Below are 144179 nucleotides of genomic sequence, written 5' to 3'. Positions count from 1 at the left end.
GCGGAGAGTTTTTAATATACGTAGAGTAACTTGGCACAGGAGCTGTGGACTGCAGGATCGTCACAGGAAGGGGCCTCACTGTTGCATAAACTCCTGTTTAAATCACAGCTCTGCTGAACAGAGCAGTTGTTTAAATCACAGCTCTGCTGTACAGAGCGGTTGTTTAAATCACAGCTCTGCTGAACAGAGCGGTTGTTTAAATCACAGCTCTGCTGAACAGAGCGGTTGTTTAAATCACAGCTCTGCTGAATAGAGCGGTTGTTTAAATCACAGCTCTGCTGAACAGAGCGGTTGTTTAAATCACAGCTCTGCTGAACAGAGCGGTTGTTTAAATCACAGCTCTGCTGAACAGAGCGGTTGTTTAAATCACAGCTCTGCTGAACAGAGCGGTTGTTTTTCTCCATGCAGCTCTACATTTCCTCCTCTTAGGACTGCAGTCAACACAGACAGGTATGATTCATGACTCAAACATGCACACGCGTACAGGTCCACACACACATACGTACACCCACAACACACACACACCTCAATCCAAATATAAACACTGACTTACATGTGTGTACATGGAGACAATGCACACACTTAAACACAACACAAACACACACACACTACCAGAACTCACAACTGACAGTGTATTTTTATGACAGGATATGTTGGTCAAGACCTTAGAAGACAGTTTAAGAAATAAGATAATAAACCAAAACAATTTTTCCAGTGTAAAGGCTCAATAACAAAATGACTCATTTCTTCCTTTGCACAGGATCGCCACTTTTCACTTGCAAGGTTTGACTACAGTGAGAAATAATAATGTGACTGTAGACAATCGCTCAGAGCCTCGTGTTTTTCATGGTTCTCGTTTGAAGTCTAGGGGCACTTCCTGTCCACATCCTGTATGATCCATTTGTTTATGTCCTCTTGATCTCTAAATCACTTATCACATCAAAGAGCTCCGTTCGGTCCCATACAACAATAGGGGTCATGCCAGCATGAGAACATGACAAGGATACAGCCAAAGAAAATGGCTTCCTCTGCTGAGGTGATGACAGTTGGCACTCATAGATTTAAGGGATATTGACAAGTACAAATACAGACTTCAGGAGTTTCCTGGCAATATATTTTTATGCATGGTTTAAATGAGGAAAATTATATATTTTTTAATTTGTTTATTAGTCTTATTACTATTGTACTGTATTAGCGCCAGATCAAATCCAAGAAGAAAGAAAAAAAGTCTGTAAAGAATCCAATTGTGAGTGCTGCATGTTGCTTCACAAAATAGGATTTGTTTGAGACCAAATGGAGGAACTGCATGTTGAGAGCTGGTGCTAGTATGTCACGCTAGGATTGTTCCCGCCATCTTGTGAGAAAGACACCTAATTCAGGCTTCTACTCAGCTTAGTGCCATAGGGTGATGAATGAGAGCAGAGAAATCAGTGACTTGATAAATGTGTGGCGGTTGGGGGTTGGATTTGCCAGTCAGGTTTTGGCCCATGAAACCCTGCACCATCTGAGACTCTCGAGAAGCCTCAGTAACAGAACCATGGCAACAACTACTGATATACCTGCAGATAGATACTAGCACCTTAGCTACAGCATAGCTACTGGTATCTTAGCAACAACAAAGCTTCTAGCAACTTAAGTACCACATAGCTACTAGTGCTTACAACATAGCATCTTAGCTACTGCATAGCAACTAACACCTTGGGGTTAGAGTTAGCTACCACAAAACTACTAGCTACTAATACCTTAGCTACAACATAGCTACTGAATAAGGAAAACAAGTGGGGGGAATGGACAGAGAACTCCTGTCCATCTCTTCCATCAACACGTCGTAGGAAACCGATGCATTGCTGACGTCAGCAGGGGATGCTAGCAGTCCCCTGGATCTAAGTTTTTTTTTCACAAACACTGGCTCCCTGGAGCCTGATACGACTAATGCTCGGGGAAAAGGAAGCACACAAACTAGACTGACACCCTCCTGGACCTAAAACTCTGGTCTTGGTTGGAGAAACCCAAGGCCAACAATGTGCCCACATCCTTTCTGGAAATGGCATCTTTCCCAATCCCTTCCTTTTTCCATAAAAGGTCTGGATTTTGGGTGGAAAGGGGTCAATTTCATGAGAGTCTACAAACAATTGTACGCTAGGAATCCGTGTGAACAGACATTAACAGTTAAGAGTTAAAAGACATGGGGGCCCGTGATTGGTCCCCATAGAGTCCACCTCAAAGAAAAGTAGCAGGTTTGTTATTTGTGCTTTATCAGGAATGTGTTCCACAGACTTTCTCTCAGAACAGCTTCAAAGTACAGTTTGCATTGGGAGACTTTCGACAGTTAAAGTAAAAAAAATTAGACAGGTGTGTGACAACTTACAGTAATTGTCCTTTTAGTTACTCCCTTTGTGTGCATCATCGACGCACGAGAGGAGATACTCATTTCCCTCATATTTATAGGGACATTCTCACCGTTGTGGCACTTGCATTAATTTACACGTGTGATGACATTAGTCTGATCGCACGCATTTCAAGCAAATTTACCGGAGCAGCCGACCTGAAAAGCAACCCTCCTTCTGGCGCTGAATGAAAGAGATGCAAGCGGGCGTGGAAAAAGGTTGCCCGCTCCGCTCACAGCCTCCCGCACGTCTCCCGTGCTCCTCTGACAGCTCTTGATGCGTCAGGGGTCGTCGGTTTCATCACAAGGGTGAAGGGGGTGAGGAGGTTTGAGGGAGGCGAGAAGGGTGAGGGGGGGGGGGGGGGCAGCGTTCAGAGACGGGTAGACCTGATTGGCAGCCTCCCTTCTCTCTTAGCCCAGGGCTATTTCCCTCCCTTTCTCCTCCCTCCTCCCTCCCCCTCCTCCCTGTTTGTCTCCTCCCAGCAACCTCCCCACCTTGCCATCCTTGTCACATCTAGTGGTGCCGGCCGTCACCTTCCCCCTGTCTGCTCCATCCCCAGGCTCCCTCCAGGTGTTCCTGCAGCCCCACGACGAGGCAGAGAGGGCAGGGGGACGAGGAGCCAAACCCAATCAGGCCTCTGTCTTTTGTGACGTGTCAACAGCTCAATTTAACGGCAGCGAGCATCTGTCACTGCAGCACTCACTCCCTCTCCTGTGTGTGTGTGAGTGAGTGTGTGTGTGTGTTGAGGGGGAGTGGGGTGAACCATAAAAGTAAGAGTGTGTGTGTTTGTGTTTTTAGATTTTGGATGCATTGCAGCGCATTGTTATTGTTGATAAGTGAAACTCTGAAAAAAGAGAAGGAGTTTGGGTAGAAAAAGTACAGTAAGAGAAGAAAAGGGAGAAAGGGGAGAAAGAGGGGGAGACTGGTATAGGAAGAGGGGGGGGGAGAGAGAGAGAGGGTGAGAGAGAGACTGTTCATCCCAGACTGGGACTTCATCCATCATTGGAATCAGCATGTGCTGTAATTACTGTGTCAAATAGATAGGACGATGCCTTGGAGAAACATGTGGGTAAATGTATGTGTGTGAGTGTGTGTGTGTGTTCAAGTATAAACATGTGTGTGTGTGGGTGTGTGCATGGTGGGGTGGAAGATATCCTGTGGACACCTTATCTTCATAATCATCTCCACTTCCCGATCGCTCCTCCTCCCCCGTCATCTGTCATACATAGCTATGCTGTCAACTGCTGCTGTCCTGCGTGCCAGCATCCGCCCATCAGAGGAGGAGTCCAGCCACAAAACCCACCGAGGGACTCAGAAACGGGATCTTACAACAATTCTCAAATGAGCGCCAGCCAGCCAAACTGACGGTGTTGATTTAATTATCAGTTTATGTACTGCCCTTTGTGTATAGAGAAGATTTGACATTCGTTAGTTCTGTCACTAGGTTAGGGTTGTGGTTAGGGTTAGTGCCTGAACATAACAGTATGTGATATGATATACCTACAGTAGAGGCCAGGTAATTGACCAATGAGGAGCTGTAGGGATGGGTGTACCTTGGTGGTAAAGGTAAAGTATTTCATAGATTCGCAGATCAAGAGGTCGCAGGTGGCGTGGTATTTTTGGGTCAGATCAACACATTATCATTATCATCACATTATTATTAGAACCAACCTGTGTTGGCCTTGATTGTGAGAGTGCCTCATTCATAAATCAGAGATCTCTGAGCAGACACGAGAGAAGGGGGTTTCCACCTCTTGAGTGTGCCCAGGGGGAGGGAGGGGGGAGAGGGATGGGGGGGGTGTGCGTCTCTCTCCAGCGCCCCTGCCCTGTCCTCTCGCTTGAGAAGTTATCTGAGAAATGAGGAGTGTGTCCTGGAGCCATATGGCTGCTGCGGAGTGGCGAGGAACGGCCAGGAGTGGAGGACTGGAAGAGGAGGAAACGGTGTTACCCGCTTGGCTGCTCGTGGTTGGGCAGTCAGAACACTGGTGAACCGGTGGAGGATTTGAGCAATGGCATCCATCCCCGTATGTTGATCACTCTCCCTGCAAGATGACAACATGACAGGACAGGCTTGGGGATCATTTTGGCCTTCGTGTCCTGGAAATTCTTTGTCGTATAAAAAAGTCCTTAGACCACATTTTTTGTCTTCATGAAGCACATTTAAAAATAACCCGAACTCCTTCCTGGTGGAGATTGCGCCGCAATTAAATTGAGGTTTTTACCTCAGGGAGCGTCTCTGGATACAGTCCTGTCTGAGTAATTGTCTCAGACTTGGATGGAGGTAATTGCAGTCTAGATTAATCACACCAATGTTAGCAAAGAGCAACACAGTGCAATTCCTGACTGGTAGGGGTGCACAATTAGCCACTTCATTAGACACTTTATTAATACTTAGGTGTGAATTAGTCAAAAGCCAAATGTTTTTACTCAGTGGAAATGTGAAAACCTTTGTAAAGGTTGAAATTATTTTTTTCACTGGGCCTCCTGTATTGTGGAATTTCAGGCAAAGTGTTTGTATTTTCAGCCCAGCTTTCCTTCTCATTCTAACGGCAGCATGGTCGCTCTCATGGGCTATTAGAGGGAAGTAACATTCGGTGCCATATGCTTGCAGGTTGTTTGGGAATAACCACACCATGCTTCGTTGTTGTCTTACATTTTTGCCAGTTAATTACCGCCGTGACATCAATATTAGGGGAACAAAGAGCTGATGCCAGGCTGGTAGATACTGGCAGTATGGTCCTGGGAGAGAATACACAATATGGGCCAGATCATTAAACACTACAGCCTTAAGACCCCGGGAACGCAGGGAGTCTGAGGAACGGTCGTCTCCACCGTCCGCCTCTCCGCTGGCTGCTGTAAGAGTCCTCACAAGGACGTGCATGATTGCCGGGTGTGCTCTGTGCATAATGAGTGGAGCCATCAGCCCAAAGCCCAGGGGCTATTTATAGGAGCTAGCCGGCTGACTGGCAGACTTCTCTTAATCAGCATGCTACGACGAGGGGTAATTTAAAGACGCTTCGCCGCTGACAAGAATTAAATTGTGTTTTGATTTTTCTCATTAGCCTAATCTCAAGTGGGCCTCGTTATGGTGTAATTTTCCCGCGTTGACACGACATCTTGTTTTGGGAGCTGACAGCCGTATGCCAGTGTTTTGGGGACAGGGGCGTTGGTGGCAGGGGCGCAGTGCGCTGGGGCGGGGGGATGGGCGGGGGATGAAGGGGCGGGTGTCCAAGCTGACAGATCAACGTTGCTGGTTGGCTGTTCTATCACCCCCTCCCCTGCTGTTCAGCTGATGGTTGGCTGTTCTGTCACCCCCCTCCCATTTGTCTGACGAGAGAATGTTCGACATATGACATCACCTGGGGGAGGTCTGAGATTGGGGGGCGGGGCGGGAGCTGCTGGGGATGGGGGCGGGGGGGGGGGGGGGGGGGGGGCAAATACTATGCAGATTAATCTTTCAATGTCACTTTGTTGTTGAGGGTTCACCCTTAGCCAAAATAATTAACTTCTCAGCCATCCGATGTGAGTGCATGTTCATGTATAAGTGTATCAAGACACTAATGGTGATCCACCACAGATAAGATATCAAACTATAAAATTATATCTGACAAAGCTTTGTGAGTCTGACATTGTGGAAAGATAATATTAAAGTTTTAACAGTGTACAGTTTGACATATGAGTGAGCTCTGAGTCTGAGATTTAAAGGCCTTCCATGGCCACAGTAAATTTACCCTCCTCTTGACAGAAGAGGAGATGAATCACACGCTCCAGTCTCCGGGAGTTTCCTCGTCCGCGGTTTCTTGTCGCCAGTCTTTTAACAAACCAAATGTGAAAGCTTTGACCTACGCGTTGCCCCCTACACCTGCTGTGCTGCGTCTAGACTGCTAGTCAAGGTATTAGCCAAGCTGGGACGCCAGCAAGACACAGACACACAGGAGCACATTCTCTGTACAGGAAACTAACTTACATTTAAGTTCTATCAGTCTACCTGAGAAAACAAAGTATGAATAAACAGTTTATGAAACAATATAGTTAAGCCATGTGAACGTATAACCGACATGACATTTACATTTTCAAATTTTGCGGACAATTTTACACAGAGTGACGTACAAATGCACAAACAGTGCGTGCAGAAAGTACAGCAGAAGATCAAAGGTCAGAAGAGCATAATGTTGGCGGTGAGAGTCAAGGAATCGTCTGTATTCAGTAGCCACATCGCAAATTAACTCAGCTACCAGGTGTGGTGAACAAAATAATTCTAGCGCATAACCAATATAACTTTCATGGTAAGACTTCACACTTCTACAAATGGAGGACAAACGACCAGGCACTACAGACCACACACCCTTGATACTTTCCTTTATAAGTCAAGGAAAATAAAAAAGGACCAAGTCAGGAGAGGTCAAAACGAACAATTGCACAGCAGCACACAGTCTGGCTATGTAAACAATGGTGTGACTACATCACACGAGTGACCTTGGTTCCCACAAGAGGGAAGAACTGGTCATTTAACAGAGAAAAGGAACCACATTTTTACCACCACTGCCACGTCCTGTGTTGGGGTTGGGGAGTAGGGGGTGGGGGGGGCAAGGCCCTCCCAAGGCTGACCCCTGGTAAGGAGGATGAGGCTAAACACTGGGACACTCCCTGGCCAGACTCCTGTCAGGATCCCTGGTGATGGCAGCCGAGGGTAGAGTCGTCTGGCTGTTATATGGGAGTACAACAGTACTTAGGAATGCTTGGCTGGACCTGATGTTTCCTCCAGGATCACAATGACTCTTATTGATAGACTTGTTTCTCTTGTTGGTTAGTTGTAAATGACTTAAAACTACTGTACTGGCTGTGTAATATTTTTTGTTCCTTACTTTTTTCCACAGGTACACCCTTGCACTTTTTGAGGTTGATGTTGTTAAATAATTCTGTTGTCTTTAATTCTAACCTGTTCAACTACATACTCTTACGGTTCTTCCCTTTTTTTCACAATGTATGCTTCATCTCTTGGCAACCCGCAATGTTTGGGGCTCGTTGTTATGATCAGTGACCTATGCACTTTTGTAAAGCTCTCTTTTGGAAGTCGCTTTGGATAAAAGCGTCTGATAAATGCATACATTTAAATGTTATTTGTTGGTCCCTGGTCCTCCCCTGGTCCTCCCCTGGTCCTCCCCTGGTCCTCCCCTGGTCTTCCCCTGGTCCTCCCCTGGTCCTCCCCTGGTCTTCCCCTGGTCCTCCCCTGGTCCTCCCCTGGTCCTCCCCTGGTCCTCCCCTGGTCTTCCCCTGGTCTTCCCCTGGTCCTCCCCTGGTCTTCCCCTGGTCCTCCCCTGGTCCTCCCCTGGTCCTCCCCTGGTCTTCCCCTGGTCCTCCCCTGGTCCTCCCCTGGTCCTCCCCTGGTCCTCCCCTGGTCCTCCCCTGTCTTGGACAGGGCAGGTGTTTATGGTCTTGCTCAGGTGTCGGGTGCACACGGCAGTAGGGGCCGGTCTCTACCACAGGAGGGCCCCTGGTGTATTGCAGTTCGTCAGTATGGTTTTGTGTTTTCTCCAGTGCCACTTATTTTCATGCGCTCTCCCCTGTCTCCTTCCTGTCTTCCTGTCTCCCAGCTCCCTGTCTCACTGCTCCCTGTCTCCCAGCTCCCTGTCTACCTATCTACCTGTCTCCCTGTCTCCTCCCTGTTTACTTGTCTCCCTGTATCCCAGCTCCCCGTCTACCTGTCTCCCTGTATCCCAGCTCCCTGTCTCACTGCTCCCTGTCTCCCAGCTCCCTGTCTACCTATCTACCTGCCTCCCTGTCTCCTCCCTGTTTACTTGTCTCCCTGTATCCCAGCTCCCCGTCTACCTGTCTCCCTGTATCCCAGCTCCCTGTCTCACTGCTCCCTGTCTCCCAGCTCCCTGTCTCACTGTTCCCTGCTCCCTGTCTCACTGCTCCGTGTCTCACTGCTCCCTGTCTCCCAGCTCCCTGTCTCCCAGCTCCCTGTCTCCCAGCTCCCTGTCTCACTGCTCCCTGTCTCCCAGCTCCCTGTCTCCCAGCTCCCTGTCTCACTGCTCCCTGTCTCACTGCTCCCTGTCTCCCAGCTCCCTGTCTCACAGCTCCCTGTCTCACTGCTCTTTGTCTCACTGCTCCCTGTCTCGCTGCTCCCTGTCTCCCTCTCCCAGCTCACATTTACTTAGAAGGAGACAGATGCAACATCTGTGTTGATCAGGAACTAATTGAAATGTGCGATGCTGTGCGGCCACGCTAATTTGCAGAGTTACCAACTGCATATAAAGAAGCCCTGAGCTATTTAGGGATGTTGTGGCATTGCCTCTGAAGAACCAAAAAAAAACACAAACGAGGAAGATTAGTATTAAAATGACTTCTTAATTGTCAGTGATCAACCCCTTACTACTAATCTCTTTTTCCCCTATGTTCAGTCTGTATGAAGGTACAGTATGTGGACTTGTTAGCTTGTAGTAGCCTACAGTGTACCAGTGTACAGTAGCCTACAGCCAATACCTTATTGATAGTGGATCGCAAGCCAATTATTTTCTGTGATGCTGGACATCACCTGTGCACCTATCTATCTATTTATCTACATGGCTAACCACCCACGTACCTATCTATATACACCTTCCTATCACCCACACACAGCAGAGCTGGTGGAGGACCACCAGACCGTACCTGCATCTCACAAGCAAGCTGGATCACTGAGACAATAACATTTATTCGGGCTTAATCGGGGTGGAAAAACAAAGCTAACGGGTTTTGACTCTTACCCACATGTGCATTAGGCAGCTGCTGATCTGTAAAGCCAGTCTGCCGGGGGACGCTAGCGAGTCTCTTTTACGGCGTGATCTATAGCCCCGCTTTAACTCCGACGATCTATCATACGGAACTGGCAGTAACGGATGAGAATGATCCGCTGGAAAAACTCTCTCATTTGTCTCTGTCGCAGCCAGTGACCTGGAGGAGACGCTAATGTAGGAAGACGGCACAGGGAGGGGAGATAATTATGTCTCAATGCTCCTCTGCTCACTCGCTCTGTATGGAAGGCATATTAGGGCATAATAAAGCCGGGCCTCGCTTCTCTTCTTTTTACCCTCCTCCTCAACTCTTCCTCTGCTTTTCCTCTGCCGATGGCTGTCTACTGTTTTCATATCTTCCTCCGCTTCACACTCTTGGGATCACCGGATATGCTTGTGCACATTTTTCTCCCAGCTGAATATATATATATATATATATATATATATATATATATATATATATATATGTTCATATACTGCTGAAATGTAGCAGGGTTGACTGTAAAAACAGCGAAGAATAACAGGAGGGTCGTGCTTCACCAGGACACGTGCATGAGGTGGTCGGGGATGACAAAGATCTGTTACCATGTTTAGCACCCTGCCAACCAGGGGAGGTGGGCAGGACACGCTCCTGAGTGGGCACATCCGGAGAGAGAGTGGAAACCAGACCAAGCAAGAGGGGTATCAGAAAAGGAAGGGGAGAGGCAGATAGAGAGGGAGAGATGGTGAGGAAGAGAGAGAGAGACTCCACCAGGGAACTGACCAAATATAGCCTTAGTCTCCAGCCACAGAGCAGATCAATCATTCAGGACTACAATCACTGTCACCACTCCTCGCTGGTGTCTCTGGGCATGAGAACCTGGCTCTCCAGCCCTGACCTTCTCCACAGAAACACTGTGGACACTCATCGACCACTTTATATGATCACATTATAGCTGAAATAACTATGCTCTGAATTCACACCAAATCAGAAATCACAATTGCTGCAAATCCAAAACAACCAAAACATGTGACGTGAATGATAACAGACTGAATGGCTGAGGTGAATACTAACACAGGCTGGCAGTGGAGCGACGCAATGCTCGCCAGCTCTCCCCTCGCTACGACCATCCGGTCTCAATCACATTTAGACAAGTCTTCCCTGGATCCCAGTTTGAAGCTGGGGATAAACGCTGGAGCCTGGACGCTGGGAGTGGCAGAGGGCCGAGGGGGAAGGTTCCTCCCAGCTGCGTGCCCGAGTGGGGAGGAGGAGCAGGCCCTGAGAACAGGCACATGGCTGGACAACACAGGAACACATGCTCACAGGACACCTTGCATAGATTGAAGATTTGTGAAGTCTAAAGTTATACTTTATTGATCCCTGAGGGAAAATGAAGTTTCAGTCACATTAATAGGCTAAATACAAAACATGCATAATAACATGATAAAACAGTAAACAAAAACAAATTATGATGTACTGAAGATCTGATGGATAACTAGTACCTAATTTCTAATTTATCTTAAGTTTTGTAATCATTTCACAAGATACATTCACTATGACTTCTGTACTGCAGCCAGCAAGAAGCCAGTCCTTCTGCAGCAGGAAGATGCTCATGTGTTCTGTGGTAGGAATAATACATAATTTTTATTATTACCATTAATATTTTTTCTTTTATTACAGGCTTCTACAGAGCAATATGTTGGATGCAGGATGCTGATCCTGTTGCAGGCAGGACACACATAGCAGAGTAACAGGAAGAGTGTGTGTTTATGTACGTGTGTGTAGTGTCTGTGTGAGTGTGTGTTTGCGATGAGACCAACAGGAAGAAGTGTGTACAGTTTTTGTGTGTCTGTCTGCTTGTCCAGACAGTGTGTTTCCTGTGAATCAAAGACAACCACGTCATTGTGTCTCCTCTGTCATGTAAGTAACAAGGACAGATCGCTTCCAACTCCATTGTTGCCTCATGTGGTCAGTTGTTAATTTAAGTGAGCAGCTCTTGGTCAGGCCTTGGGCCGTGAGAGATTCCGAAAACATTGTCTGCGCGCCCTTCTCACACGGGGTGTGGGGTGGACACATGAAACCAGAGAAGGTTCTCTGCTCTTGGCGAGAGCACAATTTTTTTGTGTGTGTGTCGTGTCGTTTCGAAAGGAGCTGTGTGAGTCATGTTCGTTTGGAGAGATCTTGGTAGTCCTTCTCCAGCTCCAGGGACACCTCCCCTCACCCCCCCCCCCCCACCCCACAAACCTTCACCCCATCCCTCCCTACACCCTTCATACCACCCCCCTCCCCTCCACCCTCCCTTGGCCTCTCAAACCTTCACCCCCCCCCCCTGTGAGTGTCATGCTACACCTTCACATCCTCCAGGACCTGATATCATTGGTACCTTTTCCACGCTCATCTTAACTGAGGCCTTTGACGCTCAACTCTTAACAAAGAGCGTGAGAAGGCCTGGAGAAGGACTTCATCATTCAATTATTTTTAACAGAATACCCTAACCTTTCAAATGATATTATGAAAACGCTGTTGGTGTGATTTCAGATGTTTCTACGTTTAGTCAACACATTCTCCGATATGCAGTTTAGTCCAATCAGGTATGGGTGTTCCCATGCGGCCCTTCCAGCTGAAACAGGTATCATGGATACTCTCGTAATAGTTCCATTGGGGAGCTAATGTACGAGGGATCGTCTTTTGAAGGTGCGCCAGCTTCATTACATAGTTGAAGAGGCAGCATATCTCAGCTAATGCAGAGCTACAAACCTGGACCAGCCTCCTCTCCTGACCTGTGTGCGTCCTCGAGAGATCAACAGTTCATTAAGCACCCCTCACTCTTTCTCCCTTTTTACCCTGAGACTCAAGTGAAGGCTGGGCCAGACCCTCTGTGCCACTGCCCCGCTAATTGGAACCAGGGTCTGTAAAAATGGGAACTTAAGTAAAACATGCCGTAAAATTCTGAAGGCTAACCATAAACTAAGCGATTTCTTTCATTCTTTTAAAGGGAACTCTAACTGAAACCTCAGTGTAAACCTTTACGAGGACCCCTGGGGTCACCCGTAAACCCGTTAATAGAGATGAGATATGAGTGGCCTGCTTGGGCCTCCCATTTCGTTTTGCATTTTTCTTTTCTTTTTTTAACGTTTTTGCGCATTCTTAAGAGGGGTCAAGTGGTGTTCTGAGAGAAAAGTTGCTAAGTCTCAGCTGTCGTTTATATCAAAGAAGGAGAAGAAATACAAACCACTTAGGCAGGTTTTAACAGATGAGTGTCAACACTTTCAAGCACTCCCTCCATTTTGTCTGTTGTCGCTATCGCCATGGTGACAGCGAGCAGGTAGCGGAGCCACTTCAGTACCGCCGTTAAGAGGGGAATCTCACACTGTTTTAGAGCGAGCTCCTGTGGAGAGGGCTTTATGTTCTTTCTTGAAAACTTTTCTTGGTTTCATTAATAACGTCTTAATTTGCTTTTTGTTAATTTGTCAGAAAGCCCCGTGAATTGTTATATTCGAATTTCAACAAGGGATTATTAAACACGGTTGAGTTCAGATTTATCATCGGATCAATTTCATGGTAGTTGTAGACTAAGGTTACTAATAAAACAGCCCGAGCGTCATAAGCATACCGTACGGTGTAGCAACACACCCACACGTACACACACACATACACAGTTCTCTCGGAAAATGAGCATGACACCATACTTCAAATGCACGGAACGAAATTGATCCAGGACTAAAATAAAACAAAGCTTCCCTGTGTGTGATGGTGCAACACTGCTCCACTCATCATGGATATGTTAGCGGGTATTATATCTTCAAATATCCCCTTCCTGTCTCACTCACCCGCTCATTAGGAGCACATTAAAATACCTTGACCCAAATATGTGTTTGTATTTGGATCTGAGGAAGACTGTAGTATATGCAGCACACTACCAAGCCCTGATATAGCTTGGTATTAGGATTAGTATGTGTATGGTGATACTGGTGAGGAACTAGCTGACAGTGTAGCTGCAGCCACCAAAGTTGTTTAATTCATAGAGAAAGCACACAACAGGCTGTATAGGCTAAATAGCATGTTCTGCTTCCCCCCTTGATTTATTAATATTTCATTATAATTACTTGAGTGACTGAAAGTTTTTGGTGGATGAAGGGATTTGCTGGCATAGAATGCAGTGAGAATAGGACATTTGTTGTAACACACAAAGGTAATACATGGCGTTGCAACACAGAATACACACTGTTGCAACTCACAAAGGGAACAGATGTAGTGCTGTAACACAGAACACACATTATCGTAACAGAGAACATAGGAGAGGGAATTAAGTAGCCTCTGAGTCATAGCAAATCTATTAGCAGAGGAATGATGATGGCGCTGAAAATCCTGACAAAACAATTTGTTAATTTTACAAATGATAATGATTTTTTGGCCCGATGACCCCCTGGGGCAATGAAAAACACATAAGCCCGACCAGAACGTCATGTTGTTGAGTTCACGTGTCTGCCTCTTCGTGGTCGAGGGGGTAGACGTCTAAATTTTTTAGTGCTACGTTAACCGTGTCAGGTTACGCCTAGTCCTGAGCCAGCCCAGCCCAGAGACCACCCTTCGATTAATCTTTCCCTTGTAGCGCCTTTATAATTTGCCATTACAAAAGCCATTAAACCTGGGGCCTGATTCTGGGCCAGGGGGAGAGCTCTGGAGGAGGGTTTGTGTCCGCGATGGGCCTCCAGTTGGCCCCTTAGACCTCGGACGAGCCCCCAGAAAACAGACAGGTACTTAAAACAGGGTGAAAAGATCACTTTAAGGAAAACAAGGATGATTAATGGGGAGAAATGAGGGCCCTTTAGGTTTCTTTCATCTGGGGCTGATTCAGGTCTTGGGCGAGCCATTAACCCACAGGACAACTGTCCGGGGCTGGAGAGAAATGAAACCCCAGAGTGGGGTTCAGACTAATGTTTACGCCTCGCAATGAGAGGAGAGCTGGGGGGCTGGGGTGTGTGTGTGTGTGTGTGGGGGGGGGGGGGGGGGGTGGAGTAGGGGAGGTGGTGGTTGGCGGGGGGGGTGGCGTTCTCCATAGTAACAGCTCCAACTTTGATTGGTCGGGGCCCAGAGATATTCTTAGTCGTGTTTCAGATGGCTCATGTTGGTCGTCATGAAGAAAAAGCTGAAGGCTTACGATGTGCTGGAAGTGATATGGTCCTTTCTACAAACAACATCATAGAGGGCTTCCCCATATGCTGATAGAACTTCACCTAAACCAACCTAAAACCCTCAAAGAAGACAAGGAACACAAGCTATATACACTTGGTTTGATCACTTTGTGTGACTAGCATAATGTAAGGCTCCAATATTTTCTTCATGATCATCATCTGGATTCATCTGAAACATGACTAAGATTATCTCTAGGCCCCGACCAATCAGCATCCCAATCAGTCAGTTGCTCTGCAAGTGTGAGCTCATTAAGTACAAAATCAAAGAAATGAAGACAAAAAAACTAGTTTTACACACACACACACACACCCACACCCTCACACACATTGTTGAAATGTTACAGTCCTGGAGCTAACCACCACCGCCAATCTGTGTTGGGATGGGAAAGCCTGAGTTCGGCATGGTTCGTGGCGAGTCCAAACCCACACCTGGACAGAAGTGAAATCAAATCTACGGTGAACTCTGCCTCTCCTCGCCGTCTGCTCTGGCGGGGTTCTGAGAGCCGCGTTCTGGGTCACGAGGCCGCTGAGTGATTTGAGTCCAGGTCACTCTAAAAGACAGTTTCACACAGTAATGTGTTTCAAAGCTGTTGTATTTCCTTAACCGAAAACATGTACGTGCGCGTCTGTGACCTGGAATCGTTTCTTCTCATAGCTAACGTTTCACTCTTGGAGAATCAATGATGAGTGAAAGTCAACAGCCAGGCCAAGATACTTTAAGTGTTTACATTTAAAAAGGTTAGACTCGCTCATTACACCAAGACTTTAATGAGGATTCAAACCGCACTAACGACGGACAACAACTGAAGCTTCGGTTAAATAACGCGTAGTATTTCTAGAAGGATCAATAAACCAATTTCTCTCGTTTCCTTGTCTACAATGATCACTCCCATACTGATTAAATCAGAGCAAATTATCCGGCTGTGATTTATGTCCTCTAAATTGAGTTTCTTTCCCACTTTTGGCCACAGGAGAGTCTCTCAGGCATGCTGTGATGGAGGAATAATCATTCATTAACCTTTGAACTGGAAGGAGTGTCAATTGAGTCACCCAAGTGTGTTTTTTCTCTCTCTCTGTCGCCATGCCCCACCAGCGTGCTAGAGCAAATTGACAATTTACACACCGGAGCCAAACTTTATTAACCTGTTCCATTGCCTGGTGCAGTCACTTGATCAGCCGGTTAAGCCCAGCCCTGCCTCAGATATGGGTTACATATTGTGGAGGAAAACGCTTCTCTCCATCTCTCTCTCTCCCTCTTTCTCTCCATCTCTCTCTCCCTCTTTCTCTCTCTCTCACTCTCTCTCTTTCTCTCTCTCATGTAAAGAGTAATGTGGAAAAAGACCAAAGGAAGGAGGAGGGTAGAAATTGAAGAACTCCTCGGGAATACATAAATTGTGTTGAACTTCTGATGTGTGACCAGTTCAAAGACATGGACAGTTTCCCTCGGCTCATTTAGACGTCTGGAGGTTTATGTCACCAGGTGACTGTTGGCTCAGCACAGGCGGATTTCACACTGTAATAAGCACTGTGCCAAACAGATCAGCACTTCTGTACTGTGCACAGATGCTTCTATACTACATGACTCACAAATCACACATTTGAAATACATTCATAAGTTTAGAATTTACAATTCCAGACAATTATTCACATCCACTCCTCATCCCCCCCCCCCCCCCCACACACACACACTCCCTCACGTCCTTTCCACAGATTCTGTCTGTGTTGGTCCATCAACAGGTGTTAATTAAGAGTCAGAAACGGCCAAAGACAGGTAATGCCAGGTGATCTGCAGGTGAACCCCCACCACTACCACCAGCCCGGGGACATTTATTTTATTATCAACGTTCGACCGTAACATGGTCTCAGCACAGTAGCAATAAACAAAAGCAAAGTGGCCCTGGGATCATTTTCCCTGACATTATTAAAAGCTACAGTGGTGTAAGGCTGGACACGGTGGGAAAACAAACCAAATGTCATCACTGCGGACCTGGCTTTCCACAGCACAGCGTAATGAAAGTCCGCACTCCACCGACCTTCTACACGTTTACTGCTCTCCTGACATTTCTCAAGATGTAGAGGAAAAAACAAGCGCAAAAAAAGAAAAAAAAATCTGGATTTTCTTTATTTACTTTTTTTTTTTTTTACTTTATTTGGCCCGTTAGAGAAAGGCTTTTATTGATCCAAACCCTTGGGTTTGTGGGAGGTCAGTGTTTCATGTTTGTAAACATTAACTAAGCTGCTGCTGTTTCATTACTGAACACAGTGAAGCTCTGATTGGTTTTCATGACTGGTGGCTTTAGGCAGGTACAGGCCTGGGAGGTTGAGGGGTCAATACTGTCTGCAGAAACAACAGAATAGACCTTTAGAACCCCTTTGAAGCACTGTTTTGTTAGGATCAAGCTCCTCTACAGAACATATATTGAATATATTACTGTACAATGCACATAACCACACTGAAATATGTTGATGTTTCTATGTATCTGGTATAAATCCAAAATATATCTGGTCTGGTCAGTTTTTTATAAAAATATAATAAAGCAACAAAAATTTAAAGTGCTGGATGTCACATTAAGTAAAGTAATTTTTTTGTGTACGCCTACAGTATCGTATGACTGGCAAGAATTCTGCCATAGTCCTTTAAAACGTCCTTTTCCTACTAGGCATTGGTGTCTGGTATCCAACAGCAGAGCGGAACAGATGCTTAATAATTCAGAAGAGCGAGATTAAAAAGTGAATTTGCTGGGAGCTTTATTAAAAGGCTGGGTAATCACTTCAGAACTGTATGTCACCGCTACAATAAGAGAGGCCTAATTCAGTTACTGGAGCCTTGCATGTAATTGCTGAAAATGAACAATGCCTCTGCAACAAATAGCTTGTCTATGTGAAATCCCCAACCAACACCTGATTTAATAAAAAGGCTTAGAAATGATGACTGTGATCTAGCTGCTTGTTTGGCAGAGAGTTAGGAAGTGAAATGCATTAAAATATTGCATTGCTTGCTTTGTAAGATTCATGGTTTTATTGTTTCACTAATATCTTTTCTGAATGAAATGAGATGTATTTCATCGTTAAGGCGTCTGTGTCATCATTCTGAGTCAAGGGAATCATGAAATCAGCATCGTGTGAGTGTGTGCATGTGTGTGTTAGGGTTTCCTAGGTTATCCATACACACAAGTATTTTTCACTTTTAGTAATTATGTGTTGCTGTTGCATTAAAGGGCCAAAGACAATGTTGAGCACATTTCTATATTTTTCAACAAATTTTTATTGATAAAATCTGACTTAAAATAAAAATTCCTACTATATGTTTGTACTCAAATGAAATTGGCTTTCATACTTACAATGTTCACCCAATTAGTTTTCATAAATGTGAGTTTGGTTTGTATTTTAAATGACAGATTGGTGCACAATTCAACAAAATCAGAGTTATGGTCAGCATCGCAGTGGTTTGGTTGGGTCAACTTGTGGTTAGGGCAAGGCATAGTGTTAGGCTCCAAAATGCTGCCCAGTAAGTAGTTTACTATTTTCGTATTTACTATACTTTGCTGGGCTGGGTTTCAAAACCCTTCATTTACAAGATTCATTAGATTTACACCAGCCTCCAATCCACTTGTTACTCTACATACGAGTCCTTCCTACTCTGTAGCCATTCTCTATTATAGGATTAATGTATTATTTTTCAAGACAAATACATGCATTTCATTTTAACACAAGACAGAGACAGTTCAGATGTGGAGTTGGGGCATTCTGCATTCAAGCATTAAAAGCGTTATCAAACAATGGCCATCCTCTCTTGCCCTTCCTTCCGTTAAACACCAGTGAACATTTCATTTTAGAGTTACATCAACTCCCCTCGCTGCGGTTTTTTGTATGTTTCCCTCAACAGATTTCAAACACAAATCAATGAATCCAGCAGTTTGTATGGCTTGACCTCGTCATGTCAGCGACCTGGTGTGTAGGTGTGTGTTAGCGCTGGCCTCCTTCCATCCTCAGGCCCTACATCACCAAACTCAGGGAGTCGCTACCAGATGGTTAAACAAACACATCACCCAACTGCCCATAACTCAAATCCACTTAGCGCCCCTTGTCAACGTATCTCTCACTCGTCCACTTCCTCCTCCATCTGATGTGAGCGGAGGGAGGAAGGGAGCGGAAAATGAGAGAAGGATGAGAATCTGGGGGAAATTCTTGCCTTGTGTGTTTTATTTTAATCAGTAAGGTCATCCATCCTCAAACGGTCTCTCTCTCTCTTCCCTGTCTTTCTCTTTTTTTCTGTTTCTTCTCTGTCTCTCGCTCTCTTTTCTTTCCCTCTTTGTCTCTCTTTTTTCTCTCTCACTTTCTTCCTCCCTTCCTCAATCTCTCTCTCTGTATCTCTCTCTCTCTCTCCCTCTCTCTCTCTCTCTCACCTCCTCCTTCCCGCTCCTGTTTGAGCTGCCTAATCAGAGCAGCAAGACACCTGGAGTGACAGCGTGTGTGAGTGGCACGGAGATGCAGCCCAAATGTGACGTCCGACCCTGACGGTTTTGTGGGAGCTCTCGTGGAGTCGCCCAGGACTCAGGGCAGGGGTTAAGAGTTGGGAGGTCACAGGGTCATCCCATTCTCCCTTTCCCCAGGCCTCGTCCACATGCTGTAGGCCTCCACGGCATACTTGAGAGGGTAATTTATTATCCTGCGAGTGGTCGTGCTTGGAGAAGAGCAGAGAGAGGAGGGAATTGGCCTTTCACTCTTACTGTAATGTGGGTCTCATTCCAGAAGACATAAGTATTTTATAATGATACTCACTTGCAGCTGTTATTCAATGAAGACTTGGCTAAGGTGGCAAGAAAAACAAAACAATTATACAGTAACAAATCTCAATTACCAAAGAAGATGGTGCTTGTTTCCTCTCGCCTCTTCATAGAGGACAGTATTTACATGAACCCATAGGATACTCATTAGAAAGATGCAATTTATGTAATGTTTTGTCTTACTCTGCTCTTTGAATGCCACTCCTGTAGTTATTTCTGAGTGAGCAAACAGCTGTCTTATGCGTGCAGGGGTTGAATGAAAGACAGGAGAGGTTCATATGTTTCACATTGGAGCTTTGACATGCTAACAACACAGCACGACGAAGGTGAAAAGTTTAGAGCTAACTCTTATCTGCAATGTGTAAATTATCAAAAGCTCAGAGAATTGACACTAGCGCAATCTGTGTCTAAATGTTAAGTCGACGATGACAGGCAAAGCGATCTTTGGCCTTTGGAATGTGCAACAGACGACTATCGGGCATCGAAACACTTCAAATGCCGTTAGCCTCCGTCGCTCAGTGGATGTGGATGAGAGACGGGCACAAACCAAAAACAGCTGGCTTTTTCGCAATGCAACTGATTCGACATTGTCATCGTCAACGCTCGCCGCACGAGAGAAAGAGACATAGCAACGTCCGTACGTGAACACACAATGGTATCAAGTTAATTTAAACCCAACTAGACGTTGCGTTATTTTTAGCCTGATGATCCAACAACGCAAAGACGGAGGGGAAAGGGGGTTGAGGTGAGCAGGGGTGAAGGGAACGAAAGGCGGCCTGTCATCTTTGTCCCTGATAAAGCAGAAGTTCTCACGGAGAAGGATGAAACTTAAAGAGCCGGTATTTATCTCCTTGTTTCCAACCGCTGTCCCTGCTTAGATAGCTCTGCCAATGCGCGATGATGTCATCTCCCAGGCGTGCGCTGATTGATACATCCCGGCCGTAAGATCTAAACGGCGGGGGGCAGGTTGGGGTAGGGGCCGGTGGGGGGGGGCAGGTTGGGGGGGGGGGGGGGGGGGGGCGCAGAAGAGACAGTTTCCACAGATAGAGACATCCCAATGTGAGTGGAACCCAGCGTGGGTTCCTGCTCTGGCCCAGACACTGCATACCTACCCATCACAGAGAAAGCACACACACACCATAGCAGACCCCCCTACACACACACACACACACCTTCTTAGATCCAGACCCCCCTCCAAGCACACACTTCAACTTTGATTCGGATCCAGCACACACAAACACCATCTCAGAGTGCGGGGGAGTCCTGCGTGTGTGTGTGTGCGTGTGTGTGTGTGCATTTGTGTGTGTGTGTGCGTGGGACAGGTCTCTCTACAGGAGGGCTCAGCCAACACCTCAAAACATTGTCACAGTCCTTTGTGGCTGCCTACTGATACTGTATAATATATATGGGCCATATATATCAGATACTATGTACTTCACTTGTCTATACTACATTATATACTACGTAGGCTACTTTATTTATGATCCAGTTGTGTGTTCCCTCTAAATGGTTCAGGGCTTCCCGGTCCTGTCATAGACCTCTGTCTCTACATTCTGCATGGTACTTATTTATTTATTTCATTATATACCATATACTTCACATATGGTGTGGCGGTATGATCCTGTTCTCTGGTCTTCCATGGGTGACCCTCATCATCCTTCATGCATGTCCACATGGTCCAGTTGTGACAGAGTTCTTCAGTTACAGTGTCATGACGGCTCTCTGGGCTGTGCAGCAGTGGGTCAATACCTCTTAAAACAACATCCACACTGACAGCAACTCAATGTTGCTCCACTGAGGAGGGTGAACCACAAACGCCTCCTTTTTTTCTTTTTTTACATGAATATTGATCAGGATCAGGATTAATTAGCTGTTCATTATGGGATTACAAGGTTTGGAAAACGATTTTTTTTGTAGTTTTTCAGTTAGAATCCGGAGATGTCTTCTTGTCTATAGCGTTACCATGGCAATACTCTTATTCTCAGTTAGAGGATTGTGTCTGGGTTAAGAAGACATTTTTACAAATAAATGGTGTGTGCGTGCATGTGCTTGTGTGTGTGTTCAAATGTGTGTGTATATGTGTGCATGTTTGTGCTCATTCACGTGTGTATCTGCGTGTGTGTGTACGTGTGTGTGTGTCTTCACTGTGTAAGGGGGTGTCTAGCAGAGAGCAGCAGCATAGAGTCCTGGTCGTTCCTCCGCAGGCCTGCCAGGGAGACAGAACACGAGGCCGGGAAATTGAGGTGCATTGATCTGTCCTCCACCGAGTCTCCCTGGGCTCATGAAATCATTAACCCTCCTGACACAGACACAGGAAACAACAACAGAGTATCTTTGAGAGGTTAATTAAAAATAAAAAGCACAAGGGGGTAGGGGTGGGGGTGGAAAGGGGGTAGGGGTGGGGCGGAGGGGCTGCAAACACCAGGGAAAAGTGCGCTGACTTCCAAATGAGCTTCAGTTTTGGACAGTGGTGGAGGTGGAGGTGGGTGTGTGTGTGTGTGTGTGTGTGTGTGTGTGTGTGTGTGTGTGTGTGTGAAAGGGAGGAGCATGTGTGTGAATGTGTGTGTATGAGAGGTGCATGTGTGTATGTGTGTGTGTGGAAGATGTGTGTGTGGAAGTTGCAGGAAAATACCAGCTCCAATCATACCAAGGACCCCATATTCTAGCACACACGCTACATGTGACTTTGACATTTGATATCCCTCCGTGTATTTGTCTTGTTAAAACTATTTATGAAGTACAGTAACTCTGAAGTCAGTATTTGAAGGTGTAGAGACACTATGGAGACTATACAGGAAATAGAAACTCTACCCAAGACCTAGAAAGAGGACACTTCAGTTTTATATATAAAGTTTACATTTTCTTACTTCATGAAGAATCATGATGAGGAAAGTGACATGTTTATGATGAGAAGAGCGATATAATTGCTAAACAGAGAGGACAGAATACACTAAAACTTTATCTGAGGAGCAATCTACTCCGTCTTGCACTCATACATTTTTGATAAATCAGTTATTGGAAACACTGTTTACGTTAAATGAGAAACACATTAAACACAGAAAATGTTCCTTCGCGCAATAATGTGCACCTCAGATATGTAATTTAAGAAGGCGTTGATTGGATTAACTCAACGCACTACTGTAAGCGTTCCATATTGCTTTGTAGCTGTATCGGGAGGGTAAACAGGTTTGGTGTTGGCGGTGAAGTGGGAATGTGACATGGATCATGTTAATGGTGTTGTATTGACTGGCGTTATTGTTGTCATTGGTTCCGGGTTGCAGAGGGGAGAGAAAGCTCCCTTTGTCAGCTTCCAGCATTGTTGCACTCCTTCCTTCTCTTTGTGTCATTTACACACCCTGCTGACTCAGCGCACACACACACCACACACATTCACCTCCCTTACACGCACAAGCACCTCCCATACGCACACAAACAAGGGCACACTCGCACACGCTTTTGTGCACACACACACAAACACACACGTACTCACACAGTGATATGTGTGATAGTGATCACAGTAGCTACCACTGTATCAACACATTTAGCTAATCTCAAACATCACCGGGCAAAACAGACCTGTATCCATCTAATAACAGAAACCTAGTAGCATCAGAGTCAAGCCTCAGACACATGGATGTTGTTTATCTGTCAAGGCTTTGAAGTTGGTAATACAGGCATATTTATGTGTTGAATTAGGTTTATTATGTGACAAGCTCTTCAGCATGTCTCTCTCGGACAACAAGGTAAAAGACCAAAAGCGAAACACATCCTCGGGGCTATTTCACTCCAGCTAGAAGCCCTCAGGAAATTACCTTGAGGAGAAGAGGAAAACAAATCATTTGAATACATACTCGACTGCTCTAATGCTCATCTCAGCGTTGTCACTTAGAGCAGGGATGGATGGACCACATTGTGGTCCTGACAGCGCTGGCTTTCTGTGTGATGAATGGGGCCGTCACACACAGTGACAGGTCTGTGTTCAATACATGTGGATACAATACGCTCTGCATCCAGTGACAAGATGACAGGCTTTTGTCCTGATAATCTCCAGATCGTTTAATCTCGGATTCTTCTGGAGTGTGTGGTCAGTGAAAGGAAGAGTGAGCACAGTGCAGCCACGCAAAAGTCTGAGGAATCAAACTCACAGTCCCTAAACCAGTGGCGTAGGTTTGTTTTCAAATGTGGGTGGGACGGAATTATTTGGATGCAGATTTTCTTAAATTCTCTTGGAAGTCGCTTTGGATAAAAGTGTCTGCTAAATGAATAAATGTAAATGTAAATTCGAGGGGACAGATGTGCCGTTCAAAAAGGTTGATGGGACATGTCCCAGTCATGTAAAATGACACCTATGTCCCTGCTCTAAAACCAAAGGTTTTACAGTAACTGTTCTGACTAGAATTTTTTTTAGGATAGATTGGTATCATCTGGGATGGTTTGACTTCCCTTCATAAACCAACCAAGAGCCCTCGCGGTCAGAAGTCTTGCCTTTGACCTTTTTGTGGTCTCGAACAGTTACACCACGCCCAGCCAGAACACCACAGTCCTGAACGGGTGGAAAAAGAGAACTTGTTCATGTTGAACACTTAACTGCTTCTAAATTTATTATCCCCTCATGTAGTGTCTCGCTATAGATTTACCTTTTTCTGTTCTCCAACAAGACCAACAGGAGTGAGGAATATTCCGCTTTCCAGCACAAACATGTTTGATGGCGCACAGCTCCAACTAGAAGCTAATTTAGGCTCGAGGAAATCTCAACTCCTGCGGGATAAACCCAGTGTTCTCCAAGGATTCATTTCTTATCATTCAGACAGAATGTGAGCATATTTTTTATATCACTGTATACAAAGACATGGTAAGTTATGGTGAGCTTAGCCGAGACCTTCCACAGTATTGTCACTCCCTCAAAATTTATGTTTCCAGACGTTTTTTTCTATCTCTGTTTTTTTTCCTGTTTTCCTGTCCATTTAAACATGTAGCTTCAGCAGCACGGGGAGATGTAAGAGACTTTGAGCCTGCATAACGTTTTAAATAGGATTTGTAAAACATTAATACCCTTTTATAATACTTTATTGTTGTGACCTGTGTGGGTCTGCTTATGTTGACTCTTGCTTTCCTGTTGTCCTATAGTTATCCTCCTTCTTACTCACACTTGCACACCTCCTCCGCCACCCTAACAACCTTCATGGAGGCTTGCCTTTGATGGAGTCATCCTTGTTTGAGAGGATAAAGTTCACACCAACCACAGGTTTTCCACTGGGTCACAGTGAGTCTCTGAGCTTTGTGGAAGCACGCTGTTAAGGAGTCCAACAGCTTGCATTTCACTTACACTCATGCTCTGCTCTGTGCAGCCCATTAACCCTCTGGTGTGCTCTGTTGTCTTGTTCAGGCCAGGTGAGTATGTGTAGGTTTCAGAGACAGTGTTGCTGGAGAGGGATGTCACACTGGGGACAGAGCCCCACTGCAGATGACTTAACTCTCCGGATGACTTAACTTTCCTCTCAGAGAGAAACCTTGAACGAGAGTTTACAGTCATGCTCGCTAAAGTGGTATGAAATGCATTGTATGACAATGACAATGTATTTTTTTGGTCAGTTTCTGAATGTCCACATTACAACAACAACCTTTATTGAAGGCTGTGGAAAAGTGTTTGTATGTTACAATTCAAAGAGAGGGTTTGTGTTCTTATGTGGGTGTGTGAGTTATCAAAGAGGAGAAGTTGTCGACACACACACGAGACACGTCTTGGGAAAGTTTAACTCTCAACTCTGGATATCTACTTATCCTAAATATTGTTTGACCTTCCCAGCGTTTGGCCATTACTCTCCCTGGAGTCTCCTCTGAGAAGGATTTTTTGTTGCATTAATCCCGCAGATCAGGTGGGTTTTGTCAAAGTGTTAAACTTTAATACTTTGGGTCATTTATCTTTACAGCCAAACCCAGGGTCTGTCAGCGGCCAGACGAGCTATTTCCTCATTTGGTTTGGGAGCAAAGTGGAGCGGGAGAGAGAGCAGGAGAGGGCAGGGGCTGCTCTTGGCTTAATGAAATCCCGATGTGAGAAGGAGGAGAGGAAAGGGAGGGATGGGGGGAGGGGGGGGTCCTTCAGGTCACAGCTCCACACACTACTGCACCTCTCCAGAGTGGTGGCTTCACCCCTCCTCTCACTTCTCTTCTGTGTGTGTGTTTGTTCATGTGTGTGTGTGTGTGTGTGTGTGTGCATGTGTGTGTGTAGAGAGAAGAACAGCACTCTGCTCGTAAAAATGTTTCACTGACGCATCCACATTACCTGAGGACGTGTGTCAGGGACCGGCAAGTCGCCCATGTGGCCACGGATAGAATTACAGGTGATTAATTTGTCGAAGGTTTCCCCAGGAACACACAGGCATTTATCTTCATTCTCTGTGAGATGTACAGTGACACTGGTGACATGGATCTCAGGAGCAGGCCCAGCTCCTTCCCAAGTATAACCCCAGATGATTACCATCATAGAAAACACACCCCTGGAAGTGAACCGGATCATGGGTGTGGAGTGTTGTGTTGTGTTTTGCGTTCTTAACGTTGTTGTGTACATTATGTCAGTTCAAAGAAATAATCAAAAAATAATAAAAAATATTAAGAATACTTTTTTCTAAAATGTTCATGACAATGATGCACTGTAATTCTCACATAAATATTGTGTATTAAAAGATTGTTTTCATCCACAGTTTAGCCTCTTATGTTTAGAAGGAGTAGGGCTGTCTCCTTTTTAACCATTTTACATGTTCTTAATAAAAACAATGTGGCCTAAAAAAAGCTACGACTGGAAGTCTGAAAGAAAATCACGGTGGAGTGATGTTTATTCAGCGTTGAAAGGAGAATGAACAATGAATGCTTAATAATCCCTACTGCCTTTGAGTACATTGAGGTCAAATCCACTAGATCATTCTGCTCTCTGACTCCACGCTGCATGGGATCCTCAGGCTCCCTGCCTTTGATCAGTTCAGTTCGCTCTGCCTTTGAACACATGCCATGTTTCTCCCACTAAGCTTCCCCTATCAAGCTATACAGGGCATGGCAGAAGGAGAGAGAGAGAGAGAGAGCACAGAGAGAGCACAGAGAGAGCACAGAGAGAGCACAGAGAGACTGGGATGTGCATATGGGCATGTATGGAATTGATATAAGCTAATTAGCCTATTAATAATTGGTTGTTATTATTCATATACTCAAACATTATCATTTTGGTTAAATAATGTCAGAAGTGTTGATGAAATATAATTGTGATTATTAGTTTTGTGCTTCTTTTGCATTTTATTAATATGATTATACATATTGGTTTGTATTACTTATATTATTATTATTATATTTTGTTATTATTATTTTTCAAATTACTGTTGTGCCGCTTTCTATGGCAAAAAGTAACATCCTTCGATATGCCATCCAGTGCGGTAATGCATAATCTAATACAAAAGAAAATGACTCCAAACTGACGTAGGTGTCTGGTTCTCCTTGCGCCCCTCCATTCCTCCCGCCTCTCTGGCTTTTCATTGTACGCTTTTACGTCCAACAGTGTTTTGATCGTTATCTCTTTTTTTCGAGTCTAGTAATTATCCGCTAATGAAGTCAACAGAGACTCATGGCCACGAACGCGTGGACCCACTAATGCGCTGTAATCCTGCTTTAGCTCCTCTGGCCCGGCCCGGCCTCCCACATCCTTCTTTATGATCTTAAATGGACCCCAGTGGGACATTAGCGTCCAACAACACCGCTCCCAGGGGGGTTCATTCCCTGACCCGCGAGACAAAAACGCACTTCACAGAGGTGAGTGGCCCGATAGCCGTTTGGCCATTCGCCTTTGGGCCACCGGTAGTCCTGCTGGGGAAACAAACATTTGTCTTCCAGGAAAAAGGAGTAAAAACAACAGGTAGGGGGTACCAAAGAACAAGCACTGTCACTAACAGTATGGCACGTAACAGCATGAGCCAATGATTGCTGTCATGAAGACGGCTGAACGTAAAGCGTGCAGTCGTGTAGGCATAACAATCTTCTATGACAACTTCTAAATATAAACATAATTTTAATGTGTTTATTGGCCCGTGGTGTTGTCAATATTAATGTTGTCATTACGTCACCAAGAGTCTAATTTGGACTAATTTAGCTGAGCAGAAAATAAAAAGGTTATTCCAGACGGACTGTCTTCACAAGTCCTGTGCTGGGCCGTGGACGGTCAGCCATCCTCGGGTTTCAGTGACCATGTCAGGCATTCTCAGGCTGAACGCCACGCGGGACAAATGAGGATACAATGGAAACCAACACAGTCAAACACGGCCTCCCCTCTCTGTTTCACTTTCGGCATTCATCACTCTCACGTGTCACCTTATTGCTCCCACGTTAGTGTAAGTGTTCCTGTATCATGTTATATTGTGGTTATTACAGCTGTTTTACTTCGTAACAAGGGCCAGCAACCAGTGTGGGAAGACGATGATAAGAATGGTATTCTGTTCGGGGACTTAAAGGTCGTGGCAAATACAAATGATGGTAGGCTACTATTGGTGATGATATAGCCCATTTGATCATTGTCAATATTAAAAGATTTTAAAAATAACGTCGCTTATTATAGGCCTCGCCTATTGATATTGCAGGAGTTTAGCCTACGCCAAAATATTGTTAAATGCGCATATAGCCTATATATATGAACTGCATTGATTTATATGCTATTGCAAATACTCTTGAAATTTGCTAGGCTAAAGCAATCAACGCACCGTCGAAATTTGTCATTGTAACCTTTCAGCCAAACGACACAATTATTGGCAAAGCATTTGGTTCCGTTAACAATTGGGACAATTAGCCTATAATACCTTGTTTCATTTTCTATAAGGCGTAACTCTGTTTACGACTACAGTAGGTATACCTAACATAGGCTTACAGTAGGACCAGGCTACTTGGTGACAATATCTGGAATTGGCAAGGGGTTCGCAAGGATATCTGAGAGGCCGCGAGCCCGATGCACATGACAAGCTCGCGGGAAGGAGAGATAGCCCACATCATAAAAGCAGCTCCCTTAAGACTTGGTGATTGATGATGTCAGGTGTTCCATTTCTAATTAACGGCTAAATTAAGCCAAAGAAAACGTTTCGAATTAGCACTGCTCCGCTTGAGACCATAAAGATCACTGGAAACATGTTTGAGGAGATATCGGTGGACCTTGCCGCCTTACAGGGAAAAAGGTGAACTACCCAGTCCATCATAGCATTGATCGTTTATCTTATTCCTCATAAACTGTAACTAATTCCCCCCCTTCCCCCCTCCCTATTTTGGGGAAATATAGGAGGTGAAAAGATCACTAATAGGCTAGGGCCTATTTGTTTTCCTTGACTACGATGAACTAATTTAAAATGTTATTTGGACAATATGCTCTCGAGTAGGCATATACATGGCTTCCATAATGGATGTAGCTGCAATATTCTGGGTTATTTTATTCTAAACGTCATTGAAATTAACTATTATTATTATCCTACTATTCTCCGCAACAGGGAAATGGCTAAACATATGTGTTGCATTTCAGTTGTGATAATTAAATCACTCTAAATTGATCAAAGAAAATTCTAGAAATATCCCCTGGCGGATGTTGCCTGCGCCGGCAAATCTATTAATTCAAAGGTGTAACCTGCAAGCAACTAAACATATCGTTGATCTTTTTTTATCCGATGCTCTCTGGTACTGAGTAAATAGAAAATGCATTCGATTAAGATATATTTTGTCAATAGTGTGAGTCATGAATAGTGAGTAAAATCATTTTTGCAACACGTCAAGAAAAAACTGTGTTTACACATCATTAATGAAGTTAAGCGATGAAAAAGTGTCACCTGTTAATAAAATAAAAAAATCTACAAAACAAAACAATTATAATTCATTTCAATAATACACTTGCTAAGGGATTTAAATCTAATCTCGTGAAATCCTAACATCCTTATTGGCCTCGAATCCGACCTACACGCACAATGTCTCCACATGCTGCTTTTGGGACACACGTCATCATTCTGTAAGGGTTCGTTTGACCTGTAATTTTTTTTAAATGTTCTATCTATCAATTATTAGACTAAATGTCTATTACTGTGAATCAGTGTTCACGACATTAGCAGTAAACATCGAAACTTCTGATCGCGAGTAGAGATCACCGTGTGTAGTAGTTTAGCCTATATGCAATAATAGGCTCAGACCAAATAAAACCATAGAAGTAGCCTATGCTTTACTCATTTCGGGCAGTGTGCCAAAATCAATTTTATTATCAACCTTATAGCAGACGATATGGTGAATATTTTTTGTTGCTTAATATTGGCCTACCTGATTTCAAATTCAAAATATACTGTATAATCTATATTGCACAAGGTTTTAATTCAGACTGCTGCCGGCGATATTTTCACAGTAGGTTAATACTTGTAAATATTCACTATAATGTGGAGTCTACATGGCCTATAGCTTCAATACAAAAATTTATAATAATAACCCATATAACATGAATTTAACATGTCACATTTCGTTACATGAAAAAAAGCTAAACAGGAAAATAATACTTCTTGTCAGTAACCTCACTAATATATAGACTTCTTATGTGTAACTCTTATTTGAGCGATTTAAGACATGACACAAATGTCCTATTAGTAACATTAGTTTGTTAGCCAATTTAATTTTTATCAGGATAAAAACAAACGAATAAAAAGACTCGCCTAGGTTCTGTCGTACATGGTCACAAAAAGAATCCTCATCACACATCGTTCTAGAACCTACCTGCTCCTGGGGTCGATGTCCAATTTGCGCCTATCCCATTCTGCCATCCATCCTACTAGCTACATGGTATAGCCCGGGCATCGGATGAATTTTAATTCTCATCATTAACAATGTGGGAAAACAAGGATTGTGACAATCCTTATGTGTCCAGTCTCTTCACCTGCGAAAGCAACACATCGCATTTGGTTTAATTCGTAGCATCGTAACATTGACCATTCATCGACATTATTTTCATGACAGTATCCTATAAGAACCAATCTATAACTGTAACTTGAACTCAAGACTGGATAGAAATGTTTTGTTTATTGTAATTACTGTGAATTATTTTATAAGATGCTAATCTAATGTTGAACGGCATAATTGCATGAACAAAAGCAATAACCATTCTATTTTCATCCGATTATCTGATATCTGAAATAAATACAAATGAAATTCTCAACAGTGGCCAGGGTTACTTCTGAAATAGGCTAAGATTATATACAAATAGGCTGCTTTATTATAATTATTGATAATAATTGTATGATCGTTTCGTTTTTAAATTATCTTAATTTTGTATTCACTTTTGCATGTAACAACAAAAAATTGGTACCCTAAGAATTGCTGACTATTTTATGAGTACCTGAAGCCTATTGGTGTCCATGTTTCACAAATATATTTAATCCTTTAGTAATTTTGTTTGCCATAAATTTACCGTAAAGGTGTGATCCACATTCATTTATTTGTGAACATCAACTCTCCCTTTCCAATAAACAGGGACAGCAAGTGGCCAATAGAAAGAGGAGCGACAGATGCATAAACATCTCGAGCCATCTCCCTCTCCTCAAGCGTCGTCAACATTGGAAACTCCTCCTATTCCCGCGTCCAATTAATTATTATGGTCTGGCCCTTTAAGACTCAGCAGCGGGTCAGCAAGTAGTGTAGTGTTTCTCTAATTGAACTTCGCCCAATCAACAATAACTCGTTAGCAGTAACTGCTTTCCTTTTCTTGTTCCTTGAGACAGCTTTTCCTTGCAGGGAATCGCCCCCGGGCAGTCCTGGTATACTTTGTAAAGATCTTCATGGAACTTCACAGAGGAACAGTTGCTCTCTTCAAGGGAATACATTTCGACTGCCTGTGAACTAGCAGACTACGCCCGAAGCATGGTTATTCTGGAGAAAACATTTCAGACAAGCTAAGTTGCAAGATTCGGTAAAGGCTTATAGTAAGGGGCTCCAAGGAGAGACGAACAGAACACACACTCGTGGACGTTTATCCGACCATTTGAATGAAATAATCAACTTTTCCTGCAGTAATTCTCTCGGACTGCGATGACCTCCAGTAAAGACATGAAGGCAGGCTCCGTGTTGCAGTCCAGTGGCGACGAGCGGAGACGGGCTCCCTTAGACCAGCTCCCGCCCCCGGCCAACTCTAACAAGCCCCTGACACCGTTCAGTATCGAGGATATCCTAAATAAACCCTCGGTTAAGAAATCTGTTGCCAGTATCTGTCCTCCGAGGGCTGTGGAAAAAGTGTCCAGCGCTAACACAGTAAGGAACGGCATTACCACTCCCTCCTCGCCGTTATGTGCACTGGAAGAACTGGCCAGCAAGACATTTAAAGGTCTGGAAGTCAGCGTTATCCAAGCGGCTGAAGGTAAGACAGTTTTTCCTTTTACACGGCCATAATATCGATTTTATTTTACGCCACAATAATTTCCCACACAAAGTCCATTGATAACAGCTATAGATGTTTAATAACATGTACAAATACGAATTCAGTGGCGACATTGCAGTGTTGGCTTTCTGTGAACTTCAGTCAAACTTTGAAGCAGCAAATCATTGGCAAACAAATCAGATTTGTTATAAAATGTGTGAGAAATGATGTTGACTTGTGTAACCTACTTTATGGCAAAAGACCTGAGGTATGCTAATTAGTGTGTCCTGTGAAATGTGATTAGGAAGACTGGCGGTAGCCTATTGTTTATATTTGCAGTTGAATCAATACAAAACATGTAGGCCTCTGTATGGCAATGTCAAAAATAAATGTGTTTCCTACAAGTTATCCACATTAGTTTAGAAGATACCCTAATAAACATTACTGGTCGTTATTGGCCTATGGTTTTAGAAAAACCAACAACATTTTACATTTTCTCTTTTTGTGGTAGCTTAAGTCTACTCTGGGTTTATTCGATAGGCCTGTTTCAGACACTCAACTTTCCAATGCTCACTTGTGGATGCGTTGAGATATATTTTCTTTGACAGCATGCTAACTATATTCGTGTTTCTTCAAAGGTCGTGAGCATGTAAACGCTTTTGGACAGAGGCAGACTTCCAAAAAAAGAAGAAAGTCCCGGACAGCTTTTACGAACCACCAGATATATGAACTTGAGAAAAGATTTTTGTACCAGAAATACCTGTCACCGGCCGACCGAGACCAGATAGCGCAGCAACTAGGGTTAACCAACGCACAGGTTATTACCTGGTTTCAAAACAGACGGGCCAAGCTCAAGAGAGACTTGGAGGAGATGAAAGCGGACGTGGAGTCACTTAAGAAAATACCTCCGCAAGCTCTTCAGAAGCTCGTGACCATGGATGACATTGACGACCCGCAGGGAAGTTCTGGGGCTATATCACCGAGTATCTCACCATCATCGCAAGGGCACCGGGCTTTCCCCCAGTCCCCTTCCTCATCCAGAGACCCAACGACAGATGAATTCTCAGAAGAGGACGAAGAAATTGAAGTGGATGATTGACATTAGGCCCGTGTTTTGAGAAAGGGCATTTTTTTCAAACTTTTGCACGGATATTGACAAAGGGAGAATTTTAACTCAATGGAAGGTTTGCTCTTTCCGCTTCTCCATTTTAATTTATTCATAAACTGTAAAGCCTTCTGGAGGTCTGTTTTCAGTGTCACCAAATTATTTGAGGAATGGGCTACGTTTTTCTTCCAGTAGTTAATGAATAAGGTTTTGTGGTATATGGTACAGGATCAAGACTGCAAACTTTAAGCCTAAAGCCTAATGTAAAAAATAATCACTTGGGAGAAAGTTGTGCAATTATTTTGTGTATAGTTGTTCATCGTCATATTTCTAGCTGCTAAAGCACAATATCTGCCAAATATCCACCTATCCCAGGGTAGCCAGAAGTCCGTAACTAGCCTACATGACGTACCCATGTAACAATTGAGAAATGTAAAAATTGAAAACATAAACATTTGGATATTAAGTTCTCAATTTAAATGTTAAAGCCGAGCCGCGCTGCATTTATTAAAGAGGTTGTTTTACATATTTCATTACCATGAATGTCAAACAATTGCGATAAAAGAATATGAAAAAACATTTACATGCTATAAGTTATGTATATAAATTAAACACAAAAACATCACATGCGCTAATTTGATCGCATTCTATTTAATCAACATGTAAATAAAGGGTATATGATATTTCATTTTTTGTTTCCTGCAATTACATTAATGTGTCAAACGTTCATCAGAAGTGCACAGATCCTTTTTTCTATTAGTGGAGTGCGGTTTTGTGTGTTTTATGGAAAAAATATTGGCTTGGTTAAGGTCATTCATGCTGAACCCTTTCAACATTGTCATAGGCCGCTACTCCGAAGTCCCTTGTGCTCAATTAGCAGCAGTTAAACAAGTTTTTACTCTCTCTCTCTTTCTCTCTCTAGAATAACAGTTGTCACAAGAAGGTTAAGACTCAGGGCTGGGCTGTGTCAAAAAAGCCTGCTTCTACTCCAGCGCCATATGGTTTATACATTGTCTTTAACACAAGCTAGTCAACATGATTGATTATGTTAACCCGCCTTTGCCGTATATAAACAGTTTTCACTGAAACGACAGCAATAATGGTAGGCTACGCATCTGCCACCCTTTGGATGCGTGTGTTAGAAGAAATCATGAATAGCAATTCGTTAGCATTAGGGTCCTAATGAATAAACCTGAAAAGGACTCCCTTGAAATAGGAGGGTTGTCGCCTTTCTCTTGTTGCTCCACTGCGGCCTGCTTGAATATCTTTAGGTTCCTTCCTGGGCTAACACTTGTTACAAGATCAAGAATGGTATACTCGTGGGCACTGGGCAGGGGGAGGACAAGGCGCCAGGGACACAATTGATGTAATCGCGTGGAATCGTTGAGGTTGAAAAGCCTGTAGGACCAAATGTTAAGTGGTGCTATTGTGAAATGGCATCCGTGAAGCTTCTATAGGCCTCCCAGCGTACGCTCGTCCTTTTTAAAAGAAAAGTTAGGACATGATTATATCCAGGACCAGAGTCACAATAGCTTAATTCAGGTCAAATGGGAATAATGTAATTGCTTTATTTGGTGGAAAGACCTATGGTAAAAGTTAGTAAAACCACTTCAAGTAATCTGGCATAGGCCTATGTATTCTAAAAAAAACATTGGGCAACAACGTTCCGGAATAGCCTATGTAGTGGCCTTATTTTTTTAAATAAATGTTTAATGTAGCCTACATTTTATGCGCAAATGTGGTGCCTTACATGATCATACGAACACGAACATAGTTGCTTTAAAATAAGAGCCTGACTTGGCGATATAAACCCATACACAGGGGTACATTGCAATACCACAAGCTCCTACAGAAATGTATTGGGTCGAATTTTGATATGGCCTAACCGATGAATTATATCACAATATCAAATGCCACTTTATTTAGGCTGTATTTAAAAGGGTTTTGTTTGTAGGCTTACTGTCCAAAACGCAGGTGTGTGTAATTGTTCTGCCTGCATATTTAATTTTGTATTGAAAAGTAACCTACTTATCTCTTGATGCCATGCACCGTGAACAAAAAACGAATTTTGCATGCAACATCGTTGCAATTACCGGGTATATACGACAGAATTCCAAGATAAAACATTTGAAACACGTTAACGTGGCTCCAACAAACACTTTATTTGGCTCCTGGAAATATTTTGAGGATTGTTAATATTTAAGTAATTTGATATTTTACCGGCTGGTGATGTTGGCCTGCCTCTAAGAGCCAAGCCAAAGTGTCCAAAGGAAAAACTAAATTTGTGGTTATTTTTGGTATAGCGCAGACACGTCCACTGATTAATCTGGTTCCAAAAAAGAACAAAAAAAAGATTCTTGCAACTGCTGGGTCTTGATTTTAGACCAGAACCTTGGATTTATGCTGCTCAGGAGAATACAAAGTCTGCCACCTAGTGTTGCGTAGCTGTTTGCTTACCAATGTGTAAATAAAATCAATGTGTTTACCAATCAATAAAATAATGTTAAGATAAACGTCCCAAAAGGTTTCATTAACAATGCTGTGAAGGTTGCCATGTGTCAGCTCGTATGTCCAATAGTTATTACACAATATTTGGTCAATCTTGATTTTGCTTCAGGTCCTTCAGTTTTAAAAGCTTTTAAAAGCTTCAACCATGTTTCCTCCTTCAAACAAAGCCACACCAAGCCTATTATTTAATTACATAACCCAAAAGTGCATTTTCCACAGATTTATTTTCAAAAATACAAAACAGCAAAATAAGTATGTGTACACAAACACTATTAAAATAGAATATGTATTATACAAAATATATACAGCTGCCGTTGGAGAGGGGAAGTTCTATCTTGTCCTTTTCTCCTTGATATTGTAGTGAAGGACCAGTGGTTGAGCCTAAGGAGAGAGACTTTGTTTACAAAAGATCTACAAAGAAATGGACACAGCTATGATTTCATTTGTACACAAAGCTAAATAAGGGAAAAGAAGCCTAAAACTATTTTAAACAGCAAAGGCAAGATAAAAAGCAAGAATTAAAAGCAGTAAGCAAAATAGCAAAGACAGTTTATTTAATTGGCACCCTTTTAAAGTTTTTCTTAGTCTTGAATTATATCTTATATTTGTTTTCTTGTTCCAGTAAGTGCTAAATGTAAAGTAAAAGATAAATATGTACTGACTATTAATTTATAACACTACACATTCCTATCTAAACTAAAACTCAAATGTTCTGTCTCTGCCTAGCAGATTTGTCTAAATTAACCTTCAAGTGGAAAAAGCTGCTTCAAGTGTTCAGGAATTCAGTATGAAATGTTTTGGCTCCATATGAGAGCGGCCTACCTTGCCAAACCAGTGAGACAGCCACAAACGCTTCATGGTCATGTGATCTGGGAGGGACTCGTTGTTGAACAACATCTGGACCTGGAGAAGAGAAACAGACAATGTGTCAGTCTGGTACCGGAGATGTGGTAATTTTTGCACTGTATTTCAGATATTATTCTAGCACCATGCCTAAAAGTTGAGGTTATTATTGCAGTGCCTGGTAACTATAGACTGTTCCTCAACTCTGCCCACCAAAATACTGTTAGAACTAAACTTCTGATCATAAATTTTCTGCTGTGCTGTACTTTCTAGCGGCAGTTTCTCTGTGTTACTATGGATACATGTGACAGAGTGATGGATGGAAAGGACCACTGGTCCTTTCAGAGACTGTGAGTTATGGTCCATCTGACACATCTACATACTGAAGTTCACGCAGAGCTACAATGTGGATATATAATGTACTTGTAAATTACTGGACAGGGAAGGGTAAATCCTGTCCGGGTGGATAGAAAAATTAAGATTGCAGGTATCATTTTATAGAGCTTTGAGCGGTTTGATCCCATTATCATCATACACTGTACTTCAGTCACATCAGTGTGTGTTTATTTGCAATGTTGGATAGGCGACAATTTACCTGGTGCTTCTCTACATTCAGTCGATGACACAGCACTTTCCGAAGGTGTCTCACCTCCGCACGGACTGAACAGCGGACAAACTTCTGCTGCAAAGATCAAGACAACCACATCAACACATTTATTTCAAATGATGTACTTTTGGAACCCTTTTACACTAGGAACCATTGGGGGAAATTATGATTCTAATCAAAAAGAATGAGTAATACAAGTTTGTGCTCGTTTGTAATTTGTTGGACACAAACAACTGCTAGCAGCCCCAGTTAAAAAATGTGTCCAGGGGAGAACTGAACTGCTGGTTGGATAGGATTATTATTTTTTGGCTGAGTGAGTATGTCTCATGTCGTGCTCTGCAGAGTTTAGTTTACTGTGTAGCCCATAATTATCAATGTAATTCAAGTAGTTGACCGTAAGGAGGACACTTTATTTTCCCCTAATGTCACACTATGACCTAAGCAACCAGGATGAGGCTGTGATCGTCCCTAGCGGGGGTGCCAAGGTGCTCGCAGCTGCAAGCAGCGTGCTGGAACTGGGGGAGGGTAACACGCTAACCAACGCACACTTAAGTTCTGATCAAACAACAGCTGAGGTGCTGCTATGTGGCTTTGGGACAAAAAATCTAAAGAAAATGTAAAAACTATGTGTGCCTGTGCCTGGTTTACCGGGGAAAGAACAGGTAGCTTTACTTGCTAATGAATTCTATGTGAACTAGGCCAACTGCATACACACACAGCTAGTTAGCTGAGGAGCAAAATAGGAAAGCCCTCCAATACACACACAACCACCCACCCAAAAAAACACAATGTTAAATGACAACGATTTATAACTTGTCATTTACAGCAAATACATTTGTTAGTAAAATAACACAGTGAGAGTCACATCCTTTGAGAACTGAAAGATAAGAGTTCTATGTTACCCAACTAGCCAATCAGAAATTTAAGAAAACAAATACTTTTAAAATTGGGATTTTATGATTGGTCTGCAAGCGCAATACAATACTTTTTATTTGTTCTTTTAGGGGGGGCAGAACAAATCTGAATGGGCCATGGCTGCTCCAGCCCGCCCCCTCCCCAAAACCAGCCCTGACTGCAAGGAACCCTGCATCCTTCCCTTCCTGCTCCCTGGATGACAATGACAAAACCTTGGTGTAGAGCCCCCCCTGCTGGCCTACTAAGGCACTGCCACTGGAGATGTCTGCCTGTCTTCACCCAGACAATAACTGAACAGGTAGGCTTGCCTCTACAAGCCAAAACGGTTTTTTGAGAACATATGACTTACCTGAAGGGTAAGTTTTGTCTTATCTTTTCCAGAGAGCGATGAACTGTATTGAGGACATAGAACAGAAGATTCAGCATTGAAAAGGTGGATGCATATAGCTCAGTAGTAGAGCATGGGGCTGAGTATAGCAGTAAAAGAGGATTTGACTGCAGATCAAGAAGTAGCAGGTTAAATTCCTTTACATCGCTTCTCATACAAGCATCTCCTCAATGAATACATATTACTAAAAGAGCAGTGATGTTTTGACAGTATTGGGAGAACGAACCTCTGTCTCTCTAAACACAGTGAGACCTGCTCGTCGTATCTGTAGAAGTGGGCTTTAGAGTGGTCGAAGCAGGTGAAAGGGAGACCTGCTGAGTCTGGTATCGAGTCTGGAAAGTAAAACAAGGATTTCGTGAGGATTTCCGACTCACCCAACAGGCCTGCATGACACTGTCTCAATCACATTCAATTCAATAAAATATGAATGGAGTATGTGCTGCATGTGTAAGTGATAAAAAAATAAACGCAAAGTCACATTTCAATCCTGGATCCACAATTCTATACGAATGTAATGTACATTTACATTTAGTCATTTAGCAGACGCTCTTATCCAGAGCGACTTACAGCAAGTACAGGGACTTTCCCCCGAGGCAAGTAGGGTAAAGTGCCTTGCCCAAGGACACAACGTCATTTGGCACAGCCGGAAATTGAACCGGCAACATTCTGATTGGTAACCCGATCTCCTGACCGCTCAGCCATCTGAGCCCCTGTAAAATACTATAAGTAATGAGAGCCAGCCAGCTTACCTTCTCCTGAGGGATGCACCACTCTCTCAATCCCTCGCGACTGATAGAACTCCTTTATTCTTTTATCTTCACCTGGTGAAGAATCATAAAAACATGCTTTGGTACCTTGATTTCGTCATTTTGTCTTTTAAGATACGTCACTGAACCCCTCCAGCCACACTAATATCATCTCAGCAGTACCAAGGAGAACACAGGCTAGACTCACTTTCTTGCAGACCGGGGACCAGTTTGTAGACAATGTCTTGCATCACTCTGTCCAGTTTGAGGTTGAGTAAAGGCTGCGTTTCATGGATTTTTATATTGCACATCGGACAGTACTTGCTGGTTTGGAGGTACTTCACAATGCAGCTTTTACAGACTGAAATAGACACACGTATACAGGGATGGGTACAGCTCAGTGGTCGAGTTGAAGATCAAGAGGTTCAAGTTCAAATCCACCCTTTTGTTACTTTGGGATGAAATCGTCTGCTAAATGAACACATTTTTAGGCAATGCTTTTTTTTTTATCATTACGGGGTCTATAAAACTTGCACAACGTCAAACTAAACCCATCATTGGATGCCACTTGTGACAGCTGTCAAACATTGTACGCTACTGTTTTCGTACTGTTAAATGACAAACTGATCGACTCATACCAACCGAGGAATGACAACGCAGCACTCTAGTGCGCGTGCTGGTTGCCATGAAGGAAATAATGTGACAGCATTAAACTTACAAGTATGCAAACACTCGGTAATAGTTGTGGCATCGATGAAGTATCCGGCACACAGGTAGCATACAATATGCTCGTTTAGGTCTTTAATCTTCAACTTGACTTCCTCCTGCAATAAATTCAGATATTCGATTAAAGCATATTACCCAATGCCTGTAGTACGAGCACGGTGGGCGTGCCCTGCAACTAATATAACGAAAACCTGGCAAAAGAAAAAAATGTCACAATCCTGAGCAATAGCTAAACGTGGTCCTGTGCGACTGCCCAACTAATTACGGTTTGAGAAGTCGTGTACATAGTTGTAACACGCACGGGCACGTCAAAGATAACTTATTTGTTGCCATCAGCCAATTTGCCACCTGACTTAGATTACCGGGAAAACGCTTTAAGGATAGCCTAAGCAACAACCCCGAACTTGTTAAAACCGTGCAGAAGCCCCGCATGGGAGACACTAGTCTACAGCTGGAAAGAAACCACCTGCGCAATTAGCTAACATTAGCTAGCTGGCAAGCTACACAGCTGTAGAGCTAACGTCGCATTTCACAGTCAAACATCTAATCTAAGCGCAAAAAACGTATTTTTGCTCAGTGTAAACAGCCGAACACGTGGAGTTATACAGTAAAGTAAAATAATACACAGGTAGAGTAACATTTGAGATAAATAGACGGTACATTGTTCGCACGCGGGACCTTGCGATGTAGTGAACAACAACACGGGTGGACTCTCCCACTCACGCCTGCGCACACATTGGCTATTACTGCGCTCTCCATCATTTCTCCGATAGGGAGATGAACGGATTGTCGCTGCTGCTTTCCTTAAACCCCCGAATCCAGGCAGCCCTACAACCCTCAAACAATTCCTATAGGCCGCGTCGTATAGAGGAGGTCCCAAATAAAAACAACACTTGCCTCATTTCTTAACGGGTCGAGCTTATATACGGACTGAAGTTGATTTCTTAGCCGCATAGCTATCGCCATTGGACCTTGTTCCGCCATCTTTGGAAAATCTGCTTTCTTCCGGGTATCAGAGAGCATGTTCAGCACGACCATAGAGGGCGTGCTCAAAATACAGCGCGCTCATAATTCCAAGACGATATCAATAACAGACTGCACTCCCGGTTGTGTAAACTTGTTTCAGAAAATGCTCCCATACATGCTTTATAGTTCAAAGTGCGAGTTCAAATGTTGTCAAATTGCCATACAGTATAATTAAATAACGCTTTATATATTTATTTCAGTCAACGGGTTAATTACCTGAGCGTGTTGTGTAGGACATTGAGTTGATCATAGGTTGACGAATGCATTGCCATTTTCTTCTTCAAATGAAACCATTAAATTATTTAATGACAAAACGATGTGAGACGATGAAACGATACATCGATCACCCCTGTGTTCGTGTAACATGTTAGTCCTGATTGAATCACACCTAATATCCTATCTAGTTAAATACCGTAGCTGACCTGTAGATGGCACTACAAGCTTGCAATTCAGTACAGCAAGCGCCTGTTCGAGGAGACGGGAGACGAGAGACGGGGCAATTTTGTGTGAAACAGGGTAAATTGAGCTCAGTAATTTGGAGGATGTTTATAAGGACATACGCTGTATTTTGAGCTGTTGTACTGAGAATATTTTACGATATTTAATTTAATTTTAAATCAATTTCCTATTCAACATGTATCTAGTAGAATTAAAATTGAAGCGTTTTCATGTAGTGTATGAATATCGTATTCCTAAAATAAAATAAACACTATACTGCTCCACATTTCCTGAATGTAATGTAATGCAGGTGTGCATGTTTGCCAAGCTATTGGTAGGGTTACAATAATGCTGTCTGCTGTAAAGTGGAAGAACTTTAAAAACACTGCTGGAGGGGTTTCTGAGACAGATGCTTAGAGAGAGAGAGAGGGAGGGAGGGAGGGAGGGAGGGACAGAGGGAGAGAGGGAGGGAGGGAGGGAAAGAGACAAAGAGATGGACAGAGAAAGAAGGGAAGAAAGGAAGAGGGAGGGAGAAAGACAGGGAGAGGGAGAGAGGAAGAGAGAGAAAGTCATGCTGTATCCACCAGATCCAGATAAGATCCAGTCAATCTAAAGTGGGAGATGGAAACAGGACAAGCGATACTTCACTCTTGGCAGCCTGCAGTTGAAGAGCCGTGGTGATCAGCCTCGCTTCACTGAACCTTCATAGTCAGGCCTTGTGCCCCTGCTGCTATTTCCTCTTGCTGTGTGTAGGTCTTATCTGCAGGCCTGCAAGGTCACTGCTTATCTGATTGACAGAGCTTTGACTCCACGCAATATCTAAATATCCCCAGGGCCCTGGAAGATCAGAGTAGGGCAAAACACCAGCGAGGAGAGAATGAGAGACAGAGAGAGAAAGAAAGAGAGAGAGAGAGAGAGAGACGAAGCCTTTCATTTCTTCTCATTACTTCACAGGACAAGGACAAAGGAGCCCTTTTTTCTCGGACAGTCTGTAAATCCTCTTGACTTCCCCCGACTTTGAAATTAAGAGTTCATCTGATTAAAACACCTGACAGGCTGTAGGGAGGTTGCAAAATGTAATACATGTTCTAATATCAGCAACCATCAGTAAAGGCCATACACAGGCTAGCATTGCACACGCTAACTCCCCACAGTCAGAAAGACTAGGCTTTGGATATAGACCAAGCAAACGCCAATACCAAAGTAATCAGGACCGTTCCACCTTTATCTGAAGAGATAGGGTTGGCTACACCTTTTTTGGGGGGGGACCATGAGCTGCGTTATTTTATTTTCAGTTCCATTTGAATAGAGAGTTGATGAAAGCCATGTTTTCCTCCGGTCCTGGACAGCCTGTGCCAAGAGCAACCAAACAACAAACCCATGGTGGGAATCTCCGCTCCGCCATGCCAACCAGGAGGCCCACGTCCTGGGCACACAGACTTTTGCCTCGTCCCCCCTCTCGGAGCAATCAGAGCATGCAGGGGTGGGCAGCAGCTTTTGTCTGTGCTGCTTCAGCAATTGGCTGCCAAGTGGCAAGGTAATGGCGAAAGCCCTCTGGGCAAAGCTCCAAGGCAGCGCTGCCCGGCCTGTTAGAAATGCTGGGGCAGAACGGACGATGTAGTGCAAGCCCTCAGGCCTCTGTCCCTGGAGGGGAAACTGTCCGCATGTCAACCGTGCAGGCTTCTCTTGGTGGAGCGGCGATGTGCAGCAGAGGAGGTTTTTGAACCCGGGTCTTTGTGCTCTTTGGGAATGGTGTGGTTAGAGGAGATGATGGCCATAGGCTCGTCTTCTGTTCTGTGACTGGAGGATCCTTCAGTCCACCTGGTTTGTTGTGATTGATAACGGTCTGTACTTGTGTGATTTTTGGGCATGCTCCCAGGCTATCTCCCTGCTGCGGGGTGTCCCAGGGATCGTGTAGCGCTAGCTGCTGTTGATGGTCAAACAGGTGTCAGGCGACAGGAGGGAAATGCGATGACAGTGCGCTTAAGAAGACTTCAACACTTCAACTTCATAACTGGAGGTTCCCATCATCTCTCACTCTCTCATCTTTGTGTGCGATGGAAGCCCTTGAAAACATCATCCACACTTCGCTTTCTCCCCCCCCCCCCCCCTTTTCTTAACTGTATCTCTGCTGTACATGGAGATGCCCTCCTCAGTTATCTCACAGACATCTTATCTTCATGGGCTTTTAAGAGCAAAGGGGCGAAGGGAAAACAGCGGTGTGCAGGACCAGAGGGAGCGCCGGCTGAATGCCCCAGGCAGCATGCAGGCTCAACCCTGTCGCCCAGACTGTCACCACAGACTAGGGAGGCTCCCCTGTCCCAGCATCGCTGCCCTGCACCGCCAAGATAAATGCACATCAAAGCGGGCAGCTCACCAAGATGCCCCAAGAATGTTTTTCAGCTTTCATAAGAGATAATGATAGCCTTTGATGCCATGGAGCAGTTGGCTTACCCTGGCACCTTATGTTTCTTCGTGCCTCCCGTGAAGAACTTTGATGGGGTTCAAAACAGGGACCCTCATTGCCTGCACTTACTGTGTCAATAATGAAATTGTTTTGGAGACTGTTTTCTCTCTGTTTCATCTTCTTCTCTGGCACCAACATGCAGGCAACCCTTTCATCTTTCCTCGGTATCTCCTTCCGTAGCATGCAACTGCGGAGAGATCCCGGAACTTCAAGTCCATTCCCCACGAACTCCCATGAATCTTAGTGTTCATGTGGCTCAGGCACACTCTGGGTAAGATGGTGTCACTTTTGTAATTCTCTTTGAGGAAGTCAGCTTAATCAACGTGATTTATTTGTGGTACGGGAACGTCACACACGAAGGAGAGGAGGAAAGGCTGTGGAGTAAAATATAGCAGCCGATTGATAGGAGCTGTTGTCAAATAAATCTTGTCGGTGTATTAGCAGGTTATGGGACTGAGTCTGAGTTGACCTGACCACTCTCCCACTGCATGCACTAAGCTACAAGCACTTAGTCCGCCTGTGCAAAAATTAAGAAATCGTTAAGGCCGTTTATCAGAGTTCTGTCCTTTAAAAGAAAACTGCCGCTTTAAATAATTACAGAGAATCAAAGGCTAAGTGGTGGGAGATTAAAGCTGGGCATTCTTGGGTAATCCTGGGGTGTTGCAAATCTCTGGTAATCTGGCCGCCTAGTTCCCCAACTGTTTGACATCTACGTACTGTATGAAAGGGAATGGTGCCATCCATTCTGGGATGGCTGGCACTGTTGTTTACTTTTGCGAACCCTGAGTGCAGGCGCTGGCTTTGTAACGTCCAGACCCCCCCCCCCCCCCTCTCTCTCTATTTGCTCTTCACAGGCAGAGGTGTGCCTCTGCGTGCTCACCCTTGGCCTGGGGGGGGGGATTGGGGGGGGATTGGGGGGGGCTTCCTGTGCTGTGATGGTAGGTTTGGAGATTAAGGGGGGATATAGATTTGGCCATTCACAAATCTGTTTGTTCTGTGTGTTGAGATGTGGAAACACAGGGGGGCACGGAGGTGCAACGTCGACCTTGTTCCCCGAGCCCGCCGTTTCTCAGGATCGACTCTAGGCAACAAAGTAGCCTGTTACAGATCAGCGTGCAGCACCGGTGTGCCTGTTCAACTTTCAAGCTTGTCCAGGTTGTTTCAAAGCAGGACAACAAATAGGGACGGAGGCTCATTAAAAAGTGTAACCAAGGTAAAGTTGAAAGCTATCACGGGATGTATCTTTGTTCAGTGTGTGCTCGGCCGCTTGGCTCAGCAGTAATGGCGGAAAACATCCAGTGCACCACAGTGGTTTACAAGCTAATGGAGAATCTGTGAGTCAAGAGCCTTTCATTTTTGTGATAGGTGGGTGGATCAAAGTTTTGATGTGATTAAAGGAGCAGGGCTAGAAGAGGCAGTTCCAGGCTAAATAGTTGGACAAGGGGTTCTTTCAGGAGTTTTCTTTTTAGTTTAGGGTCAGTGGCAGTTGGGGATTTCTATTTAAAAAATAAATTATGTTACAAACATATTGTACTGAATGATTTAGGTTGTCTTGCATGGTGCAGTGTCATTGTGTGTTACACATACACTAACACGGAGAGAGAGAACTCTTCACCTCTGCATCCAAGATGGGATCACGCTTCGAGTTGCTCCTCTTAGTCTCACCTCTCCTGATCACCACGCATCCCCTACACAGTCTTACACACACGCAAACACACACACACACACACGCACACACACACAGTCTTACACAGACACACACACACACAGTCTTACACAGACACACACAGTCTTACACACACACACACACACATATATTCTCAGACACACACATTCAAACACACAAATTTCTACACATACTTTCTTACACACCCACACACACTTACAAACGTACACACACATTCTTACACACACACACACACTTATAGAATTAGCCCCTCACATCCTCCATGCCCCTACATGTGTGCCTCTGGCCGGAGCAACAGCATGACCACAGGGATGAGGTCATTTGATGGAGGGCCATTCCTCTCAGATTAGCCCTCTGATCAGTGCGGTGTTTCCTCTTCATCATTAGAATGACCCTTAGTTCTCATTAGGAAAGATCAGGAGGGAGGAGGAGAGGGAGGAGAGGGGGGGGGGGGGGGGGGAGGGGGGGGGGGGAGACAACAAGTGGGGACATTTAGTGGAAAGGGAAAGGTTTTTTTTCTCCTGAAGTTATCTCCCATCAAGTAGGGGCTCTCCTTTGACGTCACCTGTTTGGAGTTGATTGCTGGATAACTGGGCTCCATGTGGTGAAGATTTTAAATGTTTCCTTCAGATAGGCTACCCTTCCTTCGGGTCGCAGGGATTTACTCTCCTGGGTTAATTATACCCAGAAAAAAAAAACAGTTTTGCAGTTAAAAAAATTAGTACTTTGAAAGAAAATACATGAAAGATGTGTCTTATGTGTGGTTTTTAATTGTAACATTTTTATTTGAGGGATTCTCAGAATGAGTTTGACATTTTTTTTTGTAAGAGATTTCAGACAGACAACCGCCGTTTCCTCATGTGAAACTTGTGTTTGCGCTAACGTATTGATTTTCACATTTAGCACCATAACTCATACTGTAGATAAGTGAGTGAGGAACGTAGAGGAAGCAGAGATAGGCTTTATCATATCAAAGGCTTAGGAGAGACAGGTTTCAGGGATGTAAGGAACTGTCAGTGTTTAAGCAATTAGGTCCAGAGATAGGGGTGAGCTTTGTGGAGATATCGTTCTCCAAACTCACGTTGTAATAGTCCAGGGAACTGCGTAGCCTTGGCTGAGGGGTTCTGAGGACTGAGACCGCTGTCCTAGGAGAACCTCTTCGCTGCTCAAAATCCTCAAGAAACATCACATGAAACCGGAAGCCATGTTTTTTTGCAGTTTTTTTTTCACCAAGACATCCTGGTATTTTTGGCCTCATGCATTTGCTATGTATTGGGACGTAGCAAATATTTTTTGAATATAATTTATATAATTTGAAATAGTTATACGGGTTTTGGGATGCAACCTATATACTCAGGCTGTGAATCACACAGGACAGCTCTCATCATTAGTGGTGATTGGTGATCACCAGCGGACCACAGTGGATACACTCCTCGTAGAGGACCCGGGGAAGGATGTGTGATTTACACCCAACATGAAAAGACCTTCATAAGTGAGCTATATTCTGTCATATTTCATGCATGGCTCCCTGGGCCAAATCTCTCCCACTCACTTTAATATACGACGTGTTCCAGACGCATGCACACTTGTATACAGAGCTAATTGGAGATAGGATGGTCGGGTACTAAATCAATTTCTCTGCTGCCTAACCTCATAACGGTAAAACAATTAATTTTTTGGGGGGGAGAAATCGTTCCAACAAAGGTTTGGTGTTGTAGATGGAGACAGGGGGGGATAGCATTCCTGCAATTCTTATGAAGAAAATGATGCAGAACTGGTACTTGAAGGTTTCTGGTACTTGAAGGTCACTGTTTTCTGAAGAAAAAATAAGAAATATTTTATTGTATCTGATTTTCCATTTTGCCCTAAAATTCCTGTATTTTCAAGAGACATGTGATCCACCAGTAGGTGGCAACGGATGGGTGGCTTGATGCACTGGTCGTATGGACTCACAAGCCTGAGGTCAGCCCTGTATTGTGCAGTGCATTAGAAATGAACTCATGAGTCTCACATACTCACATCTTGTTATCCTGTGGGAAAACATTCACCATGGAGATTCACTCTTTAAACCGTTTGTTCACTTTTCTTGTTTAACTGACATATCAATCGTCTGGTGATGATCGATTGCTCGGAGCGTGTTCCATCTTGCCTCTCAGACATGTGTGGATCCATACCAGGCAGGATGAATGTGCTGTATGGTTCAAGAAAACACACAAATACCTATGCGCTCGCTTGTGTATCTACTTCCTCCGCCTGGAGCGTGAGCTGGAGGCACACACACACACACACTTCACACATACACACTTCACATACACACACACTTCACACACAGTCTCAGTTACAACAGTACCTTGCATGACACACACACACACACACACACCACGAGTCTGAGCAGTGGAAAACTGAGAACCTGCTAAGGGGCTGTTCCAGGAGAGACTATTTGACACGACTGACCTGTGAGGTCAGGCTGTGACTGAGGTAGCCCTGTTGTCGTGTTGCCACCCGGTGAAAACAGTGGCTTCACAGGAGTATCAGCATCCGTCCTCCCTGCCAGGCACGTCGCACGGCTGATGTCATTACATCTCGCTCGAGGTCGCTCGGTGTGGGAACAGACGAAGGTTTGGGGAAGGACGGAAAGCGATACCCGTGCCACCCACAGACAGTGTTTGGTGACTCAGCGTCTTGTCGAAGTCGAACGCAGCGGACCTGCGAGGCTCTGGGGCCTCCGTGACATCACTGTCATCATGACGTCACAATCAACACCAGGCCCAGGGTTCTAATCAACAACAGATCTGCACTCCGGTTACCAGAACTGTGTGGTAGGACACACCCCCTTCATCGCTGTCTCTGTCCCTGGAAACGCTTTTGGACAGTGTGCACCATTCGTTTGAGGCGACGTTGCATAACCCGCGTTCGGAAAGTCTTCAGAGTAAAAAAAAAACAATCAAGCTAAACAGATGAAATCATCTCGTTACTGAGACACACCAGCATGACAATCAGCCAAACCCCAGGGTCAGTGAGGAGGGCCTTTGTGAGTTTGGTGGGAATACCTCGCTGGCCGGCGTTGGGAGCTGTCGGATTCTAGGCCAGTGTCCACAAGGCAAAAACCTCCATTCATTCTCAATGTGAGAGGCAATCGAGGTATGCATGGTATAGAGTAAACAATAGAGGTCAGTCAGACATGGAAGACAAAGGGAACTATGCTAATGAAGGAGAAACGGTGACTGGGGCAGGAACCAATGAGGAGAAGGCCTGTTTCTATCCGGGGCTTGTCGTCCAATCAGTGTGCCCTCTCTGGACTACTCCCCGCCCATGTGTCGATCACATGATATGCACTCACGGCCCGCACATTTGGAGTGAACTGTGCTAATGATTTGACTGGTCTGGGCAGTGTGAACAAGGCTGCACCTTAACTGACATGATTTAGAGTTTGGGTTAGTCAGCAGGGGGGACAGGAGCAAGCAGCGACCGGCTGGTATATTTGAGGGGCTTTGATGCTCCTTTGCTTACATCAGTAGACTTTTCTATAGTTTCCAGTAATAATAAAAATAATAATTTATCGACTTAGCAGATGCTTTTATCCAAAGTGAGGTGGGTAGACGGTGTGGGGGTGGGGAGGGGGAGGGGTTGAAGTCTGGGATCTCTAGATCTCTTAATCTGGAGGCGAATGCTCTACCAGAGCTACACCCGCCCAGGTGACTACAGAGCAGCTTGACACTTAACTTGCTCTCTCTTACCTTGCTCTCTCTTACCTTGCTCTCTCTTACCTTGCTCTCTCTTACCTTGCTCTCTCTTACCTTGCTCTCTCTTACCTTGCTCTCTCAAGCAACCTAGCGGCCCGTGAAGCTTCTTCATCTTTATGAGACGGACGGGGCGAAGAGGACGGGCCTAAAAGCTTGTTTATGAAAGACAGTGTTTGCTTTGTAGCTCTCTAAGAGGAGCCGGGAGTCGAGCAGGGAAGGGGAAAAAAGCAACGCAATTCATTTGTGGAACGCTTTTCTCTAAACAGGGAGCAATAATTCCTCCCTGTGCTTTTAAACATGAATTAATGTAAATTCCAGGCGTTTTTCAAGTCTGTCTTTGACGCTTCGTCTCAGTGGTGTTCTGGTATTTTGTAGGGGTGTGTGAATCTCCCTGTAATGGCATTCCAGTCAGGATACATTACTGCTATTTCCCGACGATCAATCACAGCCAGTGTGTTACAAGGAGCTAAAGAGCCAAGAAAGGCTGTGTGTTTGTGTGTGTGTGTGGTCGTGTGCACGCGTGTGTGTGTGTGTATGGGCACATGGGTGCACGCGTGTGTGTATGTTTGCGTGTGTGGGTACACATATCAGGGCTAGCGAGGTGTGGTTTTGGGAGAGTGGATAAAGAGGAGTTTTAAAGTAGATAGCCAATGTTATTTAGGCCTGGAGCTTGATATAGTAGCCTTCTATATGGTTAACTTCAGCGATATACAGGCAGGCTTGATCTTTATCATATTATATTGTTATTTAAGGAACAGTCCTGTGTGGTCTGTTACGTGATCATACTTGACAAAACTGTACTGACATATACCAATATGTACATTTACATTTAGCAGACGCTCTTATCCAGAGCGACTTACAATAGGTACAGGGACATTCCCCCCGAGGCAAGTAGGGTGAAGTGCCTTGCCCAAGGACACAACGTCATTTGGCACGGCAGGGAATCGATCCAACAACCTTCTGATTACCAGCCCGACTCCCTCACCGCTCAGCCATCTGACTCCCCAATATGGACCTAATGTTTTTCAACATAGTCCAAACTGTAGAATTTAAATATAGTATCACTTTTAAATCACTTTTGTGATTCTCCATGCTTTCCTAAGGCATCGTCTGTTAGGTAGATGCAATGCACAGAGGGGAGGAGGAAGCCAATGATTGGCTCCTCAGGATGTGCAGGCACTTTTGGGCCATTTTCACTGCCTTGACGACAACCTGGACCAAGAGAGGTCATCACTGATCAACACAGAGGAATCTTGAAGCAGGACACTCCTTCTACTTCAGCCTAATCGAGGCATGACCCCCCCCCCCCCTCCTCCCCCCAGTGACCACCTGAAGTCCACGATCATTGCCTCAGTCTTGCTGACGTTGAAATGAGAGGTGGTTGACCTCCCTCTCTCTGCAGACGGTCTCGTCGTGGTTGGAAATGAGGCCCTGGATGGTGGCGTCGTCTACTTGAGGAGGACGTTAGGAGCGGCGTGTGGCCCCACGGCGCGGTGAGAACGGTTCGAGGGCGGGGGCGGGGCGGAGGTCGCCGGGTGGAGAGATCCTGGGTGGAGAACCAGAGTCGACGGGCATAGCCCCGGCTTTGACAGTGACATTACACATACCTTTTGACATCATCGCTGCAGCACGTGTATCACAGCACCGCAGGCACGTTCTCAGACCCTAAAGGGAGGCACATGATGTCATCGAGCAAAACAAATGGGTGTTCACCTTAGTGTCCAAAACATTCGCTTTTAATCACGTTCGGTCCTGGTGGGAGGATCTGACAGACGACATCAACTGGATAACAACGGTCAGTGATGATGGGGTCTCCAAATTAACTAAAGCTGGAATGGTGACTTAGGAGACTTTGACCCCTGCGCTAATCCATGACAAACAAGATTAGCTGTTTCCACCCATCATGCAGGAAGCACAAGGGGAACCCCCCCCCCCCCCTGAGTTTTAGATATCTAGTTATGTGTTTACAAGTCCTACAATTCCAGACCTGTGAGAAACACAGGCTTTAATGTCTGCAAGATGTGCCTGCCTTTCTGCTATGGCTGTCTGGGTCAGAATGCTAAACCTCCTTTAAATGGTGGAAGGAAACAGGGTATCCAGTGTGGATCTTTAAGTCGTGGTTCAATGTTGTTAAAATTAAATAAAACGTTAAGACTGTTCATATGCTGTACTGTACGCAGGGTTCAAAGGCAATATGTGCAGCATTCTCCTCCATATATTTCTGTATATTAGAACTGCTGAAGACACTGGGGCCAAGCAGTGAGGTTGTGGAGGCTGTGTTTTTCCACAAAGGAACAACACTTTAGTTTCTGAAAAGGTTCCATACATGAGGTAGCGAGGAGAATGCAACACAAGCTAAAAGGAGAACTGGAAAGAGGAGAGAGAATGAGCTTCCCCTGCTCACTGATCCAGTACAATGAACACAAAAGCTGCTGTGTATCAGAGCAACGTTCTGAAGAATCAGGGAAGAACCCAGGGAGTTGAAAAAAAAAAAGAAGCCAGACATTTTATATGAGAGGAGTCTGTCTGTAAAAAAACATTTCACATTTATGTAATTGAAAAGGCTGTTAGATTTAAATCCTATGATGAAGTTTCAAGCATGGTCTGGGCCAAGGCATGGCACCAAACGTTCAGCCCCAGATCCACAGAAACACTTTTCAAATGTATGCTAATGAGGGCAAGCATCCCGATCTATATCTTACCCTCTCCACATCTACGTTTTTTCTGTTTGCATGCAGATACACATAGATTTAAGACAGCTCTTTCAACTCCCCAAAATCAAGCAGAAGGTCAAAACAACAACAAAATCCTCATAAATTTACATCAACAAGAAGTTCACAGCCAGGCACGATTCCAACCGTCAATAAGTCCAAGGCTGTGTGCAACACGATACTTCTTCTTTAGAGTTGTCCTTTTTCTGTCCATCAAGACCTAAACGATCCACTTAAATCCTTAATGCTTTATGTTGCTTTTAGAGGGACATCATTCTTGCTATCTGGTATCTTTATCACCCAGTGTTTATCCTTGAAACACATCCTTGCTCAACAAATAGCTGCTTCCCATTGGGGAAGCACAGGATCCCATCTGTCTTCATTGTTCAAAGGGAAGCTTCTGGAAGCCTTGTTATGTTGCGTACAGTTTGTTATATATGAGGCCTCTCAACGCACCGCTGAGAGGATCCCCACCAAAAGGCAATTTCAAAGATATACGGCACATGCTCACTGATTGACTAAAAGGACACCTAAAAAGGATTCCTCAATGTTTTACTCATGCTGGCCACACAAGAATATGGGTTGTTTTGAACGTTAGAGCTGTTTAGGAGCTTTTCAGCTGCAAGGAAACCAAGAAACCAGTTTTCTCTGTCTCTTGATGGTGTATTTGAACAGCACGATCAAGAGATTAAACTATATACGTACGTATGTATATAAAGTTACGCAATTTCACCTCAAATCCCATTACAGAGCAAATCCCCTGTCTCAGACAAGCACGTCTTTCTGTCAAATGTTTTATCTGGTAACGGTGTGTGTTACCTAATGGTTGATATATGTTGCTAAGGGGTTGTAATCAAATTTGTGTTTGAGGATCAAGATTGATCTTTAAAAGCCTAAAATTGCCACAGTGCTCATCCCTACCTTGTTCTACATACCATCACACCCATGAAAGATCAGCTCAACAATGTGTCATTAATATTATCTTCCAGGGTTTTCCTTATCAAAATATTTTTGTTCCAACTTTCATCAAAATATTTCAGTAACCTTGGAATCTGTCAAAACATTTGGGCGTCTGAGTTTACCTGACAGCCAGCTGATTCCATCGAAAAGAGTCGAAGATAGTCTGACGTCACAGATTAGCGGGTGTTTTGTTAAACAAAGGCGGATTTGATTCTGAGCAGAGCAGAGCACTCCTCCTCCTTGTGTTACATAAAGCATGACTTCGACTTGGCATGGGCCGCCTGCAGCGAGCCTGATGAGAACATGACTGAGCAATGCAACACCTCTGACCCTTTTCGCTTGCTTTCTCTCGCTTGCGAACATGCAGCCATTCAGGGCAGGCCAGGCCCTCGACGCCCTCTCTCTCTCTTCCCCGGGACAAACCGGTCCAAGCGACCGGTCGGGGCTGTCAGGGATGCGGTGGGGGAGGTGGGGGAGGTGGGGGAGGTGGGGGAGGTGGGGGAGGTGGCCGTCTTCCCAGCTGCTCTCATCCTGGCCTATCGGAGGCGGTTCCACAAATGCAGGTCTGTTGAAGGACGTTGGGATGGTGACGCGAGGACTTTTGTCAGCCTGGCAAAAGAACATGCGCTTGTTTGTGCTTGTGCCCGCACACACAGACACACACATGCATGGTCACACCCTGAGTATGGTTGGTTGCTTCATCTGTGAACTGTCCCTCATGAGCCAGGTTCAGCAGGGACTCTCGGGGGACTCTCAGACTGCGGCATTCTCGGGACGATGCCCACTCATTTCAGCCCAGTCCACAGACTGACCAATCGGATCTGGCCTCCTGACGCCCGAGCCTCTGACCAGACTGACACCTCAGTTCTGATAGGCCAGCAGCCGGAGGACCCGCCCCCTGTCACAGGCAGCCTTGTTTTGATAGGCTTGCTGCCGGATGGCCCTCCCTCTATCAGAGGCAGCCTCCTTCCAATTGGCTGGCAGCCTGAAGACCTGCCGTCTGTCACAGGCCACTCGTTGTCTCCACCTCTGTTCTCAGAAAAGGATTCTTTGAGGATTGGATAAACACAGGTGAGTTGCTGCTTTGACAGGAAGGTGAAATATCCCCATATTGTATAAACATGACATCACCTTTCCTATAAGCTCTACCTGGCATTTGTCCACAAGTTATTAGTTTTCTTCATGTGATGGAGAATAAGGGGGGGGGGGGACCCTGTGGTTTTTTCCCTCAAGAGGGTTAAGAGACTCCCCTCAGACTTGAACACTTCTACACAGACCTGTCAAGATCAGATCCTCATCAAAGCTCTCTCCATGATCTTGATCCTCGTTGATCCTTCACAATGTCACCATTGGACACGACCCAACAAGATCTGCAGGTCCTCGACATGACTTCCCAGCCTTGAAACCTGTGGCCAGTCAGACCACACACCTGCAGCTGTGGTGTTACCCTGGAAAGAACCCCCTGCCCCCCCAAGTCCTTTCATTTTACATGCTAGGGTCAAGTGAAGTGATAGAAAAAAACTTGTTTCCTGATCTCCAGGCTTTCTCCCACTAACAGACATTCCTCCTTCAGCTCCCTGTTCCTCCAGACAGCATTAAACCACCAAGCGGACAGCCTTTGAAACAGGTTGGATGGTGTGATATGTTATTTTGACATCAACTGAGTTAAAGTTAGAGTTTTTTTTTATTGAGTACACATGAATGCAGACCATACTTTTATAAGATTATGAACTTGGTGGTGAAACAAGGAAAAATGTTTCAGGAACAATAAGCTTCAGATTTATGTTTTGTTTTTGTTACAAATTACATGGCTTAACCCACGATGCAAGACAAAAAAAATCGATATAATCTTTTCCTTGCCTTTACTTCAGGAGCTGAAAGAGACACATCTGAAATGCTTTTCTGACATCGTTAAGTGATACTGTTTAACATTTTTATGGTTAGACTAACATCTGTTCCAAGGAGTTGGAGAAAATACATTTAACTCTTTAGATCTCAATGTGCACATATAGATTTATTTTATTTTATCGCGAGTGAATACTTTTTTTTTAAGAAAAAAAACCAGAATTGTCTGGAAGAACACATTTGAGCTGTTGATGCCAGAATAATGTTAGATACATTTTTGCGTTGTGATTAAAGAAATGATCAGAATATGTAATTAAGTATTTAACTGCTTCCCGTTAATATACTTTGATACTATATGTCAGTTTTACATTAGGCTACATGTTACAGATTATGTGCACACATTGAGTGAGAGCCTTTAAGCACGCAGAAGCCTGGGATGACTGTGCGCGTTGTGTAAACAAAACGTCGAAATGGGCCATGATCATTCACAATCTGTAGGCTACAAACCGTCATAATACATGACAAGGCAACATCTACAAATTGCCTTTGAATTAGTCAATGGTGAAATCCAAGCTTCAGGGAACAGATTTTTCTCCTGAGAGGAATGAATCATTGAAAAGTGACAGCGGGTAAGACGTTGCTTTAGCGGTTGATTAACGAGTTTAGCTTTAGCCGTGGTGGAAAGTCCCGATTTGCCAGTTTGCCCAAGCAGACAAAGGGTATACTTAAATCTAATTTAAACGTATTAAATGAGAGCTTAATTCATTTCCATTATAATTCTCTTTTTCTACACATTCACAATTCATAATCCGCAATTGACAACTTCACTATACCTATATGTAAGTGGCCTATGTTTGGACTCATACTTTTTATACTTTTAAGTATGATATGTTTTCACTTGGATGGAGACGGTTGCTAAGAGCTGTGACGGTGCTTTCGTTCCCCATGTGTCCATGAACAGCCTTGTTGTGGGGGCCTGGCCTGGGAGAGGCTGACCACCTTTGGCGCCTGTCAGGAAATAACAGGAAATCTATTGTCTTCTGACAGTAACCCGCTTCAAAACAACCCAGCTGTTACAGCTGTAAGTTTGTACTGTAGCTGGAATGCACAGTGTACTATGGTTTTATGTTGCAGCTGGTTGATTTGACTGCCTTGTAATTTGTTAGCTTCAGTTAGCTGTTCCCTCAGATGCTGTGTTGTTATAAATCTCAAAATAAAATAAACTGTGGTTCGTGAATAATGAGCTTCTTAGAAAAATCGTCAGCTTCATGCCAGTATCGTCCCACTTCGAATTAAATTCCCTCCAATGTAAAACTTCACGTTTCCCCGGTCCAAGCAGTCTGACAGACTCCCGGTGTGTTGACTTTGCTGATCAAAGCCTTCCCTCGACGCTGGTTCACTGCAACCATCTATACATCACTGTAACCAGAGTGTGAGATTGTTTACTACCACCCAAGGTTAAAAGTTTTCAGACATAATTCTAACCAACTCCAAGGTGTCAAAACATCAGTAACAGCAATTAACCCGAGCACAGCATATAAAAAACCGCGAATAGAGAGCCAGGTTATCACACTCGTAATCTAGCCCGATTAAGATGCTGAACTTTATTGTCAAATTTTAACTAGCCTACTGACAGGGTTTTAGATAATCCGTCTTTTTCGACCATATTTTAGATGCCAACAACAAACTTGTGATCATTTTGGCAGACTGGATTTAAAACTCTCTTGATAGTGAGATAAAGATCGGAATGTCATTGTTTATTATTGTGACATCTGAATCATTTCAGAAATTGACTGTAGCTCATCTAAAGCCAAGCCTTGTCATGCAGGATTGTGGTTTAATAATTTCTGAACATTCAGTTTGATAAAATTCACAAACAGTACATCTTGAGGGAAATCCCCCTTGAAATTCCTCAGTTCTCAGAGACTGTTGCCACATCAGTATAGCCAGGGTGTGAATTACAGGGTGCGGGGGTGTGCCCCCCCCAATTAAGACTTGCACCCCCCCAAAAGAGGTACAAACAACAGGTTGGGGGGGTCGATACACACCCTGGAGAAGATGTTGACCCCCCCCGATTGTCATTGTATAATTCGCACTCTGAGTATAGCAGTTTATGACACGGTCAACCAGACATCCATTTTTCATACATTTGGTCCTCCAGCTGCTATCATTAATACCACAGTCCTGAGAAATGCATCATGGGTATTGTAGTCCTTGTTGAATATCCTACCAGAGGCTATGGTGAGGTGTTTGAAATGGCAAACTTCATAGTCAGGGATGGGGTATGGCTCTGAATTAGAGCGTTTGACTGCAGATCAAGTATGTCATTTTGAATGAAAGTGTCTGTTAAGTAAACACATTGTTGTTATTAATCCCCAAAAGGCCATCCAGGATGGTAATGCAGGGTGTGTTAGTCCTGCAGACATCTGCACCGGAGCGTGGATGGGTCTCATCCTGCCTGGATAGTGCTGGTGGAGGTGCAGCTGAAGGCTTAATAATGTGTTCGTTTAGCAGAGGCTTTTATCCAAAGCGAGGGAGGGAGGGGGTGAACCCTTGATCTGCAGTCAACATTTTCTACCGCTGAGCCACACCACATCAAGCCTGTCAGTGGAGGAAAGTGTCCCAACATGGCACTCCCGTGTCTGCAGAGGCCCAGCCAGACCCGGAGACCCAGTCTAGGCTGACCCGGAGGACCAGCCCGGCCAGACCCGGAGACCCAGTCTAGGCTGACCCGGAGGACCAGCCCAGCCAGACCCGGAGTACCAGTCCAGGCTGATGTAGAGGCCCTCCCGGCCTGTGGCAGGAGCATGGTGAGGATGGGTGTCTGATCACTCCACACTCCTCCACAGGATGTGCTGCTGGTGAAGGCACAGCAACCACCAACCACAGTGATAGACACCACGGTGATACACACCACGGTGATAGACACCACGGTGATAGACACCACGGTGATAGACACCACGGTGATACACACCACGGTGATAGACACCACGGTGATAGACACCATGGTGACCATCGAGGTAAGGGGGATTTATTTCCCATATCTGTGATGCCTTCAGTTGTATTTTGTATTATTTTATTCTTGCATTTTTTGTCTCGCTGTGCTTTTTATTGATAATTATGTTATGTTCACTGTACTGTCCTGTCTGCAGTGTTGAATGTATCTGTTTTCAAGCTCTTGGTGCAAAACAAATTTCCGTCTGGGCATTAAAGGTTTTAATCCATTCATTCATCACATCAGTTGGGGGCTGATTGTTGAAGTACTTTTTAGGAACAATGCTGCTTTTATTTATTTATTTTTATCCCTGCAAATAAACGTGTTCCCTCTGCAGAGTTGGTGTGCGCAAAAAAAAAAAAAAATTACGCTTTATAGAAGAATACCATTCGAATTGAGACTTGAACACAGTCAAGCTCTGTTTCCAACACACAGAGAAGACATCTGTGAAAACTTAACATGACTGAGCACTGTCTGCTTACCCTATAAGGTGTTGAGGTTATGAATTCGCTTGTGGGAATTCCCTCAAGTCAGTTTGTCTGCAGCCGTGCCAAACTGGAACAGCACTAGTAGGACCGCGCACTACTAACACCCAGAGCCACAACAAAAAAGAATCGAGCTTTGACTTGGTTTGACATGGCACATTCCAAGGTGATAACCTAGTCCACATAGTGGTAGATGGGATCCATGGTGAGTGAATGATTAAACTTGGAGATGTATTTTTTTTTACCACGTGTAGATAGTGCTTTCTATCACTTTTTGCGGTTGTGCTGTTGCATGTGCCAAAGCATCTTCTCATGAAATAAACAACTGAATCAAACCCAGTACTTGGTCTAAACAGATACAATTTCCATTAGGTTCTGCACGAGAACGTGTCACAACAAAGCAACAGCATGCCCTTCGGTTCCTCTCCCAGAGCCGGGGACACCACACCACGCTCACATCTACCAGTCTTCAGGTGACGAGTCTTCGGGTGAGGTCCCGGGCGTAGCAGAGCATGCCAGCAGTGGACTGTGCTGTAGTGATTGAGTCGTGTTTATCCGTTGCAGTTAGGGGTAACCCTAGCCCCTGGTATCTCTGTGTTCCTCTTGTCGAGTTTCCCAGGAGTGTGGAGACAGAGACAGGGGCCCTACAGAGAGAGGGAGTTGGGCCCTCAGGAGCTGTGCTGACAACCAGGAGACTGGTCTGGTTTACTGTAAACACACATGGGCAGGGGCACCCTAGAGGGTGTGTGTATGTCTGTGTGTGTATGTCTGTGTGTGTGTGTGTGTGTGAAGGAGTGTGTATAAGACACTGAGAGACATCTCTGAAACTGCCATCAGGGTATTTGGGTCAGTGGTTATGAGTTTTTATCGGCATTGTAAAAAAAATCAAACTCAAATTTCAAACGTTTCCATTTCTTAAAGAAGCTCTGTTGTTGTACGTCTTATCTCTGACAGACGCGACGCTCCTCAGGTTAGCACACCCTGGATCATTAGCCGGCGCTCACCTGAGGAAAGATTTATTTGGTGTGTGTCGTTCCTCACCTTGACCCCAGCTGCTGTGCAAACACTTGGCACGACCTACGGAACATGATCACAGTAGAATCTGGGGTGGTGTGTGTTTGTGTGTGTCTGTGTGTGTGTGTGGGCTGCAGGGAATGGGGTATGTGTGTGTGTATGGGGGGGGGGCAATAGGGACTGGGGTGGGGGGGGTCAACCAGTCAACACATTGAGCGAATGGTTTCTAAGATCTTTGGTTTGCACATTAGTAAGGTGGCAAGTACGCTTTCATGCGTCCGGAAGTATGTGATCCACCGAGACAAACACAGTGACTGATCCTGTTTATCAGCCGGCGCAGACACATTAGGACTACAACAGAAACACGCCACTTAAGAGACTCATTGACTAATCCTTAAAGCTTTCACATCGAAACAGGAGGCATCAGACTGCTGTTCCCTCAGAACAGCCTCACAGTAGACCCTCTTCCAATCCAGGATCACGTCAAATCAGACATTTACATTTGCACTTTAGTCATTTAGCTGACACTCTTATCCAGAGCGACTTAATATTAAGTACAGGGACATTCCCCCCAAGGCAAGTAGGGTGAAGTGCCTTGCCCAAGGACACAATGTCATTTCGCACGGCCGGGAACCAAACCGGCAACCTTCTGATTAATGGCACAATTAGCCCAACAAGACAACTATATTTCTATCACAGAAATGTCTGTTGTGTGTCACCTCCCCTACATAATTCCCCCTTTGTGCGATGCATGAAGTATTTGATGTGGATTTCTTACTGGGGTCCCAACAACACTGTTTCTAGTCAGATCATTTCTGAACATGGTGATGAACAAGGAAATAGAGAGCCTGGTATCCTAGAGGAGAAGCTGGTGTTGGCATCCTTCTGCAGGAAGAACGTCAGACTGCGTGTATGTGTACATACATTTACATTTAGTCATTTAGCAGACGCTGTTATCCAGAGCGATTTACAGTAAGTACAGGGACATTCCCCCGAGGCAAGTAGGGTGAAGTGCCTTGCCCAAGGACACAACGTCATTTGGCACAGCCGGGAATCGAACTGACGCCTTTCAGATTACTATCCCAATTCCCTAACCGCTCAACTACCTGACTCATACATGTGTGTGAGTGTGCTGGTGTGTGTATACATGTGTGTGAACAGTATACACATAGGTGTGTGTACATGTATGTGCGTGTATGTGTGCATGTGTGTGTATCCATGTGTGTGTATACGTGTTTGTGTATACGTGTGTGTACACGAGAGTGTGTGTATGCATGTATATGTGTGTATCCATGTGTGTGTGTGTGTGTATACGTATGTGTATGCATGTGTGTGTGTGTGTGTACATGTGAAAGAGCCTGCTGCTGCCCAGCAGGCCGGGCTGGGAGGGCCGAGCGGGGAGGGCTCCCTGCTGCTTCCTGCACCGTGCTGAACAGTAGGGGGTCGCGCTCTGTTTGTTTAAAACCTCCAGGAGTCCCATTAAAGCCCTGACTCCCCACATGTAGGACCTTCACAGGGACACAAAAGACGGCCCTGGGAAGCGGCTCGTTGCAAGGGACACCAATTACGGAGGCGAGGACACAGGGCAGTTTGTTCGTTCTCAGGGACATGTCAACTCGTTGGACAGCTCCCTCCGTCAAACCCATTGACCAAAGCACACGGAGAGGCATCTTAATTGGTGTTGGGCAAACAGATTTTGTCACAAAGTTGCAAAGGAAGCTAAGTAGCTGAATGTTCACATTGTCCAACCCCTGACCTGAGTTTCGGATGGCTCTCTGAGACATCATTATGCTCCATTACTTTGATTAATCGTCTGGGACTCTGCCTTTACGGCACTGGGAAATCCAGGACAGCAATTAAAAGCAGTATTCTGGCAGTAACCACCCGCGTAAATAAAAAGTGAGCCCTTTTCTCTCTGTACAATGATATGATAGTGGCGAGGGGTAAAACTTGGCAGACATACGCCCTGGGAGGGTCTTTGTGAGGCACATCGAGTTGTTTTTTGTTGGACTTTTCAGGCTTTGTGTCGTCCCCCCGCCCCCTCCAACCCCCCCTCCCCCCCCAACCTGTCCCCCCTCCTCGCCCACCCCACCCCCTTCCTTTATTCAGTTTTTTAAAAGGGAGATTTTTTCGCGAGGGGATCGCTTGACATCATTAGTTTTGGAGAGCGGCCACCATGACAGGGTTGCTTGTCTTGGCGAACGAAAACACATGTCGGATCAGCGGGCGGAGCAGTGTTCCGACCTCAGGTGAAAGGTCTGGGCTTGGTCTTCTTGTATACTGCCTCTGTTCCCTTCCCCTCCTCTCCCCTCCTCTCCCCTTCTCTCCCCCCTTGCTTCCCCTCCCATTCCCTGTCCTGGCTCGGACACTGTCCACAAAAGCAACCCCGGCCTTTCCCTCACTTATAATCACTGGAGGGCTGGATAGGTGTAACAAATATAGCAGGAATTATCAATGGTCAGACACTGCTATCTCTCTGGGATGGATGGATGGATGGAGAGAGGGGAGGGGGATGGTCTTATTTAATTACTTAAATCAAACAGGTCACAATGTAGATAGATTTATAGGCAGACATATATATATATTTATAAATACAGATTTGTAGATACATAGAAACATACATTAAACTTTCCACAATTGCTGAGGGGTGAGAGCAACAGCAGTTGTAAGGAAACGGTTGTTTCCAGAATATTCCTGCTGATATGAACCCAGACCAACGGCCGCTGCTCTCTCACAGACGAGCCGTCACAACAAGCCTCTGTTGTCCAGCAGGGAGCTGGAGGGATGGTCACTGACCAAAGATGGGCTTTTATACCAGGTGACAGTGCGGAAAAGATCAAGATATTGACTTGATCTCATCGGCCTCACACTTAACTGGTGTGAACGACTGAGGCCTGATGAACCTTACCATTATGCTGTTATTAAATTCTGAAATGTTATATATATATTTTTTTATATAATAATTTGTCTGACATGACATGACATGATGACATGACATGACATAATTTGTCTTCTTCTTTATTAAAAGCAATAAGCAAATAGTGTATTTAGAAAGTTCAGCAGAAGATCAGGTTTCTAAAGTATATAGTTGTAACTCTATTTCACTGGTCAAAGTCAAGTTTATTAGCCACATTGCAAAGTACCCAAATTGTAGCTACCAGGCTCAGTGAACAAAAATACTACAGTACAAATAATACTACATTGCAACAATAAAATCTTAACTTCAATGCAGTTGCAATCATTCCAGAGTGCAACTCTGCTGCAACAAATGAATTTTTTCTTTCAATAAGATACCAGTACAGACATTGTAAAAGCCTAAGTAAGGTGCCAACGACCGGAGTGGATGCTAATCCAGTAATGATCCTGAGATAATTAGATTAACAACACTCTGAAATGACCAGACTCGTACTTCCCTTAGACACAAGGCACACAAACCTTTTCACCGTTGTGACGGGTGACGCGATTCAAATACCAACTAGGGATTCTTTAACATAACAAGCCAGGGTCTAAAAAGTCAAAAAATAACTTAAATGCACCTCCTAAAAAATGTAATGAGGTCACAATAAATAAAATGTGAAGAAATGTTTCATGCGTTTTTTTATTTATGATCTAGTAAGTGAGACAGACAGCTATAATCACTTCAGAACGTTTACCTTAAATAAACAGAAACATCCTGATGGAGGCCAGGAGGGCAACAGCAGGCTGTTAAATTAATTGTGTTTTAAATACATTTACAGCTCACAGGCTCTTGCGTCTTGATGGCTGAAACCCTTTTAAGAGACAAACATTTGGCTTTGAGATAGTGAAGCAGGCTGCTGCCCATTGGTGGGAAAATGCTGATTAATTGTGTCGTATCCCTGTGAGAAAGTACGCCCCAGAGCAAAGCACTAATTACGGGCCCTGCCTGTTGAGGAGTAGAGGGGCAGTCCGCACCACAAAGCTTCATCTCATATCTCAAGAGAATAGGAGAAAGGAGAAGTTAATGAGGTGTGTCACCTGCAGCTGCTGACGAGGGTGTGTGTGTGTGTGTGTGTGTATGTGCGTGTGTGTGTGTGAATGTGCATGTGTGTGTATGTGCATGTGTGTGTATGTGCATGTGTATGTGCGTGTGTATGCATGTGTATGTGCGTGTATGTGCATGTGTGTGTGCATGTGCGTGTATGTGCGTGTGTGTGTGTATGTGCATGTGCGTGTGTATGCGTGTGTGTGTATGTGCATGTGTGTGTTTGTGTGTGTGTGTGTGTACGCGTGTATCACAGCTGCAGATGTCCCCATGGAGGTCGTTTTCCATCCTTGGAGGAGGAGGAGGCCAGGTTGTGTGTTGCAGGGAGGAGAGAACATGTATTTAAGAGAGACTCAACAAGACTCAAAGCAACAAAAAGTCTGTAACTCAAAGATCTAAGAATGTATAAGTTGCCGAATGCACGGAAAAAATATCATAAATACATGTGTAAATGGTCAAACTGGTGTCTGGCTCCAGAAAAGCGTCAATAAGCAGATTGGTAATACTATAAAAAACACTGCTCTGTCATACGTCACACTGGGAATCACTGGATATTCCCCTGTGGACATTTCAGTCAGGACCAGTTAGTTGTGGTTAACATGGAGCATGAGGAGACAGTAGTGTGCTGTTTTGACAGTATATTTTTTCAAACCTGGCGACAAGTTAAGTAATATTTGAGCAGACAAAGATTGTTTTGTGTGACTCAAATAGTAGGCCACCAGATTTCTGTTGACAGGGCTAGTTATTACGTGTGTGTGGTTGCTGAAGTTTAAGTTCTAAGAAACACTTTGGTCGTTCCATTGGCATTTGTTTTACTTCTGTGCAACCACAAATGGTAAACTATTTCTTGAGAGACATATCCTTTAATGATGTTAATATAATTTTGTTTCGTCAATAGTTATGGGTGTGGTTATGTTAGAATACATTTGACTATGTTAAAGAGTTAACAATGAGCTAAATAAATAATTTGGCTTGTACTATTTTTGAGGAAGTTTTTTTTTTTTGCCAAAGGTTTTTGGACAATGAAAAATGTTTCATTGGGACATTTTTTGCCTCAGTTGCAAGACTATCCTTCAATGATCAAAGCTTGAAAAGGAGAAAGGACTAGCAGGAGGCTTATGCAAAATGTCTTCCTTTCATCGCAGGATGTTCAATGCATTTAGAACTATGGCGCTGGTGATCACAGAGGCCTGGACAGGATTGGATATGCTTGATTGAATTAGAAGTATGTGAAATGAATATAGCTTTCTTTTAACACTAGCATAATTATTAGTTAGAATGAAAAAGGGAGAAAAACTACAGTGGTTCTATTTAATCAAAAATATTAAGATGCTGCATTTGTACAGTTTCTATAAATATACTTTGGATGCTGATTAATGCTGCCTCTAGAAAGAGGGACTGATTCCATCTGTCTGTTTTAGTAGCTTCATGTACATTGAAAAAACGTCGAGCAGTATTATGGAGAACAATCGATAGTAGACACCGAAATCCACGTTCACACACTAGTTAATTTCCTGGTCCTGCTGGTCTGAGTAATGGGACCCCTAAGCTCATACATGGTGCTAACAGGTAGTCAGACATCAGACGGTACTTTAAACCTTTAAAAGCAAGCAGGACTTGTAAATCTAAAGTTGGACTGCGGTCTTGGTCTGGTGTAGGTGTCTTCACTGGCGGCTGCATGATAGCATCAGTAGGAACTTAAACAAAAGACGTTTTTTCCTCAAAACTGCCATCTTTCAGTCTGACGGGTACTGTAAACACCATTCCAGCATCATAAGACATGCTACTCCACATTCCTCCAAACCCTTTCTTTTTTCTTTTTTTTCTGAAAAATGTCTAAACTATGTTTGCCAAACAGACACTTGTGTGAAACTTGTATCTTTGAAAGTAAAGTAACACCAGATAGGGGTTATATTCTTACAACGAAGACATTTGAACAAGTCAACATAGAAAACAAGATAAAGGTTATGATATAAAAATACACAGTATTGTTCTTCAAGATGCCATCCAGAAGACAGGACACTAAGCAGATCACCGAGCACATTTACAAGATGGATGAGAGACTTGAAAAGGATGTGGACAAAAAACGAATTATGTTCCTAACTAGTGCCTACATGATGAGTAGAGAAGTTTCATATAGCACTGAAGTGAGTAGATTTGCGAAATTCTTCATATTTTAATAAAGTGGGGATGTGAAGAGGACATAATCACATGAATGTGTAAAACATTGACACATGAATGATGAGTTAGATAACTGTGTGTTTATAAAGAGATGGCTCTGCCTGGATTCAGCCTCTGCCAATATTACAACAAGACCTAAAGGGAACTCACTTTTGCCCAGAGCGAAGCAGACATGTCCATTCCTTAAAAATAGCTTTTGAGATTCTGCAACAAATTAAGACCTCCTGTATCTTAACCTTGAAATCTGGGTTTAAAAGCTGTCTTGACACTTTGAGTTTGTGTATGAAAATGCATACCTTGGCAGTATGCAGAGAAAGGAATGTACTTTCTGTTGGACACAATCTGCTTCCAGTGTTAATCTTGAACGCTGGTGATATTTATCAAGTAATTGAACTCACTAAGCTCGTCTTCTTTTTTCTTTTTTTTTTTTACATGGTTCTACCACTCATTGTAAGCAAGACATATATATCTTTAAATATAGTCCTCATTTTATTAATAGAGGCCAGATAAAATCATCACATCATATTTACAAATAAAGGCAATAAATATCATATAATAGTCATAAAATTATTTGCATACATTTAAAAAACATAAATGTGTCATGTTGTTAGTAGCATCTCATGAGTATACTGCTCCACCAAAGCATCAAGCTGTGTTGTCTAGTGTGGGTCTCCTGGTTTGTCAGAGTATAGTAGTATTACTCCCAAATCCTAAATGCTGGTATTCTGGAATTCATAAACTCCTGTTTGAAGGGTTGTCGTGTCTGTCAAAAACCCCACTGTGATTTCTCAGTTGGATACGCCAGCAGATGTTGGTGTAGAGCCTGGGGTGGACGGACACTTGTCTAAAACGTAGTAACTAGCGAGTTAAGCTTTAGCTCCTACTCATCCCGTACAAATCAATTCTTCAACCTCCCACCCCCCCCCCCCCCCCCCCCCCCCCCCTAGACCTGTGGTCGTCCGAAAACAGTCGACTGGGTTTTCTTGTGTTTAAACAAGACTACAGCCCCAGCTAATGCCTGGCTAGTCAAAGCATGTTGGGTTCTGCCGAATCATAGGTTGGCACAAAAATGTCAAAGAAATCACATAGTGCACAGTGCATTCCACCTACAGTAGGCCACGAGTCAAGCTGGAGTTATCAACTGAGAGAGAGGGAGGGAGAGACAGAGAAAGAGAGAGAAAGGAGGGAGGTCTGTCAAATATTGCACTCAAAGCTACACATGTCGATATCTTAGTTGACTGTGTGACCTGCTACTGTCACCTCTCTCCTTTTCGTCTCCATGCCATCTGATTCCAGTGGAAAATATGGGATCCATGTTGTCAGGGGTAACACAAACAAAACAGGTATTCCAATAAACTCTAGTGGATGATTTTTATAACAGTCAACTCCTGTTTCCCCTCTCATTGTCGAAAATATAAGCCTTCAGCTCACTGTTCAGAGAAGCAGAAGATGGCGATGACAAGAGGTTTTTGTCGTCCTTAGTTTGTCCAGTATAAATAAAGTAAACACACAATAACAATTATAATGACCCAGAAACATCCAACAGTTGGGAGATTATCAGTGTTCCTGAAATATAAAAATAAAACATCTTTGAAAGTTTTGTTAATTTTTCCTGTCGTCGTTTCTTTTGCAGAAGTCTTTACGTCGTTTTATTGCGAGAAACATTGAGTTTTTGCTCTCCTTGGAAAACAGTGTGCTTGGCTGTCCATCCGTCGCTTTTCAGTTTGTTTTGGGTTTCAAGCGGCGGGCTCTGCGTGTCCGCTTAGTTACCGTGGTGAAACGGAACTCCTCCAGGGGATCCACCTTCCCCTTGGGGTGGCGTTTCATGAAATGAACTTCCTGTTGGGTTTGCGTGGTCCGTGAGCCTTTCTTGGGCCTCCCCTTCCTGTTGAAGCCCAGGTACCAGCCTTTATACTTGGCCGACACCAGAGCCGTGTAGTTATTTTCCAGGAACTCCTCCACGAACACACATTCCTGGTTCCTGCCGTTGCGCTGCGAGGGGAAGTGCAAGATGTCAGATTTAGGTGCTTCCTTGATAAATACATGTGTCAGAGAGGTGTTAACTGTCACATCCTAACACAAACGTATGAGACAAGTAAGAAGTTTGACCTATGAAACGCGTGAACTTGTGAACTAGGATAAAAGCTAGCTAGTGAGACGACTGGCTAGGTCATCTCAGGTCATGCCTGGTTGCCACGGTTATCTTAAAGGAGTCGTTTCCTGCTATTTCATTGCCAATTGAGACGCAAAAGTGAAAAACTTAAAACAACAGAACTTTGACAGACGTTTCGTGTAGATTTAATTAATCCAACTGCTGTTGATTTGCCTAGCGCCCCCTGGTGAACCGAACATAAAGTTGCAGTAGCGCTTTTCTTCCGAGGCCATTAGCCATTCAGAGCACGATGATGATTATGGTCTGTAATTGACTGATCGGCTGTCAAAAGGATGGAGCATGTTACATAACTGGATGCCAGAGCTATCAAAGGGGTTTTGTCAGAGCTTCACAGCAACAGCATTGCAAACGCTCAAACTTCTGTGTGGATTAAAGGGATAGTTAATCTAACTGACATTGGGATTTTTTAGGTCTAATCTACAGTGCCGTGGACACGTCCATTAAATCCACTTTACAGTTATTAAAAAATTGACTGTGGAAGCTGTTAACCTTTTAGCCAAGCTTGTTGAACACAGCTGACATTGGTTTCAGTTTGAAGTGCTACCATAAGAAAAAAGAAGCTTGTTCTTAGAATTTCTCAAGAACTTGGGTTGCTAATACAGCATTTCTAAGTGTAATATTCATCTCAGTGGATACAAAAATAAAATAAAGATATATACATATTTACAATTTGGAGAAAGGTGTATTCTAAATTAATAAATGTAATATGTAAATATGCAGCTTTTTTTTTTACATAAAGAGGTGCTTACCTTTCCAACAATTTTCCCGTTCTTGTTCATGCAGATGTAATATTCACTTTCCTTCCCTTTTAGTCGAATATGGCTCCCAAACGTTTCTGTTTCCACAACAAGAAGAGCTGGAATGTACAAAAAAAATAAAATATAACATTAGTCAGTCATTTTAGAACAATTTACAAAAAACAAATTAGCATTAACAAACAAACAAAACTAAAAATCTCTGAAAATATAAATAATCTAGATGATTGTGTAAGCTTCCATGAGTTACATGGTGTTAGCCACAACACGACACCAGAGCAGAGAAATCCTGTTAGAACCGCGGTAACACCAAAACAACGAGAGAGAGAGAGAAGAGAGAGAGAGAAGAGAGAGAGACCATACCAGAGAGAAGCCAAACCAACATTGCGAGCAGGCTTTACATTTGAAACGACCCATTCTAAACAAACACAGCAGAAGCTTTATTCAAGAAGTCAGAACCTTAACCCCTGTGGGGTCACCTTTGTTTCTACCTGCTCCTGACGGGCTGAAGGATCAGCCAAACACAGCGGCTACGCTCCCCTTCAGATTAGGTTTCAAGTTCCCTTTAGTCTGTGCTCACTCAATCAAACAGTTAAAGATGATCCATTTGTTTAACACACTGGGACTATTCAGTGGCACTCAAGTGAATGAAGGGAAGAGGTGGGGCGATTAGAGGACATCTCTAAAACTGTCCTTTTAAAACCAGCCCAGAGGGCAAGGGAGCTGCAGGGCTCTCAAGTAAAGGGTGGTGGTGGAGGGGAGGATGACACCCCAGACTCTCTACACCAGGATCAGGGAAGTGGCTGAAGAGGCTCCCTCTCCTCTCACAGGAGGGCTGGGGGTCCTTAGGGGTGGGAGGGTGGGGGGGGGAGGGGAGGGGGGTCCTTAGGGGCGGGGATCCTCAGGGCTGGGGGTCCTCAGGACTGGGGGTCCTTAGGGGTGGGGGGTTGGGGGGTGCATGGAGGCACAAGTCCCCACTTAAGTCGACCTCTGCTCTCCTTCCACCCTTTCCCGAATAAAAGAAGTAAGACAGTGACTGCAGTCTTATTGGCCTGGTTACCTCTGGCATCCTGGCCAAGTCTTAAAATATACTGAAATATAGTGTTGTGAAAGAAATCTCTTTGTGTTTTAATTGGACTGTCTAATAACTACAATTTTGTAAACATCTGGAACTATCTCAAAATATTAACAAACCCCAAAGCCTGACACCACAGGTATACATTTAGTAACGGACCTTCAACCGTCATATTTTAACAGATTATGGGGTAATTACATGTGACCATGAGTATGTTTACTCATGTTCTTGCTAACAAGCATGCTAACATATTAGTATTACTGTGGGCAAAGTGGGAATGATACAGTGACTGCTCCGTGTAAAGGGGTTGAGTGCCCTGTTACAAGCTGCAGGTCTATTCCTCAACCGTGAGAGGGACTCTCCACTGGAAGAGTTTCCATGTTATGACTGAGTGTGGATTAGTGCAGGGAGAGAGAGAGAGTCTTCCTGGGCTCCACGTTAGTCAGTGTCAGAGAGTTCACAGGTGCCAGGTACTGGGGTTGGAGGGAGAGGAGGGGGGAGGAGGGGTAGGGGAAGAGAGGTAGGGGAAGAGGGGGAGGGGAGGAGAGGTAGGGGAGGGGGGGAGGAAGAGAGGATGGGGAGGGGAGGAGAAGTAGGGGAGGAGGAGGAGGGGGAGGAAGGGAGGGAGGTAGGGAGGAGGAGGAGGGGGCAGGGTTGGCAAGGTCTCATGGGAAACATTGGATCTGCTTCCACTCATGCTCTAACAAGCCATGAGGAAACCTTTGCCTTGGCTCATCTGAGACTGCACATGCAGCTACACTCAACGCACATCAACCGCCACCTGACAACCGGCGGATCTGACACACAAACACGCGCAAAATACACAAACGTTCCTTCAAATATGCAGCCTAGACAGCGACCTGCATCACTTTCAGTGGAAGTGTGTCTTGTCGGCACCTCTAGCAGTTCTTAGCCCAGCCAGTGTCTCCAGAGCGCTGTGTACAACAACCTCACCACTGTGAACACTCCCATCACTCAGCAGACCAACACCATTTAAATAAGCAGTTACGTTACCATGACTACAATCAGCTTAGATTTGTCCTTTTTGGCCACAATCTGAACCAGGCACTCCACATGTCTGAGCAACATCATTTTCCAACATCAAGTGTCTCTATGCCCCAAACTCCTTTGTGTCATTTTGTTTCTAATGAGTAACACACGTTCGTCGGCCATCAAACGTTTCACACCTCGGCAAAGGCCAAACAGTTTACAAAAAGTGGCCCCACATGGCTTGTCTGGTGTGTGCTCTCCTAATTCAGTGGGATATTCAGAAGTGGAGGCCCCGTTCCCTGGTCCCGTGGGCTAACGCGTCTGAGAAGGTGCACAGGAATCATCCCGTACCGTACTTGCCCCCATCGTCGCCGTTGGCGTTTATCTTCTTGCCCAGGATCTGGACGTGCTTGCCCGTGGTGCGGCTGTACAGCTGGTAGATCCGGATCTGCTTCCGGCTCAGGTCGTCCGGGTTCCGGGTGTGGTTCTCGATGTAGATCCGGAAATCAGCTGAGCTCTGCTGAGATTCCTGAAGCGGAAAAGGAAGGGGAGGAGGGAGAAAGAGAGCGATCGTAATGACACAGGTGTTGATAGTAAAGTATTCTGCTGCCTTTATGAGTCTTCTGTCAGGAGGTTGTGCTCCAGGGTATAGAATCGATGAGATAACAAGCTGGAAAAAATTTAGCTGACGTTTTAGGTGTGTTTTCGTATAAAAACCGGCTACATTGTTGCGACATTACATTTACGACACTGTCCATACAACGCGCACACCTGTGGTGCTCGTAGCAAGGACAAAGCCTTGAGTGTAGCTTGCTGTACGGTGTGCCTGTTATGTCTTACTCTCGAGGCAGCTGTATTGCACACTGTAGCCTGGGGCAGGATTGAGAAACCTGTATTCCCTTTCCACAAGCCACTAGCAATTATACACCTGAAGCATCCAGACCTGTTACACTATCATCAAACAAATATCTGCCTTCGGGCGACTCAGAGGCCGTAAATCACAGATGCACAGAGTGGCATATGTGGATGTGGTGGAGAGAGAAACACTGTACCGCCAAAACAACCTCAGAGGGAGAACATTGCACCTAGACCCCTCTCTCACACCACCAGGGTAGGCAAACCCCTCTCCCTCACCCCAGGACTAGGCAGATGAAGAACTGTTCACCCAGACTTCCTCTCCCAGGCTGGGCAGGCCCTCTCCCTCACCCCCAGGCTGGACAGACAGTAAATCACAGATGCACAGAGTGGCATATGTGGATGTGGTGGAGAGAGAAACACTGTACCGCCAAAACAACCTCAGAGGGAGAACATTGCACCTAGACCCCTCTCTCACACCACCAGGGTAGGCAAACCCCTCTCCCTTACCCCAGGACTAGGCAGATGAAGAACTGTTCACCCAGACTTCCTCTCCCAGGCTGGGCAGGCCCTCTCCCTCACCCCCAGGCTGGACAGACCCTCTCCCTCACCCCCAGGCTGGGCAGACCCTCTCCCTCACCCCCAGGCTGGGCAGACCCTCTCCCTCACCCCCAGGCTGGGCAGACCCTCTCCCTCTCCCCCAGGCTGGACAGACCCTCTCCCCCACCCCCAGGCTGGGCAGACCCTCACCCCCAGGCTGGACAGACCCTCTCCCTCACCCCCAGGCTGGGCAGACCCCCTCCCTCACCCCCAGGCTGGGCAGACCCTCACCCCCAGGCTGGACAGACCCTCTCCCTCACCCCCAGGCTGGGCAGACCCTCACCCCCAGGCTGGACAGACCCTCTCCCACACCCCCAGGCTGGGCAGACCCTCACCCCCAGGCTGGACAGACCCTCTCCCTCACCCCCAGGCTGGGCAGACCCTCTCCCCCAGGCTGGACAGACCCTCTCCCTCACCCCCAGGCTGGGCAGACTTCCTCTCCCTCACCCCCAGGTTGGGCTGGGGGGTGCTCTCAGAGAGCCTACCAGCCACATCAGGCCTACAGGGAGGAAGAGGAAATAACTGAGTGACAACACGTCAGAGTGCACGCCTGTAAGCCAACCCCGTACGTGGATGAGAAAGAAAACGTATACTTTTGAAACCCCTGGAATCTCGATTCGAGCCAAGATCCCATTTCCACAGCTGTATGGCGTGGTAATTACACAGTAATGGCCTTTTATGTGGCTGTTCTCAGGTGGCTAATTATATACACATTACATACACTGACTCCTTGTTATTTTAACCTCAGCAAATTAATGACATTTAGTGAATGAAAGGGGAAATACGCTCATGGTTGAACAAATCCTTAACACAGAGAAGAAAACTAATGACTACCGCTGAAAAGCAATCCCAGTTCCATCAGAACTCACAAGATAGCTAGTTTGAACCAGGTGTTGGCTAAGAACCGAGGGAAATACAAAAACCCTTGCACATAGGTCAATAGGTGTAAACATTTATCAAAAGAGAACAAACTAATCGGATTGTGACACATAAACTAGCCAGTCTCTAAATGTTTTATCAAGTGAGGCAGATCTAAGATAAATTATTTTCATTCTAATAGATGTCTTCGGGACCACACATATCACCTCCACACAGAACACAATAATAATTATAATGTGTTTCCTTAATAGTGCACCATTCATTGTCGAAGCAATCTCAGGGTGTTAGTTTAAAAAAGAAAGCAATCAAGCAGATAATAAACAGCACTAACTGGACAAAGCACGAACATGCCTTTTGTCGGGGATTAGACAGAACCTTAGGAGACTAAAGACATTTCTTAAAGAGAACATCTAATCATAAGGCATATCTGCCTCTCTCTCTCTGCCACCCCTCCTGTCTAAAACCAGTATCTCTCTCTCTCTCCACCACCCGTCCTGTGTCTAAAACCAGAATCTGTGTCACCGATGGCTGTAGTTGTCCATTACATCAGTTGTATGTGTTCTCTTGCAATCTATGGCCCTAGCAGTCCTGTCTGGATCTATGTTGTTTTTTTTTGGTCAAAAGAAAGGAAACTCTCAAGACCACCACAACCCTCACTCTATCAACACACAAACAAGGAGTTTTGTGATGTACATTGCTTTAAGTAAAGTAGATCAACATTCAATAGTTACAGGTGTGATAGTACTGGTGTGGAGCGTGTCATCCGTAAAGACCATGTACAGGACATGATAGACCAGCATGCTCAGACTATCATCCACCATCATCTGTTCATCTATCCATTCCAAAACTCCTAAACTCGATTAACTTGCACAAAAAAGGTATTTTCATCATTTTCCGTTGTTGTACTGTTATGTGTGTACTGGCGTTGTTTATCTGTACTCAGCTACAAACCGAATTTACCTCCAGCGGGACAATAAAGTAACTGAAACTAACTGAAGATAAAATATCATAATCTTGTTACAGCTGTCCATCATACCTCCCACCACAAGGTAACAAAGTACCCAACACACACAGAGGTGAATGCTCTATGGATAAATAGGCGGAGGGATTTGTTTTAAATCACCCTATCTCTAAACAAACACGACGGTGTGTTTCGCTGAGCGTACATGAAGGGGGCAGCGTGCCTCAGTGAAGGCCTGACCAAAACCCAAACAGACAACTAAATAATTATCGATCGGTCTCTTCCTTCGAAGCCAAAAGACGAAACCGGATGTGGACGTTGAAAGGTCCAGTGGTTCTCTCCCCAGGTGATGTATGGTTATCCATTTCAGATATATCTCACTGTCAGACCGCCTGCTTCAAAAGCCTGATGTGTAAAGGTAATATCTGCCTCCAATTCTGTTTTCTGCATCGTCTAAACATGCACAACCACATACTTCTACACAGGTATCATCTGCTATGCAAAGCAATACTATATTGGTCTTCTATATTATATTATCTGCTTTGTGAATCTAAAGTCCGCCAGTGTTGGCTTAACATTTTCTTGTGCCCCACACCAAGTCCCAAAGCAGGAAAATGTAGGTTGTGCTTTGAATGGAGGAGAATCAGTCAACAGTATAGCGTTGTTTGTGCCAACTGCTTTGGAACAATCAGAACTCGTAGCCTTACATAACCTAGTTTTGTCTCCTTTTTTGAGACTGTGCCCTTTGTTCATTCCTGAGAGGTGTCTTTGTAAGGTGGTCCTTTTATCATGAAATGCAAACAGAAACGTTTTATAATAGCCTTGACCCTGTTATGTTATTTTGAAAGAGTAGGTCTAAAACAGTCTCCATCTAGATCGACTTCAGATTTGGACATGATTCCTCCACGACTGCACATCTATCAAGACATGCTGGCTGATTTAAGCTACACGACTCTGATCATGCTATGACACTTCATTAAATGTCAAATATGTATAATTCATGTACAAAATATTTATTTCCGATAGCCTATCGAGCATCCCAATTTAAGAATTAAAAACTGGGATTGCAGCCATTAACATTGACCTCGTTCCAGCGTGTTATATGATACAAAAATGACTGCAACGGCAACTTCAATGGGTGGGTACAGTTCAGAGTTAGAAATATCTGCTGTCACTTATTCTATAAAGCAAAACAGATCAACATTCCCGCATGATCTCACCTGCTCTGTCATATCACATCTGCAATAGCTCTGTTATTAATTGTGATGTCATATTGTTAACTGCTTAAGAAATATCACTCCTCAATCACGTTGATATTAGAAATGTGGTGTTTTGTAGGGTACAGAAAATGATATGTGTATAAATGCCCCAGGGAAAGTTCAGTTATTGATTACAATTACAAAAATGTTGGTTGCTATGTGAGCGATCTACGATGCAATGTGTAACACGAATAACGTCATCCAAAAGCATGTACTTTAAAAATTCTCAGCGCGGTTACAGCGTTCACAGAGCATGTAAGTGTTGGCTATAACTTTAATTTACAACCCAATTGTTTCGTGCATTTAGAAAAGATAAAACATTTCGAATGATAAAATATCAGTTTAAATTATATGCACAATATATTGTGAATATGCGCGGTGTTTTAGGTGTTTAAAATACGTATACAAAAATGTCAGACTATAACTTTACAAGTCATTACGCAAGTTCCCATTAGCACCTGTTTAGCACCGAGATAACGAAAAATCAATTGTAGAATTCAAAAACCAGTCACAGATACTCAGGAAAACGGACAGACTCACACAAGCATAATAACTTGACAGCCGTTTAAACCTACCTGAAGCTGGAAGTAGAGGACCAGAAAATGTAAACACCTGGAAAGACAGAAAAGGGGAGAGCGGTGAATTGCAAGCAATTACATGAAATATAAACGTACTTGGATGAAGAAATATGTAGCTTTTAGCGACTTCTATTGGTAAGAATGTAAGACTTAGGTGTAACGAGAGCATTAGAAAGATGAAATCCTTACAGGTATATGAACCTTGAAGGCAGCAGAGACATTTTGAACTGCTGAAATACACCTGTTTCCACAGTTTTAGACCACTGAGACCGGAGGTGGGGGACAGTTCGCCAGTGTCCTTACTAAAACAAATCCGGAGGTGCCTTTGAATCCCAGCGTGATAAATAACTGGAGTAGAATAATGTAAAAGAGTGCAACATTAGGTGCTTCCTTGTTAGAAATTATCCAGAAGAATAAAGTGTTGTCTCGTCCTCTCCAACAAATCTCCTGGCGATGCTCTCACGGTCCGTCTTTGAAAGCGGTTTCTTGCCAGGCGCGGAAAGATTCAATTTGCAACCATTGCTTTACAGGTTTTTCCTTGTTGAAAACATCCAGTACGCGCACCCTATCCCTACAATGGTACTGCTACGGGGATTAGAGGGCTCTGAGTTCCGTCCGTGCCTGCGGGGGATATCTACTCCTTGCAAGGGTCATTTTTATCTGCCGAGAGCTCGAGGACAAGTAGAAAAGGATTTGGGAAAAGACCTCGCGTTTTGATATAACTTCAGCGTTATCCGGAGTGTTTAAATTAGAGCCTGTATAAAACACTAGGACAGATCCTCGAAGCAGGGCGATGGTGTGGTTAGTGCCTGTCACTGTGAGTCTGTGGCTCAGGATTTGGGCACGGGGAGGTTTTTTGTTGGTAGTGGGTGGAAACTTCAGCGGTTTGCACCTGATAGGGTAATCTTCACCGACCATCAGTAGGAGACGATTTTTCCTTCAGTACACAATTATATAGGAAGGGTGTTGAGCAAAACCTTTTACCTTTAGGCCAATGTTATCTCTTTGAAAATTGAAGATCATTTGAATATAGAAATTATTTGGGGTTTTTCGGCCAGATTATTAATAAGAATTGCTGGGGTGAACGCATAATAGTGGAATAATTATAACATTGTAACCTATCTTTGCACTTAACTTTTAATTTCTGTCATTTTTATTATTAGGCAATAAATAAAAACCTAGGCTATTTCAACTCCTTTCTTAAAACGACATCCTAGAGGCCGCTGCGTTTGTGGATTCGGCCTCGCTCTCCCAGACAGTATTGAAATGCAGGTTGTTGTCGTACTCCCTTTTTCCATAATGTGCTATAACTTATCCCGCATTTAAATGAAAGCTAGGTGTGAATGTCTTTACAACAGCCTCCGTGCACGCAGCGAAGTGATCTCACATCCCTCGCGCAACTTACAGCCATTGTGTGGTTCTCGTTTATTGTGCCATTAAAACGAGCTTCCCAGTATTCTATTTGCATTAAAACTGATCAAATAAATAGCTTCACTCAAGGTTGTGAAGGCTCAGTATAATTTTGCATTCATTTTATGCTTATTGGGGCGCATCATAATAAAAGTATGCAATAATAACAGGCTCATACTCTTCTGTTTGGCAGAGAAAGCTCAGGAAATACAATTTACTGAAGGAATGAATAAACAAACACATGCTGGGCTTGTTTAATGACTGAAGTCACCTTGGGCTTCTGTTTGGGGAACATCCAAAGTACTTACGGTTGAAAATGTTTGAAGAAATGCCTAGAAAAATGTTTAAAACAACCAGAATAATAAAGATAGTAATCAATAATTATAGCGTGTAGTTGTGTAGTCACTCGTTACCCCAACATGGGGAAGTGTCTGGTATGAGTTTAAATCAGTTATGACACAAAATTATTAGTTACAATAGTTGGGATATTTGTGGCAAGCCTCTAAAGACAAAACACCTGCACATACAGCAGTTCTGGGAAAAAGACTGGGAGAGAAAGAGAGAGGGGGGGGGGGGGAGGGAGAGAGAGAGAGAGAGAAAGAGAGAGAAAAAGAGAGAGAAAGAGAAGGGGAGAACAAAGTAAACAAAACGACTTCCATTAAAATCATCGAAGTCATCAAAAAATTAAGTTGAAGCCCAAAAAACATAAAATTAATTGAATAAAAACAACTTCCAGACAGCAGCTTTCCAAATCCTGCTGTTTCCATGAGAAGGGTCTGGATGGTGCTGTGAGAAGGGACTGGATGTTGCTGTGAGAAGGGACTGGATGTTGCTGTGAGAAGGGACTGGATGTTGCTGTGAGAAGGGTCTGGATGTTGCTGTGAGAAGGGACTGGATGTTGCTGTGAGAAGGGACTGGATGTTGCTGTGAGAAGGGACTGGATGTTGCTGTGAGAAGGGACTGGATGTTGCTGTGAGAAGGGACTGGATGTTGCTGAGAGAAGGGACTAGGTGCCGTGAGAAGGGACTGGATGTTGCAGTGAGAAGGGACTAGGTGCCGTGATAAGTGACACGCTGCATCGACGACAGCGGCAGTGAACCCAGAACCACCAGCCTCAAACACACACTCAGAGAAATCAAAGGAGCGGAGGAATGCGACGAGGAGGGTGAAAAGGATAAAAAGAGTTGAGACATGCGTGGAGGTGTTGTCCTTCAGCGATACGCTCACCCAGAGACCTCAGCGGTGTCCCTCTGCCCTCACACGCTCCATCATGGAGGCCTGACACACCAGAAACCCTGCTGTCTGTTGGATTCATTTAGATGGATTGCACCAACTGAAGAAGTGAGTTTGGGGAAGTTTAAGAGCCCCGGCATGTGGAGAGTGGCCCGTTAAGGGACAATGACCAGGGGGGCTTCATGAATGGGTTGAGCTGAGGCTGGGGGGGGGGGGCAGGGGGGGGGGGGGCACCGCTAGGATAAGGTTACCTACACAGATTAGCGATCAGAGAGAAAAAAATCTGGTAAAATATATGGTCTTTCATATGCAAACGCAGCAAACTCTATTTAATCAAGGAAACACAATTGAAATGTTCATTTACAGAATTTAAAAGCGACAGATTTGACTATTTTGGCCCCTTCTCCTCCCCCCAAAAAACTTAGAAGATGGAAACGACCTCAACACTGTGACTGGCTGACCTCCTCTCGTCCGTGCGTGGGCGACGCTGGGCGTGTTACGGTGGATCTTATTGAAGCTGGAGTTGAAGAAGTGTAAGAAGGTGTGTGAGGGCAGTCAGTCACAGGTTCAAAGGACCTGCTCGGCCTTTAAGCCTGACAAAAGAAGTTGGCAGTTCCGCAAGTGAAGCCCAGTGAACTACATTAGTGTCAGGACCCCCCCCCCCCCCATTCTTCCCTCCCACTCTGCACTTTCATCTTCGACGTGGACATATCGACTGAAACGGGGGGGGGGGGGGGAGGAGTCTGTGTGTGTGCATGTATGGGTGTTCGTGTGTGTGGCTTGTGTGGGTGTGTCTGTGTGGGAGTGTGTGTGTGTGTGTGGCTGTGTGGTAGTGTGTGTGGGAAGGTGGGGGTGGAGCATCTGCTTCTCATTGAATTTCCAAGGTGAGGGGACAGACATGCAGCGGACCACTGGCTCCTGGAAGCCCCCTCCACCCCGCTGATATGAGCACAAGTCACAGGCCAACGAGTGTGTGAAGAGGGGAAGGAGAACAGCCTCTTTCTCTCATCTCCTCAGACCCACCCCTGGTGCCCCGCCCCAGGTGCCCCACCCCTGGTGCCCCATCCTTGGTGCCCCACCTCTGGTGCTTCACCCCTGGTGCCTCACCCCTGGTGCCCCATCCCTGGTGCCACACCCCTAGTGCCCCACCTCTGGTGCCTCACCCCTGTTGCCCCCCCCCCCTTGGTGACCCCCCCCCCCCCCCGAGTGCTCCCCACCCCTACTCTCTCTCCTCCCCTCTTTACACTTTGGTCTTGGTCTCGTTCTGGGCCCCTGAAGTCCCAACGCCAACACTAGCTAGTCGGGAGCCAGGTCACGCCGGGGTCACGCCCCCTCAGCAGGCAGGAGGGTGACGGAGAGAGTGCCCAGAGCCTCCAACGCTTCAAGGTTTGCCTGAAGAAAAGACAGGAAGTGATTTGTGATTTGTTTCCCAACACACGTTGTTAGGATGGAGTCATTTAGGACATCCGAGTTTCTGCCTTGAAGTCAGGGGCCTCGGAGTGAGTTTGAGTGCGAGAGAGAACCATGGGAGTGTGGCTGATAATTAAAGCGTTTGTCCTCGACAAATCATCTCTGAACACTGTGATACACGCAGAACATATTAACATATCCATTGACTTCACTTCCCTTGACGTTAATGATGATTTTCCTCCTCCAGGCTCAACAGAGGTCTTTAGTTGTCTGAAAATATAAACATAATGCCTGCTCCCTCGCGACACGTTGCTCACATATGTTATAATTTTCAGGACTGCATGTATTTTACACGCCTCACTAAACTCCTCTTGCCTTAATGATTCCGTAACTATCACCTTTAGACAGGAGGCTAATGGATTGAGGGAAAATGACCCAGAAATGTCATGATGCACGTAAATGTGAGGCAGCCAGTCGGAACTAATTGTTTGGTTTTAATCACGGCATCTGGAGTATTGGTCCATTATCTGTTTCTGCTTGATGAGTGATAACTTTGACAACACAAGCTGAGTTTTTGTGTTTCTGTAACCAACGCTCCCGGGCCAGAAAAAATGGACTTGAATCAAATTTAAATGTATTACGTAAATGAAAGCTGAATATATTTTTTGTATATTTTTAAACGCAATCGGAAGTATAATTGAAATGTACAGATTTAGTATATTCACATTTTGAAAACTTTAGGTAAGCATGTCGGTACTTAAACTTTGTAAGTATGCTGTAAGACATGTATTGTTCTTGCTTGGAATCTGACTTGTCGGAGTTCTGCTGTGATGACATCATGAATTCTAAAAACTGGGCGGACGTGTGAAAGTTGCTGTTCAGTGATGTCAGAGATTTTTTAGTTGGCTCCATTTTCTTGTCATTTCTCAAATTTGCATGACCCTGTAATAGTTTGTAGCATGGCTGTAATTGCAAGGTGAAGGCGCCGGTTGTAATTCAAGATACAGTGCATTAGAACTGGTTTGTAGAGGACCTCTTACACACATTTCAAAAGACTATAAACTCAAGACTCTTGCACAGCTGCGGTAAACACAACCCAATTCTACTTCTTGTCCCTAGTTGTATTAGCGTATTCCACAGATAAATATTTGTGTTTTTCATTCAACGGCACATTGAAAAGGACCCCTGGAATGTTCTGTTGCTGGGGCCTCCCACAGTACAGAGTCAAGAGGTGGCCCACCTAGCGCCCGCCACCACCTCAACACCTCACCACACACACACACACACTTTGATTTTAAAGTAATTACCCTAAAGTCCGAGGGTGAGAAGTATTTAGTGAGTGTTTAAAGGTAAAACCTGTCAGGGACTCGTTTCATCCCGTCTAATCAGTATCACACTGTCCCACCGAAGGGCTTCCTGGTTCGGTGTGGGTCTAGTAGGTGGTTGGGGGCCTCCCCTGGGCTTGGTTTCTCCCTGTCTCCCCAACGAGCTTGTGAGAGATGCTGGCTTGTTAGCCATGGGTACTGGGGAGGAATCTCTCCAGCTAGCCTCAACCTGTAGCCTCACTCTGCCTAATGGCTGACTCCAATCCATTCCCCTGTCTAGCACCTCTTTAGAAGCCGCCCGGCCTTTGTTCTGACAATACACAAGCGGCCATTCAAATGGGGGCACTCTGTAATCAGTGAAATACTAGCCTCAAGGCTTTGTAGAGGGGGAAGAAGGGGGGGGGGGGAGGAGGAGAAGGAGAGAGAGAGAGAGAGAGAGAGAGAGGGAGGGGGGAAATCCATCCATGACCAATCAACTCTAACTACCTGTCTGGCTGTTTAGCTGCAGATGTTATTTGAAAAAGGAAAAAATGTGCCCCTTCCAGATGTAGAGGTTAAGATTAAAAAGAGAACGGGCTGGTACGTCCGCCCACCGTGGAAACGCAGAAACCGTCGACTCCCAGGAAGTCCTCATGTCAATGTTGTTGTTTTTTAAACTTTCTGAACACCAACTGTTTATTGTTATAGTTATTTTATACACCCTAAATATAAATATGTTTCATGATGATAGACTTCAATCCAAGCCTTAATTTTATAATGTGTGTAAAGGGAGATGAGTTACATGTACATTTAGTCATTTAACAGACGCTCTTATCCAGAGCGACTTACAGTAAGTACAGGGACATTCCCCAGAGGCAAGTAGGGTGAAGTGCCTTGCCCAAGGACATAACGTCAATTTTCATGGTCAGGAATCAAACCGGCAATCTTCTGATTAATAGCCCGATTCCCTAACCACTCAGCCATCTGACACCCTAGTTACCTTAACTTTCAGTCGTGATTCCTCCTCCACGCTCTTCATAACAGAACGATGCTGTGGGCGATCTTCGTTACAAGGAGACCTGGGTTTTATCCTACCTGCCCAGCCGTACCGGAGTAGACAGCAGGTTAAGTGGAGCTCACCACCGCATAGGTCCTGGGCCCTTTCTGTGTGGAGTTTACATGTTCCTCCCATGTTCACATTGGGTTCCTGCTCTGAGAACGCAATGAATGCAGAGAACAAATATCCTGCTTGTGAGATGAATGTCCCTTTTAAATAGTTAATAACAGTAACATAATCATTGTTTTATTTTTAGAAAAACAATCCTGTCGTGTGTTACTTTTGTACGCTATCCTATCTTCACCGTTCAACCCGGAGCTTCGACAGCACATGTCCATCGATCCCCCAGCAGGTTGTGCTACATCTTGATGAATCCTCGCTGCGGTGATACGGTTGATCTAAAACAGCTCTGAAGGCCCCCTGCTGTGCACAGCCAGACCGCATCCGAGGTGAGAAAGCCCCCTCACACACAGCTTGAGGGCTGCAATCATTATTATCGTCATTTTGAAAGTGTTGGGACCTGACAAATTGCTTTGTTGAACCCTTCTGGTTTGATTGAGGCATGTTAGTGTTCTGAGCTTGAAGCCCTTAGGGCTTGTTCTGTGTCTCTGTGGGGAGAGAGGCAGGGGAGAGAGGCAGGGGAGAGAGGCGAGGAGGGAGAGGCAGGGGCAACGGGAGCGGAGAGGGAGGCAGGGGTGAGAGGTGAATGGAGAGAGGAGAGGGGAGAGAAGAAAGGGGAGTGAGTCAGGGGAACAGAAATACCTCCGGACCACTCAGGTTCTGGAGGGGAAATTGCTAATCAGCATGGCTTGTGCTTGAGCCTGTTTACTCCTCCGACTGCTCCAACTTGATTAAACATTTGACACACTTCTTTCGCATTCAACATACCCCCCGTGCTGAGTACAGCAATCATACTTCCTCAAGCTCCTCATGATAGATAGAGAGGTAGATACATAGATAAATAGATAGACAGATATTGAATTAATCCCCAAGGGGAAATGTCCTGGATAGCATGTTGTTCAGGAATGTAATTCAAACCACTAATTCATGCTTTCAACACCTAGGGAACCACTAAATGTAACTGTCCAAAAGTCTGACAGCAAAAGGTGACTAAAGAGAAGCGTGACCCTCACAAGAAAATAAGTTATATTTAACTCAGAGGAGGACTAACACTTGCAAGCCAAGTTCTCAGGACCTCACTAACACAGAGCAGAAGCAGGGCCAGCCTTTTCTCCACAGCCGTAATGCGGAGGTGAAAACATCTCCTGTGTTTTAACGTGAGCCCCGTCCAGATGCTGCGTTTCCTCTGGGTGAGCTTGATCCCTGGGTTCGTGGGCAGAGGAATGCAGAGCACATCCTTGCCATAGCCAGCCACGAAGGTAATGTGTCCGCGTGTTGGCGCTTGTCTGCTGAACACGCTTCCCTCCTCATATTAATAACCGCAGCCCCATCGCTGTACCAACGCTGTAGTTAGCAGGCTGGGGCGCTTACGGGAACAGAAAGGATGTACCCCTGAACCCCCCCCCCCCCCTTCCCACAAACACACTCGCCATCTCTTCCTCAGATTAAGGATTTCACTTCCCTTAGGGGTGTTTTGTGAAGTTGTTCTGGTAAAGAGTGTACATCCTTAGATAACCCTTTCTCTGGAGAACGGCTGAAAAATCTCACTCACTTGCAGAAAGGTTTGGGAGGGATTCACTGATCAAACCTTACAGAATGGCCTCTTTTGATGTACAGCAAACATTGCTCGATGACACATACATTCTGGGGATTGTTGTAAAGATACTGTCAACTGTCAGTGCACTGTGGTACTGTGAAAGAGAATCACTGACAAGGACAATGATGGCTTCCTTTCTGCCTAATATAAACATGCCATCGTGATCACTTTTCCCCCCTGAGGCTAAGTCATTGTTCCAGTTCCATTTTGAAAGCTCTCTGTGAATGCTTGAAATGTTCCCTTGATATTTTCTCCTCGTTTATTTGCCTGTATCCAGGTGATGTGCCAAGCTGTCAGTTCAGCTATACGATTTCCTTATTTCCTCAAAGCAAAGGTCAAAACATCTGATGGGAGTGTGGGAGGGAGAGACCACACTCTGTTCTCTGACGTGCTACAGAACTATGAGTAACAATGCGTGTGCATTCAAGTCTGGCAGGAAATATTCAATTTCTTGACAGTGTTTGATGAACTGTATAGCCCCAATGAGCCATTGTCAGGACCTAGGTGAAGAATTAGACTATAGAGCTGAGGGAGGAGACAGGGGAGGAAGGAGAGGAGGGGGAGGTAAAGGTTGGAGATGGGAGGTTGGACAAGAGGGTGAGGTTGAGAAGAGGGGAGGTTGGACAAGAGGGTGAGGTTGAGAAGAGGGGAGGTTGGACAAGAGGGTGAGGTTGAGAAGAGGGGAGGTTGGACAAGAGGGTGAGGTTGAGAAGAGGGGAGGTTGGACAAGAGGGTGAGGTTGAGAAGAGGGGAGGTTGGGGAAGAGGGTGAGGTTGAGAAGAGGGGAGGTTGGGGAAGAGGGTGAGGTTGAGAAGAGGGGAGGTTGGACAAGAGGGTGAGGTTGAGAAGAGGGGAGGTTGGGGAAGAGGGTGAGGTTGAGAAGAGGGGAGGTTGGGGAAGAGGGTGAGGTTGAGAAGAGGGGAGGTTGGGGAAGAGGGTGAGGTTGAGAAGAGGGGAGGTTGGGGAAGAGGGTGAGGTTGAGAAGAGGGGAGGTTGGGGAAGAGGGTGAGGTTGAGAAGAGGGGAGGTTGGGGAAGAGGGTGAGGTTGAGAAGAGGGGAGGTTGGGGAAGAGGGTGAGGTTGAGAAGAGGGGAGGTTGGGGAAGAGGGTGAGGTTGAGAAGAGGGGAGGTTGGGGAAGAGGGTGAGGTTGAGAAGAGGGGAGGTTGGGGAAGAGGGTGAGGTTGAGAAGAGGGGAGGTTGGGGAAGAGGGTGAGGTTACATAATCTATCACTCACAGCTTTAGTCTAGTCTCACACAGATACAATGATCACACTGAAAAATCAGGGAAAATAATCCATGAAGTAACACATTTGTCATGAAAAATTTAAATGTTGCACAAAGGGGTTTCTCAATCTCTGACAGCAACACCAGAACTTGAGAGATGAAAATAAATCGGTGTCATATTTCTCAAGTCCAAGATACTTCTATTTGCAAGTCCAAGTTCCGCAGGCGTCCTGGCGTTTAATGTGTCTCACAGCTGAAAGTGAAATAAACATGATACGACCTCAACCAGAACGACTTGTACACTTCAACACTGCATTGTTGTGAATAAGTGTTGAACACTAACGTCATCCATTGTTTCCCACAGATTAGAAATCTAGTTGTGGCGGGCGTGGGGGGGGGGGGGGGGGGGGGGGTAGGGTTGTCCGACCGGAGGGGGGGGGGGGGGGGGGGTCGTAATAATTCCTTCGTTAATAATTCGCTACACAGTTAATTTGTTAATAATTTGTTACATTAAATATTAATCCAAAAAGATTCACACCTTCACAAAATTAACAACAACTAACATATCATTTCTGCATTATGCATGTATAGCAACGCTAGTGCTAAACAGCTATTTAACTGGTCGGCTCCATGACGCCGGGTAAGTAGCTAGCTCCTGAGACTTCTCACCAAAAGAACGAAGAGGAACCTTCGAGGTACCTAGCAAAAAGTAGCCTCAACTTTCCTCGACTTTTAGCTACGGCACTAATGCTGAAAGCTCGCTGATATAGCTGTCGGTCTTACTAGAACGGCGTATGTATGCATTGTTGCTAACGTGTTGTGACTGTGTGCATATGTGAGAAAGACGCATGAGTGACAGAGAGACGGAGGGAGAGCAGGGAAAAGGAAATGCAGCTGAACGAATACGCTGCGCATTTTAACCTAAATGGCGTTAAAAAAAATGTTTTACGAAGCGCAATATGTGGCGGCCGGTGTTGATTCTGTGGCGCACCGCCACAAATTAGTCTATGTGTGGGAAACACTGTCATCTCTACCGCCCCCATAGGCAGTTCGGAGTCACTACACCCTGAAAGAATCCTGACCGTATCCAATCCCCAGCGGGATCTTTTAGAAGTATTGTTATTTCCGTAGTTAGCAGACAGCCGTACCCTGGCTGACGGACATAGCTGACATTTCACCTCGTACCGATTCGTAATGGCTGCATGCTGCAGTATGCCTGGCTCACAGACACACAGGCTGCCAGGCTCACCTTCTCCGCTCACGGCCGACCAGCGCCTTCTCCCTTAACCTCTGTCCTCACACAACACCGGGGAGAGCCACAGAGTCTTAAATAAGTGCCCCTCAACAGCACATTTCTGAGGATATGAGGTAGATGGAGTGAACACAAAGCATTGGAAATGTGTTACAGTTCAAACATGTTTCTGCTTTGTTGTGGTTCAGGGGTTATTACAAGTTGTCCAGGCTGTGTTGATCAATTAGATTACATAATGGAGAGGTGCTGGTCTGAGGGAATCCGTGAAGCTTTCTGGGATATTTCTTGTAAAACGGGCTATACAAATCAAGTTTGGCTTGATGAGGAGACTTCCACAGGTGTGAGACAGCTGGGTAGTCTGTGCACGTCCTCTCTGTCCTCATACATTGGCAGCATCCTTCATATCCCATCACGTTCCAGATCGTGTGACAGTAAAAGGTGACATTTCCCTAATGGGTACTTTGTTTTGTCTCGTTGGTAGGAGCGTGATGGTCGGACGTGAGTCAGGTCTGACATCCTCTACCCTCTCCCTCCTCTTAATCTGTCGCCTGCCTCCTCTTCCTCATTCCGGCTCTGTCTGTAAACCCTTCCTCTCTCCTTTCCTTTATCTCTCCTGTCACACCCATCTCACCATACCTCTCTGAATACCCGTCTCTCCTTCTCTCTCCTTCTCCACCCCTCCCGCCTCCATCTCTCCTTCCACCTCTCGCCCTCTCTCTCCTTCTCTACCTCTCCCCCCTCCCCTCTCTCTCGCTCTCTCTCCTTCTCCACCTCTCCCCCCTCCCCTCTCTCCTTCTCTACCTCTCCCCCCTCTCGTGTGTACCTCCACACAGGTATAAATACAGAGGGGGGTTTCCAGGTGCCTCGCAGCGACCTCCTCAAACCGTGAAGCCAAGGGACACCCTTCCACTTCCACCATCGTGGCTCTCTTCTTCATGGGCTACAGTCATGTCCTTGCTGCAGCACAGGTGAATCAGTGTTAAATCCCACTGACAGGAGGCCTTAGCTGTGGGGCTGAACTTGACTGCCACCAAGTGGTGGCTGCTATTGATGAATATCAATAATTTTTCATAAATAATGGGGAATGCATTTGAAATTTTAGGGCTGGAATGAATGTCTAACTTAAACTCTCAAGGGGATGATTCACAAATATACTTCATGTTGAGCCATAAGATGACAGGCTTCTCACTTTTGAGTTCTTGGTCAATCTTTGGACTAATAACTGCTCACCCAGTTCAGGTTCTTTTTTTTGACCACCCCAAAAGCTGAAGATGGGATTTATCAATGTTGCCCTTGACGTAACATCCACCAGCGCAACCAAGATGATACATACCCTAATTAACTTGTCAAAAAGATTCATACATTCTCACTAATGCAATCCACACATCAGCATACATTATATTCCATTAGCCGGACGTGAATTATTTCTATACGGTAGCTATGAATGTAGTTATGCTTCTTATTGGGATGACACAGCAATCTGAACCTCAATTAGGATCCATCATTGTGTCGCCTAAATGGGGCTTCTCTGTGAAGGCCTGTTTGACCTTGGAGGCTGTGAGAGCCCAGTACTGAGGTCTGCCAGCGGCCCCCTCCACTGCTGGAGCTACGAAACATGAAGACTGTGTCGAACGCAGATACTAGGCAGCAAGGTTAGCACATTTTGGACATAAATATCTGTACTTTCAACTTTTTACATTTTAAAGCCAGGCTTGTTACTTTGGTTTTAATCTGTATTTGGTGACATGATCAACATTATTTGTTGTCATTGTCACGGTGTGTGTAAAAATAAAAATAAAAAGTTTCAAAGGTTTCAAAAATATCTTGGGAAAAAATTGTAAATTCTTTTTTTTATGGCATATATATATTTTTACAAAAAACTTTTTGTGTTGTGTGTGAAAAAAAGTGAGTATCTGTACTTCTACTTAAGTGAAAGATGTGTGTTGTCATCTCTGGTCTTTAATATGGACTGGATGTCTCTTACCTGGCGGTGGTAATGCTCACTCCTAATATGGAGCACATTAGCGAGGAGTTGAGGGTCAGAGTTCAGAAGAACGTTTATTAAAAGGAAGCCATGAGAGAAAAAGATGGACACACACATATCAACAAGCCATCGATCAACATCACCCGTCAGCCATCGTACGAGTACTGAAGTACTAATGACAAACACAGTGATGATCTACTCTATTTCTAATGCGCTATTTCCATGTCGCTTTGGATAAAAGCGTCCGCAAAATGAATACAATGCTGTGATGTGTAAATCTGACTGAGTGCTGACTCCAGCTGTATAACCAGGGCACTGTACAGGCAGCACAGGAAAACATGTGGACATCTGAGAGATGCGGTTGAACGACAACTCTCATCTAGGAGTTTAATAAACAGAAGCAAACTAATGACTAACAAAGTGAAGGTTTAATGAAAGGGGACATTTCATCAGGAATGGACTACATCTTTTAGACATTATGACAAACAAACTGACTATGTAGCAGTAGTATATCTACTGTTAGGGACCACAGATGAACCCTCTAAGAGACAGACATTTGCCTGCACTAACAAGAGTAAAAAGACAAAACTCAAACATTAAAAAATAATATTAATAATACATTATTTTGGAATAATTCCACATACATCAATGGATATCTTGAATTCAAAACACGCTAGGACCACACAAAGGGCATTAGAACCGAGCATTCAGAATATATTCAGTATTATCCATCACCTCGGACAACAAGGGCAAATACAAAGCAGATCCAAACCACAACATGATCTGGAGATTGAGGGGGATTAACCTTAAAGCTGCCACAAAACCATATGAAAAAAGGATTATGACTGTTTACAGATAACAAAATGCGCCACAGTCTCAAAAAATCGGATTCAAGTTTTAGACGGATTGAACATAAAAAAAAAAAAAATGACTCGAATCGGCACTTTAGTGCAGAGAAGGTTCCCTGGAGGACTGTATACTTGAGGTGAGATCACACACAGGCAGCCAGTGCAGGACAATGGAAGGAGTTAAAAGCACAGAATTCTTCTTCTGCAAATCAAAATTAATCTATAGCAAAACTACAGATTAGTTTAACTTTTTAGATCAGACTTTGTCCACATTAGGCCAAGTGTCTATTGCCTCAGTGTGTACAATCTAATTACACATATAACACAACGGTTCTATTCCCTTTCTTCGCCTCCTTGGGATGTCGGTGTGGTGTTAGGGTTAGGCTAACCCTAACCCCTAACATCATATTTTAATGCTTACAAAGTTTTCACTTACTGATATTAAAATGTAATTTAACAATTGCAAAAAAGCAAGAAGTAATAATGTCTATAACCCAAACAAGTATGTTTTTGTTCATTTTCTAAAGAGTCTGTTAAGAAACATAAGTAACCTTGCACTTCTGTGTCATGTGAAACCAAACACAGTGGTTCGAAACCGTCCCTAGCCTGATTTCTCCCCCCATTCTTCACAGATCTACTGTACACTCCGGAGAATGAACCTTATTTCTTCTCTGTCTTCAAGGTTTGAACAAAGCCCCAAAGATCCTTAACCACCTGTGATCCAGAGAGTGATAGAAGAAGACAGCGGATGAGAGAGAGGTTGAGAGACAGAGGAGAGAGACAGAGGATGAGAGAGAGAGGTTGAGAGACAGAAGAGAGACAGAGGATGAGAGAAAGAGGCAGAAGAAGACAGAGGAGAGCAAGAAGAGAGTGAGAGAGAACAGAGAAAAAGAGGGATAGAGGGAGGGAATGAGAAAAAGGAGAGAGACTAATTATAAAGCATGTAAATGACGTGTTGCATTACAGAGATGCATGACTCACTTTTACAATACCATGCTTTCACACATCTGCTTGAGGAGCCGAGAGTTTAACAGGGTGAAGGGTAGAACAGGGGGTAGAACCAGGATGTAGAACCAGGAGGTGGGAGTAGAACCAGGGTGGAGGGAGGGTAGAACCAGGGTGGAGGGTACAATAGGGGTGGAGGGTAGAATAAGGAGGGTAGAACAGGGGAGTGGGGGGAGAAGAATGTGTAGGGTAGAACAAGGGGTTTGGGTGGGGGAATAGTAAAGCCTTACAGTGTGTGACGAGAGCCACAGGTCTGACACATCTTAAACTGGTCTTGTGAACTCTAAACATGTACACAGATGTTTCCTACAAACATGAAAAACTAACTCCAGCCCCCCTCCCCTCCTCCTGCCCCCCCCCCCCCTCCTCCAACCCCCCCCCCCCTCCTGCCCTCCCCCCCCCCCCCCCCTGCCCTCCTGCCCTCCCCCCCCCCCTCCTCCTGCCCCCCCCCCTTCCCTCCTGCCCCCCCTTCCCTCCTGCCCCCCCCTTCCCTCCTGCCCTCCCCCCCTCCTCCTGCCCCCCCCTCCTCCTGCCCCCCCCTCCCTCCTGCCCCCCTCCCCCCCTAGCTGGTGTTTCATCTCACAAGGCTGAAGACACTGGTGTGTGACACTGATGTGCTACTTTTGGCTGAAATGATTTCAGAAATTAACACAAAAAACTTTCAAACATCAAGGAGATTTTTTGAGGACAAAACGCCCAAGCACTTTGAAATGACCATCTCACAATATAGATTTTTTTTTTTTTTTTTTTCACTACTGTATGGGTCTCTCTGCAGTGTTACAAAAGCCCTTAATCTATCTTTAAATATATTTCTTGAGTTGGTGTAAGACCTTGAACAGGAGACTGGTACCATCCACATACCTCCTGTCCCTTCATTAGAGCTACAAAAGACACGCTTGTGAGAGAACTAACCGGTAAATCAGAGGAAGACCACTGCTCGACAGCTTCACTCCCATTCCATCTCTACCGAGCTCAGAGACGTACTGCTAACATAATTCACCTCAAACACTCACTCACTCTCTCTGCAACAAAGCATTAGCGGCTATTGTAAATGGACAAGCTGGACGAAAGTAATTTGTGTAAAAAAAATGTGGGCCTAATGCAATTATGTGGATCTGTTGAGACATCAATAGGGTGTATATCTATCAAAAGTAGTGGCTTATTAAATTAAAAAAATGCATAATTTATTACATTATTATATGAAACATCATATCACTTTGTACATGATGAAATTGACAAATAATTAAATACTCACTTTTTTATCTGTGATTCTGAAAGAACTTTTAGCAAAGTTTTCAAACTTTTGCTCTGTCTTGGGTAGAGGTTTTCCCTGGTGAGAGACAAAAGATTACAACATGTGATCCATACAACAGAAAAATCTTACTTCTAACGGTGCGTGTCCACTACCGGGCGTTGACGCTCACGTACACTCCCACAATGCCCTCACAAGCGTCAACGCCCGGTTTAATTGAAAATGTATTGGAATCCAACGCCCACTCGCCGCCCGCTCCGCTGTAGTGGACACGCACCGTAAGAGAGCCATGAAAGAGTTGTTGGTTCTGATGTTACCTCTTTGGCGGCTGTTGTCAGTCTGCTCTTGACCTCGGGGAGAGAGAGAACTCCAGATGGACCTGCCCCAGACTTCTGTTTCGCCTGCCCTGTTTTCTGCAACTCAATAAAAAAAATCTATGTTAATTGGGTGAAGGGTAAAGGTGATGATAGTCCAGGAGGTGTCGGTAAAGGGGATGACAGTCTACTTCCATAAAAGTTTGGAAGTTGAAAATATATTTTTTTAAGTAGAAGAATTAATACAAAAAAAAACGTTAAATACGTTTTGAAAGGGTAAAAAAAAAAAAATCTGGAAAAAAACGGTTTTAATAATTTACCAACAGTATATATTAATATTTTATTTATTAATTTTTCATACTTTAGTGTTCATTGGTTTGGCATTACAGTCTAGGGGATGACAGTCTAGGGGATGACAGTCTAGGGGATGACAGTCTAGGGGGTGACAGTCTAGGGATGACAGTCTAGGGGATGACAGTCTAGGGGATGACAGTCTAGGGGGTGACAGTCTAGGGGGTGACAGTCTAGGGATGACAGTCTAGGGGATGACAGTCTAGGGGATGACAGTCTAGGGGGTGACAGTCTAGGGGGTGACAGTCTAGGGGTTACAGTCTAGGGGATGACAGTCTAGGGGATGAGAGTCTAGGGGGTGACAGTCTAGGGGATGACAGTCTAGGGGATGACAGTCTAGGGGGTGACAGTCTAGGGGGTGACAGTCTAGGGGGTGACAGTCTAGGGATGACAGTCTAGGGGGTGACAGTCTAGGGGTGACAGTCTAGGGGGTGACAGTCTAGGGGGTGACAGTCTAGGGGATGACAGTCTAGGGGATGACAGTCTAGGGGGTGACAGTCTAAGGGATGACAGTCTAGGGGGTGACAGTCTAGGGGGTGACAGTCTAGGGGATGACAGTCTAGGGGATGACAGTCTAGGGATGACAGTCTAGGGGGTGACAGTCTAGGGGGTGACAGTCTAGGGGATGACAGTGTAGGGGGTGACAGTCTAGGGGATGACAGTGTAGGGGATGACAGTCTAGGGGATGATGGTGGGGCCCAGAGTTGGACTGCAGCCTGTGTTAAACGATTCAGTCTGGTGGGCAGGGCTTACGAAGCCCGCGTGAGCAACTAGCTGGAAAGGGATAAAAGAAGGACACCAAATTCTACCCTAATTACACCACCTTTTTACAAATATGTTGGGTACAAATTATCCTTTTATTGCTTCCCAGCAGGGCAAGCCCAGACTCTGACACAGAAGACATTGAGCAACAAAGGGGCAGGGTTGTTTGTCAAGAGGAGAGAAAAAAATGTCCACGTTGTTTTTCAGTTACTCACGCTGTCCCTTCTAGAGTAGGAAGCGGAGCTGTGTGGCAGTATTGTCTAGTTGCTTACGTTGAACAAGCATATGAAGAGGCAATAAAGTTGAAAGGATTCAAACTAGTATATATTTAGAACGATGGACATTTTTACTTTGCCCACCTTTGTATACATTTTCAAATAATGCTTTCAGGTGAAAAGTTGTGGGAGAGGGATTTTTTTCATGAACATACATTTTGGGTCTTCCTCAAATATTCACGGTGACACATGAACACACCAGTTTTCACATCCACAACCCCTCGCTCTGATGTGTCAGAGTAGCAGAGCTCCAGGTACAGGTGAGAGCACTGGGCTAGCAGAGCTCCAGGTGAAATCCAGCCCAGGCCAGAGCTCCTCTATTAGCCGTGTGTTTGTAACTGACGACACACGCCAAGACCATGTTTCACAACAAACATGGCTTGTCCCTACATGCCACGCCAAGCTGGAATCCGCACCAGGTTTCAGGTCTTCATTGACAGCTGTAGGAAGCTGTAGGAGAGCTGGAGGAAACAGAGATGCCTGTTTACGCTGACCTGCTTAAACTGACCCGAGTTCAGAGACTTCTGGTCAGCCTTCTCAACCCAAAATCTTTCCACTTTTTGATTAAGACATTTGACATTTGAGTTAAGAATACTTCAGTATTTACATTTTGAGGACTACTTTTCTGTAGAAAGTAATCGAGGGTTGCTTTGCAAGTACCCACAATGCACTAGAAGTGCTGAAGGATCTGTGAGATAGATCTGCTTTAAGGAAAGAGTGACTGTAGTAAACTTGTTGTACTATGTATTTTCTGTAGTTCAAGTCAAATGATGTCAAGTGGATACAAGCATAGGCCATAACTTCTTTGGAGACCACAGTCATCTCCTCTTCCCTCTAAACATATTGTCAGCTTTTTCATTCAGATCAAAAGGTATCAAATTAGAGGACATACACACTCTCACAAGAGACACAAGAACACACCCATACACACAGAGAGACAAACACACACACACACACACAAACACACTCCTCACGCCCTAAACTGGTGCATGCCTCTGGCTCCTCGCCAGGAAGCCCAGAGTGTTCCGTATGGAGGGGGTGTTTCTTTCAGGACCAGCTGTGGGTCTGGAACAGCTGATAAACACACATAGACAGCTCGCTCCTACATCTGGCCCAGACACTGATTACAGATGGCACAGGACGCCCGGCTTAATCACCTGCACGCTATCATTTGATGTAATCGCTTGTCTCCGATCAGCGTTGGCTAAAACATATAGTTGTGACACTCCAGACTGGGACTACTAAGTCAGACTGGGGTAGACTGGGGTATTAAGGTAGACTGGGGTGTTAAGCTAGACTGAGGTATTAAGGTAGACTGGGGTATTAAGGTAGACTGGGGTATTAAGGTACACTGGGGTATTAAGGTAGGCTGGGGTATTAAGGTAGGCTGGGGTATTAAGGTAGGCAGGGGTATTAAGGTAGACTGTGGTATTAAGGTAGATTGGGTATTAAGGTAGACTTCACCTTGAAGACATGTGTGGTATGTAGGTGAAGTATTAGCTCCATGGCTGACAGCAAGGCAGAAAGCACAGGAAACTAGAGACATGTACCCTGAACCCTGCACTGACCAGACAGACTAGACACCTATTGAGTTGGACATCAATCTGTCACCATCAGCCACCAGAAGACTCCTGTCTTTGCAGAAGAAACCCAGGTGAAGCTAGCTAACAGCTTCACGATACCTCAGAGTCCATCAATCACAACACTCCATTGGGAAAGCCCTCCGATTCACACTTCTCCCTGTCACAAGCCCACAGAACAACCAGAAGAGAGGACATTGGTGGATGGGGGGGGGGGAACACGGTACTGGCACAGCGTTGACCAGTCACCTGCACAGTCTCTGTCCTCCAAGGCATCTAGGACAAAAGCTACCAGCCCCAGACAACATGCTCACTGCTGAGGGGTAACTAGGACAACTAACTGCCCCAGACATGCCCAAGCATCAGACATCAAACGCTGCTAGTGAGAGCAATTGGGAGGAGGTGTGTCCAGGAAGTGAGAGGTGGAAGGGTGGGGGGGAGAGGTGGGAGGGGGTCAGGAGGGGGGAGGGAGACGTGGGGTTCAGGACTAGGTGTGGTGGGGACTTTAACAGACGTCAGGTTTAGGGTCGTTGCCCACCGGCTAATCCTCACAAGCATTTTAACAACCGGCATTGTAAGCGCCAGGACAGCGGCCATTAGAGAATTAGCGCTCGCACACACCCTGAGGGACTCCTCTCTGCGTGAGGCACGCAGGGTCAAAGGTTAACTCCCGCTGTGCTCACAGGTCAGGGGTGTTTGCTCAGCGGAGGGAGAGGTCAACCCTAGGGTTCGTAAGGACGTCGTCCGACACATTCCACCTGAGACATTGACTATCGCTTTGAGCTAATTGCTGCTGAGATTCACCACATTCTTTGAGGACATTGTGGGTGCAGTCATGTTGGCTGGTGATCTCACATGGACCTTGAGGTGAAGAGTTCTCAGTAAAAAGCCGATCATGTTCTGTACGTCTTTTCTTAAAGTTATTCCCTGATCGTGCATTGATGATAGAAATATTAAAGGAATTTTTCTAAATGCTTCCGAATTATACTCTCGTAACTACTACGTTTTAAACACAAGACATGTTTGGTCTTATCCTGACGTTTCTATACATTTTACTCGCTGAACAGTTTCACAGAGGAAAACTGTGGAGGGAGAAACAACTGTTTCTAACTCTGTTTATTTTATAGAGCACTGCAACCTTCCATCTACACTGGCCGACAGACACCATGTGGTTTTAAGGACTTTGTTTTTACGACCAGGCCACAAATGAGCTTTTAAACTGGTCTGGGGATTGCCTAACCACAAACAAGTCTTTTGAATCCTTGTATGCATTCTAAGCTCCAAGTACATTGTGGAATCACAAGACCTTTTCCCGCAGAATGAAAACGCAACCATTTATACGCCAACGGAAACCTTTTACAAAAGGCTACCTTCCATAAATAGCTTCAGCCAATCCCTGACTCTACCTTTCCTGTATATTTATATATATATATGAACTCTTTGTATTCTGAAATAGTTCTGTTAAGAATACACAATATGTTGCCCATGCCACTAACAGACAACAGGTGAGGGGTAGAGAGTGAGCCTGCATCATCGCCCCCCACCCCCAACACCGGTCACCTGATATCATGTGAACAGCTGTGGGGTTTCCTTCTACCTGAAGCTCACAGGTAAGGAGGGCCTCAGAGCTCCTACCTTGGCCTGGGGTGTAGCTGCCGAGCCTGGGGTTTCTGGAGAGCCGTTCTGCTTCGAAGGACTTTTAGGCTTCTTCCCCAAAGGCTCTGGGCTCTGTGGGACAAAGGAATATCATGTGACACACCAGCAACAGGAAGTCAGAAAAAAGTTAACTTGTTATCATTTTCCTAATCCCAGATGGATGGATGGATGGATGGATAGGTAGATAGATAGATGGGGGAGGGTGTAATGGAGGTATAAGGGAGTGAGTGTGTGTGTGAAAGAGGGAGAGAGAGCACGTGTGTGAGATAAAGGGAGATTGTGTGCGATAATGGGAGAGAACATGTGTGAGAGAGAGAGGCCGAGTGTGTGAGAGAGAGGGAAATTGTGTGCGATAATGGGAGAGAACATGTGTGAGAGAGAGAGGCCGAGTGTGTGAGAGAGAGGGAGGGAGGGAGAGCGAGTGTGGGTGAGAGAGGAAGAGAGTGTGTGAAAGAGAGGGAGAGATTGTGTTTGACAACAAGAGAGAGTGTGTGTCACAGAGGGACAGGACAAGTGTGTGAGAGGAGAGTGTGTGGTTAGGGTTAGACCCTAAAGCCCAGGACAGAGACGGGGGGTGGAGGGGGATAGAGGGGGAAGAGACACAGTCATGTCCCAGGTATGTCTGTCTGCCCTGCTTTGATCTCTGCTTGGCACAGCTAACACATGGACGCTGTCTTTCAAATCACAACCAGGCAGGCACACACACCCAAACACAGCCTCTCACAGCCATACACACACAAACACAGCCTCACACACCCATACACACACACACAAACACAGCCATACACACACAAACATAGTCTCACACGAACAATGTTCAAAGACGAGGCCAGGTGCAACGGGGGACTTTCACACAACAGATGAGAGAGAGAAAGAGAGAGAGAGACAGAGAGAGAGACAGAGAGAAAGAGACAGAGAGAGACAGAGAGTGGATGAGAAGAAGGGCCTGGCAGTGGAGGAGGGAGCAAAACGTGGATGCATCAGGAAACGGGAGAGGAAGTAGGATATTTTCCCATCCCTAGACATGTCTGTGTGTGTGTGTGTGTGTGTGTTGGCCCATCACAGCCTGTCTGCTGTTGCATGCAGCCCAGCCTGAGAGAGCATTCAGGTAGATTACAGAGGAGGAATACAATCATTATAGCACCAGACCCTGTGGTTTAGGCTCAGAAACCAGGTGGGGGAGAGCAGGAGCTAGATGACAATGTGTGGTGCGTGTCTCAAAATGGCGGGCGGTCATACGGTTCAAAGGTGAGGAGGCTCAAAGCACCTCGTCTACGGCGACAAAAATAAACGATCGTCTCAATAAATGAATTTCCAAATTTGACATCATGCGATGAACATGGGTTGAGACTTTGTCAAATACCTTTAAATTAAACACGACACTTGGTAATTAGTACCACTGCAGTGCTACTAATTCAAAGAAATGTTGACAACTGTACAAAATTAAAATATAAAAGCTGAAATAACTAACACAATAACATGACAAACTTTACATTGTCGATAAAGTCATGTACCCATTAACTATTCCTTGTGTGACCTGCCATCTAGTGGCGGTGTTAGAGATGACGCCTCACCTTTTTGACGGGTTTGGCCGTGTTCTTTTGCATTTTCACACCCTTCTCCTCTTCATCACTGTCCTCGTCATCATCACTGTAAACACCAAACCATGGAAAAGTATGCTCCGTTTAAAGAACTCTCTGCCAATCTTCAAACAATGTGGACAGTACCGCTGGGATGAAGAGGAGAACCCTACTCGTCATCATCTTCCTCGCTGTCATCATCATCGTCGTCAGATTCCATTTTCATTTTTTTCTGGAAGGCAAAGTGGACATCTGCATCGTCAGCACCCATCCCACACAGGACCCAACCCCAGATTCAGTCTGGGAGGTCGAACTGACTGCACTGTGTGATAACACGATAGCACTTTATGATAACACGATAGCACTGCACAGTATGATAACACGATAGCACTGCACTTTGTGATAACACGATAGCACTGCACAGTATGATAACACGATAGCACTGCACTGTGTGATAACACGATAGCACTGCACTGTGTGATAACACGATAACACACTGTATAGTGTAATAGCATTATGGGACCTACACATGGTGACGGCACAGTAATACACTACACTGTGTGATGACACACTGGTGGCACAGGGAAGCAACGTGATGATAAGCGTGTGTAATGACAGTTAGACCAGGGCTGCTCTAACACGAAGTGCAGTGGCGTTCCTCACCGGAGCGGGTCTCTTCCCTGACGCTAGGCTAGACGGCCTCTTCACTGGAGACGAGTTGTTCTCCTCTTCCTCCTCCTCCGAGTCTCTCACACCTGAGGGGGAAACGAGGTTTATATACTGAGACTGGTGAGACAGGGTCACTACACTGGGACTGACAGACAGGTCACAGCTGAGGGTGAGACAGGTAACTCTCCTGCGCTGAGCCTGACAGTGAGACAGCTTTGCACCTACACAAAGGCAGAACAGAACCAGGACAGAATAAAGCCAGGAGAGAAGTCCAGAACCGGTCCAGAACCAGTCCAGAACCTGTACAGAACCGGTCCATAACCAGTCCAGAACCAGTCCAGTATGGACATGCAGCAGTTAGCGGTTACTCACTGACAAAGTGCTGTCCGCTGATATAGACGGGGCCACCGCCGGACTGGAGACGAAACGTTACTGGAGGAGTGATCTCAAATCCTCCTAAACTCAACTGTGTCACCGGGGGGGAAATAACACAGAATGACATTGACATTACTGACATGTGATTCATTCAGCAGACACTTTCATCCAAACAGACACACACAGTGCATGTAGACAGTCACAAGTCCTTCTAGATGAGTCCATTAATAATAGGTTATGATCTAAAATTCGAACCCTTGCTCTGCAGAAAGCAACACATTTGAAAAAGGAGGTGATTATCGGTCTGGTCGGTCTGGTCTTTCTACATCTCAGATGCAGTCATGTTTTCAGTTTAAAGCAAACCAAGAGAAACATTCACGACCATTCATTTGAATCAGGTGTGTTGGAGCAGGGAAACATCTAAAACATGCAGGACAGGGGAGCCCCAAGGACCAGGGTTGGGAACCACTGGTCTAGAGCACCAGCAGGGTACTGTGATCCTGGATCCACTTACACTGGGCAGGACAGAAGGCTTTAGGACAGCGAGGGGGACTCTGGCTGTCTTTCCGTCGTATGTGACCCCCTCTATCTCCACCGTGTGGAACTGGTCGTCTGCATCTGCGCCCAGACACACCTGCAACACCAACACAGCTGTTTCCTCCAGGCCTGTGTGTTCCTTCCTGCTGGAACACGCCAACCAGGGCAGCTAACTCTGCCCACAGCACGTGCCACATGCTTTCAAATAGAAGCAACGATTCCTAATGAAAATCTGAACTTTTTTTATTTATTTTTTGATGTTCATCTGAATGGGGTCGTATGTCATCGAACAAACTGGTTCCTTCTTTTGATTAGGTTATTCTTTCAAATGTGAGGCACGTCAAAATCGGCGGATGTGTAACAAAATATGGATGAATACACACTTCAATCAATGTCATACTTTATAACGTCATGCTATTAGATGTTGCAATGTACAAAACTGCTTCGGAATAAGAATCGTTCTTAATCTTACTGCTTTGAGTGACAGCTGATGGTCCGCATCAACATCCTCCACCTCGACTCTGAACTCCTTTTTGTCCGATTTGAGTGTACAACCTACAGTGAACACATAACATCGTAAGTACTACCGCTATTAATACAATACACAGTTCTATCAACGATTTTATAACGAGCTGTTTCATTTGACAGCTAGCTAGCTGACTGGGTTTGTTAGCTTGCAGATTGATTGCTAGCTAACGCGTATTTGGCGCGAGTTCGGGTATTAAGACTATCGAAAGCTACAGTATAGTGACTTCAGGCGGATATCTGACTGCTGACTTTGAATGGTGCGAAAATTTGCAAATAATTCTGGTTGTGCATTGAATTGGAAGTGTGTCAGGAGAGACGTGCTCACCAAACAAATACATTTGAGGTCTGCTCAAATCTGGTATGTTGTCCTCCGCCATCTTTACTCGTATTGTTGTGTTCTTCTTCTTCTACCTTTGTTTTACGTTAGTTTCAGGCTTATTTCTCTACTACTGCCACCTTTTGTTCTGGAGTGTGCATCAGCCAAATCCCTCGCTTAACACGCAAACACACTTTTTTTATACATGTAGGTACCACTACCTTCAGTTCCACATAGTTAATTGACACCCGGTTTAATCAATGGATTATCTTAGAAGGGATTGCTGAAATAGCATATCTATTTGCACAATTTAGTGTGAAGTTCATCCTTTTACGAAAGACACGTCTGTTTACTTGTGGTCAACTCAACAGTACTGTAACGTTCCCCAAGCGTCCAACCTCAATGATCACCATTAGCTTGTGCATACTGTTAGCTAATAGTATTTACCGTTCGTTTTTGTATACGGTGTTTTCGATCATTTTGATAATCACCTCAGTGTTTTTAAAGGTTAGCCAGTCAACTGGCTACTGTGTGTATCATGAAAAAAAGCACCATTACAGTAACTAGCTATATGAGGAGGGCAGTCAGCTCTACTGTACGGAGTTTTTTTCTCGGTCTCTTTTTGTTCTTCGCCGGTTAGTTCTTCACTATGAGCTTTCACTCCTTTCCAATTAATGCTGAGCTGAGGGCAAAGTGGGAAGTTATATTCGAAGGGAGAAGCTCACCGTCACGAAACGGTCCAAGGTCTGTAACAGATATTAAGATGTGATCGAAACTCCGAAGGGACTTCATCGAATTTGAAACGGGGCCTTGCCCGTGTTGTTCGAGTGGAATGGCTATCAAGTCAGTCAACGTGTGGGTGTTTGGGAGAGAAGAGTAAGACCAGTGGCTAACTGCACAAATCAGACAAAAAACGTGGATGGCGAGGGTGGAATGGATGTGTCCTGTAACCACGACTACTGTACAGTCCTCAAGCCTACTGCAGTTGACCTTTCTTTCAGCGCGGGGAGGGGGGAAATGGAGGAGGAAGAAAGAAAAAAAACGGAGGAAGCAGGTGGCGGACCATTCCAAACAGTTATTGTTTTTTGCTTCTTTCACTAAATGTCCACTAGATGGCGGTTTCGTATCGTCGTAAAACATGTTTTACAAGCGCTAGCATAAATCTGTTTAGACCGTGCATTTAAAAAAACTAAATTATAAAGGAACAATAAAATAATATAGCCTATTGTTCATTATGAAAAAATCAGGGAAGTGTTACACTATTGATTATGTTTTGTCTTTGTATGGGTCAACCACAGTTGATTGTATTCATAACTGTTCAAGCTGCTCCATTGTGAAAAATGACTTTGGCTCCTAAGACCAAACAAAGACCCTTCCACTTTAAAAGCGACTGACCCATTTCAAACCGCAAGTGTTGGTCAAAGAGATGTTAGTATTATTACACATCTAAAGGGAATGACTGGGCCGCATGCATGCATGAAACCGCTCCAAGTAGAGGTATTGTTTGTGTAGGCGAAGGCTGCTCTGGCTTGTCTCCAAAGCCTTTCCGTTCAGGTGATACGTGGTCTTCGCTCTGCACTCAATCAACACCGATTCCTCCCGGCGCTCTTTGAGACATGGGAGAGGTTGTGTCTGCACTATCAGGTTGCACTGAACGAATAACCGAATACAAAGGCGACTATGACATTATGACATGAAATCATAATGACATGTTATCATGTCACATCCTTTATGCAATGAGCCGGAAGGACACTCACATTCATGTCGCATAAGCACTATTATATTACTATATTATAAGGAGAGAGAATAATTTTAAAAATCATTGTCTCTTTTTGTTGTCAATAAACACATATAAGGACCACGTATGTGTTAATACCCGTTTGAACCAAAAACAACAGCTATAGGCTATTATGTTCATGAACAACAGTCCATAGGTTGAGTCTATCTAGGCTACACATCTCAATCGCTGTGGGTATTTTACTTTGGCGTACGTTGATTTTTTATCCACCAGGCCCAAATCTGCCGTTTCAAAACATCTGTGATTAATATGCAGTCAAATAAAACAGCCTTTGATGCCAGATATTACTTGTTCACAAAGACCCATATATAATCAAACCATAAACTTTTATAGTTATAGATTTGGCTGTTTGATAAGGCCACTGCTAAGCTCACAAGCCATTTCCAAACTCTTAAGTGCACCAGTAGAGCTCATTGCACGTAACTATAGCTAGGCCAACGTAAATTTTTTCAGGAATTCAGACTCGGGTTTGTGGAAGCGCTCTTGTTAAGTGGAGGACAGAAGGAAAGAATAGAACGAAGTGTTTTAGAAATGTAGTATTTTGGTGCCCTGTTCAAAACAGATAGGAAGTCTGATATACGTCATGCCGTTGTTATTTCTGTGTGGTGACATCGCACTGGATAAGGCCTAGACTGGGGAAAACATTCAGGGTGGATAAAGAAGAAAAAAAACACTTTAAGCACCTGTAGCAAAACACAATGCACGGCTTTGAAAACAGTAAGGATGAGGAATTTCTGTAAAATGGGCCAAGTCACGTCTACATGGCGTGTGAGACAGCAGGATGAAAGAGCGCCCTGGTCTCTGCAGAGGAAATGAGCGTTGAGTAGGCGTCACCTGGATAACAACCTGCCACTGACACGATCTCAACCAGGCGAGACCCTTCCAAACTGACTACGCACCGTCTTCATAAATGCCTCGCAGACAGCTGTTTGGAACCAGTTTGTCTAACGTCAGAGGACCGATGTTTTACTCCACGTACAGCTTAACGATTGCTTGTTAATGTAGCCTATTTGCAGTATGTTGTGTAAATACAGTAAGGTGTAGGAATTCCTTCCATCAAATAGCCTAGTGATTAATACTGAATCTGGCCGGATTTACAAACAGGAAAAAGTAAATTATTGAATGTCCCACCCTTTAGGCCAGCTCAGTGTGGGCGTGAAAGAGTTGTATATTTCATTATCCGTCCGCTTGCAAATTATTCTTAGTTTGAATCTCACGAAGGAACACTGGCCTACTTTTTGAGAAATGTAGCGTACAATATAGGCCTGTACATTTTTTTCTTAATTTTTGTCTGGGTCATCAAATCGTAAGATACTAAATTAATTTTCCCTCTGAATTGGTTACATTAAACTTACATTACCACTGTTGAATTTATTTGCGATTGAGTTGCTGTATAGTTTAGGGTAGGTACTTGATTTGAGTTACTACTGAGAGCAATTCTTCAGAACAATCCTGGGTATTTGTTTTGGGTCTGTCAAATGTTAAATGTTTAATCTGTGTATATACTTCAATGTATTCCTTTTCTATTTAGTAAACACTGTGGCATCCGCAATGGTAGTGTTTATGGATTTTCTTTTTGAGGACAATCACATTATAAACAAAGCATTACTCTACTGCATTCCTTCTGTGGATTATGAAATTCATCGGAAGTGTGAAGTCTCATTAACAAACAATAAAACAGCAGTTATTCAGCGCCTCTTCCCTTAAGATTTAACTTTGATAGGAGCACTGAGATAAGACATTTTTGTTATGACTTAGATTGAATGATAATCTGTGTTAACAGCCGTCTGGTGTCTATAGGTGGCCATGGTTCACAAACAACTCTTGAAAAACGAAACCTTCAGGCTCCAGTGTTGGGAAACAACCTCAACATGTAGGTAAAACAAACCACAGGACTCGACAACAGAACGACAAAGCCTCCATATTGATCATCTTTTCAAAAAGTCACAATATTATTTAATATAAAACACCTTTAAATGTAGCATATGAGAAATCTTTGTGCAGACATCCCATAATACCAGCCTGCAGTCAGGATGGAGATAATCCACCTTGACGGCTGGTGACTTCAATGGCAAATTCCAAGTGCACACAAATGTCTGAAACATGCATTACTACGTTGTATAAAGTCAAAAGCAAGGGGAGAAAAAAAAGGAGATCAAATCCATGTTGCCATATGGCAGGGTCAGAGTCTGTCCTTTGGGGATTCACAGGGTAACAGGACAGTCTTCATGAAGGGGCATCGTTAGCGTGTATCCATTAGATCCTTTGGAGGGGAGGTTAACCGTTGTCCCCACTCTACACCGAAAGCTGAAGGGAGAGTGAAAATCTAGTGTAAGGTAAGAAAATGACATGTTCAGTTCTGACAGAACGACAGCAAAAGATTAAAGACACATCCTTTTCATTAGCGTGTAAACAAACGCACAACATTTTGAACAGACTCGAAATGTCTCTAATGAGAAGATTTACACAGTGTAGTGTGCTCTACAGAAGAGGACATGTGGTCTTCACAGATATATAAACAGTGCAGTCGTCTTTAAAGGTCTCCCCAATGTCCTTAACGATGCATGGTAGGTCCTTTATACGACAACGTCCATTCAAACAGTCCAGAAAAAACTGTACAGGTTTTGACAGTCCCGTAATTCACCAGTCTCTGAACATCAACTTAAGGCTGAAGACACAAGCTTCTCCATGGTCCATCTACATGGGAGTGGTCCCTTTAACGGCCCATCCAGTTGTGCCTTTAAGACTAACATTTACTACATATTTGTGCCTTCATACTGTTTTGCATTCACACACGTACACCTACACACACACACACACGCGCTGTATGCAGTCAGACCACAGATGCCAGGGAGGTGACGGAGGTCACCTTGTGGTCGTCGGCCCAGGGCTGCAGGTTCTGCAGGGCGTAGAGAGAGGAGTTGTGCAGGCACAGGGGGTCCTGCTGCAGGGGCTGGCTCAGGGTCTTCTGGAAGGCTTCCTGTTGGAGCTGCAACATCAGTCGGTTGGCCTGCTGCCTCTCAGCCTCCCTCTCCTCCGCAGTCTGTCTCCTGGAGACACATTACATTTAAACTTTTACATTTATTCATTTAGCAGACGCTCTTATCCAGAGCGACTCACAGTGAGTACAGGGATATTCCCCCCCGAGGCAAGTAGGGTGAAGTGCCCTAGGACAGAACGTCATTTGCACAGCAGGGAATCAAACTGGCAACCTTCGGACTCAGCCATCTGACCCCCACACGGTGCAGCAAAACATATAGTACCAGTCGTAAGGTGTTCATTCAGAGGGGGGGGGGGGGGGCGATCTGAATCGGAGATTTCTTGATCTGCAGACAAGTGCTCTAACCGCTAAGCTATACTCGTCCACAGCTGAGGGGAGGCAGTCACATGTTCTCCTGAAAACCACTGTGATGCTAACGCTAGCTTTAAGGCACTTTGGAAATACAAGACACCAAAATGCATTAATATGCCATAGATGTATGTATATGTACATATACCAAAAACACTAAATATATTTCTCAGAAGGTGGTTAGGAAAAGGTAAAAATTGTTCAATTAACTGTTTATTATAAGAAGAAAAAAACGGGAGTGTATACAACATATTATTATTAACTAATTTGTTTAAATCCAGTTCTAAGGTGTAACTGCTGTAACTAAACAACCAATTTATATTCAACCTTGTTTTACATCCTGCCCCAAACCAGAGCACATGCTGGGATTTAACACACTCAATCAAATATATTAAAACTATGAAAATCTTTATAGATGAAAACAATTAACCTAACAAGCATTACTAGGCCGAAATGGTCCTCGAATAAACGATATTATTATAATGTTTAGGACTGCATGTCACACAGAGATAGAAACACACCCCTCAAATATTCCTTCGTACACCATGCTGCCTTTTTTAGCCACACATTTTCTCTAACTACATCAGCGTAATGTGATTTCTCTGCTGTTCATTTGATCAGGCGATCGTAACCAGCGTACCTGTCACACAGATTCATCCTCCATGCACATCCTATAACATGAATCACACCAAAACTAGCAAATCCGAAAAGTGGTTAACCAATTTAGTGGTTATTCTTGTCATGTCATTAAGCTGCATGGAAACAGTGTTTGTATCAATGGTGGAAAAATCGGATAAGATTTTTTGGAAAAAACTGGTGAAACATATTGGGCAGATTATCTAAAATAGATATGGTTTTATACTCTTATTTCATTTTACTTATATTTCAGTTTTTATGTATCTATATTAGCTATTGTCACTTGGTATGTTGGTAATGAGACAAGTAATTCTTGATCATCTCTTGGTACAAATCAACTTTGGCTTTTTGCCTCTGGTTTTTCAATTAATGTAAAGTAAATATAATATATCACAATTCAACTGCTCCCTCATTTATCTGAAGATGACTTTAAACAACAGTTGAAGTGAATTAGAGGAGTGAGTGTTTGCCATGGACAGTGCACTCAATAATCCAGATGAGTGAATCAATATCAGCAAGTCAGCAAGTTTCTAGAAGGCCTTTTAAGAGCTGGACTAATTGTGCTTGGTCAAGTGAATTGGTCTGAAAAAAAAACAAGTGAAATCCACGCTAAGCAAAATAAGTTCTAGCTTTTTTTTTGTATATCTGTGTCAAAAACAGCAAAAGCTAGGCATTTATACAAAAATCTTCTACTATACTGAAAACCTAAACCTTTGAATAAAGCATCTGATAAATGATCAAATGAAAAATATTGAATCTAAACACTCAACGAAGGAGTGAAAAAGAACTTCCGTCAGGTTACTAGACCTAGCTAGGGCCCTCACCTCCACTTGGTTCTCCTGTTCTGGAACCAGGTTTTCACCTGCGCGTCCGTCATCTTCAGGGCTTTGGCCAGCGTTGCTCTCTCGGCAGACGCCAGGTACTTCTGGCGGTGGAAACGTTTCTCCAGCTCGCAGATCTGCACGCGGCTAAACGAGGTGCGAGGTTTCTTTCTCTTGGGGGGCGTGCGGTTCTGGTACGGGTGGCCGATGCGCCGAGTCACGGAGAACGGTGATAGAGCTGCTGAAAAGGAAGAGAAACAGGGATGGGTTTTTTTATATGTAAACAATAAACACCTACATGTATTTTTTGGAATCGTAATAAAAACCACCATATGTTTATATCCCCTGTAGAAACATGTGCCATGAAAGGATATCGTCATGTTCAGTCTGCTTTGTTGTCCGACCTAGTTATCTGTTATGTTATTAAATGTTTTCTGTCTATCTTGCTTTTGTCAACCACGCCAACACCGCAGCATATGAGAAATCTTTGTGCAGACATCCCATAATACCAGCCTGCAGTCAGCCCTGTCCATGGTTCGATTAAACAAAAAATACCTCACCTGCAGTTTCTCACCCCGGAGACATAATTCCATGACTACCCAACCATCTACTCTATCCGGTAAACAACACAACAGGCCTCGCCTACGACCCGACCAGGGAAAGACTCACCTGGACATGTGCCCTTTCGAAAGGGATAGTCTGCGAGTGGGCCTGCAGCGTCTCGCAGGTGAGCGAGCTCAGGGTAATAGTGTTTGGCTAACGTCTCCATAGAGCTCCAGGCAGGGACCCTGCCGATGTCTCCCTTGGGGATGGGACAAAGGCCGGGCAAGGACGCGGGGGCCCCAGGCCTGCCCACGGATTCTCCTGCTTGGCTGTCCTCTATCTGTTCCGCTGGAGAGAGGGAGACACAGTCAGGGTCCCAGGAGCACAGGGAGGGGGGCACAGGGAGGGAGGGGGGCATGAGAGGGGGTTATGTGGGTAGGGAGGGATGGTGGTGGTGGTGGGTGTCCCAGGAGCCCAGGGAGGGGGACACAGGGAAACGCGGTGGGGGGGGCGACCTCGTTGATTTTACTTTACATTTGTTATTCAGTCAGGTTAGTATTTGGGATATTGTCTTAGTGATGGTGGTTTTACTTTAGCAGGTAAAGGCACATATATGCAGTATACACCACACATGAACAGACAATAGCAGTTATTAATGGATTATTGCAATGGTATTTATGTTGTAGGTACTACTATCATGAAATATCTATGGATACAGGCCATTGTGTCAGGCTTGGATAAACAAACTCCTCCCTTGTAATACAATATTCTGAATGTAGATCCGCTCTGAAGCCTCATCCAGGACTACTCTTGGAAGCCTCCTAATATCAGCATCATTCCTGCTTTTGTCAAGCTGTTTGTTGGTTGTTCTACAGTGTGTTTATCTGGGTTGTTTTGTCAGCGGGATCACCAGAAGCTAAAATGCAGAAACAGAAACATGTGCAAAGATGCCCCCATGGGGAACTCTAGATATTGTGTTGAGAGTTCAGTTGCCTGAAAACTCATCTTTTACAATAGCACAACAAACCCTGCATAGACAGAAACACAGGACGATCACGCATGCGAATACACACGATACTTTGTTTGGAAAATCACCATGTGAAAAACAAGTGACATTAACTCATAAAACGTTACGGTAGGGACGCTTTGAGTAACTCATTTTGTTATTAAAATATATACCATGGAAAAAATAGACAAAATAACAAAGTATTAGATGGTGTTTGATCTACAGTATTTTTGCACAAAAGTGTGCAGGTCACACAGTTAGACCCTGTCAGTTCAATGCCCCAAAGGCAGGTCTGGAGACAGATAATATGGTATTACACGTCTATTTACAGACATCTGTGAGCTAGCTAATGGCCCAGACACATACAAGCACGTTCGTATGCAATCTACCCAACAGTAACACACAAACAGGCGACATGCGGTCCAGTGGAAAATACACGAGACAGTTTGACCTTGCTAGGAAATCTCTGGTGCGGTTGTTAATTAAATACAAAGCAGGAACCTTAAATTAGAACATAAGGAACTGTATTTTCCCTAGCAGGTGTAATCATAATGATTGCTATGGAATTTGCTCAATATTTTGTACAGACAGAACTGGCAGATTTAGAGAATGCTCCACCACAAGTCCCAAGGTCACTATTATTAATAAGTGTTGCCACAAAGTCTTGTGTTTACCTCATCTCAATTATAATTCACTATAAAATAATTATTATAGTTGATCCAATGACATCCCAGTATTGTTTATGTAGCAGTAGACTCCCATAAACCCAGAGCATCTGATTAATAATAATGCATACTAATTTATTACACACAAGAGAATCAACAACAAGCAGAATATCATAGACCCACATTTTTTCATATAAACGTGAAACAACAAATACTGTTGTTGAGGAAAACATTGTTGTCCACATGAGGATTGTGGTCTCCGTGGAATGACAAAAGAAATGGCCAAGAATCCTAAATCTGTTGCCTCGGTAATACAATTTAACATAAGCATATCAAAAACGAAGAAGCTACACCGCAGAGAATATGGGGCTTATAATAAAACCACTTATACTTAATAACACTTCACGGTGACAGCGCTTCGCTTCCCCTTAGCGGATATTACCTTTGTAGCAATCTAATAAATATAACCATGAAGGATTCTTAAAGGGATATTGAAATATAACATGAACATATATTGCTATTTATTATACTATAAGACAAAAGCAGGGATCCTTGCCGCTGTTACAGAAACTGAGAGAGCATGTTTGAGAGAAAGCTAGACCTCTCTGACAAATATAATATTATGTGGTGGTCACCATTGTTTTCAGAAACAAAAAACAGCCTTTTGCAGGCATACCATTATTTTGAATTATGACACAGATGCATATTTTTCACAAGAGTGTTTAACTGGTATTTTCCTATTTAATAGGGCCACCTAAATGGTGTTGATGTTTTCTAATTGTTGTTGACATAATGTAGGCCCAATTAAGAGAACATTAGTGGAAAAGGAAATAAAAGTTTAAGGAGGCCTAGTATTTGTAAAATGTCAACATTTCGTATAATAAGAAACATTTGAGTCCCAACGTTAGTTTTACTCCCATTTAGAAAAGCCTAGAACATTGAACATACGGTTGTTTTTGTTTGTTCATAAACGTTTCTAACACATAATTTAATATGGGGGCCTGTTAGGAGGCCTGCGTGTGGATTTTCGGTCTGTGAGCCCTCTTTGTTGACTTCAGATTAATCTGTTTATAGACTTACCTTCCTCTTCAAAACTGCAAACTGGCAAGAAGTCAATTAACATAAAAACAAGCGGTAGCCTATTCCATTTCAACGCCTCAAAGTCTATCCGTGATATGTCTGGATTGTTGTGAATAGGATCTCCGAGGAGAGGCGTGTTCACCGTTTCATTTCATGCGGTGACACTTGCGGTGAAACTTGGCGCTGCCTTGTGTGTGGTGATCATTTCAATGAGTCTACGTCTATTTCAAGCTAAGATATATCGAAAATAGCCTACAGTGCAGCACGTACACAGCCCCGTGGTTGTAATGTCCTGCCTATTACTGTACTGTTGGCAACATTAATTTCACAATTTGTTAGTTGGTGGATTCACATGGGGTTAGTAAATGTCTGTCTCGTCTCTCAATAATGTTGACGAATAGCCTCAGAGTCACTCCAGTGCGAGTACAACAAAAATATGTTTTAAACAAGGGGAAAAATGTGCTTGTGAATGACAGCGTCGAAAACAGAGGCTAAGTCTAGGTATAGCCTACGCTACACCAAAATGAAACAACTTAAACGAGAGGCCCATTGTGACTATGAATAAAAATTGATAAGCATATTTACATAGTATCTTTTGCAGTTGACATATTGTTCTCTGGTTTAAATAATTAATGGCGAGGAACAGCATTGTGAATATTTAATGCTGGCAGATCCATGATGTTCTTCATTTTCATTTTGAAATTGGTGACGTCATGTGAGAACTTGTATCGCTCGCGCAAGGGTGAGGTTATACACTCGAAATAGACCATCTTACGATACGGCCCATTCAATTAGGCTACTCATATTCATTTCTCGTCTTACTTTAAAACAGAACTGTGGAGGCCACATTATAGGTCCTACTGGTCTCCGTGTCTCGGTCTCTCCACCATAGGTCATGAACACACTCACTAGTCCATAATACGACACATGACGATTAAATTAAATGATTATCAAAACCATTAGGACAATAACAAGCGTCAGCTCAGTACAAAAGTGTCTTTTGGTATACATGTCAAACATTAGATAAATAGGCCTACGCATAGATAGCTACCGCAGATACCGCGGTGAATAAAAAGCGAATGTGTTCCTTTATGATTTGCATGGTCAACGGTTCGATGTGATGCATTGTTATGTATTCGTTACAAAAACACGTTTTTTATTTTATTTCACAGGCAAAAAAAACACATCGATAAAATCACTGAGAAGTCTATGAAGGAACACGGGCTACACGCGTCATATTGTCATCGGTTTTTTTAATTTTCATTTGCCTGAATTATTATTTTAGGGATAGGCTACTTCTTCTTAGGCCTTAGGCCTACGTCATTGATAGCCTAAATAAGTTAGGCTATTTAATGACGTAGGCTAAATGATTAATAAGCTATACAGGTCTACAAGTGTGTTCATTTTGATTCCCCTTTGGATCTAAAGCTATATTCAACTTGTGTTTTCATGGGTTAGGGACAATAATAACATGAATAACAATAGGCTATTAATTTGAATAATAACAACAACAACCACAACAATATAAGTAGGCCTAATATCCTACTAATAATAACAACAATAATATTAATAAATATAAATCCTCCAAATAACAATAATTTGGGATTAAAACAGCCTATAGTGGCTTATTATTTTATATAGGCTGTGCTATTATACTGTATAGTGGGCTGCTACTGGCTATTACATAGAATGGTGTTGCTTTTCTGCTTTGCTAAGATATTTAATGCCGTTTTTTTTCCGAGCGATTTTATTAAGCCGTTGTTGACCACATTTCTGCCCACATTTCTCACTCTCAGTCTTTCTCACTCTCTTCTGTCGGACCATGAGGCTCAATGTCGTTATTATGATTGTGATCATTATGACCATCCTCTTATATTTATCAGCCTATCCTTTCTGTCCACCCGCTTTTCAAAAAAAGATCAGAACATATTTTTCTTCTCGTTTGAGTTCTTGATCAATTAAATTCCTAGTCCCACAGCCTAATTCCATCAAAGAGAATCTGACCAATTGTCAAACAAAATGTTTTAATCTTGCCAATTGATTATGGTTAAATGTTTTTCTTTGTATTTTAAGACCACAAAAACATACATCCGTTTTATTAGGCTAAAACCTACGAGGATAAGACTGAATCTGCGCAGTCTCAATAATAATTACCGATTCTTTGTTTTCTTTTTTTCAATAAAGATCCATGTTAATATTTATTCTTACCAGTCAATCTGTCCTTTGCGAATCTTCTGCTGCTCTCCATCCAGGGAAAAGTAAAGTTCGCCGGGTTCCCCATACCTGGCATAGTTGTCACTGTGGGTAGGCCAGTGCCGAGGCCAGGTGTGTGGGTAGGAGGGGGCGGGTGTGGCGCAGGGGGCATCGGTCTGTGAGCGGGCACCCTAATAACACCTCCGGCATTACCGGAGTTAACGTTAACGTTCATGTTCATGCTCACGTTCATATTCATATTCACGTTATAAGAACCGGCCAGCCCGGCAGCCATGGAACAAGCCGGGTTATAGACGCTGTTGTACCCATTGGTGTAAACGTTTGGGTAATCCGTGTCGCTGGCTCGGTTGGGTAGCATACAGCTGCTGGACTGGTCCGTGCTGTTCAGAATCTGGTCGATCCCAAAACTGATAGGTTCGTGCGGTTGGTGCGTTTGGTTCACTTCTTCAATCCCAGTGTGTTCCATTGTTGTATTCATTGTATCACAGACGCTCACAGTGTTTCGGGAAAAGTATAGGATCTGATGTAGATGATGTCTCCCTAGGTGCAATATCAGGCACTGAAATGATGCCCACGTGTGCGAAAATGTCCCTTTTTTGAAGCCTGAAAACTTACTTGAAACGTAGTCTACGTGACAAACACCATCCAAAACCTTTCCATTATTTGTCCAGACGAAATCATGCTTTGGTAGGCTGAATTATCTAGGCTATTGATAATCCATCGGTACACAGCTACTGGAGGCTATTGAAGTGCAAATCCCGCACCCCGTTGCATCATCAAATGTATTTCGGCATATTCAAAACGGGGATAAATGGTGATATGTGAAGTTGTTATTCCGATTACTTACAGCTAAATCCGTATTTGGGCTTCCGAAGTTCTCCCGAAGACACTGGCGGTGAGCTACAGTCTGCAAGAGCTCCAAAAACAGAGGGCACAGACGTCTCAACCTCACCGTATCAAAAGACGAAACTAAATTAAGTGTTAACCGTTCTGTAGCCTACATGAATATTAATTGGGAAAGCACGAGATTGTCCTGTTCCACTGTGTCTAGAAGTGATTTTCAGCAGGTGAGATACCCCTACTGCATAAATCCTACCATTCGGTCAACTATTGGACCCCGCGTTTCCAACACTTTGTAGTCCGTTCCCATCTCTTAAAGAACCCGCAGCTATTTTCTAGATGGTGTCTTGCGCCTCACAACAAGCTGGGGAATACTATCCGCGATGCCGCAACAGATATTATAGTGGAGGAACGTTGTTTAATAATAACAGAACATCAATATTAATCAACATTATATAAAAACACGAAATGAAAAGCTTATAGCCTATAATAACCCTGTTAAACATTAACGCATATATGTGTCTAATTATCTTTTCATTTCAAATGGACCAAGGACGTTGGATGACTAGGCTACAAAATGTGCTTTTACTGCGATCTGCCTAGTGAAATAAGTCTAAGGTGTTGATTTTTGATAACCTGGCCAAGGATAGGCTACTCAGTTCTGTAATGCCAGCCCTTTCATAAGATTTAGGAAACCACAGTGGCTCGCCTGTTAGTAGGCCTATGCTGCATTGCCTACATTAAATAATCATGCAAAACGCATGCGTCGGTTGCCCCACATTATTCAAACTTTTTTTCTCTCCCTGAAGCAACACGATGGATTACCCGGTCTCAATTCAATAAAATTGAAGAATGTCTCATAATAAAACCGCAACACAGGGAAAACGAATTTAATATATCATCGTTTTATTACACACTTATTTCAGTATCCGTGCGAATAAAGATATCTTCCAGCAGCACAAACTGGCTAGAGGGAAGCATAAAAATCAATTGTGTGAATTCAACGCTATATCAATAATGGTGCATGGACCAGGGTAGGGGGAACGTAGCTACCCTGCTATTAGATGTGTTTGTTTTTAAATGTGATCGAATATAATGAAGAGGGAGCGACATTTCTAGTGTCAAATAAAAATGATCACCAATTGCTTTTTTAAACCTGCCTGATCACATTAGATGACAGCAGGGCCTAGCATATGTTGCCGGAAATTTTGAAAAGATGTTCTGTCAGTGTAGCAAAATGAATGTTTAAATATGATCATGATGCATTACACATTATCCCCAATTGCCAAAATTGATATAGGCTTTCTTCTCCTTCTAAATAGCAACTCTTAAACCCTGGCAGCAAAGAGCCAAAGAAAAGACGACTGCGCGTGTCTCCGCCAAGGTCATAAACGTAAATGGAATATTAAGCACGTAGTTAGCAATTCAGCTCTGAAAGCACAGGAATTAATAAGGATAAAGTGTACAACGTGTTAATGACGATTTACAGACTAAAACGAATTATTGTCTTTAGAAATATAGTCTTACACACGGCTCACCAAAAGGATAATTGAGATTGTGGATCATTATTAATGTCCTCCCATATTAGATATCTGGTTGACCCAAAGAATCATACAATAATTTGAAAAAACATAATTTATTGTTCTCTTTTCCGGCTATACCTTAAATGAGATTTCCAACGTTTCGAACGATATTCGTTTATGGTAGGCGATCATTCCAGCCAAAAGCAAATGATGCTAAACAACAAAACCAATCCAAGGAACAGGCAAAACGGTATAACGTTTAATTGCGTTATATTCTAATCATTTTGAACAGTAAGAAGCACTCTCCTTATTGAACGTGACAACTTAACGCTATTTAACTCGAGTTTCATTTTATTACAGGCGTATTTAAGAGCTCATTCTGAAATCAAACTCATTAGACACAACATGTATAGGCTAGTTTTAAAGCTGAGATATGGGCAGATGAAGGGCACCAATTGAAATCAAACCAGCACACAGCAAACGTTCTATGGGGCTAAAGTCTCTTAGCTACATGAATTCATGGGACTGCCATTCAACTTTTCCCCTTAGATAGAAGTGGATATTTAAACTTGACCAAAAAAATTGCCTCTTAAGATCTGAAACCAATCTAATCAAAACCTCTCACGAATTTGCGCACCCCCGTCGCGAGCTGCTCGGTACGTGTGTCTCCTCACAAGCAATATGAAAGGTTTAGCTCAGTGCCCCAGGGCTATGTCAATGCTGGGCCGAAGCGCGTGATGAATCGTTATCTGCAGGCAGTGTTGCTCGTCTGGGTAATAAAGTACCGGCAAACTGGAGACAAAAGGAATTTGTCACAGTTGCCTCTTCGAAATAATAGTGACCTACCAGCGGCTGGTGTGCGTGTGCATGTGTGTGTGGAACCTTCACATTGAAGGGTGAAGAGAGGTGGAAAGTGAGGATGAGTCTGCGCACTAAAACACATCAAATTCTGGTTTTAATGCATGGCAGGATGACAAATAAACCATGCAACGTTGAAACTAAACACGCGTTGTGTGATCATTTAGCCTAGGTTAGCCTAATAATTTCAGCAAATACCATTTCAACCGTTTTAGCAAATGCGTCTGGTTTTACAGTGAAAAACCTTTGGAGGTTAAATAACATCACATTCTATCAAATTGGTGTAATTGAGCTTTCCGTTTCTTCATAATTCTTATGAATTCCTTATAATAAGGTATGACTTATTAATGGGCAATAAACCATGAGTTTAAAAGGGCTACGTTCAAATAATACCCTATGCCTCAATTGAACTGGATTAATTTAGGCTATAAAAATTAGGCCATAGCGCAGAATAGCCTGTAAATACACACATTAGGCTGCATGCAATCAAATAAGTTGATTTAACAATTTATTGGATTTAACCATTTAAATTCGTCTACGACTTTGTTTTCTGAAGGATCTCGTTCGTCGTTGTTTGGAAAAACAGAAGAAAGACGCCTTAATTAACTCGCGTCACTCAGACTCGCGCCCAGAATTCTCTGCTTCTGTTCCGAAGCTCTCCACTCCAGCATGTGCAGCATTAAGCTGATGGGCCTGTCATCCCGTCCTATTTGCATTCTCAGGCCTGCCTGTTTTGCTTTCTGCTGTAATTAGGTTGAATTCAGACCAGATAGAATTACATTATTCTGCATTTCGAGCTTCAGTCCTTGACTTCCCATGTCCCTGGGGTTAACCTGGCGCCTGCAGATCAGACAACACTGGACGGGCTGGACTGAGTCCGCTCGAGGGGCAAACAAAGACGGAGGCTCGGGCGTGCGAAGCATCGTTGTATTTGTTTGGTTAAATATGCGATGATCTTGTCATAGCCGTTTGGATCAGTTTTATAATCGTACTTTGACAGGTTACTGGAAATATAGCTTGCTTAATCGATGTGGAAAGAGGCTGTAAATAGTCATCATTTTAAGAAAAAATAAGAAATGTAGGTGAAAAATTGTTTCTGTTGTTGTTATTGACCTAGTAGCACATAAATGTCAGCATTCAGAACTTTTAGTCGGCTATATACATCATCATTATTATCTTAATAATGCATATAGTTGGCCATGTTATTGTTAAAGGCCTGTAGATATTATGAAGATTTTTCATTATTGTTGTCGTTATTGTTACACAGGCTTGTTGTTATTGTTAATGTTGCTGGGGCCTATAGTCCAAGTAAAGGCCTATTTGTGTTTGCCGGAACAACAATAGTGGCATCACAGTTTTTATGATGCTTTGTATATCCTGTCAAATGCGTGGCATGTTTTAATCAACATTATTGATATATGTGAAAAGTTGATTTCAGAATGTAAGTGTTTTAAAATGTATAATAGGCCTAATCAAGCGTTTCGAGGCATCATGAGGACATGGAAAAATAAGTGAAATAGATTAGTATTATAGCCTGCCTATAGGTAGTAGTATTCGTTTTCAACAGCATTCGCATGAAGCACCTGGTAGATGAAAAGGTTGCTGTCATAGCTCACTGGTATTTCTGGACGTGTTTGACTTCCCTTTAGCGAGCATCGTGATTTAATAGAAGAATGGATGCATTTCATTTAGCGACACCGAGCAATGTTGTTATCCTGCGAGGTTTTGACAAACTATCGCAGCCCTTTAAGAACTTAAGCAACATTAAGAATTGACAAACAAGTTATTTGCATTGAAACATTATATACACATAAACATGTAATTGTTTAAAAAATAAAATACCACTATTAGACAGTTTGGTAACTAGCAGTCTGTTAAGGTATAGCAAAGTGAACTATCGATTTTCTATCTAGTTAGGCTATAGAATAGTCCTACAATATTTCTTATTAAACTATTTGACCACTGATTGAAATCGATTGTGTTCACATGCAGTGAGTTTAATTCTTCGATGAAATGTGGGAGAAATAAATAAGTGAGTTTGGATTGGAGCCTGTATTCTGTGTTATCAGTAAAACTGAGGTTTCGTTGCTGCAATTTAGATGACAGTGTTATAAACAGATGAAACGACTTAAGATCATAGTTCACACAGGTAAAGATTTATGACACAAAAGAAAAAAAGTCACACAATAGGGGCTTATTTTGGATTCCTTGCATTTAGATGTTTGTATATATCGTTTTTAAGTCCTACATTTGATTTTGCTTTTAGTTATAAGGGGACATGTTTAAACCTCAAAAGCAAAATGCATATATTATCATGTGTCTACACACCTTTACAAAATTAAAGTGTTCCAGGAACATTAACCCAGAAAACACCATTGCATTTACCAGTTCAGGAGCATGTGTGTCAGTAAATATCACCCTCTACCCTCCCACCCAAACATATCATACTGCTTTGCCACCATTTGGTTTTCAAGACACTCCAGTGACTCCACTGTTGTACACATGCATCGCATTGAAGTGTAATTGACCGTATCATTGGCTTTGTGTTGTTTACAAACCGAGAAGAACGAGCAGTAATTGAATTTCCTCCACGGAGCTGAGCAGCCACCAGCCGGCTGTCAGCCCAGCCCAAGGCCTCGGGTGCTGGGGCAGGAGTTGAGCCTGAGGGCCCTTCTGCCAGCCAGCCTCCATAGAGGGAATGGACACCCAACACCCCCCCCCCCCCCCCCCCCCCCCCCCCCTAAATGAGGAAGCCATTCTGAATGACAGCATATAGTGGACCAAATCTACAGACCTTATGGGGAAGAATAAATAAATAGTCTTTCAATCAAGAATGGGTATCTGGTCTATGTGGCCTGATTGTTGTGAAGTCGTTCAGTGCCGTTTGTCAGATTTATTCTGATTGAGATTCCAGCAGTAAACTCCCAGGCTAAGAATTCCTTCTGAAGGTTTTCTGTGAAATCTCACAGAAACTGCATGTATTACTGTTGTGAGAACCAAATAAAGGGCAAGTTGACAGAGGGGAATGAAGCAGGGTAAGAGAGAGGGGGAGGATGGGGAGGAGGAGAGAGGGGAGGATGGGGAGGATGGGGAGGAGGAGATGGAGAGGATATGGGCAGTGGGCGGGATATAACAGTGATAGGCAGTCCTGATGCCTGAGGACACATCATTATTACAAAGCCTTGTGCCTCTCTCCTTCCTTCCCTCCCTCCCTCCCTCCCTCCCTCCCTCCCTCCCTCCCTCCCTCCCTCCCTCCCTCCCTCCCTCCCTCCCTCCCTCCCTCCCTCCCTCCCTCCCTCCCTCCCTCCCTCCCTCCCTCCCTCCCTCCCTTTCTCTCTCTCTCTCCTCTCTCTCTGTTTCACTCCTTTCTCTCTCCCTCTTTCTCTCTTTTGTATCCCTCTCTCCATCTCTAGCTCTCATTATTCTGTCCCTCCCTTACCGTACCTCTTCCTTTTACTCTGCCGTCCATCTCTCTCTCCCTCCTCTACCTATTCCTCTTCTCTCTCTTTCTCTCCATCTCTATCTATTATTCCTTTATCTCTCTCAGTTTTTTCTCCAGAGTCTTAGTTTCAAAGGGTGTTAAGAAATCAACTACGCAGGTCTAGGCCTAATGAGGGCAACATCACAGGATGTAATGGAGCTGCAGTTGGTGTAAGTATTTGAGAATGAGCAACATGGAAGACATTGCTCAACTTAATATCTCACAAATTAAAGAATAACACGAGCTGACACTATCTCCTCTGATCAATTAAGCAACATAATGAGGATCAAGCTGTGCTGAAAACAACAGTTTGTTTCTATGTGTTTCTCGTTGCTTCCCATGAGTCTGGAGAGTCAATATGATCTTATGTTGTACAATAGGCAGTAGCTTGATCTCTCAACAAACAGCAAACACTGAAAGAGTCCTATGTACTGTTAGGCAGCTAAACGTCAGCTTAGCTTACTGTCACCACAAGGAAACTAATCTGGAGACCTTTAGCTATGAATAGTCTAATGAATGATAAGAGTGTGTTTGGAATGAATTTATAGGGTTATGAATTGTAAATAAAAACATGCAGGGTGCCGAGGACAGAGGGCGAGTCGGGATGTGATGTGATGGGATATGATCCGTTCTAATGACAGTTATCATTATTAATATCCCTTTCACAGGTGCCTGACGCAGGTGCAGAGTCGACAGAGTGCTGTCCCCCTCCATTTCTTCCACAATCTCCTCCCCCCCAGCCCTCACCAGCCACGACCAGCCCCCCCAGCCCTCCCAGCCCCCTCCAGAGCCACCCCCTAGCCCCCCACCCGCCCCCCCTCCACCACACAGCCACCATGCCCTCTCTGTCACACCAACATAGGGGCCATTTCCGCTGTCGTTCATAAAAACCCGAAAGGACCTCTGTTGCACAACAATATTTATTTGGTCAATAGACCATTTAATAAAGGCTTAAGGTGGAGGAAATCTGAAATAAATATGATTTTGCTGTCAGGAAACAGAATGCATAACCGGCAGTTCACTTCATGTGGTGGAGACTGGCTCCTGCATCTTCTGTCTTTGTTCCATGCTGAGAGCTGCAGCGAGACTGAAATCCTGCTGTAGAGCCAAACAGGAAGATAATTACATTTTCCATGTGGAGCAGAATGGAGGGTTCTTCCTATGTTATTCATCATAATGAGGAGGAGGTAATAAGCCACCATACATCAAGACTCTGACACTGTAGTTTGCTATTTGCAAGCCCAAGCATTCTTTTTCTTTTAATGGTTTTAAACTAAATTAATGTGCTCTGCACTCAATGCCTGTAATCAATTGTGAATGAGTTATCTCTTAAAGGCTCGCTCACCTACTGGGTTTTATTGTGACTTGTATATGATACGTGTTAAAGCAATGAATGTGTAATAGTTAACAATAAAAAAATAATAAAAAATAAATTTAAAAAAGTCAAAGATTTGTTGCAACACGGCTGGTAAGTTTTAATTCAACATAATAGATTTGCATTACATTTACTAACAAATTACATGATAGCCCTGTTCCTTTCATATTTATAGTTCCTAATTTAGGAATCTTTCAAAAACCTCTTCCTGAAGGCTCTTATAAAGATGTGGTGTAACTTAGGCTAGTCTCTGCTGGCTGACTAACTCTGTCTCAGTCCCTCACTCTCATCCTCCAGCCGCCAATACTTAGCCGAGCGTGTGTTTCATCACCGTGTCTAATAACACACGGCCAAATGAAAAGATGCAGCAGCAAACAGTGCCCGCTAAACTGCAATCCAGAGAAAAACGTCCGTAAGTCATTTATAGTGTCTGAGTTCTCTGCCCTCAGGCTTCCTTTAATAAACAGGTAGAACTCTAAAAAAAGCGCAAAGGAAAGGAATCCTTCAGACTCATCGTCCACCAGCTGCCATTAAGACACAATCTAACAACTTCATCAGTGCACAACCAAGTGGGGTCAAATTGACCTGGTCAGTGTTTCCCAACTTCATCAATCGTGGAAACTCAATCAGGAGCACACTGACCAACTCTAAGCAAGCAGTCTGTGCCCTTCAGGAGTAGCCTACTGATTGTGTTTCATTTATAAAGGAGGAAGGAGTAGGGATGCACTGTCTCCCCTTTGTAATTAAGAGTACCCAAATAAACTCTGTTAGCCCTGAAGAAGAACTGGTGGAAACAAATAAAGACCTAATGAAGAAATGATTGGGGTTTTATAGATGTTGGAGTAGAGAATGGTAGGCCGAGTTGCCTCTCGAATAAACAGCTTCTGGTACGTTCTCAAATCATCCTCAAAATGGATGCTTTCAAAACCGGAGTGTGAGTGTTGTTCATTATTGGAAGATGAAGAAGGTTAAGTAATGAGCAGACTAGTTCCAACTTACATTTTTAATATGTCTTAATATTCTATTTGGTGGACAGGAAGATAATGTTATTGAGTTTCCTGTGTCTCTCTATATTTAACCTCTGCTATACATTTTCATTAGGTGACCTGTACAAACAAACCTCACAGGAAACAACAAGTCATTTGTGGCAAATAAACATTAATTATCTAACCAAATTCTTTAATTGCGTTAGGATTATGATTAAGATAGGCTATACCACAAGTGTGGATGTAACCTACTGTTCCAAATTTCTTTTAAATATATAGGCCTATATAAAAACTGAGTTTTAATTGTTTAACATTGTTTCTCCATATTTGAAAGAGATCTTATAATATGTGTGATTCCAAACAAGTTTTCTGTTACGCAAAAGTGCCTGTTGTTGCATGTTTACTTTTCCCTGACAGCAGATCCACCGTTTGAGCCGTTTGCGATGAAAGGTTTTGACTCCAGAGATGAAAGTTTGTAAATTCCACAGTGCAACTCTGTCTCCCGTTACAAAGGGGTCAATCCACTTGTAGTGACTAGATTTTAGTGCCGAGGACGTTCCAGGTCCATGATCAAGTAGACAAGTCAGCCATGCCCATACCTCATCCTCAGCTGTCGTGTTAAATCCCTTTCTAACTAGGCTTCCACATTTATTGTAAACTTGCATAATGCATATAACCAGACATTGGTCAATGAATCAGTATGATCTAGCTTTATAGCTATGGAAAATGAGGCACATACCTCCCCAAAGAGTTGTTGCAGAGGCTTGTTGAGCTATCGGTGTATCAGCACACATCTGAAATGTGATCTTACACATCTGCGTCTTTCCACCATGGCTAAATTCCTAGCTACTGTAGCTAAGGGATTGTTTTGTTCCACTGTAGTGCAACTTCAATGCTTCTCTGACTGTCCGTCCATAAAAGTGTCAAGACTGAAATATCTGGATTAAGACGGGGTGAAGTGGCCGCTGTTTTCACTATGTTGTGTGAAATGTCTCCGTTGTCGAGCCTGTAGGGACTTCCAGCAGGAAAATTCATTAGCGTTGATGGACCTACGTAAAAACGTGAACCTCCTAGAAACCAGATATGCTACTTCCTTATGAAGGACACAAGTAAAATTTATGTCCAGGCTTAAAATGTGGTTGGTTAAGTTTCATGTAAATGTAGTTTCATGTTATTCAATAACAAGAGCTCTTGCAGGTGTTTGGGCATATCCTACACTGGACTATTTCAACAGGCCCATTTACTGGCTTCTATGAAGAAAAAGTATGGAGAAATTGTTACAATTATATTTGAATTGGCCTATCTTCACCCACGTAATTGAATCCCGTTTGAGATGCTACAGTTTAGGCTTACGTTTTAAAATAAATTCAAGTAAATACTAAAGCCTTTAATTCCTTCAAAAATCCTTTCGTTTTTGTGTAAAATCATAAGGATTATTAACGGAAACATTTGTTCCGCACTTTGCGAAACCTTTGAATTAATCACTCTCTTCAAAGAGAGACACAGAAAGCCCCACCTTGGATTGGGCAGGACGACAACAAAGTCACAGCAGCGTGACATTGTTGAACTTTTCACTGCGGGTTCATACACGTCCAGGCTTCTACCTAATATTTATGCATTCCCATCTGCCATTGTCTTGGCAAAGCCAAAGCAAGAAGACGATCATAGAGACAGGACAGCACCAGTCCGAAGGCTCCTACCGCTGCTCTCTCGGCTTGCTATGATGAGCTCAGCAGTGACTCGTGGAATGAGCACTTGAAGGGGGCGTCTGGACTGCGTCTTTTGTCTACACCGCCAATCAGGCCTCTTGAAACGTTATGTCGCCATGCAGTCCAGGGCTGTGCCATTTTCATTCCTTTCCGACTACCGCTCTCTTCCACCTGTCATCTCGGCTCCACCACCCTCCGGCTCACTCGATGACAGCTGTCGAACGTGAGGGGATTGGCAAACCGCGATTGAGAGTTGTATCACTCACTTTGATGTGATAGTCACACAAGTTTGCTCAATGAAGGTTAGGAGTTAGGTGCAAGTGTTAGGAGTGACAATCAGCAAATATACCATCCGTTTACTACCAGACAGGCTTCATGAATTGCACTCAAACAGAAATAAGCGATCCAAGTTGACCTTACATTTACATGTATTCCTTTAGCAAACGCTTTTATCCGGAGCGACTTCCAAGAGAGAGCTTTACAAAAGTGCATATGTCAATGATCATAAACAACGACAAAGCCCCCAAAACATTGCGGGCAGCCAAAACATGAAGCAGACATTATGAAAAGCAAATAATTGCCAATGGGAAGAAAGTTACATAAGAGCATGTAGGCTAGTTAAACTAATTACAATTAAACAACATGAACCTCAAAAGTGCAAGAGTGTACCTCTAGGAAATCAAGCAACAAGAATGTAATTAATATACATTTAAAATCAACATTCTGGGACAGGTCTTCAGATGTAATGCAGACTATATCTACAGGTTCTCACACAATCCAGATATAGTATAGTTCAGGTATAGTCCTAGTATAGTCCAGTATAGTCCAGGTATGGGATAGTCCATACTAATTCAAGGTATAGTCCAGGTTTAGTCCAGATATAGTCCAGTTATATACCTAGTGTTGTATGTGTGTGTTCAGTGTGGCTTGCTACTTGGTTGATACAGATCAGGAAGTTTAAAAAGCATATCATCCTCCCAGGACGTGAGAAAGCCCTCAACCAGCATGATGGGAAGGCTGATATATGAGGCTCCAGCCATTGAAGTTGGTCTCTAGTAATCCCAGGACCAGGCTGAGGGTGTTTGGAGAAACACAAATAGTACCATCATGGCTCGATTTCAATGAGCAACCCCCTCTGGGCCTCTATTCATCTGCCCAGCTATCTCTGTACAATCTCCTGCCTGAGTTATATTACCTCCACCTGAAACTGATGGCAAGGAAGATCATCTTAATGGACAAAACAGTGACACAGCAATGTTGATGAAACGCTTCACCATTCGTGATACAGGTAAAACCTTTTTCTCTTCATACTCTCTCAAGGTCAAGAGGGTAGCATTAATCACTCAGGCTTTGCCCTGACAGCTTTAGGACTGGGGTGTTGCTCAGTCTACGCCGGCTGAAGCAGCTGGGGAACCATGGAAACAGAACGCAGTCCCAAGAGAAAATATCACTGTGCTGACAGTAGACTTACAAAGTAATACAAACACACTTAACACACATTAAAATGGTCTTGTGTGCGAATGTACAATACACATAAATGTTATGAACAATTCAAATTGTAAACAGAATGAAAATGTATTAAACCGTAATTTAATATTTTGAAATTAGATTGAGGTAAACCCTTTTTTTCTTGGGTGACACCTTTAGAGGGGAATTGGGAGTCCCCATGTTGTTAACACCAGCTGGTACTATCAGACCAGCAGTCTGCTGGTACTATCAGATCAGCAGTCTGCTGGTACTATCAAATCAGCAGTCTGCTGGACTGGAGGTGAACGGAAGGGATTTGGAGGGTTTCTTTTGGACTACAAATGTGACTCAAGTTTTCATGTAGCTTATGAATGATCAATGATGACTGTAGTATAAAGGACGGGGGTCAATTCTGTGTTTTCAGGATGTCTTCACCAAGTGCTGCCATCTCTCTAGGAAGATAAGTGACTCTTCAACAACAACAAAAAGTCTCAAAAGCTCAAGAAGCATCCAGTAGTAATAGTTAGTAAAATATTCTGCAATCCTCCGTACAGTGAAATAAAGCAACGTATGCCCACATTGTCAAATGAAAAACCGACAACAATCAAATAACTTGTTCTTCGTGCTTATGTCAGCAAATTTGTTCAAAAACCAATCCTATCCAATCAACCTAATTCGCCATGGGGTGTGACAGTTTCATACTGTTTGTGGCGCCTCTCTCTGCGCCTGTTTAAAATTAGCTCCAATTTCCCACATAAAAAATAATAGCTAGCAGTGGCTGCTGCGCTGGTGCTGGTGGAGCGGTAGGCCTCCCTAATGAGGCAGCAGGTATCTGCTGCTGGGCCTAACCTGATTTCACTCACAGCTAAAGAGCAGATCCTATGGCGCGTAAGTGGTCGTGATGGATGAGTGCTACAGCTCATCATCATCCCTCCCCCAACCCCCCCCACCCCTCATCCCCCCCCCCCCCCCCCCCTCTTCCATCCCAGTCTCAAAATCTGCTGTTGAAACAGTCCAAGATGGGGGGCGACTGGCTGGTGCCTCTCCCACCCCCCTCCCCTCCCTCTGTGACATCATCACTACTGGCGGAGAGTTCTGTTGTCGTTGGCTGTGAGTGCTACCCATGTCTCCAGCATTAATAATGCAACTCCAGTTGTAGGAGACCTGGGGTTTCAGTTAGCCAAGCATGAGTGCACCACTTAAGGTGGCGTGGCATCGAGTTGTCTGGAGTGTCTATCTCCTCCCTCCGCCCAGCCCTGCCGTGGTGTCCCACGTCCAGCCCTCAAGGGCACGTAGATGTGGTTCCTGGGGTCAGGGGACCATGTGGTGGGACATCAATAGGTGGTAACTTGAGTAAACACTGGGTAAGACTCCCATGCACTGATGCATACTGTTGACTGTTTAAACAGACTTGTTTTCAGAAAGCAACAAAAGTACACTAAGACGGATTCCTAAATCCAGTCTCGGCTGACCCCATCCAGCTATTCTAATACTCCAGTTGAGTTGAATCACTGTCTGTTTGTCTGGAGTTTTGACTCTTCTGTTGTTGTTGTTCTTTCTTTCAATTCACTTGAGGTTGCCGTGGCAATCTAAAATGATAATTACCCAAAAGACCTAATCAACATTAGAATGATTATGTCATTAAATCACTAACAAGCAACAATGAGATGGTAAACATCTTGTGTTGTTTAGTTTGGAGTTAGATCAAGAAACGACTAGAGTCTTGCGTTTTGTGTATTAATTTCGATTTAACCAAGAGGGAAAAACCACTTTATTTGATTGGAGTTTGATGGAATGAATCATTTTCACTTTTCAACATTTGCATAAAGGGTCATGGAAATGAATTATTGGAATGCGCACACTTAAACGCACAAAGGTTGTGAAAGTGATCATGTTGATGGATTTCAGACAGATTGCGGATATAGGTGCTCAGATTCATCAATATTTAAGGGAGAGATGAATTACTGATATCTAAAGTCTCTTTAGCTGACGTTCTGACCTTAAGAGTCTCCTCTGAAAGACAGACAGGGAGACTGATATAGTGGAGTTCTGGTCGGTAAAGTTGAGCAGCAGTCAATTAAAGCTGTAAAGTGTGTCTCTCTTCTTCTGCCCTCTCCTTCTCCGTTCCGCTTGAGCAACAGACCAGACCCCGACACCATCTGCTGGAAAGCCGTCCTAAACTTGACCCTGTTGCTCCTGCGGGGTTGACCTCCAAGGCCACTGGGTGACCCCTGAAACCTGGCATCGTTAAAGTGAATCTGACTTTCCGTATAAATCAGTTTGACACACCGTGGTAATACTGCGTAAGCCCCGGTCTGGAAGAGAGCTCTCCATGTGCAGCAGTTACAGAGCAGCAACAACAAAACAACATCAACAGCAGCAAAGAGAGAGTAGATGGGTGGGCATTAAACGGCCATAAATCTGGAAGAGGTCTACGGGTTTTCTGTGTTGCCAGTATTTAACATGAGGGACATGAGGAACAGACAGCACATTAAGCGTGATGCGTTCCAGAGGCAGCTAAGTTCGGTGCACTTTCACTGGCTCTGCAAAACTCTGGTCTTTTACTTGGGATCTGCTTCTCATCTTTTGTCACAGTTTGAGATTGTGTTGGAGATGCCCGAGGGTAGCAGTCTAGCTTTTAATTAAAGCAGGAAATGTTTATTTTTATTTTAAAAAGCCAATAATTTATTGTTTTTCTCATATTAAGAAGAGGAAGTAAATGTCCCATTACTGTAAATGATTAAATATATGCAAGGTCCCTTAAGGGAGCTTGGGGCATGGGTTTATTATTCACAGAATTTAATTATTTGGTTGTAATATTTCTGAAGAAGCATCCTTTTACATCATATTTTATAGGAGAAAGACTGGACTAGTTGGAAATAAAACTATAATATATCAACATAAACAACAACAACAATCATATTCAGTTGGGTTGATCAGCATCACCTTGATGAAATTGCATCGATATAAAAAATAATCTCGGGTTCTCAATCTCAAATTGGTTTCATAAAAAACCTTGCTTTCAATCAAGTTTACACTGAAGTCACAATTTGCTTTGTGTAAAACACGTTTCAAAAGACAGGCATCAAAGTCTATCTCTTGATTACAATAGATCACAATAACTTAAATGACACTGGGAAATTGTAGCCCCTCCAGTCCCAGACTAAACAGAAGAAAAAGTAGAAAGTAAAAAAGCTAACAGCCTGATGAATAGCAACATCTGCACGCAGGGGCCCATCTGTGATTGGTCAAATCTAATATTACTCAGCGACCATGAAAACAAACTATACTTTAACCCAAACAAACTCTAAAAGTGTTCGAAGCAGAATCAATACCACACCAGTCACCGTTTATCCATTTGACTAATGGAAAAACGAACCATCCCCTTATCAAAGCTTATCCTCAAAAGTGCCTACCCATCAGTCAGATGGAAACAAGACGTTAGTGACGTCTTGGTTCCTGTCGCTCAGCCTGTTACGCACCCCAAGTGAGCTGGGTGTCTATTTGGCCGAGTCCTGGGGCTCTTTCTGACTGGTCAATAGATAAATGTTGCAGTCATTGATTGGGGTATTTGAAGTTTTGGGATGGGGTGCTCTGGTTTCACTGCCCAACTGCTCAGTCTGCCTCCCTGCCCAACTGCTCAGTCTGCCTCCCCCGCCTCACTACTCAGTCTGCCTCCCCTGCCTCACTGCTCAGTCTGCCTCCCTGCCTCACTGCTCAGTCTACCTCCCTGCCCCACTGCTCAGTCTGCTTCCCCTGCCTCACTGCTCAGTTTGCCTTCCCTGCCTCACTGCTCAGATTGCCTCTCTGCCCAACTGCTCAGTCTGCCTCCCCTGCCCCACCACTCAGTCTGCCTCCCTGCCTCACTGCTCAGTCTGCCTCCCTGCCCCACCATTCAGTCTGCCTCCCTGCCTCACTGCTCAGTCTGCCTCCCTGCCCCACCATTCAGTCTGCCTCCCTGCCTCACTGCTCAGTCTGCCTCCCTGCCTCACTGCTCAGTCTGCCTCCCTGCCCCACCGTTCAGTCTGACTTCCCCCGCCCCACTGCTCAGTCTGCCTCCCCGCCTTACTGCTCAGTCTGCCTCCCCTGCCTCACTGCTCAGTCTGTCTGAATCACAGAGGACAGAAGTGAAGAAGATGGGGAAACTATTTGCCATAAATTAACCCGCTGTCACTTGAGACTTGTAATGTAAAGCCATCTTCTTAAAGAAGAAGAGAGGGTCAAGGGTCACTGAGAGAACGGTTGGAAAATAACAACCCCGGCAACCGTTCGGATGCGTTTTAATGATGATGGAAACAACGCGAATGGTTGTAACGTTGTTAACTGAGCAAGGTTGTCACATCAGCGTTTAACACGGTCTAGCCTCCCCTCTCTGTCTCAGCGATCGAGATGTACAAGGCCTATTCCACAAACCTCTAATGGAAACCAAAGCACATGACTCACGTGGGAAATAAGCACCGATGAACCCAGTGATGGAAAGGGCTGAATGTGCTGGCAACATTACCCAGAGTCCTCCCTGACAATGGGTTGTGGTGGTGTGCGTGTGGGTGTGGGTGTGTGTGATGAGTTTTTGTGTGGATATGCAAGTGAGTGTGTGGGTGCGTGTGTGGGTGTGTGTGTGTGCGTGTATGTGTGTGTGTGTGTGTGTGTGTGTGTGCGTGTATGCATGTGTGCGATGCTAGTTTGCGTGTGAATGTGTATGTGTTTGTAGGTGTGTGTGTTTATGTGTGCGTGTGCCTGTCCATTTGGGGCAAGCTAGATAATTTACTGCTCTGGTGTTCAGTGCTCTGCCATCATGATCAGAAAGCATTCAGTCGCCCCCTATCACAATCAAACACTCTTCCAGTCACAACTAAAGCTGAGGCTAGCTGGATTACTGTGAAACTGAAGCTGAGGTTTGAAAAACGACCTTCTCCGCCATGGCACATCAGCTTGACAGGAAATATGTGGATGTTGAGACTTTCTGACGTTAATGAGACACCTCACAGCTGTGGGGAGCACAGCACTGGGCCCCCAGCTCTCTCTCTCTCTCTCGCTCTCTCTCTCTCTCTCTCTCTCTCTCTCTCTCTCTCTCTCTCTTTGTCTCTCTCTCCCTCTCTCTCTCTCTCTCTCTCTCTCTCTCTCTCACTCTCTCTCTCTCTCTCTCTCTCTCTCTCTCTCTCTCTCTCTCCCTCTCTCTCCCTCTCTCTCCCTCAGTTCAGTTTCAATCCAGCCCCAGATTCACCCCCAGACTCTAGGATCACAGGTAGAGTTGTCTACCTACAGATCAAACCTCACAAACAGAGTTAGAGGGGGAAACAGAGGAGACCTGCCAGTGTGGCCATGATCAACCTTGTGTCTGCAGGGCCTTCAGTTCCACAAGTCCAGCCAGCATGAAGACACATCAGCAGATATGAATCCAGAATGACTGCTTCGCTAAGACGATGTAATTGATCATGTGAACGGCTAATCCAGAACCGAGCATCGGGTGTGCGTCCCCCAAAGGCTTCCCCAGGGAAACATCATCTCCACCTCGCGCCATAGGCCTCCTCAGTAATGCTATCCACATCAGAGACACTGCTGCATTGATTTAGCACTTAGGCTCACCGTCCCATATGAACGCTTCTCATCTCTGGCTGGAGGCCCGGGGGCAGCCGTCAAAGTTACCAATCAATGCCCAGAAGTTTGAAGATGGGGGAGCATGAGGGGGTTAGGGGGTCAAATGTGTTCTCTGGTCTGGAGGGGCAGTTTGGTGGGAAAGGACAGGAGGTGCACCACTTGAATGGAATACGTGGGCAGATGGCTCCATCGCCACAATGACACCCACCTCTCCTCTCCACCAGCACACAGCTTGCTATGCAGGTGGAGAGAGACAACAGCTCTCCAATCCTTCTAGCAGCCACACTAATGTGATGATAATCAATTCATTTTTTCGTTTAGCGGACGCTTTTAATCCCTAGCAACGTATAGTGTGTGTGTGTGTGTTGGCGAGGGGGTTTGAACCTGGGACCTCTTGATCTACAGTCAATTCTCTGACGCTGTCAGTTCCTCTAACCACTCAAATCCTGATTCTGATGTACAGACTGAAGGCCAAATGTGCTCAACACTGGAGCGTGACATTGTGACAAAGTCATTGATGTGAAGGTGTTCACTGACCCTGTCAGGACGTCTGGATAGCTCTCAACCACTGGAATTAATGCTGACTTCTGTTATACGGATGCAGATGGGAGTTGTAATCCCTGGACAGACTGACTACCTGTAATAGACTCTCTCAAAGAACACTAACTGTGATGGAGAAAGTGTTTCTCCCAGAAGTGTACGGTATGCATTATAGCTTCCACTAAGAAACTTCTGGATCCCCTTACTGCGGATATTAATATCACTGCATTACAGCGCATGTATTATTAAAACTCGTTGCATTTAAAGCATGGTGGAATCTCAAATGGTGGTTTACGAAGCGTATCTGTGGACTGTGTGAGTACGTTTATAGGTAATGGGTCTCTGACTTTCCAACTCAGTTTTCTTCACATTCACTTATAGGAGTAAGATGAGTCCACATGTTCGAGAAGGGGTACTGAAGAGTAGGGTAAAAATATACATTTATTTCATATCTGACTCATATTTAGTGCACTATTGCAACTGAGATGCTGCTGTTTCAGTGTGGTTATGATAATATTATAGAATCTTAACTAGAACCATATCTTTAATTCACCGTGTCTGGTAGCTAAGATGTGGTTACTTTTCACTGTGTCTGGTAAACACAGACCGTTCCTAGACTCTGACCACTGTAACACTATCAGAACTCTGCACTTTTGATACTTGATCCTCTACTGTATTTTCTATATGCACTATTTGCAAAATGAATATACGTTGTAAAATGCCATAAAAACTCATTAAATCAGAGTCTACGGTCCCGTATGGATATGTGTCTTGTGGAATCAAGCACTGTTTCATATTCTCCTAGAACAGTCATTTACCATCCTCCCACATTGTCTAAAATTGGAACGTGTAATCACGTTGTTCTATCCTCATTAATTTCAAATAATAACTTCCATTTAATTTACAATAACAAGATTTGTCCTCAAGTCCTTCACTACATGAGACGTGAAGCTCTGCTTGACACGGTTCAGAGCGGAGGGGTCTCTCTCTTTGCTGGGTCAGTGAACAGGTGAGCAGGTGTCACCTGCGTTCCCACAGTCTGTACCCGTGGCATACTACCCAGCTCTACAGCTAACCTCCCAGAACCTTTCACCTGAACAACCGTCAGCCCTACAGGTGTAATACCCTTTGGGTTTGTACCCGATGTTATTTTATAAGCAATACCATCATGAAAACAGTTCCTTCCCTCTGCGTGTAACTGGTAGGATTATAACTTCCGGGTGACAAGGTGGGGTCAACCAACTCAAGACAGCGACATCCCCAGACTGCGTTTCCTCTGTTTCCTGTGACGAGTTCTTCCACCTTGTGGGTCTTCGAAGCCGGGAGAAAACTGGGTGCCGTGGCGACAAACCAATACCGCTGCGTCTTGGAGGCAAATGAAGAGCCTTCGCCGTGACTGGAGGCAGTGGTAGCAGGCGCTCCGCTCCCCTGTGCCACCTCCAGCCTATTAGTCTCTATAAAGGATGATGAATTAGAGGCAGAGGAGGGGGGGTTGCCTGACAACTCGGGATGGGGTCATAAGAATGATAAAGTGTGCGGCGTTGCAGTCTTAATGGTCGGTTGAGGAGGAGGAAAAGCCACATGAAATCTAAAAGCAGGGATTTCCATGGTGCTTTTCCCCATTTGGAAGCCAATACAAATCTTGGTTAGAAGGCAACAATTAATCAAACCCTGGTTTCTCGACATACCACACAGTACACCAGTTAAAAAACAGAAACTTTTTTTTCCACACAGAGGGAATGATCATTGGGATTTGTTGAAACATTACAGGCATGCCGAGCTAAGAAGATGAATCAACATCGATTTATCACCCCCCCCCCCTCCCAAACTAACAGTACACCAAGCCTAGTGTTGTTGTGTCTGTCAGCATCCCTTCCTGTTGACGTGGCGACGTGTAGCCTAGCGCATCCATCAAACCCTGTCTCCTCACCCACATCCAACCTTCATTTAGTTATTTGTTGCAGAAATGATTAATAGTTTCATAATGTGTTGTTCCTGTGCACGCGTGCAGCAGCTGTAATGACACAACATGGTGTTCCCAGCTTCCTGCTTGAGGAGAGTGGGCCGAGAGACACTAACTCTGACCAACCTGCCGTCCCCAGATTTGGGAGAGATTTAGAGGGGGTGAGTACATCTCAGCAGGACAGGGTTCGACTGCTGATCAAGAGGTCACAGGTTAAAATCCCCCCTTGTACGTTGCTTTGGAAGACAGGGTGTGATGCGTGAAAACATTTCTATTTAGCTTCACCTGAAGTTCTATACGCGTGTGTCTATATGACTCCTGTCTGATATTTTTTGCATGAGAGGGAAGCAAAATACTAATCTCATTGCCACATGGGGGCAGATACTTCTGTTAGACTTTTAAACATCGACGCAAACAAATCTGAAACCGATCGCACTGTGCTTGCGATAGTACGCAAGAAAACTGGGCTCATGACCTCATTCTCTCTAACCATTAGCTTTGAAGAAGTGCATTTGCTGTTCTCCCTTGCCAGCCCTACGCCTCATTTGTCAATGTCACAGCTAAGGTTTTATAAAGGCAAAACCACAAGAAGATCCCACACTAAGTGTCTTTTCTGAGCAATCTGATGCACAGTTGCTTTCATAGTTATGGTCATGTGGGGATGAAGGCCTAGCTTACTAGGTTCTGATTCCTAATGGTGCTTTTCAACTACAAGGTCAAGTCAGGTGGAACCAGAAAGTTTTCGGTCCCGGTATCCATCTTTGAAGTCTGCAACTCTGTTTACTGTTGACGCCACACGTCTGAACTCGGTCAGTGAAGCTTCAGACAGCCCGAACTGCTCCAAGTCCATCTATCATAGACTCAGTTCCTCAAGGAAAAACATGAGGGAGTTGTTTTCCTTCGAAGCGTCTGGTTGATTCAACATCTTAGTATACCTTACAGCTTGTAGACTTGTAGATGGAATTTACTTCATTCAGAAACAAAAACATTTCTTTATCAGACACTCGCTCTAACTTTCCTGTGTCTACTCTGTCATCATCAGTAGAGGTTAATGGATGGAAGCAGAGAGGAACTGTGTTTGCTGCGCTGTGTGTTTTGTGTGTGTGAGTATGTGTGTGTGTCTGTCTGTGTGTGTGTGTGTGTGTGAGTGTGTGTGTGTGTGTGTGTGTGAGTATGTGTGTGTGTCTGTCTGTGTGTGTGTGTGTGTGTGAGTGTGTGTGTGAGTGTGTGTGTGTGTGTGTGTGTGTGTGTGTGTGTCTGTGTGTGTGTGTGTGTGTGTGTGAGTGTGTGTGTGTGTGTGTGTGTGAGTATGTGTGTGTGTCTGTCTGTGTGTGTGTGTGTGTGTGAGTGTGTGTGTGTGTGTGTGTGTGTGTCTGTGTGTGTGTGTGTGTGTGTGTGAGTGTGTGTGTGTGTGTGTGTGTGAGTATGTGTGTGTGTCTGTCTGTGTGTGTGTGTGTGTGTGTGAGTGTGTGTGTGTGTGTGTGAGTATGTGTGTGTGTCTGTGTGTGTGTGTGTGTGTGTGTGTATCTGCTGCATGCCTCCTGTCAGGGTGCACAATGTCATGACCAAGTCCCCGGCACCCATCAATCTACCCTGGCTCCGCCCCTCTGTGAGACTACAACAACCTGCTCTCGCTGACAACAAACATACCTCCGAGGGTCGTCAAGAGGAAGTAGTGAGTGAGGGGTTTCCTGGATGAGTGCCTGCAGACAGGAAGTGAATGTGCGGGAGTGTGTCTGTGAGCGTGGGAGCAGTGAAGGAGGAAGCCTTCCCACCGCCACCCCCCCCCCCCCCCCCCCCATCCCCTATTCTCCCCCCTTCAACCCTCCTCTCCTCTCCCACTCACCCATCACCAGCCCTCTCCTGCCCCACACCCCCTCCTCCCTCCCCCCCTTCCTCCACCCCTCCTCTCCCCCTTCCTCCCCCCTCAAACTCACCCATCAGCTCCCCTGTCATCCCCTCTCTTACCTTCACGATGCAATCAATGCATCATGCGATTTCTACTGATTGATTGATTTTCCTATTAAAGATCTCAACTCGACAACCCGGGGGGCAATAACAACTGACAAAAAGCAGGGACAGGTGACAGAGTCATTGGTGCCGTCATTGCAACTGCAGTGGACGTCCCTCCTCCCCCCCCCCCCGCCTGTGTGTGACAGGTGACGGTCCCCCTCCCGCTGGGACCCGTCTCCCAGGAGACGCGGTGACACTCAGCGAGAGAGACGGACGTCGTGTGTCATCGCGCCTCTCTCTCCTGACAGACACATTCGTCACATCATTAACTCCGGCTCAGATCCATCCGCCTGCATACGGACGCTGTTACACAAGATCCCCTCAGCAGTGGGACTGTGAGGGTGAAATACTGACACGGAAAGAAGTCGTCTGACCTACCTCAGACACACACACCCAAAACACTGTTTATCAAACCGCATCCAGACGGTGCGTGTGGATTCAAAAGCGCGTTCGGCGTGATTAAAGAGCGCCGGAATCTTCATCGCTGCGATGAGATTTCAGTTTCAAATCGTTCCCGTCTCCCTCGCGGCCCCCGTGCGTCTGCTGGTTGAGCTGCAGTAATAGATGGCGGCGTGTGTTTTGCTGTGATAGTGTGTCTGCCGCTCGCCCGCTTCCTTCCGCGGGTCTCTCAGTGCCTCTGCTGTCTAAACAGGTCATGTGTCTGTGGATGAAGATGGATGAGGCTGAGGAGGGAAACTAGCACGTGACGACAGAGAGTGACCAGGCACGAGGAGATGTTTCCTATCGTACCTTGCGTGGCGTTGTACCTTGTGCTTCCTGTATGAGTGTGTTTGTCTGTGTGTGTGTCTGTGTGTATGAGTGTGTGTGTGTGTCTGTATGGGCATGTATGAGTGTGTATGTGTGTGTGTGTGTATGTGTGTGTGTGTGAGGGCGAGGACACATGCCCCACTCTAAGCCCTTTTACACCCTCCATTAGAGATGACCTTTGACCCTACCGGTTGTGATCATGTGATTTAGAACACAGAGGTCACGCGAGCCTGTCACAACACAAACACTGATGGCTAGCAACCCGACAGCGGCTCTGCGAAAACACAGCTGAAAATCTGCCTCTTTCTAAAAGTGATTGAGTTATGACCTCATTGTGGGATAACAGTGTGTCTACATATATGTGCCTTGTTCAGACACGCTTTGATGATCCTTCATGGAGACAGGGAACACAGTAAATCATGCTTAAATATCCCAGGATGATCTGACACCTGATTGGCTGCCGGCCCAGATCATCAGAGAGCTGATTGGTTGCTGGCCTAGACAAGCTGACACCTGATTGGTTGCCGTCCCAAATAATGTGAAAGCTGATTTGTTGCTGGACCAGACAATTTGAGAGCTGATTGGCTGTTGTCCCAGAGGCTGTATGGTTCCCTGGTCAGACCATAATGGACAACAATATTCACTAACACACTGTGGCTCACTGTAATTTGGCCATGTAATCCAATGAGAGGCATTAGAGCTGCAGGTAATTCTTAGTGACGTTAATAAATATCAGTTTTATTAGGATATAATTGTGGTCATCGTAAAGGTTATTGCTTTCATAACATTTGATATTTCATACTTAAATCTCGTCTAATTGTGATTTGATCTTATTACTGTAACAGCTGTTTTTTGTTGATCCACAGCAACACAATGGGACAACTTCAGGGTAAAAGAGATTTAAAGGCACAATAATAACAAAATGTAATCATCTTTCCCACAGTACAATACTTTGTAATGTTTACAGTTTACAAGGTGTACCATGACTTGTCTATAAACTATACTTGATTGGTCCAAATGTATTGGACCAATCGACTTATGACATCAGTCTGACCAGGCATAAACCACCTAACTAACTTCTGAATCACAAGCACATATTCATGGGGGGGGGCTGTGGCAGTGAGATGTGAATGGAGAAAAAAAAGGGAGAGATTGCAAGGGAGTGACAGAGAAAGTGAAGGAGAGAGAGATCAAGAGAGAGAAAGAGTGGGAGAGAGAAAGAAAGAGAGATAGGGAGAGAGAGAGAAAGACAGAGAGGGAGAGAAAAAAAGAGAGAGAGAGAATGAGTGAGAGATCTAGAAAGAGATTAAGGGAGAGAGGGAGAGGTAGAGAAAGAGAGAAAGCGATTAAGAGACAGAGAAGCAGAGAAAGAGAGAGAGAGAGAGAGAGAGAGAGAGAGAGAGAGAGAGAGAGAGAGAGAGAGAGAGAGAGAGAGAGAGAGAGAGAGAGAGAGAGAGAGAGAATAGCTTTTAAAAGGATTTTGTCGGTTATTGACTGGTTGCACTCTTCTGCTAATAGCCATTTAAAGATTATGGGCCTGCTGGTGAAAATCAAGGCCTCCATTGTTCCTCTTATTGCATTCTGGCAGATGGGGGCTGACACAACAACACACAGCCTCCCCCTGGGCGCTCCCTGCGCACACCAGCCCTCCATCAGCCAATCTCCTATTGAACCAGCCCTAATAACTGCCCATGAATTATTAATCTACATACGATATTGAAGGCGAAGGAAAGAGCTGGGCCTGTGGGCCGGTGAAAGGGGTGAGATTGGTGTTCAGGTGCCCGTTCGGAGGGAAAGGTCCGACCAAAGACTCCCCGGGCGGCCATTTCTCGGAACAGGGCAGACATTCCGATAACTGGCACAGGAAGATAAAATATATATTCATTAAACGTCAGATTGCTGATGAAATGAGTGCGATCCATTAGTGGGTAGCCGAGCGGACCGGTAGCGTTTCCCGGTTGTTCCTGGGTTGGGCTTACTGCTGCCGGCCTGCAGAAGTAAAGCTCGGGGAAGGTTTGGTGGATATCTGCTGGTCATCACAGTCTAGTTTATACGGTATTTTACTAAATTAATTAATATCATCAATAAACGAATCAGTCTATGTAACGTAGGCCTATACAATCCACTTCTAATTTTCTATTTTCTGTCTTCTTCGCAGATGAAAAGTACCTACAAGCGCTGTGTGAATAACTAAAGGCCTTTGGACAAAGCTTAACACTCTTCGTAAATGATTCCAAATGAGGTCTATCGGTTTCGGTGTTTTGATGAATTAAATTACCCGTGTCAAAAGCCGTAGATTCGAAATAATGAACAATGCCTGAAGAATCGCCTTTCAGATTTAATTATGAAGGAAAAGTTTTAATTGCAAGGAAACGCACTTTCACACGTTGTTGCTCGATGTGCTTTGCATTCATCCAGACGATGCGCTCTATTCTAATGGAAGTCGCTGATGTGGAGAAATCAATGCAACACATCAACATTATCAACTACTAGAGACAAACAGAAGCGGTATGATTGTATTAGTAATGCGACACTTGCTCTGAATCGGCATTTAAAGGCATTTAGCTTCTCTCAGTCTGTTATCACAAACACAAACACGCTTTCTTTTCTTCCTGCTTGGAAGAACGCTCACGTTTCATCAGTTACAGACTCAAAGAGGAAAAGTGCAATCATCTCTGGGAAGAGAGCCAGCACTGAAGACAAACAGCCTTGGATCTCCTCCAGCACAAATATGCCACCGGTTCTCATAATCACTACCTGCTCTCTGCTGGAGAGGAGAGAGAGAGATGGAGGAAGTGTTTGAACAGAGAGAGAGAGAGTTAGAGAGAGAGAGAGAGAGAAGAGAGAGAGAGAGAGAGAGAGAGAGAGAGAGAGAGGGATGGATGGATGGAGGGAGGGAGTGTTTGAACAGAGAGAGAGAGGGATGGAGGGAGGGAGTGCTCTAATAGAGAGAGAGAGAGACAGAGAGAGAGGGTGTATCAGTGAGCGTGCAGACAGGTGAGGACAGTGTGAGAGGTGGTCAGGGGTCAGAGGTGATCCTCTAAGGGTTGACAGAAAGCCTGAACCGGGAGAGGACCTGGAGCTGGGGAACGCACACTGTCTGGGAGTGTGTGTGTGTGTGTGTTGGGGCGTGGTGTAGAGGAAGAAGGAGTAAAGAGAAAGAGTCTGCGGATGAGAGGGGCAGAGGGAGAGAAAGAGTGAGAGGAAGAGAGGGGGAGAGAGGAGGGGGAGAGACCTTGTGGTGTAGAGAGGTTAGGGTGATGGAAGGAGGATCAAGGGGGTGCGAGGTTGACAGATGAGGAGGGTGAGAGGATGGGAGAGTGTGGGGTAGAGAGGGAGGGAGAGTGTGGGGTAGATAGGGAGGGAGAGTGTGGGGTAGAGAGGGAGGGAGAGTGTGGGGTGGAGAGGGAGGGAGAGTGTGGGGTAGAGAGGGAGAGATTGGGGTGGAGATGGAGGGAGGAAGAGAGAGACTGAGGGCCTCATTTACTAACAGGATTGCGCCCATTTCAGGCGTAAAATAGCGACTTTTCCCGTCTTTTAACGGCGCGCTAATTAACACTAAAGGGCTGATTGCCTGATGAGGATCTGGTTGGATAAATACCAAGCAAAATGCGGAAATACACCGTGCGCTATTTGCGGTTGGGCAAAGGCGCAGATTACGCCGCGGTCGCAATGTTAGTAAATGAGGCCCTGAGCTAGGCCCTCTTCTCCTACACTGTTATGATCTACTTCAGTGACAGGTTTCTCTTATTGCTGCAACACTGGCGCCTCTCTGCTCTGTTATCATGTAACACACAAAACACACACACCTCAACTGCTCATCTCACTGCTCAACTGCAGCCTCACCTACATCTGCACACCTGTACAGTATGGAAGTGTAGCTGTCCCTCTCCTCAGATCACAGGAACAAAGTCAGGAATGACATGATAACACTGTATAATGATTACATTACTGTAATACGCCTATTATCTCTAGACCCGACTGTCAAAGAAACGTGTTTATTGAAAGTGCATGAGCGCAGCGCATGTGTGTGTGTGTGTGTGCGTGTGTCTTCTTTTGTGTGAGAGAGTAAAAGAAAGAGCAGAGAGAGAGATGGAAGTGTGCCTGCAGGCTGAAAATAAATGGAGGGAGGGAGGAGAAGGTCAAAATGAACACCATCTGGGTACATATAAGTGTGTGTGTGTGTGTGTGTGTGTGTGAGGGGCAACAGACAATAGAGCCAGTGGTGCCAGCATGTAGCCACCAGCCTCCCCAACCCCAGTTACAACCCACATCAGGTGGGGAAGAGACCAGACATCACTCACATTCAGGCTCCCCCCTCTCCACCTCACATCCCCCCCCCTCCCTCCCTCAACCCCCTCCCTCACCCCCCTCCCTCCTGCCCTCATCCCCCTCCCTCCCTCACCCCACTCCCTCCCTCACCCCCCTCCCTCCCTCATCCCCCTCCCTCCCGCCCTCATCCCCCTGCCTCACCCCCCTCCCTCCCTCACCCCCTCCCTCCCTCACATCCCCTTCTCCCTCACTTGCTCCCTCACACCCTCCCCTCTCCCCTAACCTCCCTCTGTCACACCCTGTCCCTCCCTCCCTCCACCCCTGTCTCTCCGTCCCTCCACCCCTGTCCCTCCCTCCCTCCACCCCTGTCTCTCCGTCCCTCCACCCCCCTGTCCCTCCCTCCCTCCACCCCTGTCTCTCCGTCCCTCCACCCCTGTCTCTCCGTCCCTCCACCCCTGTCTCTCCGTCCCTCCACCCCTGTTTCTCCGTCCCTCCACCCCTGTCTCTCCGTCCCTCCACCCTTCCCCCCAAGCCCTGATCCCCTGTGGATGCAGATCATTGCCAGCAGAGCTACAGGCCACTAGCTGCCTGACAGTCAGCTGCACTAATGGGCCTGGCTGTTTATTTGGTTCTGTTGGAAGTGGATTAGCAGGGGTAATTATGGTTAATGATCTGCCTGCTCACCCTACTGATCTGTAGTCAACCTCTCACAGCTAGCTCTGTAGCCGGTGGCACCATTAATACGGTGTAATGTTACCCATTAGCTACAGGAGTGTGCCTCACCATGAAAGAACTCCTGGTGTAGTTCATCGACGAGGAAAGGTCTGAAATGATCTGAATATGCTTTAAAGTCAAAGCGGATTAAAGTGATCTGGGAATTTTGTATCTGTTTCCAGAAAACATTTGATCTCTGGTTGTAGTGTTGAAATTGTTGGTTGGTTGTCTGTGATTTGTTGTGATGTTGTTTATTTATGTATTTGTTGCTGAGGGTAAGCCAGACTTGACAGTAGGTTTCTAAATGTTCACTCAGTGTTGCTCAAAAGTGGAAATACCATCATGAACTCTACATGAAAGAACACTTCATGATTTTTGTCTTTCTTGGCAAAAAATTTATTTGCGTTTTAAATATTTGTTCAGTGTGTCACCAGCTGAAGAAGCGAAACAAACTGAAAGAAAAACAGATTTGTATTTGCAACATATCTCAACAACCATGAGCCCTCTGATTTATTCCAGTTCTGTGGCAGGTAAGTGCTTCTCTCTCACCTGACTGTCAACAGTTTTGATGATTGATGTTACATGTTTCAATGAGTGATGATTTCTTCTTGCTGTTTCAAACTTAACTCTTTACTTTCACTGATATTTTGTAGGACTAAAACACAAAAAAAATCTTTTGCAATGTCTCTTACCTCCGAATCTTGTGGACTCACCACAACAATTACATGTTTGTTTAGCTACAGAAACATTTTTTTTCTAATGGATCTTTTTTAGCATTTTAGCAGACCCTTTAAAATAAATTGAAAATGGGAAATGTCCCTTGTTCTTCTGTTCAGTGTGAATCATCTACTTTATCATATTTTATCTAATAATGAGACATTACGTTGGAATAGGGAACTTGAGACTACTTTTCTTGAACAGAAACATATCTGTTCATACCCAGTCCAAACCGATCAATTGAAAGGGACATCCAAAAAAATGACATTTCAAAGAACCACTCTTTTTCTTTCTCCTTTTTACATTCATCCATCTTCAAAATGTGCCAGTAATAGCAACAAAGTGGTTTTTCCCCCAAAATGAAGTTTTGCTTAATCAAATCAGGGGTCAGAGAAGCATATTTTGGCGTGAAAATGACAGGACACATCAGGGTTAAACCAATTACACTCTGCTAAACAGGCTTTAGACTCTCCATCTCAGACACATTTTCCTGCCTTTTCCAGTAATTTTTGAAAGCCTTTAAGCTGTAATAAAATATCACTTTTTGTGCATTTGTACATTAAACTCCCATGGTCTCATTGCATTTTTCTGATGATAATCAAATTTCCCCCCAGCCCTCCCTGGCTCACTCCAGCACTCTGCTCTTGTTCCTGTGAAGACGACACGAGGGTTGGGTAACTGGGGCAAATGGAAAGCTTCGGCTGAGCTCTCTTAACCGGATGCTAGCGTCGCATGGTGATATGACTGTGCCATTGAACACCACCCTCGCACCCTCCACCCCTCCACAACCACCCCCCCCCCCTTCCAGGGACCCTCACAATGTGCTCTGATGCTTCTTAATGGACATCATTACCCAGAATGCCTCTTCTTCAAAGCACTCCCAGAATCCCCACTGTGTTATGTGTCCCTGAAGATGCCCCCTTGCGCTCTGATCGTCCATTCCTACCACGCCGTAACCTTGACGATGGTGGCTTTTATAATGCACAGTCGTCCCCAGAAGACTCTTTCAAATTGTGAAAACTGACAACGTCTTTCAAAGGTGCTTACGAGCTTCTAGTTATTGTAACGCACGGCAGTTAAGCCCTCCAAGTCTGACTGAAGATCTAATTGCGTTGTGTGACCAACGGAAGGATTGCAATCAACTCGCTGATTTCAAAATAAGGATGTGAGTCATTAAACCGCGCAGGGTGTCTTGCCACTCGTGGACGGTAACCGAGGTAACTGCTCCCAGGCAGCAGGGTCTGTTTACCAGCAGAGTTCACACCCAGTCTGGGTTCACCCCGTCCTAACCCGGAGGTGGGGTGGGTATCGGGATGCTCCAGGTGTTTTGAAGGAGGGGTTCCTTTAATAAAAGCCTTGGCATCTGTATCCAATTAATCTTCTCGGCATCGTGCTGCCATCTCTGCCCCTAACGAAAGCCCAGAATGCCTTGCGAGGCCACTTTAATTACTTTCCGTCGCACAGAATGGCGATGAGAACGCCCGGGTGCTGACAGACAGGTGCAAGGATCCTGATTAATTAAAATAATAAAGACGAGAGGAGGAGGAGGGGGGAGGAGGAGAGAAGAGGAGGAGAGAGGAGGCAGAGGCGGAGAAGGAGGAGAGAGGAGGCAGAGGGGGAGGGGGAGGAGAGAGGAGGCAGAGGAGGAGGGGGAGGAGAGAGGAGGCAGAGGGGGAGGGGGAGGAGAATGGAGGCAGAGGGGGAGGAGGAGGAGAGAGGAGGCAGGGGGGGGGGGAGAGGAGGCAGAGGGGGAGGGGAGGAGAGAGGAGGCAGAGGGGGAGGAGGAGAGAGGAGGCAGGGGGGGGGGGGAGAGTGGAGGCAGAGGGGGAGGAGGAGGAGAGAGGAGGCAGAGGGGGAGGGGGAGGAGAGTGGAGGCAGAGGGGGAGGAGGAGGAGAGAGGAGGCAGAGGGGGAGGGGGAGGAGAGTGGCAGCAGAGGGGGAGGAGGAGGAGAGAGGAGGCAGAGGGGGAGGAGGCAGAGGGGGAGGAGGATGAGGAGGAGAGAGGAGGCAGAGGGGGAGGAGGAGGAGGAAGTACAAGGGGGGAGGAGAAGTGCTTAGGCTGAGGAGGAAGGAAAGGGTTTGAGGAAGTGGAGAAAGGAGAAGAGGAGGTGGAGGAGGAGGAGGGGGACAGCAAAGGAGGGGAAGGTGGAGGAGGTGGAGGAGGACAACAGTGGAGTTGGGTCGGTGCGCAGGCGGTGTTGACGCGGCAAGGGGCTGTCGGGATGGGCGGACATGTTGATTTGCTTCGCGACAACATGTGGCCTCGGGGCGTGACAGCGACGCGGGGGAAGAGCTTGTCCCGCTCATGTCCTGGGGACTTTGATCCGCTTCCAATGAGGACAGAACACCGCTGTCTGCTGCCGCGCTGTCACATCGTGGAGGCCCCACTGCCACGGCTGTCGATATGAAACGGACTTAATAAAGAGTCTCCCTTGGGATTCATCTGGTCTGAAAGCTATAGTGTTGCATTAAGCTGAGGACGCATCAGGAGAGAGTACAATTATTCCTCCTAAGAGAGCCTATTATGATCGGGCTTTTTCATCTGTCACAGGCATCACCAGCCTGAGCTAACACACGACCAGGGATCTGTGTGAGAACTGAAAGACCAGACTTGATGGCTGCTGTCAGTAATTGTTGGTGTTTTAGTGAGGACTTCCACAAAATTGACGTTGGCTGCAAGGGGAAGGGACTCACCCCATAGTACTGGGTGTGAGGAGGGTGTGAGGTTGTTTGTGAGGTTGTTTGTGAGGTTGTGTGTGTGAAAACATCGCCCAGTAGAATAGCTTCATCCTACACCTTTTCTGTTCAATTTTTTGTTGTTTTCCTTTTAATTCCATTCTTTATTATTTGTTCCTTTGTGCATTGATTGGCAAGAATTTTTAAAAGGGACAGAATTAAAAATGACTACTTCAACTGCTTCCATCCTGGTGTGTGTGCAGGGCCCCCATCCTGGCGCAGTCTCAGCAGAGCACAACTCGTGTGAAACACCAGCATGTCATGCCTCCACTCATCTTCAAAATGCAACCCGGCAGACCACGTGTTCCTGTTTGAGACAGCAGCGCCGAACGTCGTTTGATCTGGGAAACGGCTGTGTTAAAAATGAAAAAAAGGAAGAATTGTTCCAAAAGAAAGGGCTCAATTTCACAGTACAAAGTTACTCACTGACTGACAGATAGATATGACCGTGTTTAGGTTCAGTACCATCCTGTGACTGATGTCTTACAACAGCACTGGCTTCATCTAAAACTGCAATAAACAGGGGGAAAAAGCCATTACTCACTGAAAATGTAATCATAAAACGCATTTACATAAATTATCAGGAATTTGATCAGAGGATAATTATCTAATTATCAAATTCTCTGTCAATGACTTAATATATTAGCTCCATAATTATCTAAAATTACTGCGTAGACATGAGACTTGGAGCAGTGGGTAGGCCTACAATTTTATTCGACAGAATTGTACATATTCAGGAGGTTATTGTGATTACACGAACACACAACTAGATGATAAAAGTGGTTTCAGCTGTCCTCTAAACAGCCATGACACCGTATCCCCTCCAAGGAATCA

The 144179-nt window shown here is 44.6% G+C and overlaps 5 protein-coding genes across 15 annotated transcripts; 1 reads left to right on the top strand and 4 right to left on the bottom strand.

Moving 5' to 3' along the window:
- The first annotated feature begins 30802 nt into the window (after window positions 1-30802).
- lbx2 (ladybird homeobox 2) lies at window positions 30803-33242 on the top strand. The gene is made up of 2 exons (XM_047021625.1): window positions 30803-31516; window positions 32155-33242. Exons 1-2 carry the CDS (start codon window positions 31192-31194, stop codon window positions 32613-32615), a joined length of 786 nt encoding a protein of 261 aa, XP_046877581.1. The 5' UTR covers window positions 30803-31191; the 3' UTR covers window positions 32616-33242.
- A 2071-nt stretch (window positions 33243-35313) lies between these two features.
- On the bottom strand, window positions 35314-40351 carry pcgf1 (polycomb group ring finger 1). 4 transcript variants are annotated; one of them, XM_047019329.1, is made up of 9 exons: window positions 40252-40351; window positions 39347-39452; window positions 38837-38989; window positions 38632-38703; window positions 38109-38214; window positions 37844-37886; window positions 36568-36654; window positions 35952-36032; window positions 35314-35510 (listed from the first exon to the last, which is right to left on the bottom strand). In XM_047019329.1, the coding sequence occupies exons 1-9, from the start codon at window positions 40336-40338 to the stop codon at window positions 35460-35462; spliced, it is 786 nt and encodes a 261-aa protein (XP_046875285.1). In that variant the 5' UTR covers window positions 40339-40351; the 3' UTR covers window positions 35314-35459. The 4 variants fall into 4 exon arrangements, with proteins under 4 accessions (XP_046875285.1, XP_046875291.1, XP_046875277.1 ...); XM_047019335.1 differs by having other exon boundaries at window positions 36568-36651; window positions 40252-40347; XM_047019321.1 differs by lacking the exon at window positions 40252-40351 and adding an exon at window positions 40015-40226 and having other exon boundaries at window positions 36568-36651.
- A 25483-nt stretch (window positions 40352-65834) lies between these two features.
- Window positions 65835-77853, bottom strand: fgf24 (fibroblast growth factor 24). Of its 2 annotated transcripts, none has more exons than XM_047024558.1 (5): window positions 75224-77853; window positions 75032-75068; window positions 70263-70431; window positions 67832-67938; window positions 65835-66901 (listed from the first exon to the last, which is right to left on the bottom strand). In XM_047024558.1, exons 1-5 carry the CDS (start codon window positions 75253-75255, stop codon window positions 66629-66631), a joined length of 618 nt encoding a protein of 205 aa, XP_046880514.1. In that variant the 5' UTR covers window positions 75256-77853; the 3' UTR covers window positions 65835-66628. The 2 variants fall into 2 exon arrangements, with proteins under 2 accessions (XP_046880514.1, XP_046880508.1); XM_047024552.1 differs by having other exon boundaries at window positions 70254-70431; window positions 75224-77852.
- Window positions 77854-87680: 9827 nt separating this feature from the next.
- npm1b (nucleophosmin 1b) lies at window positions 87681-99783 on the bottom strand. 2 transcript variants are annotated; one of them, XM_047022641.1, is made up of 11 exons: window positions 99683-99783; window positions 99302-99384; window positions 98807-98926; window positions 98290-98383; window positions 97912-98003; window positions 97422-97480; window positions 97243-97318; window positions 95648-95740; window positions 91048-91149; window positions 90734-90808; window positions 87681-89187 (listed from the first exon to the last, which is right to left on the bottom strand). In XM_047022641.1, the coding sequence occupies exons 1-11, from the start codon at window positions 99732-99734 to the stop codon at window positions 89134-89136; spliced, it is 900 nt and encodes a 299-aa protein (XP_046878597.1). In that variant the 5' UTR covers window positions 99735-99783; the 3' UTR covers window positions 87681-89133. The 2 variants fall into 2 exon arrangements, with proteins under 2 accessions (XP_046878597.1, XP_046878604.1); XM_047022648.1 differs by having other exon boundaries at window positions 91048-91143.
- A 3307-nt stretch (window positions 99784-103090) lies between these two features.
- tlx2 (T cell leukemia homeobox 2) lies at window positions 103091-113210 on the bottom strand. Of its 6 annotated transcripts, none has more exons than XM_047023797.1 (5): window positions 111780-113208; window positions 106947-107168; window positions 106281-106515; window positions 104341-104521; window positions 103091-103797 (listed from the first exon to the last, which is right to left on the bottom strand). In XM_047023797.1, exons 1-5 carry the CDS (start codon window positions 112261-112263, stop codon window positions 103714-103716), a joined length of 1206 nt encoding a protein of 401 aa, XP_046879753.1. In that variant the 5' UTR covers window positions 112264-113208; the 3' UTR covers window positions 103091-103713. The 6 variants fall into 6 exon arrangements, with proteins under 6 accessions (XP_046879753.1, XP_046879744.1, XP_046879771.1 ...); XM_047023788.1 differs by having other exon boundaries at window positions 106281-106518; window positions 111780-113206; XM_047023815.1 differs by having other exon boundaries at window positions 103091-103778; window positions 106281-106518; window positions 111780-113205.
- Between the last annotated feature and the right edge of the window lie 30969 nt (window positions 113211-144179).

This window comes from Hypomesus transpacificus, chromosome 1 (assembly GCF_021917145.1).
Source record: "Hypomesus transpacificus isolate Combined female chromosome 1, fHypTra1, whole genome shotgun sequence".
In the NCBI taxonomy this organism is placed as follows: Eukaryota; Metazoa; Chordata; class Actinopteri; order Osmeriformes; family Osmeridae; genus Hypomesus; species Hypomesus transpacificus.
This window is presented reverse-complemented; position numbering and strand designations above follow the sequence as displayed.

Excerpts from the sequence above, each read along its gene's own strand:
- lbx2 (XM_047021625.1), top strand. The coding sequence starts at position 31,192 with ATGACCTCCAGTAAAGACATGAAGGCAGGCTCCGTGTTGCAGTCCAGT. Across the intron at positions 31,517-32,154 it reads CGTTATCCAAGCGGCTGAAG|GTCGTGAGCATGTAAACGCT; the intron begins GTAAGACAGTTT and ends GTTTCTTCAAAG.
- pcgf1 (XM_047019315.1), bottom strand. The coding sequence starts at position 40,116 with ATGATGGAGAGCGCAGTAATAGCCAATGTGTGCGCAGGCGTGAGTGGG. Across the intron at positions 37,887-38,108 it reads CTGTGTTTAGAGAGACAGAG|TTCATCGCTCTCTGGAAAAG; the intron begins GTTCGTTCTCCC and ends TCCTCAATACAG. Across the intron at positions 36,033-36,567 it reads TGAATGTAGAGAAGCACCAG|GTCCAGATGTTGTTCAACAA; the intron begins GTAAATTGTCGC and ends TCTCTTCTCCAG.
- fgf24 (XM_047024552.1), bottom strand. The coding sequence starts at position 75,255 with ATGTCTCTGCTGCCTTCAAGGTTCATATACCT. Across the intron at positions 70,432-75,031 it reads TCCTCTACTTCCAGCTTCAG|GAATCTCAGCAGAGCTCAGC; the intron begins GTAGGTTTAAAC and ends TTTCCGCTTCAG. Across the intron at positions 66,902-67,831 it reads ACGGGAAAATTGTTGGAAAG|CGCAACGGCAGGAACCAGGA; the intron begins GTAAGCACCTCT and ends TTCCCCTCGCAG.
- npm1b (XM_047022641.1), bottom strand. The coding sequence starts at position 99,734 with ATGGCGGAGGACAACATACCAGATTTGAGCAGACCTCAAATGTATTTG. Across the intron at positions 98,004-98,289 it reads CAGCGGACAGCACTTTGTCA|GTGTGAGAGACTCGGAGGAG; the intron begins GTGAGTAACCGC and ends TTTCCCCCTCAG. Across the intron at positions 95,741-97,242 it reads CGGCCAAACCCGTCAAAAAG|AGCCCAGAGCCTTTGGGGAA; the intron begins GTGAGGCGTCAT and ends TTTGTCCCACAG.
- tlx2 (XM_047023788.1), bottom strand. The coding sequence starts at position 112,263 with ATGAATACAACAATGGAACACACTGGGATTGAAGAAGTGAACCAAACG. Across the intron at positions 104,522-106,280 it reads AACAGGAGAACCAAGTGGAG|GAGACAGACTGCGGAGGAGA; the intron begins GTGAGGGCCCTA and ends ATGTGTCTCCAG. Across the intron at positions 103,798-104,340 it reads CCTGGGCCGACGACCACAAG|ATTTTCACTCTCCCTTCAGC; the intron begins GTGACCTCCGTC and ends ACCTTACACTAG.